Genomic DNA, 129987 nt, shown 5'->3' with positions numbered 1-129987 from the left:
AATGAATTTAATTTATTTTATCACACTCATTTTATCGTACTATATACTCGATTCTTGACACACAAAACCCTAGACTTGTCAATTTCCTCCAAATCAAAAGGATTGAGGTAATAAATGTAGAGATTTACCAAGGATGCTAAGCTAAATAAAGTTTTCTCGGAGTTGTTGGTAAACCTTCTCTGAATGTTACCTGTCCGCTGGGAAGATGCACCATGTTTTAATTAGGGCCCCGAGCACTGACGTATTGTTCTGTTTATTATTATTATTATTATTATTATTATTAACCTACCACTATTATCGCAAAAAATGGTGCTTGGGATACTGAACTTCTCTTGAAATTTGGCACACAAGTCAGTCATGGCAAAATTGGAAACTGATTGGGATGTCGAGAAAAAGTCGGACAAAACAGCTCCATAAGGCCCCTTGAGTTGTTTTTAAGTTGAAAGCCCCACCGATGACCGATTGACTATAACTTTGACACACATGTCCGGTTCTGTCAGATTTTTACATTCATGTTTTTGCCCATTTCTAGGCACTATAGGTTAACGAACTCCCGATGAAGGGAATTTATTAGATCCACTTCAAATGTATAATTATGGCCCTCGCACCGAGGGATTTTACCAGATCCAATTCAAATTTGGTCAGTAATACAGTGCTGTGCCATCAGTGTCGGAATTAATTATAATTATTATAATTTTAATTGTAATTGAGTTCATGAACTTCTGCCCCCTGCCGACTCCATAGTTCTCCCGGGAGACTTCAACACTCACATGGGCAATGACAGAGAAACCTCATGTAACTCCACTGGACTTGCCATGCTTAATACAATCCAAGGCCTCAGTATGTCGACAAGTCATTTTTCACTCATAGCGCTACCTACTGGCAAGAGGAAGTCAGTGTTATTTGACAGCATCCGATTTCCATGACATTTCCACCATGTTGTCTACACTTGTTAGAGAGCTGTATAAAGCATGTTGATGCATGTTGTCTAGTGCCACACAGTGGACAGTTTGAAAAACATAATTTCCAGCATCACTCCATGCAGGAAATAAACGCCTAACTCGTGGACTAACTCCGATGGTCATAGACGTTCTGGGCCGCGTGAGCAAAGGCCCGTACATCGCTGCTTGCAGCTTTAAACTAGGAAGTGTACAGCCCCGTTAACAGAACTGCCATGTTAGTGTATATATACTTTCTTATCCCACGATGACCTCAGAACATTCACACCACCAGCAATGAGTGGAATAACACTTTTATTTATTCACAGAAATGGAGTCCAATGAGTTCATTTTTCAAACAATAAAATAATGATCTGGCCACAATTACATTTCTTTTTTTACACCACCGTTGGAACATGCTGATGAATAGTGTGATATCCCTCTCAAAAGTGCACAATATATTTGGAAGCAAAAACACCCGAGAAAAGCTTGCGTGGCACCGAGGTGTGCTTTAGCCACCGACTATTCCCATGTAAATCATCCATCAGATCACCTGACCCTGACACATGTCAATAAACCATTCATTTAAATAATTCTGCACATGTTCCAAATGTAGGCAAAGTTAACCGTCTCAATCTGACGGGTTCAGCTCATGTGGAAACACTAAGCTTGTATGCGACCAAACAATAAGTAAAGAAATCCAAATTAGCATTTTACAATTGTTCTCGAAAACTAATATTGACATTAAAAAAAATAAAACAAGGAGTGTCTTCTCCCTTGTCCTGTGTGAGAAGTGTGACGAATAGCTGCTCTGGGTTATTGCTCCGTTTGTCATTAGCAGGTTAAACTTTAGCAACGGTGTTAGAAAAAATAGTTTTTTTTGGTTTTATTTTCTAAATAGTCAAAAGGCACATTAAAAACTTGAGGTAAGTCATCGAACAACTCTAAAGAAGCATTTCTGTAAGAAACATCCAATAATGGACCTTAAATTTAAGATTATCTTTGTACAAGTCTGAAATTACAACGAGCAGTTTGAATGAATTCAGTTCCACAACCAGAGTAACTGAGAATTATTCACCATTTCTTAGTAAAGAAGACTAAAATCATTAAAAACCTTTGGCTAAGGTAACTTTGCATTAGCCAGGATAATCTTGAGGATAATATTAATTGAGAGACACCTCTAAAAGTGGGAATCATTATACTTCTTAATCCAGCATTTTCTTCCACTTTGCACCTCGTTTTAATTCTGTTGATACTGAAAATTCTGATGTGAGAACGACCGGTGACTGATTACACAGGACCATGTATGTCCAGCATCACAGGCCTGATTAACTACAGTGCAAACGTGGCTGCAATATGTTAAAATGAATGGCACAAGTCGACATAATGAAGATACAATATAGGAATTTGTTGAATTTTGATTGGCTGCTGTCGTCATCCTCTCAGGTGTAGAGCTCCAAATGTTGCCGAGATAACTATATAAATACATACATACATACATATACTGGAGAAATCTACATTGGACCCCCAGCCAGGACCAAAGTGGACCTGAGACTTGCTTCAGGTAGGGTTGTGTCCCCGGGTCTGAAGTCATCTACAGCTACGTGCCACGTTCACAAACACCGCCGTCTGCGACAGCCTCCAATATGGATGCAGGAAGGTGTGTAGCTTCCATACGTTGCTGCTGAAGAATGGAGATGCCCAGTGGACTTTTTTTGGTTTTGTTTTGTTCTTGGAATCCTCAGAAGGGAGGAGCCCCCCTCCCCCCTCTAAGTACAGTACAGTATCCTCCGCTGGATGATTAGATGGAGGGTGAGGAGTGGTTGTAATTTTAAGTCTATATTAACTAGCTGCGTTTTTCCAGGTGATAGGACTGCAGCCCTGGGTTTTGGGGTCTGCTGCTCTCAGCGTGTCTTCCTGTAGTAAACGAGGGCTGCCACCAATGCTACTGATGCCACGATGGCTACCGTCCTCCACCGAGAAAAGTCATGGATCACCCCCACCTAGAGACGGAGAAAGACAGATTTAGAGCTTTAGAACACACCGACGAGTCCACAAAGCCTTAAAGCAACACAGCTGACCCGATCTTTGTGGGACACTCACCCAGCCTCCCTGCTGTACGAGCCAGGGGTAGAGTTGCTCTCTGATGACCTGGAGAACCCAGCTGATGATTATTCGGATGTTCTCAAGGCGATCGGTGGTCAGTGCCTTTGAAATAAAAAGGACTCAGCCTTAATGGTGCACTCTCTACCTGGTGAACCACTTGGGTACCCCCATGTGACTTGTGTTTCTGGGTGTTACCTTGTATATGAGTCTGTAGGCCAGATGGAAGAGAGCCACCACTCGACCCCAGTTGATGCCCTCAGTGAAGATGCTCGTGGCCACCTTCATAAAAATCTCCTGAGCACAGTTGCCCTGAACCTGGTTGATCAGTCTGGAGGGAAGGAATTGCAGTCAAGTGTTTTTTTTACCTCATTTATCGTCAAACTTCTTGTCCAGCATCGCGAGCGGTGTGTTCCAGTACCCGTACGGTAGATCGACTAGATAATGCGATAATAGAACTAGAATGGACGCCTCACGGTCGCACGCCTCCGCCTACTGGTTGAGTTGCGTTTCACATCTACGCATGTCCAAAATGTCATTTCTTCATTGTGTTGACCTGGTGGGTGTCAGTCAACGCTGAAGAAAATCTCCGACAGGCTGCACCAGATGGATGGACCCAAAAACACAACGCCTCCCTCTAAAGGCTATCGACAGAGTGAAGGCATAAAAAGACTAAATGTCTACCATTTTCATTGATTAAACCTAAACCCAAAAAGTTCATAGTAAAATGCCAAGACCTTTAGCACAAGGAAAACAACTAAAACAGGATGAGGTTGACTAAATATGATAAAAACCTATCAAGATCATTGGACTGAGACTAAAGGAACACTAGTGTACATACTCATGAAGGAGTCACCGTATGATTAAGCAATAACCAATGTGTGGTGTGTGGCGCACAGCGTACCGTTGGAGCTCGGCATTCCTGTTGATGTCATCTGCGATCTTGAGCAGCTGCTCCACCACCTCTTTGACCTGTGGTTCGTGTTGTTCGTTGGGCCTTCCTCCCAGCTGCTCAGAGGACAGGTGTCGAGTGGGCTCCTCTGCGTTTACAAGTGCCACCACGTACCTGGGACGGAGAGGAAATACCACATATTCAAACGGGTATTTCATACCGCTGAGAACAGCTTCAAAAGGGTAGCCACCTGATTTATAGCGCTGCTTTTCACTTTTTACGTGCTCCAGCGCAGGCTAACTTAAGTTAGCTGGAAAAGCTGGCAGCTCCCTTCCTCAGAGATCCCATTGATGAAGGAGTGATATTAGTTAGAGTTGCATTTTATAGGGAGAGAGTTCTTCGAGATCGCCAAGATCCGTTATCAGGTCATGATGACTTCCTATATAAGCGCTATCCATTCTGCCCACAAGGAATCATTTATTAAAGACCTTCTCGAGCCATCAAATCGCCCTCTGGCACAAACAAGACAGATTTTGTCAATCGGAAAAAGCTTTCACAGCATTAATGTGCAGGTACTTATGACATCATTTTCCTCAAATTACATTGCTATAAAAACAATCATGTCTTTGACAATAGGGGTCATGGACCCCTGCTGTAGGCTAATCATGTAGTGTACACTACTCATGTAGTGTACACTACATATACTGCACAATAGCCATGACCTGTACAATACCATTTTCTGTACAATACCCATGTACAATATACATGACCTGTACAATACCCATGTACTGTACAATACCCATGACCTGTACAATACCATTTTCTGTACAATACCCATGTACAATATACATGACCTGTACAATACCCATGTACTGTACAATATACATGACCTGTACAATACTCATGTACTACACAATACCCATGACCTGTACAATACCATTTTCTGTACAATACCCATGTACTGTACAATACTCATGTACTGTACAATACCCATGACATCTTAGATGATCTGCGACTCCTCCTGCCTCATAACAAATGTTGAGGCGCCATCCACGACTCCAGAATATTGTAGAAAATGATTAAGGTGGACTCGTGAGAAGAATAGAGAGAATCACACACAATTTCTTTTCAGTGCTTCAATTGATTGAATTTCTGATTATGAATAATACATACATACATACATACATACTGATCCGCCCATACACAGATCGCACACACACATATTCAAACTGCTAGTTCTATATGGTCATCTCCACATACATGTATATACACATACAGTGGGGCAAAAAAGTATTTAGTCAGCCACCAATTGTGCAAGTTCTCCCACTTAAAAAGATGAGAGATGCCTGTATTTTTCATCATAGGTACACTTCAACTATGAGAGACAGAATGGGGGGAAATAATCCAGGAAATCACATTTTAGGATTTTTAATGAATTAATTGGTAAATTCCTCGGTAAAATAAGTATTTGGTCAACTACAAACAAGCAAGATTTCTGGCTCTCACATACCTGTAACTTCTTCTTTAAGAGGCTCCTCTGTCCTCCACTTGTTACCTGTATTAATGGCACCTGTTTGAACTTGTTATCAGTATAAAGGACACCTATCCACAACCTCAAACAGTCACACTCCAAACTCCACTATGGCCAAGACCAAAGAGCTGTCAAAGGACACCAGAAACAAAATTGACTAAAAAAGACTGAATCTGCAATAGGTAAGCAGCTTGGTGTGAAGCAATCAACTGTGGGAGCAATTATTAGAAAATGGAAGACATACAAGACCACTGATAGTCTCCCTCGATCTGGGGCTCCACACAAGATCTCACCCAGTGGGGTCAAAATGATCACAAGAACGGTGAACAAAAATCCCAGAACCACACGGGGGGACCTAGTGAATGACCTGCAGAGAGCTGGGACCAAAGTAACAAAGGCTACCATCAGTAACACACTACGCCGCCAGGGACTCAAATCCTGCAGTGCCAGACGTGTCCCCCTGCTTAAGCCAGTACATGTCCAGGCCCGTCTGAAGTTTGCTAGGGAGCATTTGGATGATCCAGAAGAGGATTGGGAGAATGTCATATGGTCAGATGAAACCAAAATAGAACTTTTGGTAAAAACTCAACTCGTCGTGTTTGGAGGAGAAAGAATGCCGAGTTGCATCCAAAGAACACCGGTTACCTACTGTGAAGCATGGGGGTGGAAACATCATGCTTTGGGGCTGTTTTTCTGCAAGGGGACCAGGACGACTGATGCGTGTAAAGGAAAGAATGAATGGGGCCATGTATTGTGAGATTTTGAGTAAAAACCTCCTTCCATCAGCAAGGGCATTGAAGATGAAACGTGGCTGGGTCTTTCAGCATGACAATGATCCCAAACACACCGGCCGGGCAACGAAGGAGTGGCTTCGTAAGAAGCATTTAAAAGGTCCTGGAGTGGCCTAGCCAGTCTCCAGATCTCAACCCTATAGAAAATCTGCGGAGGGAGTTGAAAGTCTGTGTTGCACAGTGACAGCCCCAAAACATCACTGCTCTAAAGGAGATCTGCATGGAGGAATGGGCCAAAATACCAGCAACAGTGTGTGAAAAGCTTGTGAAGACTTACAGAAAACATTTGACCTCTGTCATTGCCAACAAAGGGTATATAACAAAGTATTGAGATGAACTTTTGTTATTGACCAAATACTTATTTTCCACCATAATTTGCTAATAAATTCTTTAAAAATCAGACAATGTGATTTTCTGGATTTATTCTTCTCATTTTGTCTCTCCTAGTTAAGGTATACCTATGATGAAAATTACAGGCCTCTCTCATCTTTTTGAGTGGGAGAACTTGCACAATTGGTGGCTGACTACATTTTTTTTTGCCCCACTGTATATAGTACATGATACATAAGCGCATACAGTACATATATCCTCATAAGTATGTATTAATTTGTATCAATTAGATCCTCTTTGGGCTTGTTTTTATCTAATTATTCTGAAAGAGTTGAGATAATTATTTTAGATCTCATTGGATGATGCATTCCATTAAGCCGACTGCCAGCAGGCACATTTAAAGAAATATAATGGGATTAATTTGGCATTGATTTAGCCGATACATTTTCCCAACACTTATGCTGCGTTCCCACCAAAAGCGGTGCAAATTTTTCACGCGAGGAGATTCCATTCAAAGTCAATGCACAGACGCAAATGGATGCGAATAAGGCAGATTTTCATCCAGTTATTCAGACGTAGTCAGTGAAAGTTACCGAGCTGTGTGAGCCTACGGGTGATGTTATGAACCCCGTTTGATGTTCCGAAGTTTGTGGGATTTCCACAACAAGTATAAAGCAGAAATAGTGGTTATTTCTTGAATAAATAAACCACAAATAGTCGGGCGAAAAAACTCACGCAAGTAAAGCGTTGTGAATATTCATGTGAACGCAGCATTACGCATTTAACTTGTCTGATATGTTGCCATGCTTCTTGTCCAGCCCTCACAGCGGTGGCAGTGTTAGATGTTAACATGATTATGGTTTGCAATTCCTCATATAAGTTCAATTTATTTGCCTTTGTGCTGTTAGAAAATCATGGTTTCGGTGATCGACGCTTCACCCTTTTGAAGTAGGACGGGCAAACGCAACTATCCTGTGTGTACCTTTGTTTTTGATATGTGCCGTATGATTCATGTTGTAATGATGAGACTTACCCTCTGAGGACCACTGCTCCCTGCTCCATTATGGGGTCATCGATTACATCTGTAACAATGAGAGGACTTATTAATAAACATTTCTGGCATTGACACTGTGCTGTTTAGATGTTAGAAAACAGTTTTCAAAATAAAAAATAAAAGCTTCTCAACATATTATCATGGGAAAAATGTGTCTTGTTCTAACAAGAAATGGTTGATTTGTTCATAACTAATTATTTTTAAAATCAAATATTCTTACGGTTTTAGTTTGACAACTTTACAAATAGTTTACCATTATAATACAAAAAAGTGTACATGTCTTTTAATTATATTTCCCAACATCTATATTAACAAAACAATGTACATCAATAAGACATTGAACTTTGACAAAAGTTCGGGATATTTTTAAAGGGTCCGTTAGGCTCTCTCTCAACTATCAAAAGGCGGCTTTCGGAAGCGTGCTTTTTTCTTATTCTTGGATTTTAAAGTCCAACTTCCCGTACAGGGTGACGTCACCGTCCCAATAACATCCGCGGCTATTCCCACACCGTGACATCATCAGTCCCGTCTCTTGACACACTACACCAGTTGGCTCCACACGGAGCTCAAATAAAAGTGTGAAACCAGCCCCAGCACACCGAAAGCAGTGACCCTTGCCTCGGGACAAAAGCTGCCGGTTTTATGACCTTGTTTAGTCACCGATCGCACTTAAAGCACCAGGTACAGCGGACTTGAGGCCTTTACCGGTCTTCATGATGCTCACATTGAATCGGCAAACATCAAATAAAGCTCGTTTCGACACTTTGTAGCGAAAGCAAGTTGAATCATGCAGCGTTTTTCTGAATGAACCGCGGGACAGAGGAAGCTATCGTCTCTGTAAGGGATAATGCAAACTTCGGGGTAGTCTTCCACAACACAGCTAGCTAACCCTAGCTCAAAAGTTTCACGTTAAAATATCCCTTCTGAACCGACATGTAAAAGTAGTCGTCCTTCAAACAGGGGTTTCCTCCGGTGACATAACAGCCTCCGCGGTCGGGGTGCTCTGGTTAGCCGCAGCGCAGCTAGCCGGCTGGTCACGGAAGGCACCACAACAGACGACTTGTTATGGGTAAAGCACGGGGCTAGTTTCGGGGTTAATCTGAGGGTGCAGCACATCGACGGGGACCAGACTTTTGACACAACATCGGTCTCTCCGTTCTTGACGAGAAAGCGTGGCGTTCTCCCGTAACCCAAAACGTCATTCTAACATGTGCGGAAATTCGCCTAAGTTCTGTCCGTGAAAAGGGTGCTGCTGAGGACACCTGACATGGTTTCACGTACCTTCCCCACCCTCGGCGCCCTGAGGCTCCCGGTCTCCGTCTTCTCTCCCCGCTTCACCGCGGTCGGCCATAATTTAAGAATGTCGGTCAGCACGGAGCGAGAGCTCTCGGAGCGATGTGGACAGCGTTGAGCGCGAGGCTGGCCAAAAATAAGTCACAAAAGTCCGGACGTATCGGTTCGGTGAAAAGTGTTCTCCTTCCACAGAGGAACAAGGAAGTGACATGGAAGCGGGTGGCCACCGGGTGGCCACCGGGTGGCGTGCCTCCTTCTCTCCCCCTCTCGAGAGTCCATGTGGGCCCAAATGGCAACGAAGGGGCGGGGGGGTAAATGAAACGTGAACATTACGACATCTCTGGTTTAATGAGTATTATGGACAAAGTTATGGGTTTCTTAATCATGTGACGCAACAATACCACGCGATGTCAGAAACGTATGAATAAGCAACACAGCGTAATTGACAAAAACAATCATGATGCATTTTCCACGAGACAGACGCGGTGGTGAGTCGCGTGCCACTGGGAGTTTTTTTTAGGGTGTTGGTCCCTCGCCGACATCATTTTTTCACAGGAGACATTTTGTCACGTCACGCAGAGCCTAAAAGAAAAGTAAAGGCAGCGAAGGGCCTTATCTTCGCCATAGCAGGATTTGCATAGTTTACCTGCACAGGCTTGGTCAATAATGTACTACCTCAACACACAATTATTATCGTGACTGATTTCCGTGACTAGCCACTCTGCTAGGTGCGGGAGAAGATCCTGTTCCTTACTCGCTTTTACAAAGAGATTCCAGGCCGTTCGTATGTTTTCTCCTTTTCACTTTATCATGTTTTCTCCACTGGAAATACCCATTAACATGTTTTCTCCTCTTGAAGAGCAGTTTATCATGTTTTCTCCACAGGAAGGACACTTTAAAATGTTTTCTCTTATATATATATATTTTAAGAGTAATATATATATCTACAGTATATTAGGAGTACAATTACTTGTTAATTCTAGATAAACTATAACAACTAATAAGCTATAGAAACAAACTTTCCAATGAAATGAATAATATATGTTCTTTGGTATTTTTGTCATACACAAATGTAATGAGGCCTGCCATATGTGTGTGTGCATGTGCTTGTCAGGATCTGGAGTTTTTGTGTCTTGTTTCACGTTTTATTTTGAAGTCCCCCTTTGTTTCGCTGCAGTTCCTGTCCCTGTGATTGTCTGCCCTGTCCCTGATTGTTTCCTCCTGTGTCCAATCACCTGCACCTTCCCTGTGTATTTAAACCCTGTTTGTCTCATTCCCCAGTGTTGGTCTGTCCTGGTTAGATCCCTAGTGATTGCTTGTGGTAGACTGGTCGGGTTTGTGTGATTCCTCAATTTAAATAATTCCAGAAGTGAAGAATAAAGTTTTCGACGTTATTTGAGTCCTGTCTCTCGGTCGCTACACATGACAGCGCTTCATAACTGCTTTAACTATAGTGTGCACTGGGGCTCATTGTAATACCTTGCTGGTGTACTGGTAACACATCTGTCACTGCTCATTGGGTTCAAATCAAATGTGGCTTAAACAACAATTTCATGGCTTTGGTCAATAGGAGAGATAAAGTGTATTGTCTCAGTGCTACTACTGTATATCCAAAGCATCGTAGATTCAACAACAAATAAAGCTGCAGTCCGAGCAACATCAATATACACAGGACGAAACAGCCCAGCAGCTGGATACTGTCAGGTCTCTGCCTCTTGGAAGGAGGAATGAGCAATATATGAATCATGTGGAGGGTTGCATCATCTCTCCTTGGCTCTGCAATAATCAATATATTGACATTAAGATCAAATGACTGAGTGTAATGTGAAAGGTGTCAGTCACAGTGATGAACCCATACACAAGTTTCCTGTTCTGGGTTCAGCTTCACTGCCCTCATCAGGGTTGCTTTCAGCAAAAGCAGACGATGTTACCAACTTCAGTAGCTAGTGAGCAAAGATTGATTTCCCTCCTACTGATTTCCCTCAGGAGTCGGTGGAGACTGAACAGAGCTGAAAAGGAGAGTGAACATGGGGATTTCAACAAACACAACCCAAAATGAATGCTAATGACACCTCCACAAGGTCCCATGTATGTTTGCTCAAGCATGTCACTTATAGGGCCGAGGTGGATCACGAGAAGCAATCATCCTTATGTCCCTCATGGGCTGCCATTACAAGAGTTCAGAATGCACTGTTACTGGCTTTAAGAATGTATACTGAAAGTGAAACAGTCAAGCAAAGGAGACATAAAACGCCTCTGTGTGGTAGTGCATCCACCAATTTGATAAGGTAAGACGAGAGCCAGTAGCCTATAATTTGGAGGATATTTCTGCTTTAGGAGTTATAATCAGCGATAGAGCAGATTTTGACAAAGTGTTTACAATGCTACAATTATATGATAAGAAATAGACTCTCCCACACTTAAAATCTCCACTTAAATAATTTCTTGCAGATGCAGTGGACCTATAAGCAGTGTATTTTTTCTGCAGACAAAACAGGACACTTGTTAAAACACTATCGCCTAAAACATGGGGGCTTCACTCTGCAACAGCAATGTCTTCTTCAGTATTGCTTGTGCACTTTCAAATATTGTAATGCACTCAAAGTGCATTTATCTGTTTGGCACTCTCAATCAGAAATTGGACAAGCAAATAAACCCACAGTTGCATTTCACTGCCCATTATGTGAATATATAGAGCCCTGCACTGAAGTAGAGTCTTTCACACACTTACGTAGCCATTTAAAACTTAAACAAAGTGTTCTGTCCGTACCAAGACTGCCATTTTAAGAGCAATGTATATTCAACGTTCAATGCAAACAAAAGTAAAGTGCACAGTGGGAGTTCTACAACACAATTCAAAACTGGAATAATATCGAACATTGAATGCCCAGGTCATCTGACTGAAGTGGAGGAAGAGGTTTCTTTACAGGATGACATTGAGTGTGACTTTGAGGAGTCTGTAGATGACATACAGGACTTGGAAATTCAACTAATTAAGATAGCCTTGAGGTTGATAGAAAGCTCCTGGTTGAAGAAATTAAAAAACAGAACCCATCGCATCAAAGTTGGACCAGACCATCTCACTGCGGAGACGGGAGATTGTGGAGGCCGGACCTCCGGTGACAACATTGAAGGAGTGGTGGCCGGGTCTTTTTTTACAGAGAGCCAAGTAAGTAAGACAAAAAAACAGTACTGCCAGGTTGTTGAAAAGAGTGTTTAAAGTCAATCTCATGTTAACTTAACTAAACTTGGTAGATGTATTACACTAGCAAGAAGCAGCAAATATGGGGAAGAAAGAATCCCAACTATCAATTTAATATTTCCTTTGCCAAATACCCATATCAACTTAGTTTTTACCTACAGTGTTGGAGAGACATTGGCTGATTTATTGCAGCAAATTGATTGACGGGTAAGTCCGTACTATCAAACAAACATTTAGCATATTCATTCGTTATGGCCAGAGTTTTGCCTATTGTAAGGTCACAATGACCTTTGACCACCTAATTGACTTGTTAATGACAGTGGATGATTCAGCTACTGTTAACTAAATTAAGCCACTTCTTTCAAATTGTCAGCCCATGGGTTCATCAGCAGTCTAGAGGTAAATACACGTGTGAGATCCATTAGAGTCATTTATCTTTCATATTGTTATGCTTATTGATAAAGCCATTTTGCACTTGTTAGCCCGTTTGTTCCCTATACCAAGTTTAGGAGGGGGTAAGCTCAAATCGTGGCAAGCTCTGGTGCAGCTGCCTCGATTTGCAGCTGCCTCGATTTACCGCGGCAGTTTCCACTGTTTGTGGCAACTGCCACTAGTTTTTGCAGCAGTTTCCACTGTTAGGAGAGGTGCCGCGACAGTTTAGCCTTTATTTTTCGTTATTTGACAATATGCTACAATACATTAAGGTCCTGGAAAGTATGACTGTTGGTAGTTGTAAAAAGAAATGCTGAGATGTAATAATATGGCTGCTCATTTTTACTAAGCTAATATATTCCAACATCAGTTGTTTTTTACAACTACCAACAGTCATACATATTGTCAAATAACGAAAAATAAAGGCTAAACTGTCGCGGTACCTCTCCAAAATAGTGGAAACTGCTGCAAAAACTAGAGGCACCTGAGCTTGCAACATGAAGTGCCTCTACTAGCTGCTGCTGCCACAATTTGAACTTTGGTCGATAAACTGCTTGTTGTTGGGTCGGCTGTAGCTCATGGGGAGAGTGGTCATCCCGTAACCACAAGGTAGCCGGTTCGATCCCCGCTCTCCCCATAGTTCATGTTGAAGTCTCCTTGAGCAAGACACTGAACCCCCAGTTGCTTCACTGCAGCCTACTGTTCCTTAATAACTACAGATGGGTCAAATATAATATATAAATATCCTGTTTTTCAACATTGTATAAAGGATGTTTGAAGCACTTAATTTACACAAGTAACGTGAACTTGGGTCATTTTAAGGCAATCGGTTTACATGGTTTTAACAAGTAAATGACACTGCTCAGGTTCAGATAAACATTACTTATATATATATATATATATATATATATATATATATATATATATATATATATATATTTTAAGTTGCAGAACATGTAACATTAGTTAGCCCAACTTAAATAAATGTGTTTGGAATACACACAAATTATATTTGACTTGATATAATGTAGTTGTTTGAAATAGTAATTTTAAGTAGACTATACTAATCAAAAGTACATCTTGAGTAAAGTTTGAAGTACTCCTTACTCATTTTCTTTAGTTACTTAAACTCAAGTCTAAGTATACTATACTAAATAAACGCATATAGTATATGATGACCCTATGGTAGATCAAACATGATGAAGTACCCTCTTTGATGCCCCTATGGTAGATAAAACATGAAGTACCCTCTTTGATGCCCCTATGGTAGATAAAACATGAAGTACCCTCTTGGATGAGCCTATGGTAGATAAAACATGATGAAGTAATCTCTTGGTTGAGCCTATGGTAGATAAAACATGATGAATTACCCCCTTTGATGACCTCATGGTAGATAAAACATGATGAAGTACCCTCTTGGATGCCCATATGGTAGATAAAACATGAAGCACCCTCTTGGATGAGCCTATGGTAGATAAAACATGATGAAATACCCTCTTGGATGCCCCTATGGTAGATAAAACATTATGAAGTACCCTCTTGGATGCCCCTATGGTAGATAAAACATTATGAAGTACCCTCTTGGATGCCCATATGGTAGATACAACATGAAGCACCCTCTTGGATGAGCCTATGGTAGATAAAACATGATGAAATACCCTCTTGGATGCCCCTATGGTAGATAAAACATTATGAAGTACCCTCTTGGATGCCCCTATGGTAGATAAAACATTATGAAGTACCCTCTTGGATGCCCATATGGTAGATAAAACATGAAGCACCCTCTTGATGCCCCTATGGTAGATACAACATGAGGAAGTACCCTCAAGTAGCCTGGGTCCACCACTATATTGAATAGAATGCTATGTACAAGTTAAAAATCAAGTGTTTGAATATATAATGTGTAAGTACAGTGTATGCTTAGCGTCACAGGGTTACAGGTATGACTGATTCCGCATTGACAGATGCACGATATTCAACGTATTTGTACAATAATTTTGCCCTCTGTATGATGTACGATCAATGGAGCCAAAAGTGCCATAATGTACGATAATCTGACTATTTTAAAATAATTAATTTGTTGTAGTCTACTCTGCACTGTCTCATCTTAATTAATTTCCAGATGATTCCAATGTTTATGTTTATCGGGTCACTTCACAGCGTTAAACTACGGTTTACCTTGTAGTTTAACGCTGAACTGATTTAACGTTTCATCATCGTTGTTTCTGTGTTGGTTATTTTGGGTGTGTACAGAGGTAACATTTAAAGGTTCACTTAAAGGGAACATTTTCAAAATTCATAATTTTTTTATTTCTATGGTCGTCCAAAATGTTATTATTTTATATACAGTATATATATATTATAATTTAACATAACATGAACAACTCTCCCATTCACTGTCTACGGAGCAGCTCCACACTTTCTACTTGATGCCATCACAGGTTGGAGATTTCCCTCTCTGGTCTGGCTTTGAGAGAGAGTAGCTCCGTTTCACCAATACTACCTGAACTGTCCCGGACAACATATTGGAAATTCTCAATTTAAGCGGTGTTTCCCTTTAAACCGTAGTGTTTTATTGTAGGACTGACTATGATATTTCTGGATTTCTGGAGTTACTGAATTCACCCCCCACCCCTCCACGACTAAACCAAAACAACATCCTTCGCCCTGCCCCCAACACAAAATATAATAGGAGATTATTAGAAATCACAGATAAAATGTTGGTTTCGCTGATCTGAGGTAACTTGTTGATCACTAATGAGAGTAAAACTTATTCAGTGGCTCATAACGAACATCTAATGTACACCACACTGTGGCAATGATGAACCACATGCAGAACTCTGGCATGCTGGCGCCTCTGTGATCTGCAGACTTTGTTTTGATGCAATGAATAGCCAGTGGGCGAGTGGGTGGAGAAGCGTAATGTTGTGTTTTGATGATCCCTCTCCCCATACCACACCCACCCACCACCGCCTGCACCACACAGCTAAAACCTGCCTGTCAGGTTTCTGTTCAGCCACCTCCCAGTGAATGGACTGAATAAAGAAGTGTGTGGTCTGACAGACTGGTAGTTTTCCACTGACACTGAAATGTTTTGTTTGTTGAAAATAACTTTTCAATGGTTCTAATGGGGCAAAACAACTACAACAATTTGCTGTAATAGTGGTCCCTTCCTCTGGCAAAACACAAACTTCTTCTTCCGTCTGCATAGTTCAAAGCCTGGAAGCTCACAGGAAGTGAAACATACCTACCGACAAACAACAGTAAAACTCACTAATACACATGCTGCATCTTTGTTTGTTTAATTGCCATTACTGAAATATAAGAAAGACAATTTGTGATTTAAGGGTGAGTTAGGTGCTGGCACAATTTCCTGACCAGCGATAGCCGGGTGCAGTGACTATGTGCCACTTCTTTTCGTCAAAGTTGCCAGGTTTGGTGTCACTGTGCCTGTAAAGAGACCAAAACCAAACCATGTGCTTAAAGAAATGTAACCTGGCAACCAAACATAGTGACCAGAAGTAGTGAGCATATGGACAAATAAAAAACAAAATAAAAAAAGTTATAGCACATGTCTCCTTTTTTGTATGGGTTGTCTAAATGCTGTTTAACTGTGTTTGGACATGTTTAAACTACAGCTCTGCACCTTAACTCATGTGATTGATGTCAATGTCCTCATCTCTCTCAAAAGAAAGCAATGAGGAACTCCATCCATCCATCCATTATCACCCGCTTATCCGGGGTCGGGTCGCGGTGGCAGCAGGTTCAGCAGGCCGACCCAGGCTTCCCTCTCACCCGCAACACTTTCCAGCTCATTCTGGGGGATCCCGAGGCGTTCCAAGGCCAGCTGGGAGATATAATCCCTCCAGCGTGTCCTCGGTCTTCCCCGGGGCCTCCTACCAGTTGGACGTGCCCGGAAAACCTCTAATGGGAGGCGTCCAGGAGGCATCCTGACTAGATGCCCGAACCACTTCAGCTGACTCCTTTCGACACGAAGGAGCAGCGACTCGACTCCAAGCTCCCCCCTGATGTCCGAGCTCCTTACCCTATCTCTAAGGCTGAGCCCGGCCACCCTACGGAGGAAGCTCATTTCGGCCGCTTGTATCCGAGCGGAAACAAGCAATGAGGAACTGTTCCTTTAAATCACAGAATGTGCCTTAAAGGTTCCCAATAAAAAGTGTGACATTCTGCTCCATTGAGCTCTGAATAATGGGCAATGTTAGTCCTTTCTAGGCCGTTTTACTTATTCGTGTGAAAGATTACCATAATTGGCTGGGGCAAAAAGTTTATGTAGTTAAGAATGATAATGATGTTAATGTGTAATTTGTGATATTGGGCTATACAAAATAAACTGAATTGAAATTGAATTGATAGCGAAGCCAGAGATGAAGACTGACTTGAGGTTAGCTGACTGGCAGTTCCAGAGGCCCCCTGTGACGAGGTGCTGGGTCTGTGTGGAGCGGTTGGGATACATAAGAGAGTAGGGATTTTTATGCATGTGTGAACGAGTCCGAGGTCTATAGTATCTACGAGTAGATATGCACACAGGTACACAGTAAAATTGGCAGTGTCAATCCAACACTTAAAGAGTACATTTTAACACTAAGTCAGTGTGATTCTTACCCAACACCGTATTTTCAATGTAAATTTAAAAAATAAAATAAACTCTTCAACAGCTAACATAGTTAACAAAAAATGTTCGCAGGAGAAAAAACAAGAAACACCATTGTCTTAATAACAATTTATTAAAAACAATAAACATCTTTAGGAACTGTTACATTGTTCAACAAAAAACCTCACTTTCTGTTAAGAAGATGAAAAAAAACATGGAAAAGTACAATCTTTATTACTGTAAACACTGAGAAATGTGTATTTTAAAGTGCATTTTATAGGGTACACACATACAATTCAAGCCATTTTCACTCTAGAACAAACGTTACCATCATCTTGAAGTCTCTGTGGTAGTGTAGTTAAATAACAATTACGCCATTATAACCATTGCTAAATTGCAAAACATCACCCTAAGGAAAATACAAAAAACAATGGGAACCTTCTCTAGGTGGATATGGTAGTAGGCTTACCCCAGACAGACCACCAACCATTTTTGATTTAGGTAATTGGTAAACATTATTATTAAATTAGATTAATTGTCATTTTTATTATCAAATATTGAAGTTGGATTTTAGAATTAAGTTTCATACAAACGAAAATGTATTGGTTATCTAGCTCCATCTCATCCTGCTACCTGGATTACCCCCTAAAGCACCCATGCAAATACTTACATATCCATTGTTGGAATATGGATCTATCAGGTATGGGAACATGGCAACTATGCCTTTAGCATACATCTCTCTCACATCCTGTGGCGGTGCCGTCCTGATAAGGGCAGAGTAAACAAGTATATTAACGGCAATGCTTACAATACATTTCGTAATTGAAAAATCAGCTTCTGTTGGCATATAGATGGGAAAACCTTATTGGTTGATTTGGGCTTTAAAAATGCCAATCGGCATTTGTCCAATTCATTTAAAGTAACTGGACTGTGTGGAGCCCCTGTAAATGGAGGCAGAAACAATTTTGACATTTTAAGATTAGATAAGTGGCAACATCAGGTGACTCAATTAGGCTCATTAGGAGATAATGCTTTGATGTTTCGTCAATATTTGTGCATGATTGTGACAGTTTGAATGCAGTTATGCTTGCATATTTACATTGGGGCTTCGGCAGATAGCAGAAGTAGTAGCATAAGCAGTAACACAACAGACACACTTAGCCTACTGCTCTGTTAATTCCTCTGTAAATATGACCTGCTAGGTAATGCTATTTGAAAGCCATGCGGTAGCTCGAGACAGTATTCTGCTTTCTTAAAATTCACCTCACCTGGTTGACGTCACGGTCTCTCTGCTGTGCGCCGACTCAGCTCCATGTGCGCGCACGCGCCTGTCGGTCCGGGAGTTGCAGCTCGAGCACAGCCAGCAGGGAAGAGGGTGCAGCCTGATAATAAAATGCACCACAAGCTATAAGAAGCGTCACATCGGTGCTTCAGTTATCAATACTTAATGGCGAGTTTCGGAAACCTTACTAATTAAAAACAGGGTAACCACACATGCAGTAAAATGACCTTATTTGTACTTTACTGAGACCTCATGGTCAAGTTACATTTAACACTGACAAGCTTTTGCCAAACACATATTTGAAAGGACTGACAGTAATTAAACAACAATTAACTCGCATTACTTTAACTAGCCAAAAAAGAATCGATTATATGCAGTAAATAATTCATAAGAAACTAATTTGTTTACTCACTAGCTTGAAAGTTAATCCGAGCAGTGTCCATGCAACGTTAAGTTTGTCCCAGATAATGGCACTAATGTTAATGATAGCTAGCTAGTTGAACCAATTGCAGTCTTTGCTATTTTACGCTCATCTGTGGCCATTAAAAATAATAAGACACCGTCGTTCCTCCACATGGACCTCTTTCCCACATTGTCGAGTTTGCCTTTAGCTCGTTAGTCTGCTCACACATTTAAGCTAGCTTTCAACCCGGAGGTTGCGAACCTGGGTGGAGGCGGTGATGATGGAGCCATCAATATCGAGAGAGAAGGTCTGGGCTGAGCGGGTAAGGGAGTTGGGGCCGATGATGAGTATTTCAGATTTATTGCAGTTGAGTTTCAGAAAGTTCTGTTGCATCCATAATTTTATATCAGTGAGACATGTAGTGAGAGTGGAGTGGGTGACTGAGGTGATGGTCTTGGAGGAGAAGTAAAGTTGGGTGTCGTCAGCGTAATAATGGAAGTCAAGACCATGACAATGGATGATTTGTCCAAGGGGAAGGATGTAAACGATGAAAAGGAGGGGACCGAGCACAGCACCTTGGGGGACACCGTGGGTGACTGGGGAGGTTGAGGATGTACAGTTGTTTATGGCAATGAATTGATGTCGGTCGGAGAGATATGAGGTGAACCAGGAAAGGGGAGTGCCAGTTATGCCATGGGAGTACTGGAGACGTGAAAGGAGGATGGAGTGGTTGATGGTGTCGAAGGCGGCACTGAGGTCAAGGAGGATGAGGATGGTGAGGAAGCCAGAATCAGCAGCGAGAAGTATATCATTTGTGATTTTTAGTAGGGCAGTTTCTGTGCTGTGTTTGGAAGGGTTCGTAGAGATTATGGAGATTGAGGTGGGACTTGAGTTGTGATGCAACAACTCTCTCAAGGACTTTAGACAGGAAGGGGAGGTTGGGGATGGGCCGGTAGTTGTTGGGGATGTCAGGGTCAAGACCAGTTTTTTTTGGCACAGGGCTGACAGCAGCAAGCTTGAGTGGGGGGGGTATGAGACCAGAGGACAGTGTGGAGTTGATGATGTTTGTGATGAGAGGGGAGAGTGAGGGGAGGCAGGCTTTGACTAAGGAAGAGGGATTAAACCGAAGGATGAGAATGAATGGATTGGAAGTAAGGGAGGATCATGTTGAGGGCTGGGGGGAGTGGGGGTAGTAGAGGGGGAGGGGGCAGCCAGCTGGTTGTGAATTGAGATGATTTTGTCGTTGAAAAAGGATAGAAATACGTTGCATTTGCTGGTGGTGAAGGAGTTGGAGATGGTGTCCATGGGCTTGAGAAATTTGTTGATAGTGGAGAAAAGGGTTTTGGGGTTTGGATTTTCTGGGGGCGACAACATCAAGACAGGAGGAGAGTGCATCATTATAGTAATTGACGGTGGGCGAGGGCAGTCGAAATAGTGGCAGAGGCAGAGACGGTCTCAGCCAAGGTGGAGGAGAGCGAGGGGAGTTTGATGGACTTGATCTTCCGGAATGTTATGGTGCGACTCCGCTTAACATGGGGGGTGGGGATGTCTATGTCCAAGGTGATAGCCAGGTGGTCAGAGATGGTGAAGTCGATGCTGGTTAGATTACTACGCCGGAGGTGCAGACCAGGTCATGGGTGTGTCCTTTTTTATGGGTGGGAAAGTCGACATGTTGGGTGATGTTGAATTAGTCAAAGATGTCCAGGAGTTCAGTAGAGGTTGTGGAGTCAGATGAGTCGACTTGTATGTTGAAGTCACCAAGTAGCAGAATGGATGGAGAGATGGCGCAGAGTTGTGTGAGAAATTCAGACAGTTCAGAGGGGAAAGCAGGGTTAGGTTTTGGGGGCGCTAAATGACTGCAGTGACCAGGGGTTTGGGACCAGACAAGGTGTTCAAATGAGGAGGGAGTCGGGATGGCAATTGTACTTGCAGTGATGTTTTTGCGAAAAATAGTGGACGGGGCGAAGAAACGGAGAAGGCAGTTCAGTCAACTGCCAACGCTAGCCACACGCTAGGCGGCAAGCTAACAGCTAGCCGAAGAAGCAGCAGGCAGACCGACCATTAGGACAGCTGAGAGGCGACCAGCCTCAGAGCAGCAGGGAGTCAGCTGGCTCGTTGGTAGCAGCCGGCCAGCGAGATACTGTCGGCTAGCCAGCTAACGCCAGTTGTCCAGACAGTAGCGGTGGAGAGCATCCAACAGGGAGTCAGCTGGCTCGTTGGTAGCAGTCGGCCAGCGAGAGACTGTCAGCTAGCCAGTTAACGCCAGTTGTCCAGGTTGTCCAGACGGTAGCGATGGAGAGCAGGTGCCAACGGCAAGCAAAAAAAAATAAAATAATCCAAGACAAAGTATTTGCAGAATAATTAAGACAGGAGATTGGCTACACTGTTAAATAAAATAAAAATAATTAACATGAATGTTAAATTGTAAATAACGTAGAATAAAAGAAATAAAAAACAGTCTCAGACGGAGCAGCGTTAAATTTCGCCAGCGCTGCCTGGCAACTAAAGGCTTATCGGCTGCTGGGGGGGCGTTTTAGGATACACTGAGCTCCTCTCTCATCTTCTCTCTCTCCTTATGGATGAATTTACATCTCTCCATTGCACCTTACTAACTCTACTTCCTCCCAAGAGTCTTTGTGCCTTCTCGCCTCATAGGATCCATTGGACCTGGCTGTGTCTGAAGCTGGTCCTCCTTGCCCCTGCTTCCTGCATCCATCCCCTGGACTGGACCTGGCCTCCTTTCAAATGGTCCTGCCTCCTACTTTGTGCCTCCTGCCTCAAGGGCCTGGCCTCATTGGTCCGACTTCTTTCGTGACGCTGGGCCGGTCTCCTGTCTCCGTGGCCCTGCCTCCTGCCATGGCCCTGCTGATGCCCTCCATTCTGGCGTGATTTAAACGGTGTGGACAAAAAAAAAAGAAAAGTTATTCAAATCTGGCAGCCTGGATTTATTTTTTTACTTTAAAGTTATAGCAGCTGCTTCAAGAGTTGCATTATGAGTAATTCCAACTTGATTCCAATCAGTTGTATTACTGTTTGTGAGAGAAAGACACTCACAAGGTTGCCAAGTTGGATCCCAACCCTCCAGACCGCAACTGTCTGTCTCTTATTGTAAGACTGTGAGAAAGTGCCCCTAATCTCACCGTCGGCTGCGGAGGGGTCCAAACTAACAGCCTGTTTTAATTTCAGCCTTGTCATGACAGGAAGTTTGTGTGCATATGTGTGTGTGTGTGTGTGTGTGTGTGTTCATTGGAGGCGTGGGGGGACAACAGGAAGCGGGGAGGACAGTGCATGGGAAACAGTTAATGGAGTTATTTTTGCTGGGGACACGGGTGTTAGGAGGGCTGCTTGACCCGGGTCCTGTTCACACTGATGCTAAATAGGGCAACTAGGACTAATATTAGTGGGACCAGTAATCTGTCACTGAATGTGCATAGTTCAGTTAGTGATGAAGAGTGTGTCGCATCCTTTTTGCTGAGTCACTGCAGTTTGTTATCAATGTCAGAAATTAAGGAAGACTGGAGCCGTGTGTGTGCGTGTTTTGCATGGCTGGAACAGAAGTTCACTACGGATATGGAAATAGCTTTTCTTCGTGACAGGCTACACTTTCATAATTTCTTGATTTTATGTAAAGCACACAGATATGTGAGACGAACATGGTCCTAGGGTAGAATTTGTCTCTCACTCACTGCAAATGCCAGATCTGTTTTCATATCTTCATTATGGTGTTATACTAATAAGGTTTCTTCCCTTTTTTCCCTGTCAAAGGTTATTTTTGGGGAGTTTTTCCTGATCCGATGTGAGGTCCTTGGACAGGGATGTCGTATGTGTACAGATTGTAAAGCCCTCTGAGGCAAATTTGTAATTTGTGATATTGGGCTATACAAAATAAACTGAATTGAAAATTGAATTAAATACTAGTAACATTTAAATTGTGTACAGTACTTAAGTATAATTTGGAGGTTATTTTACTTTACTTGAGATATGTACTAGCACAGCTCTAACTCTGAAATTTAGGGGAAAACATTGTACTTTTTTTACTCTACTCCACTATATTTATCTGACAGTATTGACAACATGTTGATAAATGTCTACATATCTGCAACATATCAATGCTTTATAAATGAAAATTTCACACAAGCTCATAAAACCGGATGCATTGTTAAAGACTAATCTACCGAGTAATTTGGGCGTTTTTCACTTTTGATACCTTGAAGTTGCACTAATCAAGGTTATGATATAAGCAGTGTTTGTCTAATGTGAAAGTGGTCAGTTGTGGTGATGAACACACAGAGAATTATCACCAGCTCTGCAGTTCCCCTCAGCTCCACGGAGCGGTTAAGTGTCTTTCAGCTCACCCTTATGTTTTACATGCCACAACCTCATTCTCATCATCGTTTCAGAGTAAAAGAAGAAGATTCACAACCTGCTCAGCACTAAACAGCAGACAGCCACAGTTGGAGACAAAGAAAACACATTAATTGGGTGGGAGCACGATTGGGAAACTCACATTGGAAAAGACGATCTGTAATAAGTAAACAACAAAGACTGATTGATGTGCTCTAGAATTATCTTTTCTTGCCTCACATGTCCAAACTCTTACACCACGCTGGACAACATTGCAACTTTGGTGGAAGAGCCAGTTTGATGCAAACAGTCGATTTAGGCATGAACGCACAGGACCACAGACAGACGACTTGCTTGTTTCATGCGCTAGAAGTTGCGATGTTGCAGCTTTGAGTCTTTGGAGTCACAGCAGGAAATGGTAGTTTTAGAACACCAGGGTTAAGGGGTCCCTTCTCTCTCTCTCCTCTCATCATGCTAATTTTATAACTCAATGTCAAGTTGCCACAACTTAACAGATATGGTTTTCATCAGTAGCACTCCTGTTGCATTCATTCAAATTGCATAGGTATGTTTGTGTAGTCCAAGTGCAAATGTCTTCCTTGCACCTGACAAAAGCGAAAGATCATGCTTGATATTTAGTCATCCGTTTATGCAGAGCATGAACATCTGCTTAACGATGATTTACCGTCATCTGAATTCAAATGGCTGCAAATCAAATAATTATTGCACACAGTGGGTCTCTGTATAAGTCTCAATCACAGAGGTTTAAGATCATTGAGAAATATTGAAATTTTCAGGCCAAAAGGAAAACTACGGTTTCTTTCAACTTGGATTTAATTTTGTAACACTGTACTCACCAAGGTTACTACAGTAGAACCTACCAGGGAGGATAAATCACTTGCTCTGCTGTAGGTTGCTCAAAACATTATCACACAAAAGATTTCAGAATTCGCGTCCAGCACACACAAAGATCTTCTGTTCCAGTGGGCGGCAACAAGGAATCTCTGAACCTCTCAAAAGATAAAAATGCACTCCACTGAAAGGCGCATTGAATAATAGACCTGAAAAGGTCAATCACAGACTCAAAAGTCTTTCACAGCACACACACACAGCACGTTCCGGTCAGAAACACAATAGTGCTGTGTTACTCGTCCAAATATTCCTCTTCACATTCCCACCCAAGGTCCAGAGGACAATTTGTACAGCGGTGAGAAGACGTGAGCACACGGAGGTGAGAGACACTCACACCAACACTTCAAGTAGGTGCGAACAGTACGTCCCCTCGTAAATGGCCTTATTTCTTTGCTTTTTTATTTTTGAGAAATGGAGGTGTTTGATCCTGCAAGATACAACGGAACTTAACACACTCAGATTTATTTGGTTACTGGCAATTAGATGTTGCAGGATTGGTGGGATGTGGATGCCAATGCTAACTATTCCAGATGATTCTAGCATATAAGGCAAATGCAAACTGATGGATGAAAGCACTCACATCTCAAAGACTGTGGCCACGACACCTTCAGTGTTGGTTAAAGGAAATTAACCAACAACCCCAATGTTCAGTACCGGGCAGCAGACGGAAAACAATCTGCGGTCTCCAGACTCTTTGCGTGCACAAATGCCTCAATCCCAAGTGGTTTGGTGACGCTATCGCCTCTGCCTTTGCTTCTGAGAGACAACAATGTTTAAGATTTTTGAACAAATTACCCATACTGTTGTTTTTTCTCAGAAAGAACTAGAAGATTTTCCCACTGCACCTTAAGGCTGGGAAATAATCTGGCCATCTTCAGTTTCAATTTGGGGCACGACTGATTTCACAGTTTCTGTGATTTCTCTATACGGAGAAGTGGTGTTCCACGATCTGCAGCTACACCATTGGCACCAATACATAATCCAGTTAAATGGTCCTAGAACGTATCGCCGTACAATGGTTCGTTGGATATCTTACGGAAAAAGTGATTCTGTTATTTATCACCATTTGTATCCTGCAACATCAGCAATCGATGTGCCTGTGTACTTGGTTAGGTTCAAGAAAAGGCTGTGGTTTGGGTTAAATCATCTGCGAAAGTACGGAAGTAACCTTGACTTATGATTTAACAAAGAACACAAACAGATAGTCTCCTGGGTGAAAGTTCTGTGTTTTTAGACCAACCCATCCACCCTGACCGCTTTCCCAACCGGACTTAGCCGCTCTCTATACTACGCTACGTGTTCTGGTTTCCTGGCCAAAACCTCATGCGTGGGTCATGTACGATATATAGTGCATTAAAGAGATTCTGATTGGCTGGTGTGGATACAAATGATCAAACAAGAACCACAAACACAAAAAAAAGGATGAACACCGTCTCATTGAAAACAATGCTAATTACATAGCTGCCCCGTCCTTGTTTCCAGCCAGCTTAAAAAATCAACTAGCTACCTCGTAAACTAGCTGCCACTCAGATGAACAAATCCAACCCACCTTGTTACAATGCTGCCGACAGTGGAAACTGTGATGACATTTTACAGTTCCAGTGAATTCTGCTACGATAACTGGTTTGAACTCTACAACTCTTGGCTCAGTGTCAGCGGTGATTCTATGACTCAAAGGCTGGAATGGCCTCCACTGGTGTTGAGTGACAACAGCGCCGAGGATTTTCCTCCGTGGGTGTGGGACAATGTACAGACTCGTAGGTAAGTCTGAGAGGGCGTATGTGGGGTGCGGCGGCCTCCTCTACGTGTTGCAGCGCTAAACATAGATGGAGATTTAAGCTGAGCTCTATTCCTGAATTCCCGAAATATTTTAACCTGTTTTTTTATGTTGGGATTAAGAGCTACGCTGGGAAAAAAATTAAACATATGTTCTGGAGCCATTTTGCTAAAAACAATAAAAATGAAAAAATATATTTTAGACTGCCATGCCCATTCTCGTGGTTGTGCATGAAGGTTTGGGTGTGGTGTGTAAAACAACACCCAGGGCTATGGAAGTCTTGGTATTAGGGAGAAATACAATAGGTTCTCTAAGCTCATGCAAATGCACCTTTCCTTTCCCTCGGAGCATGTGCTGAACTGGCCACGTACCTGCAGAACTGGGGAGGCTTGAATTTCAATCTCCCAGTGGGTTTCAGTGTGGACACTGACACCCACAGCACTTCTTTTTCTTTTGATTTGCCAGTGTGTGTGTGTGTGTAAAGAAGCAAGCGGCGAATATGTTGATTCAAACCACGCTGGTAGCGTCTGTCAGGTTTGGATACTTTCTAAAAATGCACTCTTGTTGTGTTGAATTATGCATTGGTCAAGACTGTATGGATAACTCGGCATGAGTTTGCCCTCAATGCAGGCAACATGACACACCTAGTCACACTGCTACAGGAACCCCCTCCCCACACGATCCCTCAGCAAGAAATATACCTTTTTTAAATTATTTGACTGTCAGCTCATGTTGAATTCCACACCAGATCCTGATTGCAGCTCCTACTGATGATGTCTTTCATGCCTTGACAACAGCGCTTGTGGCTTGGGCACCTTTGCATACTCCATGAGGACAGTTCAACTTCTATCTTTCCTATCACTACTTTACCCAACACATTTGCAGAAACGCACAATGCCCCGTGATTAAAGTTGTGAAACAATTTGGATTTAGGCAACAAAAGCAACTTGGTTACGGTTGGAAAAAAGGTCATGGTTTAAGTTAAAATAACAATGTAACGACCGTAACCATGGGTGGATTGGAGCTTGTGGTCGACAGTGGCTGAGCAGGGTCGTCCTTTAATCAGAGGATCGGCGGTTCGATCCCCAGCTCCGCTAGCCCATGTCTATGTGTCCTTGGTCAAGACACTTAACCCCAACATTTCTCCTGTGGCTGTGCCTATGGTGTATGAATGTGTGTATGAAGGTTAGTTACTCCTAATATGCAGGTGGAACCATAGCTCCTCCCATCAGTGTGTGAATGGGTGAATGATGTCATGTAGTGTTAAAGCGCTTTGAGTGGTCGGAAGACTAGAAAAGCGCTTTACAAGTACAGACCATTTACCATTTACCATTACTGAGCGGCCTGCCGGGCACCAACCCAGTGGTCCAAATTGTTAGGGGCCCCACTAGCCTTCACTTACAGAATGTCAAAGAGACATGTCTCAAACAGGAAGAGACCCATGTGACCACAAATAAACATAACACAACTACAAAAGGACACAAAGAAACTCCCAACGACTATTCAGCGGGGCAAAAGAACTACAAAGAGACACAAAATGGCATAACATTACTATAAACAGAACAATTACTACATAGGGACATAAAACAACGACAAAGAGACAACATGACTAAAAACAGACACAAAGTTACTAAGAGACACAACATTATTCATTCATAAATGCGTTGTAACTCTGTAACGCTGTTCATCTGTACACATGGCATCTATTGCTTCTGACCATCTGGGGAGAGGGATCCTCCTCTGTTGCTCTCCTGAAGGGTTCTTCACTTTTTTTCCCTTTGAAAGGGTTTTTCTATTGTTTTGGGAGTTTTTCCTGATCCGATGTGAGGTCCTGGGACAGGGTGTATGTGTACAGATTGTAAAGCCCTCTGAGGCAAATTTGTAATTTGTGATATTGGGCTATACAAAATAAACTGAATGACCACAAATGTGTACAGGCACAACAACAAAAAAGACAAAAAACTATTATAAAGTCTGTGAGCCTTGCTTCTTTGTAGATGTGGGGGGGGGGCATGTTGCATATCTGTGCCATAGACATTCCAATGTAACATCATAAGTAACATAAATAAACATCAACAACCCGTTGCATACTTCATTACGCTACATAACCCATAACAATGTTACGTAAAAAAAACAAAAAAACATTGACTTTTGGTTTTACACTGGACACGAATCTATTGGGGGAAAGTTCTGTGTTTGTTTGACCCGGGCCACTACCTATATTTAGGGACTCTCGCTTTTTAAAGTCGCTATAATGCCACATATATAAATCCACTTACGGCTGCGGATTACTCAGCATCACCTATTCCAAGCGTAGCACACCAGTAATACTGTGCTAAAACTGCAGTATACTGCTCCAGTATTTCTATTGTAAACTGTAACAAGTCCTATCACAATCCCCCGGGTTTCCCCCCAGCACCAAGGAATGCGCACACTTAGTGTAATGTTTGGCAAGATACTTTATTTGGATCTCTGCTCTGCCGGTCCCATGCTCCATCTCCAACACACCTGATATAGGGGCAAGACTCAGCTGATCCACTGCAGCTGAGGCTAATTATGCCTCTTCCCAGCACCTTTTCCCTCAGTCACTCCCCCCCTGCAGCTGAGCCTAACCATGCCCCAGCCATCACATAAACCATCTGCATATCAGGTCTGGGGGATCCAGATTGCTGCTCCCAGACCAGCATTGGTCACCTCACTTATTTCCAATGTAGTAAAAGAGAGGCCTGCATTTAGGCCTCAGATGACAGCACGCAGACTGAGCGACACTTTGAATAATGTTTGAATATATTGCTCAAACGGGCTGCACGGTGGTGTAGTGGCTAGCACTGTCGCCTCACAGCAAGAGGGCCGCGGGTTCGATTCCCGGTCGGAGCGGTCCTTCTGTGTGGAGTTTGCATGTTCTCCCCGTGGCGGCGTGGGTTCTCTCCGGGCTCTCCGGCTTCCTCCCACAGTCCAAAGACATGCTGCAGGTTAATTGATCTCTAAATTGCCCATAGGTGTGAATGTGAGAGTGAATGGTTGTATGTCCCTACATGTGCCCTCGATGGACTGGCGGCCTGTCCAGGGTGTCCCCTGCCTTCGCCCTATGTCAGCTGGGATAGGCTCCAGCGCCCCCGCGACCCTAATGAGGATAAGCGGTATTGAAAATGGATGGATGGATGGATATATTGCTCAAACGTTTTTTTAGGAAAACACAGCTGGAGAAGGGCCTCATTGTTGTTTGATTGGTTTGCTCAGATAGATTCTGCTCTGCCATGTAAATGCTGGCGAGCAAAACTGATGAATCTTCCCATATTTTAGCTCAATCTGATTGTCCAAAATAAAGTTGGCATTCCTTGTAATTCTGTGTCACTTTTTTTCCCTCGACATTCCTCTGGAGTGAATTCACAAGTGGGGTGGGTGTTTGACAAGCTTCCTGGCCGTCTACTGCAAGTCCATACACGCCTGTAAGGGAATGCCTGTCTCCTCTGAGGAGACTCCCTGTAAGCATAGCTGGCTCATAGCGCCTGGGTTCATTTAAAATGTAACACAGAGATAAGAAATAACACCAAATTAAAAAGACAGTTGGGCAGGACGGGCCCTGATGGGATGTCTGTTGTAGGTTCTGTTGTATAATGTGTTGTCTTTGGGGCCCCGCATCCCCGGGGCCAATCAGCAGTCCCTTGCCTTTACCTTGTCACGTTTGCACAACACAACAATGACTTCTCGTTCTCCCAGAGCCGCTGTGTGGGAGGAGAGACTTTACCTGAGGCCAGCAGCACTTCCTCCTCCGCCCCATCTGCACACACACACACACACACACACACACACACACACACACACAGGTGAGTGGGAAGTGTTACCTGAGCCAAGACCTGCTCTTATTCCTGTCCACCTTCTAACCCAAGTGGCTTCTTCACTTCAACGCTGGAGAATCAGGTAAATCATACATTTCCTATAAGCAAATCATACGTGCTCTTTTAAAACTCGTCAGGTACCTGCACTTGTTTGCTCCCCTTTTAATTAATTTGTTCTGCGTGTAAAATGGCACCTTGCCAGTTTTTTTTTGCTGCACTTTAATACTTCTGATTCTTCTAATTGGAGAGCATTTTTGGGCTCCAGTATGACATTTTTAAAAAACGAGGTTGAAATTGGGTAGGCTACGCTCTGATTGATACGCCTCGTCTCGAGGAGCAGTTTGAGGGAGGAGGGTTTCCCCCCCGTGATGGGTTGGATTGATTCGAGTCCACTCATCAGTTGACCGAGGAACTGGCTCAAATACGCGAGAAGTAACGTCGGGTTTAAATACTTGTTCTTCATGTGTGTGGCCTGGGGAAGGCTGCTTTGTAGCTTGAATGCAATGCGCTCGAGCCGTCTCTCTCATCCAGCAGGGAGCGCGTCCTCGCGACTCGCAGCACGCGGTGTAACAGATAGTTGTGCAGATGGACGGAAAGGACGCATTTAAGCATGAAAAAAAGAAAAAAAGAATAAAATGTGCTTTTGGTAGTTCTTATTTTGGGACATGCAGTCGTAACGTGGCTGCAGATATTTAGGACATTCTGAAGCTGCGTATTCTCTATTCAAGAGAGCCGCTGCGTGTACGGATCCGTCCCCTTTGCTAATGTGTAACGTCGTCACGAAGGCGTCCATGAGTGTCCCTTTTCTTCTCTTCTTGCCGCGAGACGCTTTTACGTGAGACTCCGCCACGGCGTTAGGCTCGTGCGCCTCTGATCAACTCGCGTCGACTGGAGGACTCCGGCGCGAGTGTGCGGCACCAGCTGGTGCAGAGACTCTCGAGACCAATGCTGCGTTCACATCCCGTCGGAGATGACAATACTCGCGCCCCACTGTAACAGAAACTGGGAGAGCATGTTAGCTGATGAGGTCTGTTACCAGATACTTCCCCCACCATGAACAATGGGTGGGGAAGTATCTGAAAGGTCAAGCAAAAAACACAGACACATACTTACTCTTTTAGCCCCAGTTTGTTCCTCAGCCGTTACCATCATCTGATTTTGAGTACAATTAGTAACCAGCAGTCTTTGAACAATCTACAGATGGCCATTTAAAGGTTATTTTTCTGACATCCCTCTGTGTTGTAATAGAAGCTTATCTATGCTTTGTTAACATATAGCCGTGTTGGCCACGCGACTCTTTGAGTATATACGTGTGAGCCCCCCACCCCCTTCCCCGCTGCTGCTAGCCATCGCCATGTTGTGAGCAATGTGGACACATATGGAGATGCTCGGAATTTCCTTTGACTGCCCCTCCCGATGCTCTGAAGGCATTTACAGAATCCTCGCAGGTGACCTGGATAAACAATTAAAATAGTCCCCCTGTTGCACAACAATTTATTTTTTATTACATTTGAATTTTAATCCACCACGGTAAAACACAAGCAGAGTGCTTTATTTGATATGCTACCTATGGTTTTCATATCTTATGAACTGCCGCAAAATGTTAACCACGAGATCAAGCAAGTTATACCACTCTGTCGCGGAATTTGATCCGAAAGGCGACTAAACGAGAAATTGCAAACTCGATCGTCAAAACAATACGGACCCACTCCACAGGTCTTGTGGCAACAACGACTGCAAAAGCGAGGTGAGCAGTTTCAATTTATCACGTGAAAACGGAGAGGAGCTGTCGACCAGGTGAGGCAGGCGAACCACATTTACCGGCTTTCCCACGGGACCCGAAGGCAACACCGTTATAGACAGTTTTGACACGACTTTGGCTCAGCTTCCCTGCGCGTTATCACTCTGCTGTCTTGTGCGCGAGTGGTTAATCTCATTTAGACAGAGAACGCCCTCACGCGCGGACGAGATGCTTCAGCCCAGAGTGGTCTCATTCTGACAGAAGATGCCATTGAGGCAGGACTTGTTTACACCTTCTGTAACAATCGCAGTTAACACTCAGCATATTGGATCCATCTCGGACAGGTGCTTTCTTTTGGACACATTGGACAGGGGGACAGTTTGACAGCTTCACCGGCTCCTCCAAAAGGATGAATAAGCGCTGTAGCTGTCCGTACAGCGTTTCCATGCAACATCGCAGGCGGCGGTGAAGCCCCGGAATACGCACGAGGGCTGGGGGTGGGGTGGGGGGTTCTTGATAGATGCTGTAGAGAGCGTCGGCACAGTCAAGATCTGGACTCGGAGCGGCTTTTTTTTTAAAAACCCAATGGAGCGACAGGATGACGGAGGCGATGAGCTGTTCGGGAGCGTAAGTCATGATGGCGCAGAGGAGCCGGGTAAGAGCGCTTTAAATAATAATTTTCCCAAAAAGAATCGCACAATTATGATGCCGATGAGGATGATGGTGATGAGGCTGATGGTGATTGCGATTTGAGCGCGTGGGCAGAGGTAGAGGGGGAAATAAAGCTGTGCGTCTGTTAGCGCTCCAGTTTGATGAGGTCCTTATCTTCCCTGCGGTTGCTCCAGGTGGGTTGTTGCTGCTGATAACGCACATGGGCGCACCGATACGGCACCGGGAGGGAGCCCTCGCACACCTGACTCCCTCTAATGAGCATTTCACACTAAGATGCCGCTGATGGGGGACTGCTGATATGGCGTGATGGTCCTTTTAAGCATCCTGGGAGCGACATTATTTCCCTGGTTGTTTTGAACTCATCCCAAACCTTAATGATGAAGGGATAATTCAGATTTAATGAGATCAATTTGGAGATAAAAATCGAGCTGCTGCTGGAAACGTGTATGAGCAGTGAACCTGAAACAGTAAAGGGGGATTGCTGGGAACGCATAGATAGATCAATCTCTGTTTGTTAATCCCACGTCCCACTTTAACATTATGCATTAATTTGATCGTATTTGAACATGTTCATTAATAACTTTAAACATCTGAATAAATTTGAAGGACAGGGCCGCTCATTAGATGGTAAAAAAGGGGGAATTGGGAGACCCGGAGGCCAGCAATAATCATGGTCATCCTAATTCCGAGTAATGATAACAAAAATGTTCACCATTATGTATTGAACCAACTAAATTGTCGCTTTAGTCAAATGTAGACTTTTTCATAATGTTCTTCTTCTACCCCATCCTCATGACCAGAGAAATGCATTGATTGAAACAAACTATCAACTAATGTCTGGAATGACAGGAGTGTGCTCGGTAGGAGGAAGACAACACGTGCATGCGCGTCCATATAAGTATAAGGAGATCTAAGGGACGGCCCCATTTAACTAAAGGTCCGGCCGTTTCTGTGGGCATTCGAGATAATGCTTTTCTGCATTTTTCACATGTATCCATATTTCCCACCGCTGCACTGCCCTGTGAGCTCATTGGATCTGGCTCACCTGTCCTGCATAATCCCTGATATGCATATGCCGCTCAGATGATTCGCCTGACTCGAAAACCGAGAGACGCTCGCTTTTTGTAACGCGTGCATATTTGTGGTCGAGAAGTTAATAGTTGTGCATAACACATGAGCGTCAACGCTTTCATGAGATGCTGCTGCATTCCATGTGACCATTATATCAATGCGTTTAAACCACTCCTTTCAATAGCGGGCGTGGCATGTTAAACACCGGCTGGCTGGTCTCCTTCAGCGGGTAACGCTGCTGCACGTTCCCAGTACCAGTTCTCAAGGCAACAAGCATATTAACCACTTAAACATGTTTAAGTGCTGCTCTATTAACTAACACAATAGAACATGTAGATTCAAATCTCAGACTGGTGGACAAATCACAGTTGTTAATGTGGATTTACAGTGAAAACATGTCGTGTTGCCAAAAGCCGAACTGAGACACACGTTGAGTGGCCGCCAGCCTCGGCCTCCAGCCAAGACGTTTGTCAGGAGGTACATGGGGTACCTGTAACTACATGAACTGAACCACAACCCGTAATATGTTTTATATCTGTAGAAACCAGATATAGAACACAGATTTCATTAAGGTTGCATGCTTGAGTTGATACGAGTTGTGCAGTGCAGGAACTGTACAAAAAAAGGTAAAAACTTGCCTTGCCACACATGTAACATCGAGCTCACCTCAGGTATTTAAATTTCCATTGAGGCCAAGGGCCCATGTACACATTTCTATTTTATTTAAATTTCAAAATGTAAAAATGATCTTTCCCGCTAATATCTTAGTCATAATAATCGCAACTATATATTTTTTTCAAAATAGTTCAGCCCCACTGACGAGTACGGCAGTTCAGAGGAAATTGGGCATTTGAAATTGTGATTTACTCGGTCAATAGATGTCAACAAACTATCCTTTGTATCTTTTGTGTTAATATTGCATGCCGCTGTAGTAAAAGGGACAACAAGCGTATAGACTTTAAAGTATGTCTGTGTGTGTGCAGCGAATAGATTTAACTTCTGAGAACTTTTAGAAAGTCTTTGACATTCTTTAAAAGATACTTCTTTGTGGCATGTGAAGCTTTAAAGAACCATGCAGCAGTGCTGGGGCTGTGTGTTTTAGTGCATTAACTAGAAAACCACTTCACCAGCATCATTTTCGAGGTCTCAGACATTTACAACCACTAACATCAAGTCGCCCAGTGGCACTTTAAAGGATCACAATTGTGCTTTTGTGTATTTGAGCCCATTAACTAAATAGTGTCTACTCTACACCACGACCACACTGTGTGGCTTTAGACAGACGTTAACCTTCAGACAGATGGTGTTTTCATTTGTTTTCATTGCAACTGAATCATCTATTTGAGGCAAGTTTGCAACGCCTACAAGTTGATTTTCATCACTTACTGAAATTAAGTTTGGGATGAATTACAGTTTTGTCACCCTTTTTTCAGCACAAATACAAAATTATGTATTTGGGTTTGGATGTTCTTCCATAGGACTGTGAAATATGAGAAAATGGAAGTGTCTGCAGCAGCATAATGCTCTGTGATTAATTATGAAGGTGTAACGTTTGTGACACTTGGGAGGGAGAATTTAATGTCAGAGGCAAATAATTTTGCCGTAGAGTCAAAGGAGCAAAATCCATTTTATCGGAGCTCTCCCTTCAACCAGGCCAAACACCAGTCCAGTCAATTCTATTTATACAGCCCGATATCACAAATCACAAGTTTGCCTCGGGAAGAGCAACAGGGGAGTGATCCCTCTCACAGGACATATAAGAATCACACAAGGGAGAAAGAAAGAGAAAAGGGGAGAGCTTGAATCTCCTGGAGGATGAAGATCCAGATCCCAACATCTGGAATGAAGTCCTGACTGCCTTCAGTGTCGGCCCCATTCAGGTTCAAGTCTCTGTGGAGTCGGGAGCCTCCTCTTCTTCCACCCACCTGCAGCATCTCCTCCACGTCCTCGTCCTCGGAGCAGCGAAGCCACCGCCGACACACCTCCCAGTCCAGGACCGGCTACCTCCGTCAGTCTCCAGGGTGCCAAATACTCCTCAGACGCCTTTAGTACTTTATTAATATTCTGCGCTATCTTCGTCAACACGGCTTTATTGGTCATGTGGAGCCGAATATACTTAACACTACAACATACACTACAACATACACCGCTCTCTGTCGACCACTTTCAACAAGAAAACCAGACAAAAAACACCATTTACTCCGCTCTCAGCTCACAACCTCCATGCTCACGCTCAGAGAGAGAGAGAGATAGAGAGAGATTTACAAAAACTTTATTTTACATAAAACGATACGAACAAACAGACACATTGTAATGACATTAACTAAATAAAACAACAAAATAGATCCTCAACAACATCTATGTCCCTGGAAGGTGGTCCTGAGACCCCATCCAGTTTAAAGTCTCTGTGGACTCGGGAGCTTCCTCTTCTTCACCTCCTGCAGCATCTCTTCCACGTCCTCGTCCTCCGAGCAGGTAAGCCACCGCCAACACGCCTCCCAGTCCAGGACCGGCTACCTCCATCCGCCTCCTCAGGGTCGCTCCCCTGGGTCTCCGGCCTTGTGTGTTTCACCTACACCACCCTCCTTTAGCTCTTCCTCAATTTCCTGCACTATTTTTCCCAGACCGAGGCGCTCCTTAGGCGTAAAGCCTTTCCTCCCTTCACCGGCCATGTGGTGCTGAATAGAGCTAGAGAGCTTCTCTATATCGGAAAAATGTTCCTCTGTCCTCACTCCCTTCCGGGTCCTCTTATCATGGAGAAACCACTTTACTCTGCCAAGACTGTACCCTGTTGGGGAATCACTGGCCCCAGAGGATCCAGATTCAGAATCATAGTCCTCCTCCATACTAGATTCAGACTCCCCGTCCCCTTTTCCCGAAGCTCCTTTCTTCGCCTGTGAACTTTCCCCTTCCTCCCTGCTCTTCCTCTTCAAACGGTGAGCCTGAAGTTTCTCCTCACCCTCCTCCATGCCAACCTCACTGTTTGTCATGTTTGTCAACATGACCACCTCTTCCTGCGCACAATTTTCTTTCTCTCCAGCACCCACCCGTCCCTCCCTGTCCTCCTAGCACTCCCAGCCCCTCCTGAACCCCATCCTAAAGTCAAAGTCGAGCTCCTCACCCTTGTTATTCAGGACCATGAGGAGCTGCCTCCTGTGAGACACAACGTGCTTCTGCAGGGGAGACATGTACCCCAAGGAGACCTTCCTCACCTGCGACACCACCTGCCCGTGTCTCACCAGCTCACTCAGCAAAACCTCGTCCCTAATAAACGGAGGCACATTGTCCATCGTGACTCTGACCGCCGGTGTTACCAGCGGCAGAACCTGCACCACCGTGTCTTTCACCACGATGCCTTTCGCCGCCACTAGGCTTACCTTCTCCACGCTGTCGAGAAAAATCACGACCACGCTGTTCATGCGGGCGGCGGACTTCACGCTGCCGTGACCCACTACCCTCCCCACCGCCAGACTGCAGTCCTCCACCGAGCACGCGAAACACGGCGCGACTCTCAAGACAAGTCTCCGTGTTAACCAACTGAGGTCCATAACGCCGTTAGCACGATGCTAATGCGCGCCGGCCGGCTGCGCCAACAGGCACACAGAACCCACTAAACCCCCTTGTGCACCCAGTAACACCACACAACACTACCACATACACTACAACATATACTACAACATACACTACAACATACACAACTCAAGCAACAACTCTCTGTCGACCACTTTCAACAAGAAAAACAGACAAAAAACACAATTTACTCACAAAACACCGCTCTCAGCTCACAAACTCCGTGCTCACGCTCAGAGAGAGAGAGAGAGAGAGAGAGAGATCCCAGGACGGCTGATGGTCCGGCACAGAGAAGGTTGAGTGAAAAGACATGACTAGGGAGAGAGGGAAGACAGCAAGAGAGAGAAATATTGGCTCAACACTTAGACACATGTACTCGTGGAACGACAAACAAACTGAGGGCTTAAAAGATGCAGTGGGTTTTGATTTTCCAGAAAATGTACAGTATTCCCGTCCGCAGTACAAACATGGACTATCGTACTGGACTTAATAATATATCCACGGAGACCAGGACCGTTCGCCGTAAGGGTAACGGTAATAGGTACAACCTTGAAGTAATCAAAGAATAAGCAACTAAGGTGAAAAGGTGAGTTGGAAGTTTGGATTTACAGATGTAAAGGTCCATTGGTCTGTTTCTAAACTGGCCTATGAACACCTGTTTAACAATTGGTCAATAAGGATAAATTAGCAGTACAGAATTGTGATCTGAGTAGGTAAGGTTGGGGCAGGCTGCAGCTGTGTAGGCGCCGCAGATGTTCGTACAAACCAGGCCCAGAGTGTGCACCCCTCTAGTCGCAAAGTTAATATATATGAATAATGTGATAACGTTTAGGGAAAAGGGGTTTTAAGATTTGAATGGTTGAAATATCTGTCCGTGATTGAAGAATCCGTCAGTTTACTGACGGACCCCGTAGAGAACTGATACGGCCTCTTTGTTGTTGATAATGGTGGTTAATTTCCTCACTAGATAGAAGGGACCAATGGTGAACTCTCTCCGGAGACCACTGGAGCATTCACATACCAATCACTTAGGAAAGGTTAAGGCACCCCTATCTGCAAGAAAAGGGTGTAGTCCATTTGGCTGAAGGCGGTGATATTTCCATGAAGCCACATTTCAGTGAAAGCAAAGACACAACAATCTGCAGGAGTCTAGCTTATAGTCCAGGGAACAAACATCTGCTGAGATTAGCCTTTAGTCGAGCATGAATGCCGGCTCATTTTTTTAAACGTTTCCGTTTCCTCTCACACCGCCTCCCCGGTTGGATCGGTAGAAGTAGGCTCTGTTTCTGCTCTGTGGCCCTGTTCCTTGTAGCGGGCTAAGGCGGGGCAGCTTCTCCCTAAGTGTCGATCCAACATAAGTATGGAAGCTGAATCCCAATTCCCAGCTATGTCAGATGCTCATGGAGGACATCGGGGAGGACATTCACCCTGGTTTATCTTTTCCAAAAAACAGACAATTGAAGGAATTTGAAGGAACATTTAACGCTGTGTTTTAAAATATCTGAGAAATTAGAATGATAAGTTGATCCTCTTTAAATAGGTAATGCAATAAGAGTTGTGTCTGCAGTTAGAGAGGAGAGGCACTTAGAACTTTTGCCTTTATGACGGTTCCTCCTGGGCTTTTATTAATTAGTTATATCTGTCAGAATTGTTTTGAGATGTGATTATTAGACTCACTTATTAGTGCCAATTATTAGGTTGATGCAGGGACTCAGATAATGAACTGTTTTCTGCTCATTGCTCTGTCTGTGACTGATGAGTCGTTCTCTGTGGGCAGAGCTACATTACAGGTTCTTGAAATGCCTCTGGGTAATACTAACAAAAAACCCATAAACTCGTTCTGAAAAAATACTAAGCTGCAGTTGTACAGTAATGGCATCACATCAATCACGTGACAGCTGGATCGTTGCACAAACAGAACACACTCATGTTCAGGACATGTTACAACGGAGCAGCTTATAATGTAAGACGCCAGCTGAGCAAGCAATGCGTCCATCGGTATCAACGGGGACAGCTGTTTCCTGTAAAGGATGGAGAGTGGCGAATGCATCCCGCAGTTTATCTGTTTTTCTTGCCTTCTTTAGTGCAGAGAGCCTGCCACAGTGCACTGGTCCATGATGTGTTTACTGCCAATGTGTCAAGTCCACTGGGGCACTGGGCTGCGAGGGAATACAATACACAAGCTTAGATTCAAGAACAAAATAGTTTCCATGGAAACAAAACCTATAACCCATCACAACGTATTGTTCTAAAAGGTTTCCTAATGATTCTGATATTTGCAGTTTATGCAGGATATGTGGAGGGGCTGCTATGGTTGGCTGGAAAATGTTCCCTTTGTGAGCAGCTAATATTCACATTAAACCCAACTGACAGAATGGACAAAAATCAATAACAAACAAATCCAAATGACATCCAAATGTTGGTGCAATACTAATCCTCACGGCATCAATAACAGTACTGGTAACCAGCTAAAATTAATATATAAAATGAATAATAAAGTAATATTGTTGTTACTATCTATCTCTCACAATGTTATGTGCATACAGCTTTGACCATAGATGGATTACTGAATAGGGGCTCAGGGGTGACAACATTGAAGTGACTGTTAATATCTTTTAATATTGAATATCTACAAGCAAGTCTGACCCGAAAGCCGTTGGATAAATAAGTTGAATTGGATATTTGTTTTTGCTGTTTTGTTTACTTCATATTACAGCAGCACAGCATACTGAGGCCACCAGGACATTTCCATTCAAATCCAGATGCATAAGTAAAGCCATTTTATTCAGAACCGCTCTACTTTAAGAGGACAGACATTCTGTCTCAGGCTGTCTTTGATGGTTCCCTTTAATGTGCTGGAGTGTAATATAGAGGAGTAGAGGTGTGTCAACTACAAACAACACCGTATCTCTATTTGTTTTGTGTCTCTCTGAGTTTACGGGGACCTCTTTCAGTCTGGGCATTGGGGGAGTCTCATAATCTGTCCACGACTATACCCCTGACACAGGCAGACGTTCTTCTTCCCCGTGACAGCCATTCAAATTATTATTTAGAAACAGAATGCATTAAAAAGAGGATGTTTTAAAAGACAGTACAAAAACGGGCATTAAACACACACACACTCTCTTTTCTCTCTCTCTCTCTCTCTCTCTCTCTCTCTCTCTCTCTCTCTCTCTCAAATAGCTAATTCGACATCCCTCTCTCCGTTTCCTCCCCCAGGATCTCCTGCTTGTGAACGCTCGGGCAGCCAACAACGGGAGGTGCCCGCCACGATGAGGAGGAGCGACTACCTGCCAGTCGCTGGCGAGGAGAAGAACCTGGGTGCAGACTTCGTCAACACCGACGCCAGGAGCAACGAGTCCATAGTAAGACTTTACGTCCACGTTGTTGTCATCAGGATTTGTAGTGTAGGGCAGTGGCTGGAGGCCGCTGATCAGTGAAATGTTTTAACAAGAGGAAAGCATTTTAAGTAGACTAGTGAAGCATAAAAGGCATGTACATACTACATACTACTAATGCTGATGTATAATTGATCTATAAGGGGTCATGAATGGTGTAAAGGGCATGTAATAGGTAATTAGATTTGAAATATCTTCAGTAAAGTAGTTATTCCAGGAACTGACCAGACCACGTCACTAGCTGTGTTTCCATGCACATAAGCACATATAGCACATATAGCGTTCGAATAGTTGAATAGAAACGCCGAGATCCAATGAAACTTGCTCAGCTGTGAAAGGTTTTCCCACTTGCTTGAAGGTATGATGAGTTATACCTTGAACCATATGCGAAAGGTTCTAATATGAGAGGTTCTACATAACTTCCTTCCATGGTGTAATGTTTTCAACCAGAACCCTTCTATGAAGCTTCAACCCAGAACCTTTTAGCATCCATGAAGGTTCTACATAGAGTAATATGTGGTATATAAAGCTCCTATCATGAGAAAATTATTAATTTCCCTGCTTGGACTGGTAGCTCGGATCAAAGGGGGGTTGTTGAGACACATTTTAATTTAAATCTAGTGTCTGGAGGGAAAAGTACTCATTAAAACTTCATTGACACACACTGTACATACGGTCAATGTGCTGACACAATATTTTCACTCAGGTGAGCAGGTGTGTACCTGCTCACATAGCAAGTACATACATATATATATATATATAATAAAAAAAATGAAGGAAACTGAAAACCATTGACTGCAATTGTTTCTTCAAGTAAATTGCATCAGTGTTGTTCATCCATGAGGAGAGCGTTGCTGTGTTGTGGCAACTAATGAAAGGCCAGGTGCACATACAGGCAGGCTCTACCAATGTCACCTGAGTCGTGATTATGATTCATGATCCTGCACAGTTCGGAAATAATTGATGCTCTGTGGCTCTGGTATATTGGGCCATGATACAGTTCTGCATTGACATTGCTGTTCAATGGAAATGTTCATGAACCAGTAAGCAATTACTCAAAGTAATGTGGCGCACAAATCTTTTCAAAGAGCCGACAAAGATCCATGAATAATTCTTCGGACTGCTTATAGTTAATATCTTCATTGCATTCATAAAATTAATTTGTTGACTCAACGTCTAAATGTATTTGCAGTGTTCTGCTCCGTCTAATAACACAGCAGGGATCCAAGCTATAGCACATTCTTGAGCTTTTACATTTGCTTATAGTGTGAGGGCAACATGAAGTGATTTGTTTTACATGTTAAATGACTCAGAATTCGACAGAATATTGAGCTTGAGCAGCAGTGGAGTGGCTGTGAAGAGAGCAGTGCTTTAAGTGCCACTTGAGCTGAAGGATATTCTTCCAGCTCAGCGGCTCGTTAAAATCCAGCAGCGTTTTGCATTGCCACGACAACCAAAACAGGAGAGAAATCTTGCACACTGCAGAAAAAAGGGCAAAAACAAAAACAAACTGGACAATGTTCAGGACGGAGCAAGGGACTTTTCATTCGTGCAAGAAAAATGTTGTAAGATATGATTTGCCCCGTTGCATGATGGTACGTTGATCTGCTCACAAGTTCCCCATATCACCTTTAGGCGCAGATTATGTCATAGTTGCGTTAACAGTTTGTAGCGCTGACCCCAAGTGTCAAAAGATGAACCATCGATCAAGTGCTGCATTCTCCTAATCACAGCTGAAATATCTCACCATCATGTTCGATTCTGTCGTGACCGAACAAAGACTAGAACCCAAATGTACGACTCAAAGCAAAGTAACAAAAATCTCAGTTTTAATTAACTGGAAACAAGTAACATAAAATCGTGACCTTGTGACTGATGAATTGCATGAAAATGGCTGGTTCTCTGGCACAAAAGACAAGACGAACTGGCACAGGACAAAGGGAGACGCAGACAATATATACACAGGGTAAGGGCACAGGTGGAAACAATCAGGAGCAGGCAGACAATCAGACCAGAGGAGAAACACACAGGGGAAGGAACAAGTTGCCTGAAACAAGAGGAGAGTTGACTTTCACAATAAAACAGTTTCCTTGACATGACAGATTCAAGTCTGTTTGATTATGGCTGATATTCTTGGCCTTCAGTGAAAAAAAAAGGAAGATGCGTTGTCTCAACATAATGAACTCGAAATTGTGGAAAAAGTTTGATATGGCTCATAACAAACTGTCTTGAGAAAATAAGATCATTCTGATTAATCAGTTGCAATCATAGGAAATCTGTAATTTATCAGAAAATAACAAGTTAATAAATCATGGTTTTGGCAGTAGAGGGTGAGAAAATATGTTATGATTGGGACTTAATATTACTTACATCCTAAATTGGGCCTAACAGAAAAGCAGCTGTGGACAATTTCAGTGCATATGAAATAGGGCTTCAGAGGCATAATTGATTATTATATGCGGCCACTGGCACGAGACACTTATTATGTTGTCAGGCTCAGAGGAAGTTTTGGTGCCAAATGTGCTTCTACTTGGTAGCAAAATGAAAGCTGCTTTCTCCTTTTCCTCTAGTGGGATGAAGTGTTTCTCACTTCTCTCTGGTGGCGTTTATCTTTGGAAATACTTTCTATTGAAGACGTAGTCGCTATGAATCCTGCTGGTCCATGGGGCACAGTTCCATTTTCAACATCTAATTCTGTTTAATGTCGTGAGCACCGCAAATGAAACTCTGTTTGCCTCCATCGTGTCGTATCCTACAGATGTCTGGGTAGACACCTCTGGAGGTGAGTGACCAAACTGACTCCTTCAGTTACCATCGTCCGATCTGTCTGGGCTTGGGAGGAGTATGCCAGATGTATTCTTGGCACTGTGGCCTTGCAGGTTGCTGGAGTTAAAACTAATTTGAAGAGTTCAACATACAAAAAAACATAAAAAAACAGACTGTTCCAGCTGCTACATGCAGCTTACTGCTGCCATGAAAAACATTATTGACTTAAAAACTGCTGTGTTGTCTCAGCCTTAAGCTTATTATGGCTTGTGTGTGTGTGCGTGTGTGCGTGTGTGGGGTGTGTATGTGTGTGTGTGTGTGTGTATGGTGGGGGGGGGGGGGGGGGGGGGGGCTTTGTGCATGTGGAAGCCCAGAAGAGAGGAGAACCTTATTTCCCGGTGGCTCAGTGAGAAAAGAGTTCCTCGAGAATGATGCATACGCCACCACATCCTCATGCGCCCTCTGAGAAGCGCCCTCTGGCCTTTGCAGCTATGACTACTTCCTGTTGAGCGAGGGCTGAGGATGAGTGTGTGTGTGTGGGGGGGGGGATGAGGCAGGGGGCTGTATATTCACACACATTCACACGCACCAGACCCACACAAACACACACTGTTCAGTTCATGTCAGCCCAGGGCCCACTGTGTCAATATTAGTTTTCCGCACAAGTTCAGAGTTTATGGCTCTTTTATTGACGTGTTATCTTCAACATGTATTGCTGTGTAATTGTCCCTCTATCACCATGTAAACATCCGTGTTGGATATCGGCTGCTTTTAGTGCTTACGCAAATTCCCACGCAGTGTGTGATGTCTTCAAACTCCCAAAGCCCTCCAATTGTTCCATACTGCATAATACTCCACCAACGAATATCTGGTTATTCAGCAGCTGAATCTTCCACTGTGTTCACCAGCTTGTCGCTAACCTTGTCTGCTTTCTGGTGCGGGGCATTCATGTCTTTACTGGGGTGATTAATCAAGTGAGGAGTAGGGTCATTTTCTCACAGACCTCTAGACAATCGGAGTTAAATGCAAGTTTAAAGCGCTTCAGCTTTGGCTTCACTTTTCAGAAGCGGTTGTATGGAGCCAAATCCAGGCCAATAGTTTTGTTTGTTTGAAAAAAATATTTGAACCTGAAAATTCAAGTTTTGGTCTTGAACATTGAAACATTCAACAATGTATTTGAGATAAAAAACAAGTGTATGAAAAGTTTTTTGGTTTAAATATAATTTAGATTCAGTTTTTTTTTTTCTCGAATAAAATATATTTTTTCAGTTTTCAGTAGCATATTTTCTATTTTTAACTTTCAATCTTTTTTTATACAGTTTCAAATCTTATTTTTTCGGGTTCAGTGTCTCCACGTCACTCCAAATATGGTACCTTCTATTCATTGGTTGCAAAAAAAAACAACATGGCGACGGTTGTAACCCAAGATGGCAATGAGGAAATTGCAGAACTTGGCAGTCCACAAACCAACGGATGATGCCACGCTGACTACTTCCACATACAGTCTGTGGTTCCCCGTCTATGAATCCCACTACTGGTGATGCTATGAGTGACTAGCACCACCGACAGATAGATAGATATAGTTCAAAGTAACAATCATGTTCCCACCAGGAGAAATTATTACGAGTCAGCAGTTTATGACCAAATATCTGCTCAACTAAATTTCCTCAATCACAGCTGTCGACTGTTGCTCAGTGCTAATTAGCACGCCAATTATACACATATATTTCCACATAACGGCCGAAAACAAACAAACTCGAGACCTTGACTTGCTTCAATTTGGTTCACTTTCCAATGGAGCTGCTAGCATGGCTGTAAACTCTTGTATAGACGGCAGAACTATATGTAGCACAAATTTCATTTTTAGATTTATGTGTTTATTTAAGACCATAGTTGTTTATACTCTATTTTTATGTCTATGTTCTATTTTTTCCCCTGTGGTGTCCTTCTGCCTTCTAGTGTCATAAATTCTCATGTAACGTAAACAAAACAAAGAATTTTTTTTTCTGTTATGAGTTTAGACATTGCGATAAACAGCTCGCTTTTTGTACTGTCTGTCAACTTGCCAAGGGTCAGTGGAAGTGGGGGAGGATCTGTGTGTGTTTGACCCATGTGGGCCTCGTGGTTTCAGCAGATAACACACGCACGCACGCACGCACGCACGCACGCACGCACGCACGCACGCACGCACGCACGCACGCACGCACGCACGCACGCACGCACGCACCATGTCAAAAAATAAAATATAGATTAATGTAGATTACAATATAATCTACATCCTAGGTTCCAAATGTTCAGATGTCACGTAAATGCTGTTTTTATCTTCACATACAATCCGTAATTCTACATTAATTATAGCAGCCACGTAAAAATCTAAACAGAAAAGGTTTCCTGATGTATTAAATTATTGGACGAGAGGGCAAGAAATGCCGTGACTCTGAAGCTGAAGCCAAACGGGTGCCACGTCCCCACTGTTCCAGCAGACTGCTCCTCTACTTCATACAGTTTTAATACGGCTTACTGATCAGGACGGTAATCATTTTCTCTCCACCGCCATTAACAGAGTGTGGCGGCTCTTTCTTATTATATCAATACAATTGTCTGAACTCATATTCTATTCCCTGAAACTTGTATTAAGTTCCCAGAGCACATAGCTTTTCCTTTGTTATGTGATTATACTTTGATCACTGGCCATTAATGTCCTGTTCTAATTGTGCAGTATTACTGTGGTGTGTAGATTCCAAGGTGTGATCGTATACTCCTGTCACTGAAACACAGAGATGTTCTTATTCTAGAGGCAGCTTTCAAATAACAAAAACAATTATAAAAAGACAAGAAAATATTATTATTAATTAGAATTGACCCCTAAAAGATGTCAGAGAAATAGAACTGAATCGAAAGTACAGTAAAATGAACTAAAACAAACCTGAGTGGCTTAACTGTCCTCAACAGAGACAAAGCTGTCCTAATTCAATGCACGATTCATGAGGGGGAAATGTATGCTGTCTGGCCAAACCATTAAACGACTCGAGGGATTGACGAAACAATAAATTAACGTAATGCAAAATGTAACCGTGTTCGTTTTTTAAGTAGATGAAATGTGCCTGTAACTGAACATGAACATAAATCAGTCCGAGGGTCAGGATGGCAGTGACATCACCAAGCGTTTGTATCGACTGTTAGTGAACTTATCGCACACAGGAAAGAACAGTTTGTTTGTAGGTGGACTCTTTTCAAACGGCAGATTAATCTACATTTGGTGTTGTCAAGTGAGTGTTTGTGGTAAAGAAGGTAAAGCTCGTTGTATTTAACTGCACATGTAGCGGGTTGATGCCACGTGGGTTATACTGCAACATTAAAACTACCTGGCGAATGGTTTCTCAGTCTCCAGGTGCAACATGATTACCCAGTGAAATTAAAAAGATGTGTATTAAAGTACGAGGCGCCATCTGTGAAGGGATACTGCCTATCAACATATTGTATTGCTTTATAATCCACAGTATTTGATGAAATAGTGAACGACATTATTCAGCTGGAAAGAATTACACGTTTCCTTTGAACGGCGGCCGGATTCCCGTGATGTCACGGCGCGAGAATCACGGGATCACACATCACACAAGTATCCGTCTTGTGGGGCCTCAAGTAATGCGCTTGTGACCAGACCAGGCGCGCTTGTTTCAGACAACGATGGCGGCTCCTGCAGAGGTTAGCCTCGATGCTGCGATAGCATCAGTTCAGTCAGAAAGAACAGCAACAAACGGCACTGAATGATTTTCTTCTGGTTGTGTGCGACAAACCAGCAGGCGGGTCAGGTTACATTTCATCTCTAGGCCTTCTGCACTCACGTCACTAGGGACATTAAATGGTGCTACATTGCAGTAAATGGTGCTACATTGCATGTGTATGGTGCCCAGGAGTGCATTAGTCCAGTGAACCATCAGGTAAATATTCTGCAGAGAATGAATAGCCTGAAGTCCTGTGACAAACAGCAACTATGTTATCTACTTCCCCCTCACTGCTCTAACTCAGTCTCCATCTTTGTTTAAGTTTTGATTTACTACTGGCCACTTAAGCATCATATTTTCGGGTAGACATTCTTAGTCATTCTTGGATTTTCTGTGGATAAACAGCCCAGTCGCCGGGAAAATATGTTAGCATTGAAGATTTCTGCAAACCTTGATTTTCATTTTTATTTATTTATTTTTGGACATTTTAACATTTTGGCAGATCGTTGCATAGTAAAAACGGCTGTTACATATTTGTGCTAGTTATGTTGTTATGGTTGCTGCGCCTTGTAACGATATTTTTGTGAACACAAACCATTATCTGTTTTTTCACCATAACCAAGTCATTTTGTTACCTACACCTAACCAGTTTTATTACAACGTGAACCATTTGGCATTGTGCGTTTCTGTAAGTGTGCTGCGACGCTGGTACTTTATGAATCGTATTCAGAAATGTCGACCTTCATCCATTGATTTCATAAACATACAATGCCAACATCCTTTTTGTTGACTGCTTTGTGAAAGATGTATTTACAACATTTTTTTTAAATTTTAAGGTATGCACAAAATACTTAAGAGAAATCTTACAGGCATTGGATTGGGATTTCACTGATAATTACCGAGCATATTTATATGGGTCAGATCAGTCTCAATAATAATAAATGCAAACAGAAGGATTCACAATAGTATTTTGTGATTTATATATGAATGACTGTCTCCACAAAAATATGTTTCAGTTCTCACAAAATAGTTATTATTATATATATGTAAACAGAATCCAGTTGTAGAACAAATAGGATTGACACATATATGTCTGATGCTCACACAAATAGTTTTGATTAAATAAGTGTAACACAAATACACAAACATATGAGCCAAACAGATTTTTGAGACTCCCATGACGATGCTCGATTAACAAATGCATTTCTTTCCCAACAGGAAATGATCTGTTGCCAAACAAATGTCTTCTCCATTTTCAACCAATCACATGAGCCAGGGGACACATGATTAGAACTGGGAACATTTATTTTTCCTTTCTATGTTTTTCAAAAACATTTTTGTAAAAATTCCATAATGTATGCTCTCAAAGGGAATTCCTTTGAAGGTGACTGCTAGCATAGTGATCGCCAAGAAGGATTGCATATGACGGAAAAGTCCCATCAGATCACTATCATACTGTAAAATATTGGAGATTGTTGACCTTGTAGTGACATTATCCTTATTTTATAAGATAGATGTTTCTATAAATATGTAGTAAGCTTTATTCTGTCTCTTTGCCTGTCTTGCTTCTAGCCCATGAAAAATATGTACACGGATGAGGGCTCCCCTCTGTATCCACGGCTGGGCCCGTACTTCACTGATGGCCGACGGCGGGTGGACTACGTGCTGGCGTACCAGATCCAGAAGCCCAACAGCATCCGGCGCCAGTCCTCCAAGTTCAGCGACAACAACTTCATCCGCCGTCTTCGGCGCAGCATGAGCATGAGGAGCAGCCGCGCCCCGCTGCAGCCCAAGGAGGATCCGGAGATCGCCGCCCAGAAGCAACGGACGGACTACCACGAGGATGACAAGCGCTTTAGGCGGGAGGAGTTTGAGGAGAACCTCCTGGAGACGGGGCTGGAGCTGGAAAAGGACGAAGGGGTGAGAGCTGAATGTGACGTGGTATTCTGACAATTGACCTTTTTAGCTACCGTTAACGCGTCTGTCAACCTTTCTATTCCAGCACTACGCCGTTAGCTTGCAGTTAGAACGGTGGCAAATTAATTCCTTGGCATTTGTAGTCCTCTTTAAAACAATGGCTCCTTGCTCAAAGGCTGGCGCTAAAGCTGCAAGTCCCAAGGAAGGTAATTCCTAGTACCACTCGTGAAAATGTAAGATCAGACTATTATTTTGTTCTCACTCAAACCTCTTTGGCTGCTGAGCATCCGTACTTTTTCGTATTTTTAGGCTTTTAGGATGAGGTCCGACTGATTTGTCTGGCGAACGTTAAGCTATCTCAGCTAACGAGTTTAGGTGAAGTTGCAGGTGTTGAAACCAGCCAAATCCAATCAGAAGCAGGATGGGGCCGCTATAGCTAAGCTAACCTCTGATAGCATCCAGGACCGGCTTCCACACGGTACAAAAATACCAACACGGTGTGGGTAGACGACACGCTAATGTTTGCAGCTAGCCCGTAGCATTTTGATTGAGTGTTTAGCTTCCAGCCAATGAAGAGAGACCACCCTGCAAACTCTTTATCACAGCCCGATGCCCGCCGATGTGGCGTAATCATCGACAGACCGCTATGATCCGCTAGGATCTGCTGGTTGTCGCAAAGAGTCAATTATTCCTTAATTTTTGTTCTTTGAAAGTTGTCTTTCGAGGCGTTTATACTGATAGTCAATATTTAAAAAGGAAAAGAATGGTTTGGGTCATGTGACTGATAGTGGAGAACCGGAAGGTGACATGACTAGATCCCTGGGGAACATGTGTGAGGGAAAGATTTGAGGTTCCATTTATTTTAGTCCTGTCTCGATGTCTTTGAGATCAGCTCTATTACGTGTGAATGCCAACCTGCCCATCTCAGCGTAATGGGTTTTCCTGATTATGTTGCTCTACAGAAGAGGCGCTACTACATACTAAAATATGTCCGAACGAATAAATGGCCGTAACCTGTATGGAAGAAGGTAAGAATAGTTCATTTTGTCGTACATATGGGCTCAGCTTGAAGACTCAGTGTGTGACGCTGTGCACAGTCAGTCACAGAAGGTGCGTTACATGACCGTGTGTGTGTGTTTGTGTGTATGTATGTTTTGTAGGACAGCATTATACTATATCATGGGGAAACACATGATAGTAGTAGTGTAGCACAGTGCAGCTCTTTCATTTAATATACTGTATGTATCACATAATTTTCTTATTTTAAAATGTTATATTATATTTAGGATTCATGACATCTTCAGAGCTCCAGTAGCTTTTGTTTATTTATATTTTCCTTACTGTGTTTATTGTGACTGTGATGCACAAGTACGTTAATCTGATTTGTCAATATGTCTGTTAAAAAATGTTATTAGAAAAGCTAGAAATCTTTATTAGAAATCTTCAGTGTATATGGAAAATGGCAATTTTTTTGGCATTAAAGTGGAACTGAATGAGGCAAATTCTATGTTATCCTTTTGCCCTTAAAGCTGACAATGAAAGACACAATTCAGGCTCTCTAATGTATAACCTCATGAATTATATTTGAATAATATAATAAAATAAACTTCAGGTTATTATTATTATTTTTTAAAGCTGATTGATCTAAGTTGAATTTGTTGACACACTTCTCATTTGAATTGACGCAGAGAGCCACAGTGATGCTTGTTTTTCATATCTTATCTCATCTAAACACTGATATTTGATCGGCTTTATGCACTGCACTGTATTTGCTACACGAGTGGACCCGTGAACACAAAAAAGATTTGTTTTCATTACCGGAGAAGCAGAGCTTTTTGTCATTTTAGTTTTCTGTAGAAAAGACAAATGGAGACTCTTCACGCAGTGACTCATCCATTAAAGAATGCAAAGGAAACCCAAAGCTTTTTTCTTCTTATACAGAAAATATTAAAAACCCATGAGAATAGAATTATGTCGTGGAACAAAACCTTAAAATCTCGTAAGCTTGTGTTAAACACAGACCTTATTTCCAACACCAAAAACCCATTGGCTTCCACGCCGAGGGAACCGGATGTGACTCATGACCTAGGTTTTAAGGACTCATTCCTGTAGTACTTTATCATAACGCGGAACAGCTATTGACAAAAAATATATAATTTCAGTCTTCCTGCACAAATTCGACAGATATTGTTAACATTGTGACATAGTTGGGTAGTTAGTTCCACTCATTTTCTGTTTCATTACACCAAAACAAACACAAAATTACAATTACACAGTTTTCATTCAATAGCAGTGCTTATATGCAACTACTACACCAGCTGAACCATTACAATATAGTTGTTATTTAACTCGATTCCTATTTCGTCATTAGGTTTCCACAGTAACACGCTTTAATTTACAGAGGCATCCATTTCAAACAAAGAAACACCGTTCCTTCAAGATAAATTGAGAGCAACAACAGAGCAGATCAATAACAGGAGTAGTCATTAGCCAGCGCAATTATATTTGGCAAGTCCATTTCATGATGTGTTTCACCCTTAAAGAGATAAGTAATTGACATCCACCTATAATTGCAGTTTTTTTCAAATGCACATGCATATAAACCCCATTTGTCATATTCCAATTAACAGTACATTAATCTTGGCTGCATCAACCTTACTTCACAACAGTATTACTTTATCAGCCCATGCTTCCTGTCAGCAGGCATAACAATTAACATGGTCAATCTCTGTGATGTACAGAGCCAGTCAGCTAGTTTGAACTGGTTCTTGTGTATTTCTGTATCCAGACAGGTCAGTGTGCCGAGCTGGAGGGTGCGAAGTGAGTCTGGCAGTGCATGAGTGGTTTTACATAACTGTACAAGCTGCAGAGAGAGAAAGATCCCATATGCGGCAATAAAGATGTGTTTGTACTGAAATGGATGCTGTGGATTTTTGTTATTCCTGACAGGAAACCGAACTCTACCAGACAGTAGACATCAAAATCTAACAGAAGGGCAACTTGCTCTGCGGTACGCAATGTTCTGTTCAAATATGTATTGTTAGATTATACGTTATAAGTCCACAACTTTGTTGCATTTCAGAGCAAGATCCCTGGAATCGGCTTCCTGAAGATCCATGCTCCCTGGGACGTTCTGTGTCGAGAGGCTGAGTTCATGAAGCTCAAGATGCCGACAAAGAAGGTACTACCCCCGTCGGTTAATGCTCCATTCATCACATGCCTATTTAACGTAGCTTTTCCTTTCCCTGTGGCTAACTGAATTGGCTCTTAGAGCTGCATTGCTGAGTTTCATCTGTCATCTGCATCCGGTTAGCATTATAACACCACAATGGGGCCAAGTAGTGGTAACGGCTCATAAGCCTTGGCATGAGATTTAAAAAAGGAATCCAATAACCATTCAACACCTCACTGCAGTCTATCTGATCAGAGGTATTGGATATCAGCAGAAAAAATCAGCTGATCCAGTCAATTAATACCAACCACACTGTTTGATTCCTACCCTAAGGTCTCTGGGCATCTCTGGAGACAAATAACAACACAACTAGAAATTATAATACAAACAAAGGATTTAGACCATGCCATCCTTTTTAGGACTATAGGTGAACAACACATTAAATGGTTTAAAGGCTATCTTTCAAGTAGATTTGAAGCAGTTCAATTTAGTTTATTTTGTATAGCCCAAAGCACAGATTACAAATTTGCCTCAGAGGGCTTTACAATCCGTACACATACGACATCCCTGTCCCAGGACCTCACATCGGATTAGGAAAAAGTCCCCAAAAAACAGAAAAAAACCTTTAATGGGGAAAAAGGGAAGAAACCTTCAGGAGAGCAACAGAGGAGGATCCACGATCCAGACCTCCACAATCCATGTAAACAGAAGGAGCCAGGACCAGATTCAGACACAGCCAGGTCCAACAGACCCTGTGAGGCGAGAAAGCACAAAGACTCCGGGGAGGAAGCAGTAATGTGCAATGAAGAGACGTAAATTTGTCCATGAGGAGAGTGAGAAGAGGAGAGAGGAGCTCAGTGTATCCTAAAATGTCGCCCAGCAGCCTATTAGCCTATAGCATCATATCTAGGGGCTGTACCAGGGCAAACCTGAGCCAGCCCTAACTATAAGCACTATTAAAGAGGAAAGTCTTAAGTCTACTCTTAAATGAGGTGACTGTGTCTGCCTCCCGGACTGAATGTGGAAACTGGTTTCATAAAAGAGGAGCTTGATAACTGAAGGCTCTGGCTCCCATCCTACTTTTTAGGACTCTAGGAACCACGAGTAGCCCTGCATTTAGTGAGCGTAGCTCTCTAGTGGGGCAATATGGTACTACAAGCTCTTTAAGATATGATGGTGCATCACCAATTAAGGCTTTGTAGGTGAGGAGAAGAATTTTAAATGTGATTCTTGATTTTACAGGGAGCCAGTGCATAGCAGCTAATACAGGAGTAATGTGATCACTTTTTGTGAGTACACGAGCTGCAGCATTCTGGATCAACTGGAGGGACTTAAGAGACTTATTAGAGCACCCTGATAATAAGGAGTTGCAATAATCTAGTCTAGAAGTAACAAACGCGTGAACCAGTTTTTCTGCATCTTTTTGAGACGAGGTGTGCCTGATTTTTTAAATGTTACGTAGATGCAAAAATGCAGTTCTTGAGATAATGCTTCACGTGGGAGTTAAAGTCCCGATCAAAGATTACGCAGATATTCTTTACAGTGGTGTTGGATGCCAGGGCAATGCCATCTACAGAAACCACATCACCAGATGAGTAAAATAACTTTTGTCTGAGTTTAACATCAGGAAGTTGCAGGTCATCCATGTTTTCATGTCTTTAAGACATGCTTGTTCTAGTGGTTTCAAGTTAAGTACTCCTTATGTTAGTGGAGGTGTCTCGCAATGCTCGAGTTTTTGCCCTCTTCTGTTCACTATTTACTGTATCTAAGCAATATCTTGTCTCTCTCTATCTTGCCACTGCAAACCTACAGTCTGCTTTTGGTGCATTTCAAATCAGTCCAATAAAACACAAGCTTGTTTTAAATGCTTACAAATCCGACTAGAACACATAAGATAAGCCTGCTTTTTGCCCACATCCAAGCACTTCAGGGCTCTCTCAAAGTGAGTAAGCAGAACCTTATAGACACTAGAAAAACTCAAGAATTGCCTCTGCTTTCTGATCACATACAAAAACAGTAGTTGTAATATCAGATCACAGAACATTTTAACTCTTGAAAAAGAAATATGGATGTCAATGAGACCAACTGTATAAATATAGGATGCAATCCCCCAATTCCCAGGTGAACAACCTGTCTCCTGCCTCCTTTTGCAGGTTTACGAGGTGAAACAAGGCAGCAATCTGGTGGAGAAGATCCGACTGTTCATTCACAAAGTCACAACTCCTCTCCACCCAAAAGTGGATGCCAACCGGCCACAAAGCGTCAAATCCCTCTCTCACCCCTTCTCCAGGGAGAAGCAGCATCTGTGAGTAGAAGCTCGCCTCTGCTTTCAGTCGTGAAGACAGAGAATCAAACTGACTGTAATATTTCTCAGACATGTAGCTTGTTACACCTTTTGCTTTTTGTTCTGGGGAGATTATCATAAAGATAGACTCGAACTAGAAATGAGGATGCGAAAGGTAAATAAAAAATACTTTGATGATTTCTGATATCAGTCCAGCAGAGGCTCAGGACATCTATTTACAGATTTGTACATTTGTATTTTAGTCCACAGTTAACTGAGGTAAACGGTGCTCATTCATTTATGCAGCTTGTGTTAGCATTGCTATGCTAGTGATAATTTGGTGAGTTTAATGATATGGATGACTCACAGTGCTACTTAAATCAATACTCTTATTTTAACAATGGGACAAATGACAATGAGAGCTTGATTTATTGATGAACCCACAGAGAATTATCCCTCAACTCTGGGATCTCCGCTAGATATGCCACGGAAATAATTGTGTATGTTATCCACATAAAAATAAGTGTGTTTCAGCCATCCAAACTCCCATCATACCCTAAACCTACACAGACTTTCTAGCTTTTCATAAAATCCGTTTCTCAAACCTTCTAATAATGATAAATTAGTTGAAAAGCTCGGTGTGACTCATACAGACATTACAGGGTGCGTCGGTAGCAGATGCAGAGGGGCACTGATCAAGCGTTGTGTTGTGACGAGCTGGGAAAATATCCGCATTTGAAATATCCTCAGAAGCAAATTATTTTGCACAGTGTAATCAGAATTTAAGGGAAGAGGCGGAAATCATTTCAGTGGTACCATGTCGCAAGTGACTGCTATTCTACATGTTCAAGTAAGACAAAATCCCCCCAAAACTACCATAAAGTCCGATATTTCAAGATTGGTAAGATATCGAGATCCGTTGGATTGAAGTTATTTCTGTGTGATTGTAAGACTCTTCTGCCAATAAATAATCTAAAAGAAGAAAATCCCAAACTGCAGCATTTTGTAATGTGATAAAAGTGTATTTCCATTTCTTCATGTTGTTTCCCCTCTGAGCTAAAGCAAAGCAGCTTCCCCCATTCGGACAGAGGTGTAAATTTAACCAAACAAATAAAAATTAAAAATCTTCCCAACAACATGTCAGGAAACCATAAAGAAGCGTGGCGCTCCCTTGCTTCCTGAGCCTTCTCTCCCCTGAGGAAATAAACACATCCAGCCGAATCACAAGTCATTTCCCACTGTGTTGGAGGGGGAAAAAAACTAAATAAATTAGACTCAGTAACTGGATTAATTTAGGACAGAAATCATGACTTCACTGATGTTTCCTGTTTAGTCCCATGGAGAAAAAGCCCTTCCAAAGGCGGTGATCAGAGAAGAAGAATGTCTTTGCATCCACGTCAGCCTGCTGGGACGTATGGAGGAGAGAGTGGGCAGCGGGCAGCTATATTTACATCTCTGACTAACAGCTAGCGGGAGATCTCCCTCCACATCTTCTCCATCACTTCGTCTTCATCCGTTCTTGAAACACGGCAGGCCTGTTCCCTGAGATTAAGCCGAGTTACAGATGACAGTGTGAGGTGGCTTTTAAACCATGTGAACTTAATCTGCCCCTTTTCCACATGCTGCTTGTACATTTAGGCTAGTCTTGAATTGGAGGCAGCGGGGACACAAGTGCCAACAAGCACCACCAGTTACACAAGTACTAACTGACTGACAGCAGCGGCCCACTCAGTACTGTGATGAGATGCTTTTCAGTGCACACACACTCCCAAGTGCTCTTCTTCTAAGAGTTACGTCCATGTGCACTGAGTGACTGGTGGGTTTAGCTCATGCACACGAGTGAAGGAATGGTGGAGGACTAGAACAGCTAGGAAGCTAAGCTAGACGCTAAATTAGCATAACTAGCGTGACCTGTAAGGTAGCAACAACAGGTTAACGCGAACATTGTAATGACTGTACAAATGGGAAATATTCTGTATTTCTTTCACAGATCGTTTCTCCCATAAAACAGTGAAATATCTGAGGTTTACCTTGACCATCATTTAGGATTGCATTAATGTGATGTTTTTATTCATTTAAATAGCACGTTATGTAATGGTGCAGATTTTAAGTGGAATTTGTGTGTGAGATAATATTATTTATATTTAAATAAAATAATTATATAAAATATATATTTCCCTCGATGGACTGGCGGCCTGTCCAGGGTGTCCCCTGCCTTCGCCCTATGTCAGCTGGGATAGGCTCCAGCGCCCCCGCGACCCTAATGAGGATAAGCGGTATTGAAAATGGATGGACGATAATGAAAAAAGAACGCATGTAAAATTTCAGAAATCAGTAGTCATTCAAAGTATTGCAGGTCTTTAAGCACATTTTATAATCTATGAAAATTAAATTATGAATATATAAAATTATATATTATTATACATTATATATTATATTACGTATTAATAGAATAATTTGACATTTCTTTCTGTAAAGTAGCGTGAGATCATGTTGTCTTCAACATCACTGCTAGCAGAACAAGTCTGCTGCTAAAACTACCCTTGTGACATTACGGCTCTTTAATATAAAATGTATTTATAAAAACTCAATTTCTTTTTCCATCTGCTTCATGAACACGGTGTAGGCTTAGCACAGGGAGACATTAAAACAGTCTTGAGGAGGAGAGAGCGTCGATAGAGGTCATCGATCTCACAGGGGATGTGTGTCACAGGGACACGAGAAGCACATATCAGGAACCATCAATTGGAGCCTGACTTAGGAAGGTAATTCTGGAAACTAAGTCCAATTGATTGAGGTTGAGGAAGAGTCTTTGTCAACTTCAAACAAACTCAAACAAACATCGCTCCACATACAGTATATCCCGAATTGCAGGAGACAGAGTTGACTAGTTAAGGATTTACCTTCTTGCGTGTCATCCTTTCATTTGGTCTTTTGGATGTGAAATTGCCGCCTGCAGCCTGCACTTAAACACAATGATGTAGCCTTCATTTCCTTGTACTTGTGCATCAACACACATCACGTGACTTCATCGTTATTGTACATTTGGTACTATTTGTGGAGGTCTTTTTAAGTCTTTAATTTCTGTGTGAGGTGGACAGCAAAAACAACGTCAGCATTATATTAATAATATTAGTCTGCACTATAGTATGAATGTTTTTCATCTCAGCTCTTCTCACTTTATATTATTTATATATACTTTTATATTTTATATACTTTATATTACCAAAAGCACGTTTCACAAATATGCTGCCAACAGTTTGCACCCTATCTGCAACTAAAACTATACCTGTTATGTTCTTTGTCTCCAGTTTCGATCTTTCTGACAGGGACACGTTCTTCGACAGCAAGACCAGGAACTCAATAGTAAGTATTAGTTGTAGCAGATGACACGTTCTCACTCCCTACTTGTCAAATGTGGCAGTCAAACTCATTTTCACCGTGGGCCACATCAGCGTCATGGCTGCCCTCAAAGGGCCGGTTGGAACTGTAACACTGTATAAATGTAACTACTCCCGAGCATATTGTTAAATAACTGTCTTTGCATTTAATTATTGTTTACTCGAGTGTAAAAATATTGTACATTCATTTATATAAATGTAAAAATATATATGCAAATTTCTCTAATATTATAAAATAAATAAATCCATTTAACGTTATTACATAAACTTTGTTCAAAGCTTTTTTGTCACAGTTGAGAAGGACATAACTCTGGTCCAACAAATAGTTAGCTGCTAAGAAAATGTGTGACAGATGTGGTCTGGGGCAGTGGTTCTCCACTGGTCTGGGACAGCGGTTCTCAACTGGTCTGGGGCAGCGGTTCTCAACTGGTCTAGGGCAGCGGTTCTCCACTGGTCTGGGGCAGTGAATCTCCACTGGTCTGGCTGTGGGACCCACCATCACCCCTGAATGACAAGCTGAGACCCAAATCAAGGAACATTTTCAACTTCTCAAATTGATTTAATGAAAAGATGATGCAGTTTGAACCTGAGATAGTAAAGAATATCACAGTATGCACAAAAAAACTAGTTAGGAATATTCCCTTTACAGTCAATTTTAAACCCCAAAGTGCATCTTAAGGACACAAGGTAATACAACCTAAATAAGTATTCAGTAACTTCTGACTTTAACAAAAATACTCAACAGTGCTTTCATGCACAAACATGAAATAAAAAAGTCTAGTGAGAAGTAGTTTAAAAAAGCCTCTAAAGATGTAACTTATGGCTCGCTCACTGAATATTTGACAACCAACGCTGCACTATGGAAACAAGTCAGTGTCTTGAGGAGCAGCTGTTATCCACAAACTCTAAATTAATTAAATAACAAGTGTAATTACAAAACATTCAAGTATACAACATTAACTTTTCTTCTGATTACCTTTATTATTAGGTAAATATTGAAAAACATGAAGCAGCACTCACTTCAACCTTAGTGTAACACTGACATAGACCTGATGGAGGAATTCATAACGGGAGAACTGGGAATGTTTTTTAATACAAAGTCAATATTAGGCTTGTTCGTTAGAGCTGCGTCTTGCCTGGAATCCAGACGAGAGCAGGCGGCCGCTGCTGGGGGCGTTGCCAAAAAACTGCGATCAGGTCGGACAGTTTTTAGCTTCCTTCAAAGAACACACAGGAAGTCACTGTTCAAGAAGTCACAAAACAGTTGTTGTTGGAACTAGTTTAGTACTAGTTTACTAGTACTAGACCACATTTTGATATCTTTTTATTTATTTAACTATGTTATTTTTGGAATTGAGGACAAAAGATTGGCCATATTGTAGTTGTTGGATGTCATATTTATTTACACATTTATATAAATACATCTATGTGAAGATAGTTGTCATTTCTCTATAAATTATTTATTTACAGATGCTAAATAAATAACCATATACATTATTATTATTATTATTATTATTATTAACACCCACATCTTTGCACTACATGAGACAAATAGTATTACAACTACACAAAAAAGGATTTTCTCCAACACATGGTGTTTGCTGTCAAATCTAAGAGCCAATCAGCTCTCTGATGTGGCGACAGCCAGGCGTTTCCCATCATGCACTGGGCCACGCAGTCGATGGAGAGCTCCTGCGACGGCTGCCTCACTCTCGTGAGAGTATCGTTGACCACGTGTGCATGACGTCAAAGCAAGTCGGGAGCAAGTCGAACACAAATCTAACCGACCGCTGGCGATCGATTCTGCGCAGAACTGGCTCATCTCGAACGAGCCTAATGCACAGACGCACATGTGATTAACACGTCATTTCCGCCGGGCGCATGAATGCCACGAGAAAAATGCGCCTCATTCGCGCAAGCTGAATTTTTTAACTTGTGTGAAAAAAGTGTGAGGCTGTGTCGTTAAAGCCAATCAGCGTTGAGATGCTCCGCCTGACATCACTGACGTCTTGCTGTTGTTGAATCAGAAACTATGGAGGACAAGTTGATCGTCTGGAAGTGGCCGTCATCCAGACGCAGTTCCTGCAGAAGCTGTGTACGGCTACGGATAATATAATATATATATATTAATATTATAAACCCAGACGCAAGAGTTTGATGGTCCGGCTTTTGTGGTCACGACTGTTTGCTGTGCTGGCTCCTCATTGGTGGAACGAGCTCCCCATTGACATCAGGACAGCAGAAAGTCTCTACATCTTCCGTCGCAAACTAAAAACACATCTTTTTCGACTATACCTTGAATAGGGAAGGTAGAGCCATAGTAGCACTTTAGTAGCACTTAAATGGCTCTTACTGATAGCACTTTGTAGTTTAACACTTTAGTAGCACTTAAATGGCTCTTACTGATAGCACTTTGTAGTTTAACGTTATTGAAGAAATTGTACTTGCTTGATTCTTGTTGTTTTGAGTTTGGACTCATGGTTTAATGCACTTATTGTAAGTCGCTTTGGATAAAAGCGTCAGCTAAATGACATGTAATGTAATGTAATGTGGGACTTGCACAACATGTACAAATAGTGGTTATTTCTTCCATGGTGGACGGTGGTAATGAACTGTTTTCATGGCGATAAGCCACGCCCCCTCTCCGGCGCTTCTAGCTCGAATGAAAGGAATGATCACAAATAGTCCGGCGAGTAAACTCACGCAAGTAAAGCAACGCGAGAGTTTGCTTCTCTTTTGGAGTGAACACAGCATGAAGGAGAGTGAACAGACGGCACTCCGTTGCAGAAAAAATTACCTTCAAAATAAAAGCACAGGATTTTTTTTCTTAAATTTTTGTTTGTCTTACAAGCCATCGGGGGCCACATAAAATGACGTGGCGGGCCGGATGCGGCCCGCGGGCCTAGTGTTTGACACCTGTGCTCCATGTCTTCAATTTCCGCTCTTTCCATGCGTACACTCACTTTTCAAAATAAACTTCAGTGTTTACAGGAAACAGCTTGGTTAAGTTTAGGCAACACAACTACCGGGTTAGGTTTAGGCAACAAAACTACTTGGTTAAGTTTAGGCAAAACAACAACCTGGTTAGGTTTAAGTAACACAGCTACCTGGTTAGGTTTATGTAACAAAACTACCAGGTTAGGTTTAAGTAACACATCTACCGGGTTAGGTTTAAGTAACACATCTACTTGGCTAGATTTAGGAAACAAAACTACCAAGTTAAGTTTAAGTAAAAAAAACTACTTGGTTAAGTTTAGGCAACACAACTACTTGGTTCGGATTCGGAAAAGATCGTGGTTGGGGTTAAAATAAGTATGTGTGTTGCGTAGTTAAGTAGACAAGGTATGCTAAGTACTTTACATAACATGTTACATACAGAACATATGCTGTTAGGTCACGCTACTTAACTGCACTCTCATACGTAATGTTGACTTGATTTCACACAGAACAGGTATCTACTGGGTGAAAGTCATGTGACTGTCCCTCCTTTACAGCCACCATTACTTTAGCAGAGTAGAGTGCCAAAGACCAAGCTGCCGTGTTTGATGACTTAGGAGTGAGAACGGCTGGTTTGGAAGGTGGCTCCTTTACAAACGGTGTTTAATTCAGCGCAGTGACAGCATGTGTCTGACATGTTGCATTCACGGTTGTAAATTCCCCTCCTTTAATATAGACAAATGTGCTTTTCTATTTATACCCTGTCATCCCCGATACGCACTCCCCTCCAATAAGACCACTTGCTTCTGAGGGACTCGGAATTAATTCTGTGAATCTCTGTCGTACATGTGCTGCTGTGTTGGAATATGCACATACACCTACATAGCACCTCCAAGAGCTTGACTAATGACTGAGTAATGTGATTGGCTTCTCATTACTGGATGGTGCTCCTCAATCAGTGCAGGCGGTGGCTCCCAGCTGAGCCTCAGTCCCCATCAATAAAACTCTCAGCCTCTCTGAGGACGAACAGAACAGAACTCTGTGGTTTGCCTGCTGTGTTCTCCCTCTTAACAACTTTGCCTGTGCTGTTAAACAAGTAAAACATCCATTCCAATGATTTTAATATTGATCGCTTTGTTGTATTGTCAGGTCTACGAGGTACTGAAGAGGACTAGATGCACCAGAGCCAAATACTCCATGGGTAAGACCTCTGCCTGTAACTCTTAATACAAGAGATAAATCAATATGCAATTAATGTAGGTGCTGTGCTCAATGGAGTAGAGTATGATTACCACCTCAGGAGGTAAAATTACTCTTCTTTGACCACGTCTACAAAACTCTTGGATTCGCTTTCAATGGATGGAATCTTGATTTTACCGATAGTTTGTGCCGGAGGAGAGAACTACGCTGCTATTAGTGTGTATTAACAGTTGTTTCAAAGTGTTACACCCAAACATTCAGTTTGCCTTGGCAACCAGACATGTCTAATAAGATGTATCAGGACATTGATTTTTTTTTTTTACCCAGCTGGAGATGGATGTTTTGCTTATTTGATGAATGCTGCTATACTGCCCACATAAACGCATTTAGAACATTAAGCAACACATGCTGCTGGTGCTCCAGATGAGAAAATAAAAACAACCAAAGTGGAAGAAGTGTTTTGAGGCAGATCTTCTAACATTTCTGACCAATGAGACACACAAACCAAGGGGCAAATGCAACTATTGTATCATTATCACTACCAATAGGAACGATGGCCAGAGCTACACAATTTAAAAACTAAGCCGAAATGACGCTAACGGTTTGCTTCCTGCTTTTCTGTAACTATAACAAACTATTACAACTACATGATGGAGCATCATCCATCTGCATGTAATTCTTCACCAAGAAGCCTTTCGCTTGAGCTCCGAAGAGGAAACGTAACGTAATTACCGGCTGAGACTCTTCGAGCTCTTCAGTTTCAGTTCTACACTGCTGCTGCGTCTCTTCCTGGATTATAAACCTATTAAATGTGCCTTCTCACAGGGATCACCAGTCTGCTCGCCAACGGCGTCTATACGTCTGCTTATCCTCTGCACGATGTGAGTATCACATTCAGTTGATGAATTGCTGCTTATGTACCGAGAGAACGATTACAATTGAAGCAAGTTTTTAAATGTGAAAATCACCCAATCTTCACCTGCTTAGCAACTCGTATTTTAATGTTAAGTTAAAGTCATTATTCATGATATGCTTGATGAACAAAGTGTATTTGTCGTTACAGGGAGACATCGAGGGAGTGAACGCAGAACCCAACGACAGGAAGGTAAGTTGATCAATTCTATCAGTCAATAAATTGAGTCAGATGTCAATGAACAGATAATCATCAGCCCAAAGAAAACACAGGCGGACAAAACACTCTGACACTAGACTACAGTGCCTTTATGTTCAATAAACCAGCCCAAATTCACTTCGATGTTTCATCCTGTCCAGGGGTTTGGATAGCAGACTTTGTCAGGTTTCTCAAATGAGGTCAGGGAGAATTATTACAACAATGACATAAACCAGAGCATTTCATTTTTACCAGATATGAGCAACAATCAGGGCATGATTTGAATTTTGAAATTCCATTTGTCCACCAATTTGGTCCATTTCACACTGTTAAAAGACATGCTCATCAGTCTCGTCCAGGTGCTGTCTCAAAACTAACATGAATCCTTCTATTCCACTATCATCACTGGTTGTGTCATGCTTTATGGTACACTGGAAATTGTTTGTCATCCCTTTATATTTTTATTTTGGCATCTTTGAAGTTCACAATATTACATTTAATTTAGCATTCCGTTGTTACTTATTACTACAATATTGCAGATTTAAGAAGCATTCATGCACATTGTTGTTTATAACTTATTTGATAGTTTTAAAATATGAATTTGTCAATTAGCCATTGCTCTCCTATTTAAAGTTATCTTATTACTTTTGAATACATGCATATAGATCTACTTTTTAAAAGGAGTAGTGAAGGCACATTGCACTCCTGCAGATGTTTGTATGGGAAGCTTATTAATTTTTCAGGCTGGGTCTTGATGGGTTATAAATTGCCACCTCCATTGTAGACATTGGTACAATTGGACTCCAGTAAAAACGCCGTACATTGGGGCAAACAGTTGACTAAGCAAACAGCTATCTTTAATATCTCCATGCAGCTAGCTTCAACAGCTAAACACAGGGGGCGAATGTCGGTTATATCAAATTAATAAAGTTCCCAAATTGTGAAACCATCAATTTTCCTCATAGAGATGAATATTTCCAGTTAGTTGTAATGAGTTGTAGACTTCTTGTCCTCTCCTCCAACCTGAATGCAACACAGCGGTACAATATTAATAAGCAAACAAGAAATATGCCATTTGATTAGTTATGCCATAAGGGAGCATTTTAATTTTTGTTTAAATGAATATTATTTGCGTGACAGACTATCGCGCTAACACGCATCTCTGAGCTTTTACCTCCTACTGTACAAGAATAAAATTAACCAGGCGACTGTAAAGAAAACAAGAGCTCACATCGAGTCTGAAGTCATCTCCTCCCCTGCTACTGCACTCCATAATTATACTGTGGGCTGTGTGTCACTAAGGCAACAGCCTAATAATTCTCCCTCTGTTGTTCTCAAGCATCAGGAAAAGCTTTGGCTCGGTGCTTTCAAGTGCCTCCACAGCAACATATATATATGTATATATATATATATATATATATATATATATATATATATATATATATATATATATAAATATATATATACTGTATATACACACACACACACAACATATACATATCACAATCCCACGTAGACACGATTAAGGAATAGATTTTCCTCAGCAGTCGGAATGAGAATGTTGTCTTCCAGGCCTGCCTCCTGTGATTAAAATCCTTGTTGCCTCGCTGCTTTGCCTGTGAATGGAGTGTGATCTTGTGTGTAAAAATAAATAAATAAATAAACATTTCACGGTGATTAATGTACTCTTTGCCAACGAGCAGTATAATACCAGAGTACATATGCAGTCAGCTGTTTGATGAACATTGTAAAGAGACTGGATCATACAGCAGGCATTTGTATATAAACACACACACACACACACACGCACACGCACACGCACACACACACACACACACACACACACACACATGTATCGGTGTTGTTTTGGTTCGCCCACGTTCGCAGTCTTACATTTTCCGTATAACATCATAATCATACATGACTACAATTAACACCGCAATGAATGATGTCCGATTTGGATGAACACCTCAAACTAAACTGCACCGAAACAGTGAATGGGGGAAATGCAGCTGAAGAATGGGCTGCAGGTGGGACGAGATGAGATCAGTACTAAATGTCACCCGCCCATGCTACAGGGCGAAATGTGCACCTAATAAAATACGAAGCATTAATTCACAGAGAACATCTGTCTTTTTGGAGTTTTATTGCATTAAATAAGGTTGATGTTTGCAAGAGAGATACTGAATGAAGAATGAATGACAAGGAATCCCCACAGAACACAGCACCACAGTTGAATTTCAGCCTGCATGCACCTTTTATTTTTTTGTTTTTCGCCCATCATTGTTGACAACTGGCTAGTGGACCGCCGAGGACCGCGCACACAGAGTGTCAGCTCAGACTTTCAGGGCCCCTGTCAGTTACTTCTCTTTTTAATTACTACTGCACTACTTTCTATTGGTGTTAAAAATCTGTTAATTACTCGTATACTTCTTGCACTTTTTTTTTGCAGCTCGAACGCTAACGTGAAACATGAGCTGAACGTTTCTGTGGGAGTACAGATGATTAACACTGGAGCTGAAACAATTAGTCAACTGACCAGCTCATTGATCTCAACTCAAAATATTCAGCAACAATTCTTATCATCGACTAATTGTTTTGATAATTCTTCAAAAAGACAAGTAGCAGAATCTCAGTGGTTCCAACCTCTCTGTAATTTTAATATTTTGTTACACAGCTTGAAACCATAACCATCAGCTCTGGGAAAATTTTCTAGACAAATAATCAGTTTATTAAGAAAATAATCACTAAGTTGATTGTTAATGAAAATAATGATCCATCCATTATCACCCGCTTATCCGGGGTCGGGTCGCGGTGGCAGCAGGTTCAGCAGGCCGACCCAGGCTTCCCTCTCACCCGCAACACTTTCCAGCTCATTCTGGGGGATCCCGAGGCGTTCCAAGGCCAGCCGGGAGATATAATCCCTTCAGCGTGTCCTCGGTCTTCCCCGGGGCCTCCTACCAGTTGGACGTGCCCGGAAAACCTCTAATGGGAGGCGTCCTGACTAGATGCCTGAACCACCTCAGCTGACTCCTTTGGACACGAAGGAGCAGCGACTCGACTCCGAGCTCCCCCCTGATGTCCGAGCTCCTTACCCTATCTCTAAGGCTGAGCCCGGCCACCCTACGGAGGAAGCTCATTTCGGCCGCTTGTATCCGAGATCTCGTTCTTTCGGTCGATCCGCCTGTCGATCTCCCGCTCCACCTTACCCTCACTCGTGAACAAGACCCCGAGATACTTGAACTCCTTCGCTTGGGGTAGGCAGTTTGCCCCCACCTGGAGGGAGCAATCCGCCGGTTTGTCTGTCAGAGAGCATACGTCGTACACAATCCATCAAACTAACATGTTAACATGGATTATAATACGGGTAGATGAAATCAAGCATTCTGATTGGTTGTGCGTGAGTCACGGGGTGTACTTTATTCAGCCATAATGTCCTGTACGCCTGTTTACATTTATCTGAGCGTTCCATATCAGTGCGCACTCAAAATAACAGGTAGATTTTGCGCGGCCGTTAGTTTCATTTCAAGCTTGACAGTTACCAAACATGTTTCAAGTGAACTTTGATATTTTGATGACTGGTTAGCCGAAGAGGAACTTCAGGTGGACGTCATGCTAACATAGATAAGAAAGAAAGTGAGACCTATGAAATGTTGCGCAATGAAAAAAAGCTCCCTTCAAAGCTACTGGCACCAAATCTAAATGAAAGACAGCGTTGGAGTGATAATAATAATAATAATAATAATAATAATAATAATAATAATAATAATAATAATAATAATTAAGGCACTTCACCACTGAGTCACCGGCAAAGAAAGCAAGAGTGGTCGGAAGCGATATCATCAGAGACGAAGGGACATGAGAAACGTTTTCCACGGATGCACAAGTAATGGAGATATCCAAATCAACATGAACAATGTGTAGTAGCAAGTGTATTGTCATTTTTGTTATTTTAATGGAAACCTTTATAAAATGAGCAATGTGAATGAATGAGATGGTGCGGGATCTAGCTAGGCTAACAAACGTGATGCTCACAATGCTGTTTGTCTGTTGCATAGCAGCCCCACACACAGGGACTATTTTCTCTAGGCTACTTAAATGCGATACACAATGTTTGGTGGCTACAACTATTTTGTGCTGAAAGGTAGCTTACTATTTACTTACTATTTATAATGTCGCTGGCAACATATTATAAAAGCAATAAGGTTCTCGAGGCAGGACTGTATCGTAAATAATGTCCTGTTCAAGCGTTTGCCGGCCCTCCGCTATGCGTCGGGCCTAACAACACCCTTGAACCGGACATTATTGTACGATACAGTCCTGCCTCTCGAACCTTATTGCTTAAGTAAAGTTCTCTATCTGATGGAACAGCTGCTTTTGTGCAGACAATGGCCTGTCTCTGATTGCTTGTAATTACTGACTTGCGCTTCTCTTCACAGCTGCTGTACGAGCAGTGGGCCAGCTACAGCGTCTTCTACAAGTACCAGCCCATTGGACTCATCAGGTCAGAACCGTAGCCCCACTCTGGTCATTCCCATCAGGGGAATCGCAGTCGCATTTGCGGTTGTCATACGATGTATGTACATTCGCCGTGTTACGGATCATTGTCGTAACACTGTTACGTTTCACTGAAGAAATCCTCACAGTACAGATGTTAAAGAAGCTCTAACTTTAGTATTATTATGACTTTAAGGGTCATCATTTGAAGTCAGTGATGTTGTAAATGTTGTAAACACCATTGACATCTCTCTCTTCAGGAAGTACTTTGGGGAGAAGGTTGGACTATATTTTGCATGGTTAGGAGTCTACACACAGATGCTGATCCCCGCAGCCATCGTTGGAGTCATCGTATTCCTCTATGGATGTGCCACTGTCGATGATAACATACCGAGGTACACAACACACACAACCATTTTCTCTAAAATCATCTGTTCCGCCTCTTCCCACTGAAACTCCGTTTCATTTTTGCCTGACATCTTTGCAGCTGCATCATTATTTGTTAGCTTTCTAGCCAGCAAGTTAAACAAGGTAAATGGTTAAGGACAATAACTGACCTGCAAATCTGGACCACTTCCCCTGAGCTGTGCCAGCATGAAAATAGAAGCTTTTCATGTGATCAGCAGACATAATTCAGTGGAAGTTCATATTGATTTTTCTAAATATTACCTGCTGCCAAAATACGCTATGAATTTGAAGCAGCAGTGTTTCCATAGACTGTATTTAAGAATTTTGCAGTGAGTTTAATGTGAAACAAGTGTGGTCTTTTTTACTGTTAATTAATTCATGATGCTTCTTAAAACCAGTTGATTCATATGGAAAGCAGGATAACTTTGCTAAAACACTGTGGCAGTCTTTCAACAGCAGAAACAAACGGCATGTCTAGATGCAGATCTCTTGCAGCCTGAAGGTAAACACCAGCTTAGACCACACCCTGACTCCAACCCATTCAACTCTAAAGCTTTAGGTTTATTGTGACACCAGCTCATTACAGACTTAACGTGTACAGAGAATTAGTGTTTGGCAATAAGATGATATTATTCATCTGCAATAATATCTTCATTATGACCCATAACCCTGGAGTGGGACTTACTCAATACACCTAACACAATATATAATACACAGAGTTGACTACACATTAAACATGGCTGCACATTAAACACTGCAGATGACTGCTTTCATGCCACTTGGCTAGGTTATCATAAACCATAAGCCCTTCCCCTGCTCAAAAAAAGAATTAAAATACCAACATTGTGTGAGTCTGTTATTTCTTACATGAATAAATCAGGCTCTAGCTGGACAGTTTTTTAAAGTTGCTCAGTGAGGATATTCACAATTATTCTTATAATGTAAATTCGCCACCATCAACTCGTGTGTTTTTTATCCCGATTTGCCACACGATCAGACCCATCTCTAGTCACAGCATCTAAGTCTCACCTTCTGACCTCTCCTTCAGTTGAACCGCCACTGAAATATGAACAACCCATACTAGTCACATAAAATATATATATATTACTGTGCTGGAAAGACAGAAATAACCTCTCAACATCTCATCTTTTCAACAGAAAGATAAATAGCATTGAAAACCACCAAATAGATCCATTTCACAGAGGTCGGGCCCTATTCGTCAATATCACTCAGATACAAAATATACATAAAAGGCGGTTGGGGCCTTTCTGTATGGAGTCTCCATGTTCGCTCAATACCAGCTTGGGATTCCTCCCCCACTCAAAGACATGCAGGCAAGGGAAATGGCCCGTAGGTGTGAATGCCTGTTTGTCTCTATGTCTCCACCTTGTCTGTGATTGACTGGCGACCCGTCCTGGGGGGGGGTCGCCCGATGTCAGCTGTTGAAAAATAGAATACAGTGCAACGCTCGCTCAAAAACATCTTCACAAAATCCAGATTCTCTGCCCTGTGGTGTTGATGTCCGCAGCTTTCACACGTAAACAACTTCACACTCAACGCCGCGCTCCTCAGCAATACACCTGCCATGACACCCAACTCACAGCTACTCACTGTCTGAAACACGGCTGCAATGCACTGCAATGTTGAGGAAATAACACCAGAGGTTACCGTTCTAGTAGGCAAGATAGACAACCCGTTTCTGAAAACTGAAAGGGATATATGGATTTATTATGCTGACAAATATTGAATTAACTCTCTGATATTTCTTTGTATCACAATAAAATGTTGTATAAATTAGGCTATAAATGATATGTGAACAAAAGAAAACGTCAGAACATGGATACAAATTGAATTGGAAAGTTTGGTGAGTGTAAGAGCTACTATATAAATAGTGTAAAACAAATATCTAATTGAAATCCCCATGAAACAGTTGATTTATTTCCAATTAAAAACTTTTTTTGTATTACTCATTGTTTAAATATATGGGGCATTATTTAAAAATTTAAAGTGTTGCACGTCCAATTTGAATCAAACGTTTCACGACAACCCAGACAGACAGAGATCCCTTCCTAATGGATAGGCGTCTGTGTACATACAGCATGGTAGCCGTTGGGTGGCTCGGTGTGCCACGACAAAAATTCCTTTGGCAACCACAGCTTTAGACAGACAACCTGAAGCATTTTAACATGTAACATGTTTCTTATGTTTAATTTTTTTGCCATGTAACTTTCCGATCCCTCTCCATCATCATGGATTTTTCTTTCCCTGTCCTCCGCCCCTTTCAATAATTTCTCTGCTAGTATGGAGATCTGTGATCCCAGGAACAATATCACCATGTGTCCGCTGTGCGACCACGCCTGCAGCTACTGGAAGCTGGTGACGGCGTGTGGGACGGCGCGAGCCAGCCACCTGTTTGACAACCCGGCCACCGTCTTCTTCTCCATCTTCATGGCCCTCTGGGGTGAGATAAAAAAAAAAAAACAGAAGAAAAAAAGGCCAGCATTCCATAGAACTGCTGCTGGATAAAAGGGATGAGGCTGTCAGAGCAGAACACATAGATCAGCACACCAAGTAGATCCCTTTAGGAGGACTATTGCTGTGTAACGTTTCAAGGCTCTTCCTCAGACCTTTGGGGCGAGGACACATTTGCATTCCAATCATACGGAAAGCAACCAAGCAGTCCAATAAAGCCTATACAATCCATTCAGCGCAGCTCTTAGATAGAAATATACAAATACTGCACCATGGGCGCACATGGAGCGTCCAATAGGAACCCACAAAGGTAACTCTTGAGTAAACAGAGAATGTTCCTCCTCTTGATGTCTTGCCAATCACGCTGCCATCTGTTAAGCAGCAGCAGGGCCGCAGGGCCGCAGACCAGGGAAGGTGTTGTGTGTGTTGGATGAAGCCGGTGAAGACCGAGATCCAGCACACCGGCCATCTGGAGGGGATCACTGCATGTACACACAATGAAAGTACTTCATCAGGCTGCAGACTGTTGCACTCAACTCCTCCCATGAAAAGATCCAAACCAACAGTGGGTGTGTCCACTAACAGAGGGTGTGACATTTGACATTTTTTAAATAAAATTAAAGCCTTTAAACTTTGTATTAGTTTTATTAGAAAGAAACATTTGATTTCCATCTTCATTAGGAGTCAACAGGCTAGGAGCTAAAGACTAGAGGAGGGTCCTTAATTTTATTTAAATATTTTTTTACTAGTAATGGCCCTAACACGCCGTTGTATAGTTTGAATGTGTTCATGGGTAAAATGTAAGCGGGTAACTGTGAAGCGCTTTAATGGGTCGGAAGACTAGAAAAGGCGACTTATAAATAGAAGTCCGTTCACCATATGTGTACACAACTGGCACCGTGAGTGCAGAAAAGACCGACAATATGGATGAGTGCACGCTCACACATTTCCCTCGTACTGTACGGATGGTGGCTGTGGACACGTGTCTTCAGTGTGCTGTGTCTGCTCTTGGTTATGCAGCTGTTCTCTTCATGGAGCACTGGAAGCGGCGACAGATGCGACTCAACTATATCTGGGACCTGACGGGCTTCGGAGAGGAGGAGGAGGTGAGGCAACGTTTCCAAGTGACTTGTAACGCCGCAAATATGCACACGCACGAGTGTCCGAGCTAGAGGAGACGTTTGCAAGCCGAAGCCATCGGCTTAAGGGGAAGAATATTATTTATTACCGTGTGAAAGAGTAGCTGAAAAGTCACGAAGCACTGAGGACGACTTAGAGGTTAGGATGGGAATGCACCTGGTCTGCTCCGTAGTGAGTCAGCCCTTGGCCCAACTGGTCGCACACACACATCTCTGGCCTCAGGGCGTCTTTTTAACATCGTGATGAAATGGAACAGTGCACTACCACCACGTCTGTGTTGCTCTAACAAAAAGTGTTTTGATCTTCAGAGACAACGACCGCTGACTGACATCTTTGTCTTATGTGTGTGTTTTTGTGTGTGTGTGGTGTGTTTCACAGGAGGAGCATAAGGTTTGGATCGACTCGCTTTATATTTGCTTTAACTCACCTTCTCTCCTTTTTTTTCTTCTTTTTTTTTTTTTTTTTTTTTGCCTGAGGGTTATAGATCTGTTCTGCAGACGTTAACACTAACCTTTTTTTTCTCTCCCTCAAGCTGCCTCAGGTCTTTTCACTTGACACCCTCTCTTCATCTCTTTGCTCCAGGTTTTTCTGTTTGTTTGCTTTTCCTTTCTGTAGATTTTCTCTTTGTCTCCGAGGTTCGTCGTGACACTGGCTGTGGCCGTGGCCTCTCGTTAGTGTGGACTCTCAACATGATGCTATTCTTGACAGGACAGTCCGTTGACTCATAGCTCTTGTCTTTACTCCTCTTATGTTTCCCCGAGACAACTGTGCCCTCCATACACACAAGACCCAGAGTTAACTAATATACCTTTAAATAGAAGAAGTGGGTGCAAAACATGGGCTGAGCACCCTTTTTAAAACAAAATGTAATTCATTTTATTTGTTGCATGTTCTAGCACTTTACATGCAATATTTTTGTTTAATAATGGATATAGCTGGTATAATTATAGCTCTTTAAGACTGAAGTTTCCAATATTGTTGAGTAATGGTGCAATAAAAGCAGCAACCTTCTTTTGTCAAATTTTGTCCTGACCCACAAGAAACCTCACACAGGCTCATGCACTCTCAGCTCACTTTTTATTGGGCCCACGTGGACATGTTGGATAGAAAACCCATACATTTCTCAAATACCTGACATTTATTTTGCTGTAACAGGACCAAAAGAGATGACAGATGCAGGGTAGCTGATTCTAATGTGCGCTTTATATAAAGGTTGAATCAATGTAACAAGTACACCATTTTGAAGGGAAAAACGGAGCTAAAAACTTATTTTTATAGTAACAGATGTTTTATTCTAAATGTATCGCTTGTAGTGATGAAAAAAACACAGAGAATCATCAAGCTCCTTGTTTTGCTTTTACAGCTTCACAGTCTTGGTTCTGCCTTCCCGCTCTTATCAACATGAAGCGTTTAGCTGCCATAAAAACAGGTATTGTTCTCACGAGTTGGTGGAGACCAAAACAGAGCTGGAAGGGCAGATTCTACATGTTGCCAACCATGTCTCCAAGTAATGTGCAAATAGCTGTTTGCCGTTCACCATGACAACTCACAGACTGTATAAGAAGTGGACGTAGACGCCCTAAACTTTTGTGGGCTACCTTTGTGGGCTCATGTTTCCAAGTCGAAAGTTTGATATTCTTTTAGCCGTCGCCATCTTAGTTTTCTGGTGCCAGATGTGACCATATTTGGACGAGAGGACGGAGCTGGCAAAGAGTGAGGTCCGGCAGGGCCAGGTGGCGTTAGCATAGGCAACGCTAAGTTACCAGATAGTGCTAGCTAGCATGGTTAGCGAGGCGCATCCGGGATTCACGTTAACTGTGATATTACTTAGGATGCTAATTTTGTCTGGCAAAAAACTGGCTTAAAAATGGTTTTACTTAACGGGAAAAAAATAACTCTTTGAAAATAACTCTTTGAGTGAACAACGCCACGGTTACGATCTGTCAATCACAAGGTAGCCACACCCTGAAGCATTCCCTGCTTTATCCATCTATTTACTCTAAATTATTATAATTTATTAAATGAATATCATACTGTATTGAAGAAGATTTGAAACTAGCGATTGAGACCATGAACTCATGTTTACAATGTTTACTGAGGGAATAAATCAAGAGAGAAGTAGAGTCATTTTCTCATAGACTTCTATACAATTGGACTTCTTTTGTGGGTCTTTTTGTGACTGTCTAACCCCTCAGCTTTCTTTTTTAGTGATACAGTTTCCTCCTCATTCCTCTTGGCTTACTGGGTCGACGCACTTTTTTCTCTTTTCTTGACGGCTGTACTCTAATTAAACACACCATTTGGCAAAAGCTTCACGCAAACCGGCTGCTCATTTTATTTCTATGTCTCCATTCTGAAAAACCACAATGATCAGTTTATTTTTTCTAACGGTTTATTGTCATATTAGGTAAGCAGTAACTGTAACATACAAACTGATTTTTTTCCTTCTCGTTACAGGACCACAACCGAGCCGAGTACGAGTTCCGGGTCATGCAAAAGACAATGAAACAGGAGCATTCCACCCCGAAGGTAAAACCGATTGAAGCAATACTGCAGTCAGACAAGCAAAGGTCATCCTTTAGAGATCAGTAATCGGGGCTTTGGGTTGCCCTGCCTGAGGGAGTTGTGGCTTCTTTATAACAGTCTTTCCTTGTTTTATGTATGCAGGATTTTTACAAAGATATGTAGTAAAAATAATATTTTCGTTCTTGATATTAAATCTCCTGGAACTTAGTGAACATCGTTGATTACTTAAACATAAAAAAGTGGCTTCTTTTCTGTCAGAATCACTTGAGACAAGGCTGTGACAAAAGCTCTATGTGAACAAACCCGTCACAACAAAAGACCTAGTGTACGATCAGAGGCTTCAATTCATTTCAGGGCAGTTTGCTCTTCAACTTGCTGAGAAAACGGGCGATATTTCTGTGGTTCAACCAAACGACTTTGTGTTCCGTGACCCGAATGTTGTTTACAGTCCAATTAGCAAATTGAGACGTGAAAAACGGAGTTGGAGTGGTACCTCTGCGTTCACGTGACGATATACGTTTATAGAGATAACTAAATCATCGGCAGACGTTCACTACAAACAGAAACCAGAATGCTGCCGATACCAAAATCGAATATAGAAATATATACATACGCACAAACACAGCAACAGTTAAGAAACAACACACTGTCCATCAGCGGATTACAACTTTCTCGGCACGCTCTAGTGCAGGAATCAACTCTAAGTGCAGCTTCATCGGCCTTTTAAATACTGATGGAACACTGAAACATGATTCAATGTCCTACAAGCACCGAGACATTTAACATGAGCCTGTCCATTTGGATTATCCTCCTTTTGACTTTTGTCTTGTACCAAGGTCACATCTTATTTCTCATCAAATACACACACACACACACACACACACACACACACACACAGACACACTCCTAAGCTTCCTGACCCAGTTCTCAGTAGGCTTGAATGTGACAGGATGGCTCAGGGGCTGAATTATCTGTGCTCCACTGCCGCCACATAGTGTGTGTGTGTGTGAGCTTTGTGCCCACAGCATTATGAGCTGTAGCTGCTGACAGAGAGACATGACACATAGGTCCAAACAGCTGGAGATGCGGTTAATGTTTCAGACTTTCCTCTTGTGTTCTTCATGTCTCTCACATAATTGTGTGTGTGTGTGCATGTGTGTGTGTGTGTGTTCAGGACGAGAAGGTGAAGCTGACCTGTACCGACAGAATGCCAGCTTACCTGACCACCGTGGTCATGATGAGCTTCATGGTGAGTCTTAGCGGTCTCCCTGCAGCGTTGCGTCCCCCCCTATTTCTAATTAATGTCTGACATTTGAAGCAAAGCTGAACACTTTTTTTTATTCAACTCAACAGTTGGGGCGAGCATGGCTATTATATTTTCTTAGAACTATAAAGGGAGAAACTTCCACTTGGCTTTAAGGATTTGGACTTTCAAAGGAGGTGAAAATGATGTGCCTAAAGCCACTATGGAAGAGAATACACATGGATACACATCCTACTAGCGCACCTTTAGCAAAGATTTCATGTGTTTTTTTATTCAGTGATGGCTAAAAACAGCTAAAATGGCTGCAACCTCTGGCTGCTGTCTGGTCAGTGTGCCCTGTGCTGTTTGGTGTCTACTCGGCGCTCTGTAGCATCACATAACAGTTCAACTATGCATATTGATATTTTCATCCCGGCAGTGTGGGAAAAGTTCAGGAGCAAAAGTCTGTCGAGTAACAGCTGTTATTTACATGTGGCCAATATATTTTACATTTTCAACACGTCACATGTGTAGCCACAGTTTTAACATTGATCGGTCGGCTTCCCCTCACAAATATGCCATAAATAATGCAATTTTTGTCACAGAAATATTGTTAGACACAAAGAACAATAACGATTCTTACGCAAACAAACAGTATTTAACACAAACTATACATGTTGGCATTGTTTTGTAATTAAAAAAAAAATACATTCAATTAATGTGATTATTTCTCAGATTCAAATAAATGCAATAGAAATGACAGTTTTCCGAAATATAACTGGCCATGTCAAAATAGGAAGTTCTTCCTCACCTTGATCGTTGCGTCAGATCCTCACCAGATTATCTCCTTCTTCTCTTTGCTTTTTAGATCCTTGTGACGTTTGCCATAGTCTTTGGGGTCATCCTGTACCGGATTAGCATCAAGGCGGCCCTGCACATGAGCAACTACCCTGTAGCGAGGTCCAACATCAGAGCCACTGTCAAGACCACTGCCGCCATCATCAATCTCATCGTCATCATCATCATGGATGAAATCTACGGCGCCATCGCCCGCTGGCTCAACACACTGGGTGAGGCACATTTTCACCGTTAACCCCGAAAAGGCACAGTTGAACCTACAACCAAACATTAGTGTCTGACAACAAGCAAAAGAGTTTGTGGTTAAAATAAATAAAAAATACAATTGTTTGCTTATTGTCTCTTCACTGGGATGTTTGAGCGTTACTGTGTAGATTAATGTCTGTGCAGACTTTTCACATTAATGGAACGTTCAGTACCACAGTTCAGTATGTAACCGAAACAAGTGTTTGTGTCCGGGTCACAAACTGAGAACGGACTTTTTCAACCTGTTTATACTCCCAACTCTTCAAATACCAACTATTGGACAGTGGCCCCCGGATGCACCGAGGCACCCCTTAGCATCTGGGAAGCACTGTTTTTTTTTCTACTAGACTCCAATGTAAAATCACAAGTCAGTATTATACAGTCAGACCAACTGACGTATGTAGAATCTGGTAGTCCATGCATGGCGCGTGGGTCAAGCAAACACTGGACTTTCACCCAGGAGATTGCTGTGAATGTACTGTGTGTTGTTTTGTTTCTGGATTGTCCAATGAGGGAAAAGGAGGAGATGTATAATTTTCTGAATTTTGTGGGATAATCTTTGTGGCAAAAGCGTTTCCGACACAAATGATAAGATAATGAAGGGAATTACAAGGAGGCATCCAGAAAAGTAAATACCTTCAATGACGCGGTTTATTGAGAGTTGCAACTGGGGTTTTATAATAGTACCTCATGCCACTGGATGTGTTCATGTGTATGTGAGATATTCAAGCCACCTTTTTTTCAGAGGTTCCAAAGACGGACAAGAGCTACGAAGAGCGTCTCATCTTCAAAACCTTTGTCCTGAAGTTCGTCAACGCATTCACACCCATCGTCTATTTGGCCTTTTTCAGGGGCAGGTAAAACCATGACTTCTCTATGCTCGTGTTTTTGGGCATATTTGTCTCCAAGAAATGGCAGGGAGACTGTTATCCAACACACTATCATATGCTAGCAGCTTTCCTTATCTCATGTGTTTGGTTCACAGGCTTGTTGGGCGGCCGGGAAACTACCTGTACGTCGTTGGATCGTACCGAATGGAAGAGGTAATTAACACTGAGCACAGTGTGATTTATTCTGTGTTTTTATATGTTAACAAGAACTGCGTTAATCCTCAGTGTCTTAATAGTTTGTTGTGGCACTCAGCCTCAAGCACATTGGTTCCTTCTGAAGACATAAACCCTATTATACACTGTAGTTTGTAACAGACGTTAATCAAATGGGAGGAAATAGCGTCTTCATTTGTGGCGGCAGGACGGTGTTTGTGGAATTGAGTCGACATAAACTACAGTGTGTATGTTCATGGTAATGAAGCAACATGTCATCAAGTGCAACAGCAACAGGAAGAAGACCTATTAGGCATGAGAATAGTCGAAGATAAGAAAAAAAGAATTTCACCAGACACATCCTTTAAAGCTTTGCTTAGATGGACTCACATGGCGGTAGACATGTTGGTTGCTCTCTCACCCATGCAGATCATTCAGTGGTTGAGCTGATCAGGGATCAGATGTATGGGTACAAAGAACAGAGCGTTTGTGAGCGTAATAGCATCTAAACCGAAACCTGAGATGTGTAGATCAAAATGAACAAGATTGACGTGGTCCGAGCGAGAGAGCTATAAGTAGGTGGTCATTTTTTAAATTAATTTCTCCTTTTGAGAGCCCATGAAGTGAGGTGCTTTTCTTTTTTTTCTTCTTTTAATTGCAATTTCGCTGTGGTCAGTTTCTCTTGCTTGCTTACTTTTCACTCCCCACTGTCAACGCTTCAAACTCCCTCCCTCCATCCCCCCGCGCTCGGCCACCTCACTCTTGACTTCCCTTTCTGACACTTGTTCACTTCCTCTCCCTCCAGTGTGCCCATGCCGGCTGCCTCATGGAGCTGTGCATCCAGTTGTGCATCACTATGCTGGGCAAGCAGCTCATCCAGAACAACTTGTTTGAGATCGGCATACCGTGAGTGCAGAGCATACACCCGACATGCTCAAACGTACACACACTCTCATGATGCTGACACACACAAAACATTACGTGGGTTTGGCAAGCCACAGAGCAAATTATGCACACCCACTCAGTTGTACATGTACAGGCGCTGATTCATTGCAACACCTGTCTGGTATGCAGACAGACTTACCTGGGAACTCAACTCAGGTCAGGTATGGGGGCATGCGCCAAGGCAGCGCTTTGCGTCCAATTACTCAACTACACCTTGCCGAAGTCTGTCAACCTGCAGTTTTCTCTATCTTGCTTGGTTCATACAGTACACTGTAATGGTGGTGTGTGTTTGGTTCCAACTGTTCATCACATACAAAACCAAAAGCACAAGTCCAACAATGACAGATAATCAAATTAGTTTAGCTTCAACTAACCACCAATAATCCAGTTGCCATGTTTCACAATGAAAAATATCACAAATAAATGTATTTCACAACAAATGTTATAACAATGAATTGTACTGTATTGAGTTTTAAAAAGAGATGTTTTTTTTCAATTATTTTGTCCACCTCATTCCCATCAATAAGGGTGGGCTGAATTACAGAAACACCTCTCTGAGTCTAAATGATTGGCTTCTGGTCCGTGCAGGAAGCTGAAGAAACTGCTCCGGAGGAGGAAGTCGGATATGGAGGAGGAGGTGAACAAATCTCTGCAGCGCCACGAGAAAGACCACATCCTGGGTCCTTTCGTTGGCCTCAGTCCTGAGTACATGGAGATGAGTGAGTCAACACACAAGGCACACACCCGCAAACATACAAGACATGCTGCTCTTTTGTGATTCGATTGGTCTGTACAGGTTATTGAAAGTTTTTTCAATTTTGAATTTTTCCTATACATTTCTAGAAATTAAGGCAATAAACCATACAGGATCCATATAGAACCATATGGGGTTCTTTGGCTTGTGTTGAGTGGAGGTGGAGGTTTTGGTTCCTGGTAGAACCTTTATCAGGGTTCCACCCTATGAGAGGTTATACAGAGAACCCTTCTATTGTTTAATGGTTCCACCCAGGACCATCTCTAGAGGTTCTATCCAGAATCTTTCCACCTTCTAAGGTTGGTAATAAGAACCCAACCCAACCCTTAGTTGTTCCAAGAACCCCTTTATATCCAAGGGTTTCATCGAGAACCCACCCTGGCTTTTCTACCAAGAACCTTTTATATTCCAAGGTCTCATCGAGAACGCACCATGGGGGTTCTACCGAGAGCCCTTTTATATTCCAAGGTTTCATCTAGAACCCACCATGGGGGTTCTCCCAAGGGCCCATTTATATCACAGGGGTTCCTTTGTGGGTGGGAATTTAGGGGACTATCAGAACCTTCCACACCCTAAGCCTGGTTTTACTTTAACATGTGAGCCTGAACATCTGTAAAAACTACATCTGTCTTCAGGGGAGGTTTGTAGTTGTATCCTTGTTGATGCTGCTCTTCCTCCTCAGTTATACATTTTCATGCTTCCCTGATGTTCGCTAACAGCGAATAATCCTCATCTCTTCTGTCAGAGGGCTCTCTTCTAGCCTGACTCAAAGTAGATCCATGAGAAATGCCTGTGGGAATATCAGCCTTTTTAACACCCAGTTCGGGGAGCTCTTCCTGCTGAGGTCAAACCTAACGTGCATAATGGCTGCAGGCACTTTGAAACAATCACTTAAATGTCACCTTCTATGTACCAAGTTACAACAAACACATTCAGTCACTCCTCTGTTTTTGCTCCTGCTATACGTCTGTCCTTGTTGAGGTACACTTTGGTTGACCTTTGATTTAATGAACAAATATATATATCAAATTACACACCACGCAATCAGTGATGTGGAAACCTTGGATAGGTCATGCTTCATGTGCACCGGAGATTTCTGTCCGTGCCAGAGCACGTGTGTGTTTAATGAAGATAAGTAGATTAAAGTGACTGGCTTCTCATTTGGCAGGTCAGCGCTCATGGCTGTTGCGGTCGTGTAATTGCTCTTTTTGGATCTATATCGTTTGGCATTTCATCCCATGAGGGAAGGAGATGATAGAGGCTGGCGGAAACTTATAACTATACGACTGAGAGAGATGATTAAAGCTGCTTGAAGCTCAGCACTCTCACTTCTTCGTGTCCTAGTTCAATATTTATCGTTTCAGAGAAAGTGCTACATTCCATGTATGGCTGTGACCGGCAGAGCATCTTTATCATTTCAGAGAAAGTGCTACATTCCATGTATAGCTGTGACCGGCAGAGCGTCTCTCTGATGGTCATCCAGTGTAAATCCAACTGCTGCGTCTCACAAATGTTTTTTTACTGCAAGTTTCTGTGCACACGATCTACACATTTAAAGATGCGTTATGCAAGATGTAGTGTTAGAGGGAAGTGTCCGCCCTCTTCTCTGAACAGAGCTGCGGGACAGAACAAATCGCTTGTCAAAGGGCTCAGCATTGATAGATGTAATTGTCACATGGGTCGGTCAGGTGTGGCAAACTAGTTGATGCCTTGCGTGAGATGTATTGTCTTCGTATATTGATTATATTTCATATATTTCAATATTTTTACATTAACAATGGATGCATAATGTGAAAGGAATCGCTTGGGGTGAAGACACCAAACCACCAAAACAGTATGACCACCAGGTGTATCTGCAACGACCGCTGCTGTAATGTTCAATTAAATGAACACAGCCCATAATTGACCTCTGTCGAGACCACAAGTGTATCGGATGTGTCTTGCGCGTCTCAAACGATATTTCAAAATATAGGCATCTGCAGTTCACCGTGTAACGCTTCTTGTTGACAGTGTAACGCTTCCTCTGAACAGAATCTGTCGGTCCTGCTTGGAGTTTAGTTGCGTTAGCTGCCCGCTTTGTTAGCTCTACAATAAATAGGGTAAATAGGCAACTGCTTGCCAACATGTTAGCCATAACAGCTTTTAAGGGTGATACAATGTCAGATGTTATATTTTTTGTGTGTTTTTCTGCTCCCGAGTGACCAAAGAATAACAAAAGCGGTTTTAATTAACTCAAGATTTCTGCCGCTACTGCAGTTCCCGGAGCGCCAACTCTGAACAAATCTCAGCAGTCGAGCTGTACAGCAGCTACTACGGCTATATTTTTTGACAGAAAAACTTAAACGGATGGTTGAAGGAGCATTCAAGCTGATTTTTGGCACCACACATTCTACCCAAACTTGGTGGGTGGTAGTGCCAACAGTCAGTCTTCCTTTTAGAATAAAAGATTACAATGGGCTCATCCAGTAACTTCTGCTAATTTCTCCTCTTGTCTGTGTCTCCAGTCATCCAGTTCGGGATGGTGACTCTTTTCGTGGCGTCCTTCCCTCTGGCTCCGCTCTTCGCTCTTCTGAATAACATCATCGAGATTCGCCTTGACGCCAAGAAGTTCGTCATGGAGCTGCGCCGGCCGATTGCAGCCAAAGCCAAAGACATTGGTGGGTGTCCACCAACCCGACTGAAATTAGAAGTTGATTTACCTGCTAGTTGTTTTCTGGGTAAAACAATCCAAGAGAAGAGCTTGGAGCAAGATGAAAGAAGATATGCAATTAATTCTCTCTGTGTGGGCTCTCAGCAGCAGAGATGAAACTACCTCAGACTGTTTTCAACGTGCATGTGAATATGGCTTGAAGACAGACTTGAAAAAGTGTTCATCTATCCTTTAACTGAAGGTGCTAAAATAACAAGATTTTCATTTTGTTTTATTAAATTAATATAAACCATATCACAGTTTTAAACATTCTTAATGTCCCAGTTTGTTCATGGTTACATTCAAGGAAAATATATTTATGCATTCCTTGGTTGCAGTGTATGTGAATGACATCAGCTGACAGGAAGTAAACATGGATCCAAGCTGTTTCCTAGCAACGTAATACTGTTGAAACACACTAAAACGGAGCCTTTCAGACAGAGGGTGAATACAGGTATATTCAAACGGATAGTATGAGCAAAATAATGAGTTTATTTTTTGAAAAGCACTTAAACACGTTCTAGTAAAAACCCAAATACAAGTGTGAACCTGGAAATGAGCATGTTATGTCCCCTTTAAATCATAATAATATGTTTTATTTATTTGTAGGGCACAAAAACAATAATTAATCAGGCAAAATTGATTGGAGCAAAACAAAATAGGAGTTAAAAATTACATTACATTGCATTACATGTCATTTAGCTGACGCTTTTATCCAAAGCGACTTACAATAAGTGCATTAAACCATGAGTCCAAACTCAGAACAACAAGATTCAAGCAAGTACAATTTCTTCAATAACGTTAAACTACAGAGTACTATCCGTAAGTGCCATTTAAGTGCTACTAAAGTGCTAAACAACAAAGTGCTATCGGTAAGGGACATTTAAGTGCTACTAGAGTGCTACTACGGCTCTACCTTCCCTATTCAAGGTATAGTCGAAAAAGATGCGTTTTTAGTTTGCGACGGAAGATGTAGAGACTTTCTGCTGTCCTGATGTCAATGGGGAGCTCGTTCCACCAATGAGGAGCCAGCACAGCAAACAGTCGTGATTTTGTTGAGTGTTTAGCTCGAAGTGAAGGAGCTACAAGCCGATTGGCAGAAGCCGAGCGAAGTGAACGAGCTGGGGTGTACTTTTTGACCATGTCCTGGATGTAGACCGGACCCGATCTGTTCGCAGCACGGTACGCAAGTACCAATGTTTTGAAGCGGATGCGGGCGGCCACCGGTAACCAGTGAAGGTCGCGGAGGAGCGGAGTAGTGTGGGTAAATTTCGGTAGGTTGAAGACCAGTCGAGCAGCTGCATTCTGGATGAGCTGTAGAGGTCGAATGGCATTAGCAGGTAGACCTGCCAGGAGGGAGTTGCAAAAATGACAAACGAAGAAGACCCATTAATGCAGAAATGGTTGATAAAAGTTGATTAAAAGATTGAGAAGGAAGTCACTGAAGTAGCAAGACACATTTCTGCAGGAGGATCGTTCAGCATTAATACAAGAGATTAGTTTATAGTTATTGCACCTAACAGTAAAAAGGTAACATTCATACAACACAACACACAAGGAAGTCTTTCCACCTCTGTGATTGTGCCATCTAGTGGTGGCTGCTAATCACTGACTCTACATGGAAGCGTTGAAGCTGACAGTTGCTTTCCGTCTTTCTGCAGGCATCTGGTACAACCTCCTGAGAGGCCTCAGCAAGGTAGCGGTCATCGTCAATGTAAGTCTTGTGTCGGTACGGTCACTTTGTTTTGATGTCATGAAGACAGAGCTGACGAGCCCTTCTTCGTCCCCCAGGCCTTCGTCATCTCCTTCACCTCGGACTTCATCCCACGGCTGGTCTACCAGTACATGTACAGCCTGGACGGCACCATGCACGGCTTCGTCAATCACACTCTGTCTTACTTCAACGTCAGTGACTTCCAGCCGGGCACCGACCCTCTCCAGCCCATGCACCTGGGCTACAAGGTAGACGTCTGCAGGTAAAGGTTCACTTAAAAAGGACAAATGTAATTGATTTGTATACATTTAATACATCATGCATATATGTAAGATCATACATTTTATCAAATACATCAACAAAAACAAAACAAAAAACGATAAGACATTAACATACAAAATACGTTAAACATGCAGCCATAGGAGTATGGCACACATTCCTCACAATACAATGTCATAGTTTTTTACAAATTCATAACAAATATATCTCCCAAAAGTTATCAAACTGAGAGACTTATCAAACTGAGAGGCTTTCTTCCTAACTACAACTATAGGTATGTTTTTTACTTCTAGAGCCAAACTTGCTGTTAAACCTTTTAACCATCTTTCATTCAACAACCAAGAGAGGGCAGCTCACATTTTTTCCAACGGAGCGCCTCTCCTGTGGCAAACGCTTACAGCCTTCCCGTTCTCCCTCGGGGTTAAACTGCGGGGCTTCACGGTAATGGGGGCCTTACCCCATCATGTATTCATGGTTTGGTTTTTCACCTTTGAACATTTTGTACCCCATCCACACTTACAGTGTTGTCTTTATGGCTTTTAACCATTACTATATAGAATAGCAACCCAGCCTTTACTGAAGCTGTTCCTCTAATGTAGACATTGATAGTTGTTCCAAAGAAATATTTAAAGGGCCAGTGTGTAGCATTTCGAGGGATCTATTGGCAGAAACGTAATACAGTATTAATAAGTATGTTATCTTTGTGTTTATCGGGACAGGGAGCGGGTCTCCTCCTCACGGAGTCCGCCATGTCGCACCGCCATGTTTCTACAGTAGCCCAGAGCGGACAAACCAAACATTGGCTCCAGAGAGGTTCATTGGTGTTTTTGTGTTCAGCCACTGTAGTTCTAGAAGAAGAAGTTTCAGTCGGTTGCAACGTTTTTTTCATTGTAATTTTTTCATTAAAAAGGGAGACTGACTTTGGGAACTACCACTCACAAAGTTTGGATAAAATGTCAGCTTGAATGCTCCTTTAACCATCCGATTCAGTTTTCCTGTTTAGAAAATATGGACGGAGTAGCTGCTGTAGAGCTGGACTGATTTTAAATTTGTTCATCATTCTCAAGCCCAAAACTATTACTTATCACGTCTACTTTACCTTTTGTAAAGTAAAGTATTGATGATCCATGAGAACAAATGGACCAACTTAAAGCATTAATGAAACCTTTTGAAACGTGTCTCTCTGTCTGCAGGTATAAGGACTACAGAGAGCCCCCCTCGTCCAGCGCACCTTATGAACTGTCGAAGGAGTTCTGGGCCGTCCTGGCCGCCCGCCTTGCCTTTGTTGTTGTCTTTCAGGTTTGGAACAGCACACAGATATTAACTTAGAAGCACACATGCGGCACGCCTCGACATGCTTTTGCTCGCGTGTTGCTCACTTTCACCATTCATATTTTATGCAGGCAAAGCAAACAAACACACAAACAACTCATGTATATTAGATGAATGAATGGCCTCTGAGTGAATCACCAGGCCCTGTGGAGTTGCATGTAATAAAGAGAAACAGGCTGCCTGCTTCTCCTCCATTCATTTCCATGGCGAGATTGACTTCCAAACAAGACAACAAACTGTTCCCCTTCAAAATAAAACTTCCACCGGTCCTGTTTGCTATTTATCTGCTGTTGCTTTAAAGATGGTGCTCAATCTAAATGGGGCCACATGGGTTCTATTGTATGTTTTTTACCATCTTTGGACCTTATTCTCTATTTTTTGTCGATTTTTGTCCTTTGCTCCTGTTGTTCCCCTCACTGATTGTGTAACGCTTTTGTGTTTGGATGCCCATTCCCACCAGGTCACCTTCCCGTTTTGTCCAACACAGAGCACTGACAAGTAGATTTGTACACTCCTGTGGGGTCCCCACTACTTACATTTTTGTAATTTTGTAATTTCAGAGATTTGACTTTGTAGGTCAAACTGTGAATTGATGCACTTTTAATAATTAACTTATGGCATTTAAAGCCATAATTATAAGACATTTTGAGAGACTAAATATTTAACCTCATAACTGTAATTTACTATTGATAGTCAGGAGTTAATCCGTTCATTTTCCAAAAAGGAATTTTCTGTATTACTTGTAAATATTAAGAAAAAATAATCTAAATATAAGAATATAAAAGGTAAACAAATCTTTGTTTTCACTGATTCATGACTTAAAGTATACATATAGACATATTTATATATCTATATATTACGCTTGACTAACTGGGATAGCTCTGGTTAAAAAGAGGGAAACAGCTAGGCTAGCTAATGTTATCACATCCAGTTCTTTCGCTGCAAACCTAAGAGTTTTACAAATCAATAATAAATCCATTTAGTCTCTGAGACGAAAAAACACATTCTCCTCTTCCAAAGGAAACGTGTATAAAACATGGAACAACAATCGCTTCAGTACACTCTGGAGCTTTAAAGCTCACGGTCTGTATGACCATTAGCTTTTGCCGGCTCAAGGTAGCTTTTAGATGAGCTGGCTGTGTCATTACAGCGTCAGCTTGTTGACTCCTGACACAAGTCTGCATCTCCTAGACTGGAGAACCTGTGCCATATGCTTCAACAGTGTGTTCCCTTGAGAGGCGTTCCAATCTGCTCTCTGTCTACTGTGCAGAACGTGGTGATGCTGATGAGCGACTTCGTGGACTGGTTGATCCCGGACATCCCCAAAGACATCAGCCTCCAGATCCACAAGGAGAAGATCCTCATGGTGGAGCTCTTCATGAAGGAGGAGCAGGGCAAAAGGCTTGCGGCGCGCGACAACCACAACCAGGACAACTGCACCTCCCTCCCGTCGGCCAATCAGAGCCCGGCGCAGCCCCGCTCGCGGCCCGCCACGCACGCCGTGTTCTGGGAGAAAAAGCGCAAAGAGCGAGAGGCCAACGTGGCGCCCGTGTACAACATGTAACACAAGCTACTCAGCTACCTGGCTGGTAAAAGGTTCAGACAGCTATCCATTAGCGAGTGATCAGTTCTTAATAATCGGCAACGCATTTGCTGTATTCATGGTGTGTGGAAATATTTGCAGGAATTAGCTGACAGTTAAAACTGAAACGTTGACGTGTTCACGTTAGAATCCCTACACATTAAAAACTGGTTGTTTGCTTCCTTTTACCATTTACCCTCATAAAAATCCAGCAACTATACCAAGATGTATGATGATCACCACGCGTTATTTATTGGATGTACTGTTTTTGAGGGGAACAAGCCATTGGTTTCACCTGACTGGGGAAAATACTTGTCAATGCCATCGTCGTTCGGGATGTCTAAGGAAATGGAGCCAAACACCACCTGAAACCTAATATTGAATAGTATAATCTTTATTATACCTGCCACCTCGGGACACAAATGCAGCTTTCGTATTGAAGACAGCCTCCGTCCAAATGGTCCCGCTGAGAAGAATTACCTCCTGGTACTGGACCGGTGAGACACGACTCAAGAGGAGGACCTCTCTCCTGCCATAAAAGCTCAGAAGCCTTCTTTTTTTTTTTTTTTTGCACAATTATATAGAAACGCAAGAATTTATTGATGTACTTTTTTAAATATGCGACATGGTCGCCGGCTTGTTGGGACTAACGGCAGGAAGACCTGCTGTGTCGAGCGGCCTGTTGATTTGTACTACTCTCTTGTTCACGAGCGCCACTTGGCTCGCTACATTTGTTACATTTGTGAGTGTGAACAAACTGCCTAAGAGTGCTCACTGGCATTAACTCCCAGAAGCACAAGTCACATTATTACCCATTCCAATGAACTGGAATTCTTAAAGCTGCAATTGGCGAGATTTACAGCACAAACACAAAGCAATGTCACGTTTCGTCTCCCCTCCTTAAGTGTCTCTTAAAGCTGTATGTAACGATTTCTATTTATTTATTTTTTTGCCACAGCAGAACAAGCTGTTGATCGCCATATAAAATCCCCACTTGCAAACAATTATGTACACATCCAACAAAGAGCAATATCAGGATTCATGTTTGAACAAGTTCGGCTCATGGACTTAAAGGTATTTTTCAACCTGGACCCATGTTGTTATGTCTTAGTGACTGATGAGGACAACCAAATGGGCTCAGTATTGAAGGAGAACTCTGCAGATGCTAAACGGGCTGCAACGTGACCGCTCAGGGCAACTCTTCAACGGCAATGTACGTTTGCTGAAAGAGCTCGTCTTTGCCACTGACAGGTTCAGAATGTCTATAAACATCACAGAAAGAACCCTACAGAGAAATAAAACCCTTTCCTTTGGGTTTGTTGTTGTGTCTGAACAAGTCTCTCTCAAGAAAAAGTCTTCTTCTGCCATCTTGCTTCACGTCCACATTGTAAAAATGAGCAAAAACCATCAAACATTGAACATCTTTGAAATAACACTTAGCTATGCTTTCTGCATTCCAACCCATCAAGCTCTCAGTCGCGTTTCCTCTCATTAGATTTCGGAACGAGACGTCTCCCCGAGCAAGACACGATGTTAACAAACAGACCGGATGAATCAAAAGCAAAAGAAAAGGGTGTTTTTTTCACTGTGGGGTTCTTTCCATAGTGTTGTCAGATACTTATAACGATTTGAGCCTGTCAGTGGAAAGAATGAGCACTTACGTTCTCACTCAATACCGGTCCAATTTCAAAGACTGTTAGTTAGTCACGTAGACACAAAAACTGTCCAAAAAAAATACAGAAGTTACACTTTGAAAAGGGATGACATGTCAGTGTTGTGCTTTCATCTTGCGTATGCTGCACCCCAGTGGCCACAAAGAAATATCAATGCATGTTTAAATAACCGCGATTAAACTCTGTAAACAGCGTTTTCTCTTTTTCTTTTTTTTTGCCCCACTTTTCGAATGAATGCATTTTGGATCATTTGCAAAGTGGGGAAGTTTGCTGATGTCAGCTCACAGAGTTCCCTCGGACCGAATCCCCCGTCGCTCTTGACATAATTCTTATTATGCTTTTCTTTTTCTTTTATTTACTACAAAAGCCATTCGCACCTTTGCATATCGTCGAGATACTCAGCTATATTTATTAGATTTTCGAAGTTGTGCACTGAAACTAAAAAGATAATCTTTAAAGTGTAGCGGCACAAGTACGTGTGCCGTCAATGAAACTGCATCTTGGAAAAAATGGGAATCGAGGAATCGTAAAGCTTCTTACTTAAGGGGACACATTTTCAGCATTTGATGACTCATGAAGCAGTGTCTTGCTCAATGGCACCACTGTGACAGTCAGAGCACCCTGCCTTATATTGTCCTCTCCAGCTCCTTTTGAGTTTTTCCAATCGTCATACAATTCAAACAGCAACTCTTTAACTTTTCAAGCACAAAAGACTGAATAATGTTTTGTATTTATATAAAGCTGCAAAAAAACATACATACATTAATACATACATACTGTACATACACACATAGATACATACATACATTAATACATACATGCAAACATTACATAATACATACATACATACATAATTAATACATACATACATACATACACACACACACACATACATACATACATACGTGGGAGTGACAGGATACCACTTTGAGGAAAGTAAATGTGCTGCGGACTGAACGGTGGAGTCACGAGTGTGGTCGGCACACATCAATGTGTCAAATACTCCCCCTTGCTAAATATATGAATCAAACCCTCAACCCAGACTGGTAGAATGTATTCTTCTTCTTTTTTAAATTTTAATTGCAGTGATGTATAATCACTGTGAGGTCAAAAATGCATTTAATGTGTTGAAAGGGTTTTTATCGGCCCACAAGGAACCAGTAACCTATTGACGTTCACAATGTCTTCAGTTTAATTCATTATGTAATGTTCTAGAAAACATTGATATGGACCTATCTCGCTATCTGGAAGGAAGCCAGACCACAAAGACATTTGTATTACTTCTTTTCCGGGATGTGACTCGCTCTTTTGAGGGAAAAGACTGCACATTTCCCTTTTGACCAAACCTTATACTTTGTGTGTGTACGTAGGGTTAGCGTTGATACTCAGTGATAGATTGTCAGAGCCTGTGTCGGCCTCAACGTTGTTTTTGTCATCTGAATCTCTTTGCAACCGGATGTCACATGTGAAGATGCCCCTCATGAGATGTCCTGGTGCCACCTGTTGCCATGTTGTATTTACAGCAAGAAAACACTGCAAGTTGTGACTAATATCTATTGTAACATATGTCGAAGCACAATTCATGTGTGAGTGTATATGCATGTATAACCAATTTGTCCGTGTCTGATATTTTTAGTCTTTTTTTGTTGTTGTTTTTTTTGGTTTAAACTAACTGCAAATAAATGAGAGAACTACCTGGAGTGAATCTATTTCTTGGACATTCCCGCCTTTCCCTTTAGCTTTTTGGTACTTTGATTGATTGCTAATTTCTACCACAGAAGTACAGTATCAACTAAGGTGGGTCTTTTATTATATCGACCCTGTCTCGCACATCATTAGGTTCCCAAATGCACTCTCAATAACGTTTCCAGAGAACAGAGAACTCAAAATAAGTGGCTCGTGTTACTCAGGTGTGACTGAAAGCAGGTAAGTTAAGTAACTCCGGTAAATACTTACACACACACACACACACACACACGCCTATCTTCAACACGAAGCGGGGACCTGTGACGGCTAGCGCCGCAGACCAACAGACGAGACGAGCGGAAGTGAAAGTAAAAGCGAGGCTTTTCCTGGTTCGGTCGGACGGCGGAGGGTTCCGACCTGCGCGTCCGAAGCGACATGAGCTCCTTACAGTTCAGCAGCGTGTTACTGGACATCTCGAACCAGCTGGCCCAGAAGCAGCTAGAGGATATGAAGTTCCTGTGCCGAGACTTTGTCGGGAAACGGGCGCTGGAGAACATCACTAGCGGGATTCAGCTGTTCCAGGTGCTGACGGAGCAAGGCCGACTGGGCGCCGACAAGACCGAGTTCCTGTCCAAGCTCCTCAAAGACATTCACCGGAGCGACCTCTCGGACAAATTGGACAACTTCGAGAGTGGGGCCGGAGTCAGCGACGGCCAGCCGGACGCGGCGGAGAGAGGTAGGCTGGACGTGTGTAGAGCCGACGTTAGAGGCTCCCAGTACTACCGCCATTACTGTCTAACCAAGGCAGGCTAATACAACTGTACTGACATGACATGTCTTTCCTTCTGGAGGTTGTGGGCTGGTTTCGACTGACCGCTACAATATGCTAATACTGTGATGGTGCTCAGCCAGCCTCCGCATATAGATTGTTTGATGTACTTGACAAAAACACCACCCATAAAGTTGTGGGGGTTGTGGGGGAGGGGGGTATTTTACGAACCACTACCCCTTGACCAGTGACCTTCTTCAGGACGGGTGTTTTTAAAAACATTTAACATTTCATAATTTTTTTTTAATACATAGAAAGTGAGAATTGATCATCTCAGTGCTGTACAACTCGATGTAAGCATTCATGTAAAAAAAAAGGCCTTTACGTCGTGGGTTTTAGGAATATCTTTTTCAAATCGATATATTTTTCGAACTGTATGTCGTAATACTTATATATATATATATATATATATATATATATATATATATATATATATATGTATGTATGTATGTATGTATGTATGTATGTATGTATGTATGTATATATATATATATCTGTGTGTGTGTGTGTGTGTGTGTGTGTGTGTGTGTATATCTCATCTCCCTCCTCGTCAGCCAAACTGGACATCGCCACCGACGTGATCGCAGAGAACCTGGGGAGGACCTGGCGCAAGTTGGGCCGCACTCTGGGTGTGACTGATGTCAAGCTAGAGTCCATCTCCAGGAGGCACACAGATCTAGAGGAGACGGCCAGGGAGCTGCTGAAAGAGTGGAGGAAGAGCCGGGGAGCCAAGGCCCGAGCGTCAGATCTGGTGGCGGCCCTGAGAGCCTGCAAGCTCAACCTGACTGCCGACAAGGTGGAGGACAGTCTTCCAACCCCCTGATGTCGACGGCCCATTTTACAGATGAGACTGACGTGAACTCTGAGAGTGAAATTAGAGCCGTGTTTAAACCTTGAAGATTCTCTTCTTTTTTTTATAATCACCTTCTGATCAATAAATCGACTTCCTGAACATCAACAAACATGGTAATAGAGTAATGTTTCATAAACGGGGAGCTGAAAGGATGAACGCAACGTGTTATTAATTGTAATGCGTCACCAAATGATCATTCAACATGGGGACTTCTGCGGGTGATGGTGGACGTAGGGCTTGGCAGCACAGTGGTATGAACAGTTTAGGGGGGGGGTTACCAAATTAAAGTGTAAAATAAATCAATTGTGTAGAGACGTTTTTTTGTTTTCAAATACAAATGGCAGCATCGCAATTGGTCTAAAATTACGTAAAAAAACCATAAACTGTATATAAGAAGTGGATGTAGTCATGGTGACGTCACCTGTAGGTTTGTGAACCATGTTTTTTCTTGAGTTTTTTGCAAGCGATGAACAGAAGTTACCGTGTTTGGACTGTGTAGGAGTGATATAGAGACGCCGTATACGGCTCTGGTACCGGCAGCGAAGTCTAGTAGTCTATTTGACTCAAAATGGACCATCATTTAATACATGTACATCATGCTGTATTGAAGAAGACTTGAAACTAGAGATTGAGACCATAAACTAATGTTTACATTGTTTACTGAGAGAAGTAAAAAGTAGAGTCTATACAATCTGACCTCCTTTTGCAACTGGAGGTGTCGCCCCCTGCTGGTCAGCAGAGAGAATGCCGGTTTTAAGACACTTCTGCTTCTGTTTAATCAGCAGAACCTGAGGACAATACAGGTATACAGGGCTGTTCTTGGGTAGTGCAATACCGGCTCTAAAAAGTCTGGTGAGTTTTATAAGCATCCAATCACGTGACATGTGGATACATATGATCAGTTATTTAACTTTTGTGAAATCTGCTTGCTTACTTTCTGGCAGAGTCACTTTTGTTTAAGTGATCAAACAAACAAGACGCAGCGTGTTCATTCGCAAGCTTTAAAGGTGCTGTTAGGCAGAGCCTGGTTAGCTCTTTGTGCTAAGCTAGGCTAATCAGCTGCTGGCCGGCGCTTCATATTTTACACATGTGCTCATGTTCCAAAATGATGAAATATTTCTTTTAAGATGTTTTTTTACTTTGAATGAAAATCAAATGAGTAGAAATGAATCATACCAGTACAAGGGAGAGTGGCTTTATTTTATGATCAGAAGACATTAAACTGTTGACATTGATTGTGTTATGTGATATATGAAAATAAAAGTTATATTGAAGGGAAGCGTCTCATTAACATTCTTTGTCATTCCATAATTAAACAGAGTTGGATGCTAAGGAAGTCTGCGGGTTTATTGTTGCAGGACATCCCAAAACTGCCGTCCACCCGAAACCCTCATCCGTTTCATCAGCGTGCTCCGTGATGTCATGGAGCTCAGGGCAAAGGTCATGTGCAGTTTCTGCAGAATGAAAAAGGCGTGTCATTAGGGTGCAGCCTGAAGCGGGATTGACAGTTGCTTGCTGTGTGAATATTCCAAAGATGTCTCCTTGAACATAGGATAGATTCACATTAAGTCTGTCTCTAAACAATTTGAGGCAGACACAGTCACCTCATTCAAGAATAGACTTAAGACTTTCCTCTTTAATAGTGCTTATAGTTAGGGCTGAATCAGGTTTGCCCTGGTCGAGCCCCTTGATATGCTGCTATAGGCTTATAGGCTGTTGGGGGATGTTTAAGGATACACTGAGCACCTATCTCCTCTTCTCTCTCTCCTTATGGATGAATTTACATCTTTCCATTGCACCTTATTAACTCTGCTTCCTCCCCGGAGTCTTTGTGACTTCACGTCTCATAGGGTCCATTGGACCTGGAGGTGTCTGCTGCCTGGTGAGCCGGCCTCCCGCGTTGGCCCTGCTGATGCGCCCCGCCCCCCCTCCTCTCTACCTCCTTCTGTTTCATGGATTCTGTTTTCATGGATTCCTGATCTGATGTGAGGTCCTGGGACAGGGATGTCGTATGTGTACAGATTGTAAAGACCTCTGAGGCAAATTTGTAATTTGTGATAATGGGCTATACAAAATAAACTGAATTGAAAAATTGAAAAATGAAATGCCCATATCCATGTTCATAAAATATACACATGTATTTTTTACTACATACTGCAGCTACCCTTTTCCCGCCCTGTTCGTACAGTTGCATGCAGTCTGACTTCAATTGGCACAGACTACTTTGTCCCTCTTGCTCATATATCTGCTATGCTAAGGATTGTGGGTTAGAATAGCATGTTGCATTTGACATATGAATTGGGACACACTATAAAAAAAAAAGTGTCATCCTAAATAGTATGGTAGTATGGTTGCTTTTGTGTGTTTTTGTAAGAATATTGTTTGGCATTTCTGCTTTATTTTGAAAATGAGCGAGACAGGGGGAGGAACACTTACAGTTTTTCTAGCTTGCAGTGCAGTATTTATACTCCACGCTTCTTCAAATTGTACGGCCACTCCTTTCTTTATTTACCAAAGGGGCATTCAAGAGGGCAAAGGCCTCTTTCAGTTTTCAGAGACTGCAGGGAATTACAAGGTTTTCCTACATTTTCCGCAGTATACTTACAGCACTTGTACAGCCTGTTCAGCCTATCGATGTCATTTCTGCTCATTTGGGTGGCCTGGCCGAAGGACACATTGCTGTTGGGAATGGGCACCATGGTGGGACGGTTGTTCTTGGAGAAGGCGTACCTGGGGAGTCACGGACACCAGCGGGTTAGGATTGGGGAGTTCTGTGATGTGTCATGTGGTCATGTTTAAAAGCAGATCCACGTTAGTTGTGCTACTCTTCCAAAGTCCCTGATGAACCACCTCTATGGCAAATCACTGTCAAAATTCGAGAGCGCAAATGAGAGCATTTAATTTACTTTGCCGAGCGCTTTTACATCACTCCGCGAGCAAAAGTCACTCTCGCACAAGCTAAAGTCGCGCGCGAATTTTTAACCTGTTTGCTCGCGAAACTTTAACCTGCTCGACAGCGAGCCTGTTACCTGCTCTGTCGCGAGTAGTTTTTCTTTTTGACAGTAAGTGGGAAGAGCTAGTCACCATTTTATCTCTACATCGAATTGGATTAAAGTTCCTAGTAGGCGGGATAAAGCTATTTTGCGATCGGCAAATAATTACAGAAAACAGGGGAGCCAGTATGAGGCATGGCTGACCACAAGGAGGTAACGTATATCTTCTAAAACCTATTTATTTAGTAAGTGATTGGTGTAACATTTATCATGTTCTTTGCTTTACAGTTATCTTAGTAATTTTAATATCTCTCTTTGGGTTACTCCACGCCATCAGAAGACCGGGTGTGATATCCAGCCAATCCAAGGACGAGGATTGTAACCAATTAGATGTAGAGATACAATGGTGACTAGCTCCGCACACTTACTGTCAAAAAGGTAACAGACTCGCGAGCGAGCAAGTTATGCCGCTTTACTCGCGTGAGTTTCGACGCCAGACAAGTTGTGCTGCGTTCACACCAAACGCGCGACCAGATCCCATGCAAAGTCAATGCACAGATGCGTTTAGACGCGAAAAGGGGGCGTGGCTTAGCTCCGTAAAAACTGTCTAAACGCGTCTGTGCATTGACTTTGCATGTGATCTCGTCGCGTGAAAAAATCGCAAAAAGTTTGGTGTGAACGCACCATTAAAGTTTCGCGAGCGAGCAGGTTAAAAATTCGCGAGTGGGACTTTTGCTTGCAGAGTGATGTAAAAGCGCTCGTAAGTTACACGCAAGGCTGTTTGATTTGCGTGCACGCATTGGCTCTCATTTGGACTCTCTTGACAGTGATTTGCCATCTTGTTCAGGCCATTAGACTTCCCTAAAGTCAGCCAGTGAGATAGCCTCCAGGGTGTCCTGCTAGTGGGAGAAGTCGCTCATATCGGAGCACATGCTGATTGAAGTGATAATAATGAGAAGCATACAAAGAAACACTGATAGCTACTACGTCTATGCAGAAAAATGGAAATGTGTGAAGGACACAAACGTGACATCATCCATACTTCTCATATTGCATGACAGAGCTGTAGTCATAAGAAGTTCCCTGGTTCAGGGTGGCAATCTTATCGAAGTTGTACTCCATGCCTGCAGTTGAGAGAAAACTGTAAGTGCGAAATCACAGACATTTACCATTTTAAAGTGAAGTTAGAAGATTTGTATTTCAGTATTGCAAACATGAGGGTGAAAAGCGTTTTTTTAATTTATTTAGAACTCTAATAATATGCTCTTCCCAATACTGGTATGATTTAAGATGCAGTTCTACTTATGGCCACTAGATGGTGGCTCTTTAAAAACACAGACTTTACAGAAATTCATACAGAATCCACTTTTATGAGTTGGTAAATTACCAGCAAAATCACTTTATTACATCATCTTACGATTTTGGGTCTAGTTATTTCCCTTTTTCCAGACAAGATCCAGTAAATGTGGTTTAAATGTGCTGGGCTCGAGAGGCCGCTTTGTGGGGAAAGCCCGACGCTCGCAATGAAAATGTCCTCTGAGTGTGAGAAAACAGCAATACGTACAATCAAAGCCTTTGGGCAATGAAAGCAGGTGCCACAAACCTGATGCAGATTGCCCCACTGTTATCTAATTGGCTATTTGCCAAGTACTGTTGTCGTCATTTGCTCGGTAATCTGGGGCCAAATGGGCCTTTTGCCCCTTTTATTCAGGTTTAACTCAAACAGACCAAAAACAAAGTCACGATGTTATGTATGCTGAAGCCGGCGAACCGTCGATGATGTTCTCCCACTGCACCCGGATGTGGTTGTCCCTGTCGGAGCGGGTCTGCTCGTGGTTGAAGCCCAGGGCGTGGAGCAGCTCGTGCTGGACGGTGCCGTGGTACAGGCAACCCTGGCGGCTCAGAGACACAGTCTGAGCACCGCCCTGGCGACCCACGAAGGAATAGCAGCTGTCGACGCACAAACAAGACACCCGGCGGTGTTGAGAAATCACACAGAATATCACCATGCATGGCTGTAAAGTGCCGGCCTACAGGCCTTGTAGAACAAAAACAGTTGAAGGAAAAAAAGTAAGAACATAAAAAAAGTTGGACCCTTACCCGTCCCTGGACTCGATGCTCAGCCACTCGTTGTCTCCATTCTGGTAGGGTCTAAAATGAATGCAGGAAACCGTGGAGAAAGACTCCAGTCCACGAGTGATGATGGACTGCTCTCGAGAGGCTGGCAGGGCAAATTTGAAAGGTTGAGAATATCTGTAGCAGCAGAGCTTTATCTTCACCTGAATGATTTATGTTCTGTCATTGAACTGCACAATGCACTGTGTCACTGACAGCTTCGGGTCTTTATTATCTTGCAGGGCATTACGGAGAAATAAAACCTTTTTTGGTCCCCATAAGTCAACTCGTGTGGTTGTACAGAAATCAAAATATTCATTTGGAAGTGGCCGCAAGGTCAAAAAGAATACATTTAAATAGAAGAATCACTGCTCACAGTAGTGGTTGGCGATGTAATAGGGGATGTAGACCTTCCCATCGGTCCACTTTCTCCACAGGCAGCTCCTGGCGGTGCAGGGGTCGGCGTTTCTGTCGGCCTCAGACTTGATGGCGATGTCGCCTTGGATCAGGACGGGCTGGTCCAAGTCGGGGTCTGCAGGACCAACACGGGCGTGAGTGGGGAAATATACAGCGGGGAAACCAACCGTTTGTTGTACTGCACAGATTGGCGCTTTGCAAATTGTTTATTCAGTGGTACGTTGAAGTGTGCTTTCAGTGGAGCAACCCTATGTTTACAAAACAAAATGGTGCGTTCAATGGAAGCCTTTTTTAAAGCAATATGTCCTACCGTGACCTCGACGACGTGGTTACGGTTCAGGTCGGGAAAAGCTCTACTCACTGCGGTCTCTGTTGGCTCGCTCCAGCAGCTCACCAACAGAAAGCTCCCTGGATGTGTCCTCCTCAATGGCAGCCACATCTGCACAACATATGGCACAGTGTCAACTGAGCTGAGTGAGGTCAGGATCACTTTCACTTCAAATACATTTGCACATATACAATATACTGTATATATTTTATTTAATAAGTATTGATAAAGAAGGGCTTTAATTTCATTCTCACCTTCCTGCACTCGTCCACAGCGAAATGGAAAAGAAGAAGAATCAACAGTTATGGAGACAGAATACAGATCAGCTCTTACTATTATGCACTGGCTCCTGCAGCTGTGTGAAATGTTGTAATATTTTGATTCTGAAGGTTTTGATTGATGAAAAAGTATTATGTATATATATATATATATATATATATATATATATATATATATATATATATATATATATATATATATATATATATATATATATATATATATATATATCATTAACGTTTCACAACATGGACTTATTTAATAATGACTTTATATATTGAAAATGTTGAGGCTCCATGTGTTTCAGCCTATAAGCGGTTTGGATTTTTGGTTTTGTTGCCTTTACGCGTCTGGAAATGTCCACATATCTTTCAAAATGTTCTCTGTAGCTTTATACTTGAACTTCAATCAATGTCATCGTCAGACTTTAATCTGTAAACTAGAGCTTTTCATTTTCAAATAATTTATATTATATAATCAATAACTAATATCCATTTGACATCTTAACATTCTCTGTTTTTAGAGCAAACAAAACTGCATGTATAAATAAATAAGTAATACGAATGAAATTAGATAAAATACAAAAAATGAAATACAGTATGTCTCTGTTTTTGGCTCCAAGACATGTCTGTGTTGGTTTCCAATATGTACTTGTTCCTTTTGGCCTGATTGTCTCCAGCAGTTGATGAAACATTAAATATGTAACATTGTTCTCGATCTATTTCCCTCTTTCTGGGTGATTTATACTTTCCTAGGTGGAGCCTCAACCCGAAAACATTATATTTCAAATAAAATAAAGTGTTGTGACAGGATTTTTGTGTGCCTCTTTTTCCACATTAATGACATTGGTTTGCGATTGGCCGGTTTGGAGCTCCTTCATGTCATGGAGTGAATATCTTACCTCGGCCCAGGAAGAGGACACCAACAGCAGGCTCACGAGAGACCAAGAGAACACCAACATGGCTGCAACCAGAGAGATTGAAGAAGATTAATCAATAATAATTAAGATTCATTATTAATCATTCTAATCCATCTAGGTTATATGACCTATACTGTGACTGATGGGGTTCCAACCTGAAGCCTCTTCAGAGAATGAATACCTTGCTTCTCCCCGGGGACACTTTTTATACAGTACAGGTACTCACACACAACATGATATATCAGAGAGTGCAAACACACCTTTATCACCGTGAAGGGAACATTCTGAGTCTGAGAAGCACTGCGACTCACACAGGTGTGTCCATGGGTGGGTGCAGCACAGTGGGGCCTTTTGCTTTTCTCTTTTATCTGTGCAGCTGTGGAAATAGTTCTACATATCCAACAGTTCTTTATTAGTCTAATTGAAAAACAACATTTGTGAAGTAGAATTAAACAAAAGAAAAGCTCAAATATCTTAAACATTTCTTTCAAAGTAATATATAAATTCTTGTTTTTCATGCGCTGGTCAATTTTGAGATTTGGGGCTATTTGGGCTTCTTTGCTATCTTCTTTCAGACTAGTGGAAAGTGAACACCCACAATACATTTCTAGATTTTATTTTATTACTTGGCCTATTTGCGTCAACATTTCAAAGAATCAAAGAATCTCCTTAATGTTTCCTGGTGATCAACATCATTAAAGATATTTGGCCTTCTTCCACTGTGGTGTCTCCCCATAACTGAAGATGACATGAACGTATTACTGTATTGTACCATCAACCAAATACAGCATATTGTATTTACAGTCTAAAATTGGCCTCCATTGTTAGTATACCTTTTCATAGTGTTCACGTGCTGATTTTTAACTGATCGATTTGGTTACAGGTGTTTTCACAGGTGCATTCTGGGTGTACTTGATTGACGATTGAGTGTGTAATTTCAATGGCAGTGTTTAGCAAAATTTAATGATGTGTCTGCGGTTAAGCCTGGTCAAACAGATAGACTACATGAGGGAATAATTATGCCAAGTCTTGGCGTTTGCAAAAAAGAAGAACAAAAACATGCCTGATTGTATACAGATTGTAAAGCCCTCTCAGGCAAATTTGTAATTTGTGATATTGGGCTATACAAAATAAACTGAATTGAATTGAATTGAATTGATTGTTGAAAAAGGGATTGGGTCCGGCTCACATCGTCATAGAGCCACTTCCTCTCAAAGGTGTTGGAAGGGGTCTCGATCTAGTCAAGTTCTTTCAAAGCCCACCCTGTCACATTTAGGTTCCTGCTAACCCTCCTGTATGGGGTCAGATCAGTCTCAATAATTGCAAATGCACACAGAGAGACTCACAAATGCAAACACAAAGATTCACAATTCGCAAATGAGGGCGACATCTGATTGGCTACAGATAGGTCTATGTTGAAAAAAATATCGACCTAGTCCACTCTTCTTCTCTGTGCGGTAGGCACGGCCTATTACACAGTACATTTTTACAAATGAGCGATTGGCAGAAATCTTCCTGCATATCAGTGATATTTGGTGCTCTGGTCCCATCCCACTTTCACAGATTCCTGGCGCCAAACATAAAACGCACTTTGGACAGTATTTTGGCACAGGCCTTAACCTCCCACGGCCGTATTTGGAGTCCCAACACCCCACGCCAACTTTCCATTAAACAGAAAGTGCACGCAAATAAGTGTCCACATACTTTTGGCCATACAATGTACTTTTTTTGAGGGTGCGTTTTTTCTTTTTAGCTTAATTGCTTATTTTATCTGAGAAAGAAATCTCACCTCAAGGTCCATTTTGTAGCTGTCCTGGAGCTTTCCATATGATCACATGGGCTTCGTCAACAGACGGGTTTTGTCCTAAGTGGAGAATGTGTGTGTGTTAAATGTAATCACTTTCACAATTAATTGTACTATCGTCCTGATTCACGCATCAAACGTCCTCATCGGCTTTTCCATGCGTTATGTTTGAGAGTCTGAGTTTGAAACATCTGTCACTCTGTCTGAGAGAAAGAACACACACACCCTGCTCTGCTCTTATCAGTGTGGGACATTCAACACACTGGCAATGTAACCCCCGCCCGCCTGCAGCAGGAAACTGATGAGACAAGACCAGACAGGCACATACTGTACGTAGCTACTGGGGACGGTTCATTGCATCCATAGCTAATACGGACGGACAGAAGGATGACTGTTGTTGCAGGAGAATGGAAAGAAGGCAGAATATGATTATGCAGAATATGATTATGAACACTGTAATTAATTTATTAGGCTCAATGTTTCAGGCTAAACTTAAATTATATAACTCATCAAACCCGACACTGGGGAATGCTCAGCCTCACCTGTCTGAATGGAAATGATGATAAATTATGTAGAAAGTGTTTCCTCTCTTCAGCTCTGCTGACTTTAATTCTATCCAGAACACAAGTTATTGAGGGAAATAATAGATCATGAAAAGACAAATCTTTTTATAAATGAAGTTGTTTGTAGTCCTTTTGTTGTTCAGACCAACAAAGTTTTAGTAAACAAATCTAATATAACTTGAGTTTTTAATCTGTGATCCGTCTTCACTGTGGTATGAAACTCCAGAGATGTTGAGAACAATCAGATCAGCTGCATCGACCAATAAAATAAATGATGAAATACATGCATAGGCGGTTAGCAGACTATATGACCGTGAAAAATGAAGCATATTGTACTGTATGTTAGAATGTTTTGATGTGAGGTTCCCTTTAATTTTCTCGAAAACTGTTAAGTCAAATATCTATGGACACACGCACACACACACACACACGCACACACACACACACACACACACACACACACACACATGGTGACAGGCAGGGCCCAAGTGAAGCCTCTGTTCTCACTTGTGGTACTACATGACAGAGCCGTGATTGTAGGGAATGCCCTGGTTGAAGTCATATTTTCTATTACATTGAGACTTTTTAAAGAACATGAATGAAATGAATACACGTTTGTGGATGTCAGGAGCACAAGAAGACTGTTGTTGTACATAACCTTTATCAGCTCACAGACGGCTACAGAACTTCTACTCAAAAGCAGGAGACTAAAACAAAGATTATTGATTCATCATTTATTTATCCTGAACTAGTTTCTGTTTAGAAGTGGACTTTTTCAGGAAGCTACAGAGTGTTTGAAAGTCAGTTTGAAAGGGTGGGGAAAACAAGACCATAAATAATCGTCCGTGCAACTGCCAATGGCTGTGAACGAGGACGAGGAATGAGAGGGCACCTCAACAGTTCCTTATTGTTGGTGTGCTAATCCCTGTTCTAGAGGAACCTTGGGTTTCACTTGTTTTTTCTTGGATTAAATTATGGAGCAAACACACACAGGCTGATGTTAAGATATGTGAATACTTTTTTTATTATTCATTATTAGTATATGTATCAAGCTCACAAGCAGTTAGTTATATTGGGGTACATTTATGATGATGGACACTTTTATTTCTCATAAGGACAGCACAAATTAATTTCATCAAAGCTTCAATTAAAGCAAGTTCATTAAGCGCAAGAGGCATTTCTAGTTTTCCTCGTAGATGATCAAAAGAAAGAAGTTGCATCACTTTGTCTCATTTCCTCTTGATTTCCTGTTGGAAGGAAAAAGGGATTTGTTCAAACTCTTGAATGAATGCACGTACATGTGCACTAACACATGGACATGCACACTAACACACGGGCGCACACACTAACACATGGACATAGTGGTGGTGCAATCACTATCTTAGAACGGCAAGACGCACACTTTACAACAAATAAAAATAGCAACTCTTCCCTTTGCAGACAGAATGTACAGCCAGGCTCATCTGAGTATCATACTTACGTTACATCGCGTTGACGATAGACTTTCATCTCTAGAGGAAATGCTTTCTTTGCACAGGTTTCAGGTCAGGCCTGGAAGCAGTCGAATCTGACATGAATTCAAAGAGACAGCAAACTCTGTAAAAGCTGCTTGCTTTCCTCATGCTACTGCTACAATGCATACACACATATACAGGTGTTGATCTTCCCCGGGTGTTCAATCCCACTTATATCCGAGAGTACTGGTGGGAGCCAGGTAGCAACACAGAAGTTGAGTTGGGGAGGTTGTAAAAAGATACGTACTGCAGCGATAGAGGCGGTTCACCCGAAGGATGTCCGTGGGACTCATCTGGGTGGCTCTGCCGATGGCGACATTGCCGTCGGGGATGGGAACGATGGTCGGCCTCCTGTTCCTAGTGAAGGCGAACCTGTGGTGCAATAAACACAGAGGCTATGAGGGGTTTGAACTGTCCACCTGGACGGTTTTAATGACCTCTGAGAGCTGATGAGCTTAAAGCTGCATTAAGAAGTTGAAAGCTGAAAACATGTCGTCTGACACAAAACCAGCTTATGAAGTCGTTACGGCTGACATGTTAGCAAACAAGAGAAACATCATTATTTAGACGCGTTTGTGTCCTGATGGCCGGAAAAAAAGGTTCACATTTTTTTAAGTTTGTCTCAAAACAATATTCACATGCTGATAACAACATTGCAATGAAAACCTTTTAAAATCTTCAGCTGAACATTACAATATGTTTTCATATATGTGAGACGCTACCTTCCATAGTGCATGACAGAGTTGTAGTCGTAGGGAGTGCCGAGGTTCCTTGTTTGGATCCTCCTGAAGTTGCTCTCCATACCTGTAAATAATCACACAGCTCAATCAGATGTGTTTCCACTACACAACTGCTACAATGATATATGATAAAGTCATATTATGATCTGATTTGATATCATTTTTCAGCTTCTTAATTTAATGGTGGTTTCAACTAAAACATGTGTACATGCTTTAATGTTCAAAAACACCATTATTTTTCTCAAACTGTCTGTCTGGATATACCTATATTCTGATTGGTCAGTATTTCCAGTCTTCTGCATCTGCGTTGTCGCCTTCTTCACAGCCGGGTACTCACTGGATGGGTCCACTACTCAGAGTTTAAGGTACTGCTACTGGTGACTGTTTACTTGTGACATCACAACCTTGCGGCTGACGGCTCTTTTTAAAGGCAGCGTTTCTGAATACGGGCCGTGTACATTTTTTTTACATGAATTGAGCGTTTTGATATACGTTCACTATATCTATAAGGCCTAGACTGGATTTATGATTAAAAAAAGAAGTGGGAATCTAACTTTCTACAATATGAGACCTGAAACCTTTTTTCTCTTGAGAGCTTAACATTACTGAAGGTCAGTTGTGTTATTTGTGGAGATCTTATTGTGGTTGTGTCTATCATTTGAAAAATTCTTGACTAAAGTTCCATTATTGGTCATAATAATAATAATGGACCTGTACTTGTATAGCACTTTTCTAGTCTTCCGACCACTCAAAGCGTTTTAACACTACATGACATCATTCACCCATTCACACCCATTCATACACTGATGAGAGGAGCTAAGGCTCCACCTGTCCATCAGCAGTAACTAACCTTCATACACACATTCACACACCATAGACAGAGCTACAGGAGCAATTTGGGGTGAAGTGTCTTGTCCAAGGACACATCGACGTGGGCTAGCGGAGCCGGGGATCAAAACGCGATCCTCTGATTGAAGGACGACCCTGCTCACCACTATGCCACAGTCGCCCATAATAACCCACCAGGAATAACGTTCTCCAGCAAGATGCGAACATGCTGGTCCCTGTCGGACCGGGTCTGCTCATGATTGAAGCCCAGGGCGTGCAGCAGCTCGTGTTGGATGATTTGCCGGAAAACACAACCGCGGCGACTCAAAGACACAACCTGGCCTCGCCCCCGACGCCCGATAAACGAGAAACACCTGAAAGAGAGTAAATCAAACCTCCAAACAGTAAAACAGATGAAGCAGCACCATTGGGAATAAGTTACATTGTAAATAAGGGTCTATAAGATCATATTCATGAATGTATATGTGATACGTATGTTGGGGTCCGTACCCGGAGCGTGACTGGATGTCCACAAAGTCCACCTGTCTGTTGTAGGGGGTGAAGCGGATGCAGGTGGAATCAGCAAAGGAACGTAGACCTTGGATGATGGTATCTCTCTCTGTTTGGCCTTGACAGGAAACAAACCCCCAAAAAACAATTATTATCAGTTCAGTGGGTTTTATTGATTTAATCTTCTACTTAACTCTGCCATCTTAGTCAAATTTTATTTTTAGGTAATAGCAACACTAATTGTCTTCCTCCTTGTGTAGACTATGTGTTTAGGCAAAATACTACTACTACTACTATTACTATTACTACGACCACCACTGCTTCTACTAGCCTATTAGTACTACTACTACTACTACTACTACTACTACTACTACTACTACTACTACTACTAGTACTACTACTACTACCACCACTGCTTCTCCTAGCCTACTAGTACGGCTACTACTAAAAATACACAAGTGTGCATGTGATATTGGTAAATGATGGAACCAACTGCCAAGAGACGCCAATCGCTCCTTCCCCATGTCCTACCCCCCTACCTCTGGCACTCTTGCATTAACCATGCCCATCTTCTAAAGTGGCCTACATGTTTATCTCAACTATACACCTGTAAAACACAGTTTTCAATGTATCGCGGTGACAGAATCTGTCCACAGAAAGACTTATAAACACCTGACTGTCCTGAAGTGCTGACCCTGAAGTACTTAAAACCACTTATGTGGTAGTCTCTGACGTCTCCAGGACCAGATGTTGCCATGACGACACACACACACACACACACACACACACACACACACACACACACACACACACACACACACACACACACACAGACTCCTGAGGTGAAAATGGTACACGGCTGGTAAAAAGAATCCCTGCCCTCAGTACTTACTGTAGTCCCTGGAGATGCGGTAGGGTACGTAGACGTTGCCATCGGTGGCTTTGGGCCACAGGCAACCTCGTATTGTGCAGGGATCAGCGTTCTGTAGACCTGTTGGCACTGCAATGTCACCAAACATCACCAGAGGGTCATCGAAGTTCTTTCCTGCAAAACGACGTAAGCATAAGTGAGAACATGTTGTCATCATTTTTATTAAGCTGCATTTCATTTTCGTGACTAAACGGCGGTGTTAATTCTGAGTCTGATACAACAACGCCTCCCCCACCAACACAGTCTCAGTACGGGAAAGTCACAAAATATATTGATTGGTGAAGATGGATAACTTTGGGCTAAGATATATTTGGTCTCTTTTTTGTGCATGCTCTGCACGACTTTCAAACTAATATATTAAAAGTACACCATGCTGTTTTCTGTCAATTGGAACGACATAAGTGAACTAAACAGATGTTGGGTTTAGGCAACAAAAGCACTAATTTAGTTTAAGAATCCGTCACAAACTCGTCACTTAACAACAGCGCTTTGGGCCACGCAGACTCCTGGTTGACCCTTCCACCATAATTTGTCTTTCTCAGTAATCAAAACTACCCCACTAGATCTGACTGTTACATAATAGCATGGAAGCATTTCATTTGTGTGACCAGCACAAAAATGGATCCTTTAATTGCTTAGTGACATCAAATAATTACAAATTTGTGTCCACGTACCTAAATTGCAAGATTGCATTTTCATATTTCGTCTTCATACTGTCTGCAACACCAGCATTATGTTATATTTCTAATTTTTTTTTCATTTCAATATTCACTCCTATTTTTACGGTTAGATTATTAATATTGTGCATTTTCTTAAATGAAGAAAGAATAAAGCAGTGCCGTGATGAACATACCAACATTAATATTGGCCTTCTCTAACAGCGTGGAGACGCTGAACTCGTCATCCTCAACGGTGTTGCCTGTGGAAGAGAAACAATTGGTATGAGGTTCTTGAAGTACCACGATATATATTTACATAATTTTCACTTTCTGAAACTCTCTTACCAGAGTACTCCTCACTCTTTTCAAAAGGACCCTGTGATTAGACAAAGTTGGTTAATTGTCGATGACGGAATAAAAGATGTAAATAGATAGATAGAAATAGCATGTAGTAACTAAACTATATTTCATGTTCACGTCATCTTCAAGACAGAGAAATATACATTTGAGCATTCCTGCATTTCATTAGATTGGAATGCAATCAACAAACTACAAAGTATGACGTGCAACACAGAATCACATTTAGCTTTTAGACATTGACTAAATTGTCTTTAAGAAACAGTTTCAAATTCCCCACGATTCAATTAAAACAATAATTTTAATCACTGTACTGTACATTGTAAATTATTGAAGAAAAATGTGGGACTTTTTAAATTTCTAATGTTTCATATTTCATTTCAAATTGTGTCATAATAAATGTTATGTATTTACATCTAATAATCAAGACATAATTAGTGTGCTTACCTGTATGGTGAAACTGTGTACGGAGCAGAAGAGGACACAGAGTGCAGCCGCCTGGAGGATCATGGCTGGTTATAGGACAGCAGCAGACCGAGTCTGAGGGAACAGAGGTGTTTATAACTTATATAGGAGGGAAATGTAACGAACGTCCATCCTAATATGGAGCAATGCTCACCAAACACTTGTTGACAAATTCAGCCCAACCAGAAGTGGCAGTTATTACTTCAAACGGACTGAGGTTTGTGTAAGATGTGAGCTTTGTTTTCTTCTGTTTGTCCCCAGGAATGAACCAATTACATATTTTATGAGAAACAGGTCAAATTGATCAATTGATTAAACATTATCTTGTTTGGGACTTCAACAGGAAAAACAAGTTTTTAACGGAGAAATATTGTTTTTCATGGACTGGTCAGTTTTGAGATTGTTCTCATCTTTCAGTCAATATATTTTATCCTAAATTCACCAAAGATTGCTATGAGTTAATGTCTCATCTACATATTCAAACATAACTTGTATTTGTATAGCACATCTCAACAACAAGGTCATTCAAAGGGATTCCGTGTTAAAATGAGTCAGTTTCATACTGATATATATTCCTTTTTTTACCTGTCTTCAAAATGTATTGCATGTTACAAAATATTCATTAAAGGCTGTTTTCACAAAATGAGCCATAATTCTGCACTTCACTTACATACACCAAACGTTACAGGTTCTTTCTTATATATATTCTGCAGGTTTTCACAGAGGTGTTTGTTCATATATCATTCATATATCACCCAAATGCCCCCCATCCCTGTCCCCATGTCCAAGTCCTAGGGGATCCCCTCAAATATAAATGTATATAGCAACTAAAAGAAGAGGACATAGATGAGGAGTGGGCAGAATTAAATGTGAATAAAAGAGTGTGTGTATATTTTCCTTCATCCTTGAAATGTGGATTGGAAATCAAGGAGATGAATATATTGATGGCTGCGGACCAGGTTTGACTGAAAACAGCTTTTTTATTGCTGAGAGTGGAGGACATGTTTTGTTCAAGGATATATAATCTATTAGAATTAGTTTTTTAATTTCCAGTTCAAAAGGATAGTCTCCGTGGTGATAATGGTAAACCCTAAGGAGAAGACAACTTAAATCACGTACTGATTCTTTAGTGGTCCGTATGAAGCTGACCTGGTACTCGGATCATAATAATAACAGAACACCTGTTTACACAACCCTTCTGTGTGGTTACAGTCTGAGCTGCAGAGCTGAAAACAACGTTTTTGAGTTGACATGACTTCTCCAAAATGTGGGCCCGTTGCAAAGTGTGTTTGATTTACACACAGTCTGTATGTGTTACAAACACCTTAGAAAACAGGAACAAGGACCATGAGGAAAAAATGCTTGAATTAAAGATTGTTTCAGACTTAATAACAGTGGAATAGTCATACAAATATCATTGATGGAATGTAATTACATGTACTCAAGTACTGTACCGAAGGTACTTGTACTTTTATATTTCTTTATACTTCTAATTCAATACATTCTGGAAGCCAGATTTGTACTTTTGCCTGAACTACATTTATTTATCAGGAATGGAAAATAAATCTTATAATAAATGATGATGTTCTATTATGATATAAAGAGAATAATAATAAGCCCCACCTTTACCAGCTGCAACATTATAGTGACGAAAACATTAATACATCAATAATTACAAGCCAGGAGATATAATATGTATTATTCTGCAAAGGGACATTCTGCATAGTGAGTACTTTTCATTTTGGTTCATTTTCAAGTACATTTTGATGCCAATATTTACTTGTAACAGAATATTTCTACATTGTAGTATTGCTACTTTAACTTAAGTAATATATATGAGTACGTCTGTCAAAAACTATCATGAGATTATGTTCTGCTTTAATTGGATTGATCCCTCGTTTTAATAAAGCATAACTAATAAGTACCTTAAGACCAGTGAAAGACATAGCATGAAGTCGTGACTTCTGCATGGAAGCGTAACGGTCCCACATTGTGACTTTCTGTCATCATTCTGTTGCAACAACTTGTCATCACAGCCGGACATTTCCAAATATTACATTACATTACATTACATGTCATTTAGCTGACGCTTTTTTCCAAAGCGACTTACAATAAGTGCATAAAACCGTGAGTCCAAACCCAGAACAACAAGAATCAAGAAAGTACAATTTCTTCAATAAAGTTAAACTACAAAGTACTATCCGTAAGTGCCATTTAAGTGCTACTAAAGTGCTATCGGTAAGGGACATTTAAGTGCTACTACGGTATTTAAGTGCTACCTATTCAAGGTATAGTCGAAAAAGATGTGTTTTTAGTTTGCGCCGGAAGATGTAGAGACTTTCTGCTATCCTGATGTCAATGGGAAGCTCGTTCCACCAATGAGGAGCCAGCACAGCAAACAGTCGTGATTTAGCTCGAAGTGAAGGAGCTACAAGCAGATTGGCAGAAGCCGAGCGAAGTGAACGGGCTGGGGTGTACGGTTTGACCATGTCCTGGATGTAGACCGGACCCGATCTGTTCGCAGCACGGTACGCAAATACCAATGTTTTGAAGCGGATGCGGGCGGCCACCGGTAACCAGTGAAGGTCGCGGAGGAGCGGAGTAGTGTGGGTAAATTTCGGTCGGTTGAAGACCAGTCGAGCAGCTGCATTCTGGATGAGCTGTAGAGGTCGAATGGCATTAGCAGGTAGACCTGCCAAGAGGGAGTTGCAATAGTCCAGCCGTGAGATGACCAGAGCCTGGACCAGAACCTGTGCCGCCTTCTGAGTGAGAAGGGGTCGTATTCTCCTGATGTTGTACAGCATGTACCTACAGGAGCGTGTTATTGCGGCAATGTTGGCAGTCAGGGAAAGTTGAGTGTCGAGCGTCACTCCGAGGTTCCTGGCAGTCGGAGTCGGAACCAGCACTGAGTTGTTGAAGTTAATAGTTAGCTCGCTCTAGAGTTTTGGAGAGGAAGGGAAGGAGAGAGACAGGTCTGTAGTTGTTGACTTCAAATAGAGCATGTCTGTTGATGTCCCTAGAAGATGGAAGCAATAAGTGTGCAGGAGGCCCAACATACTGATTACCATGTGCTGGTGTCTGTTTAAAAAACTAAATGATTATGTTTGTGCAGAATGTCAAAAGTCAAAGTCAAAGTCAGCTTTATTGTCAATTTCTCGATATACCAAACATACAGAGGAGTTGAAAAAACGTTTCTCTCTAGTCCAACAAATAAAGTGAATACCAAATAATAAAGTGCAAGTAAATAAATATAAAAACATTGAGACAAATTATATGAAAAAAGCTATTATTATATGTATTTAGCATCACTCGGATATAGAGAGTCTTAAAGGAGACTCTTAAAGGAGACGAAGGAGAGAGTTCAGCTTCCTAACAGCCTGGTGGACGAAGCTGTTTGAGAGTCTGGTGGTGCGGGGGGCGGGGGCTGGAGTCGCTCACAATCAGGGTCACTTTGCGGGTGAGGCGGGTGTCATAAATGTCCTGCAGGGAGGGCAGTGAGGCACCAATGATCCTTCCAGCTGTGTTCACTATGCGCTGCAGGGCTTTCCTGTTGAAGTCAGTGCAGCTTCTGCCCCACACAGTGATGCAGTTGGTCAGAATGCTCTCAATGGTGCCTTGGTAAAAGGTGCACATGATGGGTGGGGGGTTCTTGCCTTCTTTAGTTTATGGAGACAGTAGAGGCGCCTCTGGGCTTTCTTTGCCAGTGATGTTGTGTTGGCTGTCCACGAGAGGTCCTCACCGATGTCCACCCCCAGGAATCTGGTGCTGCTCACTCTCTCTACATCAGCACCATTGATGGTCAGTGGTGGGTGTGGCCTCAATAACAATCTCATTGGTTTTGCTGTTATTCAGGAGGATGTAGTCTCTGCACCATGTGGTCAGAAGGCTGACCTCCTTCATGCTGACCGAACATTTTGAGTCACACCTGTTTGCTCTTTCCTGATGTTCCTGATGCTGATCTACGACAACATCAGCCCATAAAAACACCTAACTAAACAAGCGTGTGTCATTCATACACTTTTATTGATAATGTGTGAAATAAACTGAAACGTTGGAGGCAAATTAATTATCAAGCAGACACAAAATCCCTGCTTATGTTGAGGAACAATTCTAATTATTGTCTTTTCTCCTGTTATGAATATCAATGATTTGGTTTGTAGGCCTCTGTTGTGAATATTTAGTTCACACAGAGTCCTGATGCGTCCAACAGACACAGTGCAGACACAAAAATTGATTCTCACAGGGACCTTCTGGAATATTACAACATGTACAATACAGCTCCATCAAACCGTGCCATTAAATACATTTGCAATTACAGTTAGTAAGTTATAACATTTCATACAATTAATTCATCCAAAACTGAAGTGCCAATGAGGAATAGTTGTATATGAAGTGGCAACCTTGAACTTTCTGCAGCATGAAGTGAATTTACCTTTCATACAAGTGTTCAATTCCCACCCGTATAGAGAAGTGTACAGTAGGCATGGCTTCTGTCAGACTCATGTGTCCAAAACCATATGTGACTGATAAGCCTGTGGATTTTTGCTGATTCTTTCTTAGGAACAAGATAATCCATATTTGGGCTCACTGGCGCAGTCTAACGTGTATAAAAACCTGGAGGGAACCCTCAGCTGCACAAGTCCACATAAGGATTCAAGGTGAGTTCAACTGCAAACGTCTGCAGCTCAATATGCAATTCAAAAGTGTTCCCCTTCTTTCTACTGCCTGTTGTATTTGTGGTTGGTTCAAACAATGTCTCACCTCTGAATGGAGGCCGGAGCTGACTCCTGTCTGTGTCCTGCAGGTCTGCTAAGGATGGCTCGCATGTCTGTGTTCAGGTTCTCCGCTGTGGCTCTGCTGCTGCTGTCCGCCTGCTGTTGGGCCGACAATGAGGTAGATCTCAGTGAGAGAGGAGCAGTGAGATATCTGGTCCTTCGTCCACACTCCCACATGTTGTTAAAACATGTTGCACGTCTTCTGTCACGGTCACTAACATGAACGGCCTCCTGTCTCTCACATGAAGCCACTCGTCTTTTCCCATTGACAAAGCAGCTGTTAGGAGGTTAATTAGAGCATTTATTTACACCTCAGGGGAGTTTCCCTGTTGTTGTGTCATGTTTAGTTCATTTCTCTCAGATGATGATACAGTTTGTGTCATACGGTGCACTTTATCTACAAAGCTTCAGGTTCTATGATGCTGAACGTGTGTCTCATAATCTCTCTGTACTTCTGAGTGGTTTAACATGAAACTGCCACTTTAAGAAACTGTGTCACGTTGACTTTGAGCTGTAACTTCAAGTCCTGGTTTTGTTTCTAATGTGTTTGTCTTTCCTCCTCTCATCCCACGCTGAACCTGCAGGCAGGTATGTGATCTACTCTGATGATCAGAGCTGTTGTTCCGACATGCTCAGTACTGTAACCGTTGTATTTGTACACAAAGTGAACGTGCGTTGTTGTTGATGTCACTGTGCAGAGGACGTTGCAGAGGAGGACTCCGCGGAGCTTTCTGTCTCTGAGCTGCTGGAGAGAGCCAACAGGAATCTGAGTGAGTGAGCTGCTGTGGTCACCGTGCTCCTCCAGACAGCTGCTGATAGTTCTACTCTCTTCTTCTGGTCGCAGCACTTTAACAGCTGTCTGACCGGCTGCTGTGATGTGTTTCAGTCCGCTCCGCCGATGACCCCATCCTGATCGGAGGAGACATCGCCATCGACAGCGAGGCCGAGAGAAACGCCGACCCCTGCACCAGCCGAGGCTGCAAGTGGGGAAAGTTCACTGACGGGAAGGTCTACATTCCTTATTACCTCACCAACCACTTCTGTAAGTGTCACGCAGAGGCCTGGGAGGCCCATACACACACACGCACACACATGCACGCACGCACACATACACACACGCACACACACACTCACACACACACACACATACTGGAGGCTTTCACTTCTAATGCAGCAACTTTGACAAAAGGGAGCTTGAAAATCTATCAGATATTTGGGGCCCGTATGGTCCTCTGTATTTCACGGTAAACAGCTGATTGTTGTGTGCTGTGGTCCCACCAGCCTCCAGAGAGAAGGCCATCATCACCCGTGGATTGGAGTCCTTCTCTTCCTTCTCCTGCATCCGCTTTAGGCCCAGCAGAAGCAGCGACCGCGACTGGCTGAGCATCGAGTCCCAGAACGGGTAAGAAAGGAACAGTTGTGGAGCCGTTCACAGTTGAGAGCTTTCCCTGTGTTGTTCAACTCATCTCTGGTCGGTTCCAGCTGCTACTCCTTCGTCGGCCGTCGTGGAGGGAAGCAGGTGGTGTCTCTGGCCCGTAGCGGATGCCTCTACCACGGCACCATCCAACACGAGCTGCTCCACGCTCTGGGCTTCAACCACGAACAGACCCGCTCCGACAGGGACAACCACATCAGAGTCATGCTGCAGAACGTTCAGTCTGGTAATGCAGCTGTTTGTTCATCTGATATATCAGCGAGGAGAGCTGGTTAAGATAAGAACATTCAGAGAAGAGACACTGAATTGTTCCCTCTTATAAAACATGCAGACCTCATGTTGAATACTTCTGTTTATTAGTCGCATTCTGCCGCCCTTTAAGGGAGCTAACGGCTCCTTCACATCTCTTTGTGGCTTTAACGTCAACTATAATGTTGTTCTGTCTTCTTGTTATTTTCCAGGAATGGAGCACAACTTCAGGAAGATCGCCACCCTCAACCAGGGCACTCCCTACGATTACGGCTCTGTCATGCAGTACCACAAGTGAGAGCAAGAGGCTTCACTTGGGCCGTGCTGTTTGTCACCATGTGTGTGTGTGTGTGGTTCCCTCTAATGCTGTGTTCTCCTGCAGATACGCCTTCTCCAAGAACAACCAGCCCACCATGGTCCCCATCCCCAACTCCAACGTGAACTTTGGCAACGCCAAGGAGATGAGCCGCACCGACATCGCCAGGCTCAACACGCTCTACGGCTGCTGTGAGTGTCCACACAAGCACACTGACATCATCCATGTTCCACACGCTGCCTGTCTGTACTTTGTGTCCATCACTCACTGTCTGACCTGATCTCTGTGTTTTTCCCCGTTACAGAAGAAGCCCGCTCAGATGTCCTGACAGGACGCACAGAGGTAATATGGCCTCCTGGTGCTCTCTGAACAGCAGCAGCTTCAGACCTGAACTCATCACCTCAACAGTCATTGATGCCACAATAAAGAGACTTTGACTGGAACACGGCTCTCTCTTTGCATTCTTTCATCACGACCATGTGGGTTTCCTCAAACGCGGACTGAGCATATTCATTCAGTCATTCATGTATTTATTCAGAAGGTCCTGGTATGACTCCTTATACTTGTGATGAGGACATTCAAATGTCTCCAAGTTGTAGACTGAATATGTAAAGGAACTTACAGGAACTTAAGAGGATAACATCAAACACTTTAAAAGGCATCGGCCATCAATATAACGGCATCTCAGAAAGAGATTGTAATAAGGATAAACACACAATTGAATTCAATGTAATATAACAAACCAAGACAGAAATCTCGATGTAGTTATGAATTCAGACTTCAACCTGAACAGTCATATCAAGACAATTACAAATACTATCGCCTGAAGAATATATCAGGATTTGGAAAAACTTGCCCATGCATTTATCTTCAGTAGACTTGACTACTGTTATGGTGTGTTTACATGTCTCTGTAAAAAGTCAATCAGAAAGCCCCAGCTGATTCAGAACGCTGCAGCTCGAGTCCTCACTAAGGCTGCGGTCGAATAGTCAAATAATTTCCTCCTAGCGTCTATTCCTAACCACTTCTCCTTGACCTCTGTGGAAAACATCACAGGGTCAAGGAAAGATGGGAAGGAGAATACATGAGGAGTTAGGAAAAGACAACAGCGGTGTTTAACGAATCCGACTTCACTTTCACTAAACTACGTAGTTGTGAGGCATCAGCAGACGGCTGTTAGTGACGACGGTCTGCAGCGGTGAAAATACAATGTTCAGGAGATGGACTACAAAAAGGTAATCTTAGATAGAACATAAACAACCTGGTTCAAAGTATTATTTCATTAACAACATAAACAACCTCGTTCATTGTATTACTTTATTAGCAACATAAACAACCCAGTTCAAAGTATTACTTTATTAACAACATAAACAACCCAGTTCAAAGTATTACAGTTCAAAGTATTACTTCATTAACAACATAAACAACCCAGCACCCACCTACTTTATCAATGAGGTTGGAATATAAATGAAAGAAGAATATAAAAGTGAAACCAAGGGATCGTCACAGAGTATAAAGCTACTAAACTGTCTCATTGTTCACTTTAAAACATGCTATGTTCTCCCACTAACAATATAGCATATCCCTTTATGTTGTTATGGTTTGTATGCAGATTATAATCTGATCATAAGAATATGCAAAAAATAGTTAATGAAACACTACACAACTCAGTGTGGCCTAGAAGGGTTGACTTGATAGTGTTTGACCAGCTCTTATCATGGCGGCCACTTATACTTCCATTAGGAACCTTCCTAATCAAAGAGGACTATTTGACCGCAGTCTCAGACTAAGAAGTGGATTACATCACTCCAGTTCTGAAGTCTTTGCACTGGCTTCCTGTCTAACAAAGAATTGACTTTAATATCCTGCTTCTGGTTTATAAAGCACGTAATGGTTTGGGGCCTACATCCAATAATATACTAATGAAAGTTGATGGCTCATACATATCTGCACTCATTTTGTTTTGCACAGGTTGCACGTTATTGTTGTTTTTAAAAGATATTCAGTGTAAAACTCAGTTAAACTCTTTATTGCCAATAATCTTAATTTGTTTAGTTTTTCACAGGTTTCACTTTATTGTTATTATATTAAAAAATAGTCAGTGCAAAACAGGCTAATTGCCAAATATTAGTTATTTTTTGCACAGATAGAACTTTGTTTGCATTGTTCTAACAAAGTGATTGCCCTTTTTTGTCTGATGGAGCAATCTGGTTTACTTGAAAGTGATAGCATATTTCTTTATTCTATTATTTGAAAAAGCACAGAGGGAGGAGTCACAACCAGTTATTTCAATAACAATTCAGCATAGACCATTTTGTTAATTCAATTCAATTCAGTTTATTTTGTATAGCCCAATATCACAAATTACAAATTTGCCTCAGAGGGCTTTACAATCTGTACAAATACGACATCCCTGTCCCAGGACCTCACATCGAATCAGGAAAAACTCCCCAAAAATAACCTTTCACAGGGACAAAAAGAGAAGAAACCTTCAGGAGAGCAACAGAGGAGGATCCCTCTTCCCGAATGGACAGATGCAATAGATGTCATGTGTACAGAATGAACAGCATTACAAAGTTACATAAACACATTACATGAATATGACAATGTATAGAGCCTCTTTTTTTTTTCCGCTGACGAGCAGGTCGAAATAGTCGCATGAATTTCAAATACTGTTTAACTAAGAGAACGAGTAAGCGTGTCACGTTAAACTGATACGAAGAAAGGGTGACGTTAAACACAGGTAAAAAAGAAATTCGAATTTATAGTGACGACTATATCTAAGCGTGTTGAACACGTACCACAACGAAAGATGGGTGGTAAGCAAAGTAAAGGGGTTCCGGTGCCTAGTGGCCCTATTGTAGATATCATGACGAAAATACACTGAGAGGGTTGTGTAGTATTTTTACAGTACTGGTCTGATAAATTTGGGTTTCCCGTGGGGGGATCCCTGTCAAAAGAGAAACTTTTGATGTTAAAGAAATATATGGAAGAAGAAGAAGAAAAGAGACAGAAAAGTAAGAAAAGTATAAAAATCAAGGTATTGTTTGAAATGGATGAACAAAGAAAGTGTTGGGAAACTTGGATGAGCGAATGCGAATATAACGAGAAAAAAGACAAAGTACCAAGGTTTTAACAATGGCTCAGGTGCCACGTAAAAATAATAAAAATAAACCGCTGAATCTAAGTCTGGCAATCACTCATCTTCCTCCCATCACCGCAAATGGGGCACATTTCGATGAGCAGTTTACAATATTCTGTCAACAACTTATGCCCACAGGTGCTGAAATAGCGCGACCCCTGATGCATCACGGTACCCTACGCCAAAATCAGCAGGGCCATAGAAGGAGGAAATGGTCTCGAGGTTCTTCCCGTCGACGTTCTGTGGGGTCATGCTGACAATTTCCCCTATCAAGCACATCTTACTGCCCTAACCGAGAGAATCGCCGAAGAGTTTCCGGTGAAAATCGACGTGTCCATCGTCAACGGGACCAAGCAACGCAAAGATGAATCAGCAGGTGACTTCTACCACCAACTCCTAGAGGTGTGCCAGCTTCATGGGGGACTCACAAAACCAGAAGATGGCCCTGATGCAAGAGTAATGTTCATTTGCGAAAACTATCTCAAAGCAGCGTTCCTCAATAGTAGTACGGTTGTTACTTCTGCTGCTACTACTGCGGAGCTCTGTTGTCGGTGTTGCTGCTTAATCTCCGGCTAATTTGCTGAACGCACCCGCCATCTTTTTTTCCGAGATGCAAGCTCCACGTGTCTTGGACGCGACGGTCAGAAGCGGGTCCCCAGTTCTAGTTATGTCGAGAATATGTGGATGTTGTCTGGCCGCAGAAACGACCGAAGGTTGGGCTTACTACTGTGGCATCACAAGGGGACAGGTAGTGGAGGGGCGCTACAAAATGGCCACCAGGGCAAGAACTACATCTCCCAGCCTGCCTCACCGCTCACCCAGTTGCAGCTGCTTAAGGCACCTGATTGAGGCAGGGCTGGAAGACTTAAGAGAGAGTACCTGGGAAGGAGAGGGGACAAGCGGAAGGTGAACCCACAAGCACCTGGAAGAGGACGACAAAGAAGAGGACCTCGTAGCTTGGATTCACCAGTGTTGAGTTTTGTTTGGTTAACTAACCACTTTCTCCTCCGGGATGTTTTATGTTTTCTAACTGGACCTTTTTTTTGATACTTTGTTGTTTGGACATTACCTTGCTGGTGGGATGGGAAATAAACCTTTACTTTTTGTTAAATACCCTCGGACGTGCCTGTGTCCAGCTCTCTTTTTGCACCGCACCAGGCTAGCCTGTCCTAGCGACAGCCCGTGACACTACACTACAGAGACGGCGCCGGTCTTAGAGCTAGAGCACACAGGCATAAATGGGCATGTTACAGCGCTGTGTATGATAATGGATGGGTTACACTTAACTCTAGTCTAGAGGAATATACCAGGGATGTTGGTGGATACTATACGACTAGCTGGGAAGAATGCATGTCTGTGAGCGATTGGCGGCGGTTTCGTAGCGAGATCTGTGTGGCTCTTAATCAGGAACGCGATAAAGATAGCGAGACACTTTACTCGGCCGTATGGTACAGTGCTACAGGCTCAAAAGTATATTACATCACAGCCAGTCGCATCAACAAGAACCCCGACAAATGTATCAGTATAAATAGTTGTACAGACCACCAGACACCAACGGCGCACATCCGCCCGGATGCCCGGCCAATAAAATCGGGTCATTATCCAGTCTAGTGTTTTATCGTATCCCATGTGACCAGCCATCGGGTTATAGTGAGCCGCCTGGAAAATCATTTCCCGGCGGCTCTTCGGCACCAGCAACTGGGTGCTTTCCTCTCCTGTCTGAGCGTCACGGTTCACTCTGTACAGTCTGTCCCTAATCAATGAAAAGTGCGGATATGACTGTGCTGCGTCAGGGCGCACCAGGTGACCATCAATTCGTATCACTTGGTCGAAGGCTGAGCGTAGAGTATCGTCACGAGACTGCTCGAGTGGAAAATCCTCCATGGAGTGAAACTCGGGAGCCGGCGGAGTCTCCACAGGAGGCTCCGCCGGTTCCCCCTCCCCGTCTGCAGTGTCGGACGACCTCGTGTCGCCGCTGAGCACAGCACAGATATCACATATCCCTGTCGGCCGTGAACGCACCCCCGCAGCCTGTCCCATTAATTTGTTAAACCCCGGCCAATCTGTTCCCAAGATTAGGGGGTACGTAAGGTGGGAGCTAACCGCGACCTTCACATTATGCTTTTTCCCCCCGTATCTAATTTCCACTGACACTATAGGATACTCGTGAACATCCCCATGCACACACCTTATTTTCACCCACAATGCCTCCACCAATGCCCCGGGCCGAACCAGGCTCTGGTGGATCATAGACTGCGTACAGCCCGAATCCACCATCGCCTGATGTGTACCCCCCTGGATTCTTACCGGAACGCGGTACGTCGCTCCCGGACCGGGGGAGGGTGTTGGAGGGCCGGCAACCCGGATCACCTGGCCCACCTCCATCAGCGGACACTCTCTCCGGAGGTGCCCGGGCTGTCCGCACCTCCAACACTCCTGCCCTGGTGTTTGAGAACCCCCCTGTAGGTCAGGAAGAGTGCCGGTGTTGGCCGTGGTTGGTGGATCGGGGACCTGAGGGAGGGGTGCTGGCCTCGGCGCTAGCCGTGCCGGAAGCTGCGGAGGTAGCGTCCTCCGTGGGGCGGGTATAGGCCGGGCCGTAGCCGCCGCACGACCACCATCCCGCTGCCCGGGGGAATGAACGGCCAGGTGATCCTCTGCCAAGGTGATGGCGGTCTCTAGTGCCGCCGGCCGGTGACAGCGGACCCAGGCTGACGTTCGGGACGGCAGGCCGCCCACAAACTGTTCCAGGACCACCTTCTCCGCTACCTCCTGTGCCCCCACCGAGCCTCCCGGTTGCAGCCATCTGGTGGCGGCATCCTTCAGCTGCTGGGCGAAAACAAATGGTCGGTCCTCGGACCCCAGCCTGGCCTCCCTAAACCTCCGCCGGTGGTCCTCCGGAGACAGGCCCAGCCTCTCTATGACGGCTTTACGCACGTCCGCGTACACCTGCCTGCTTACCGGGGGAAGCCCCAGAGCCGCTGTCTGTGCCTCCCCGGCCAGAAAAGGCAGGAGGCGGACCGCCCACTCTGCCTCAGGCCAGCCACACGCCCCCGCTGTAGCCTCGAAGCAGTCCAGGAACGACTGTGCGTCATCCGCTGCGGTCATCCTGTGCAGGGTGATCCCCGCCAGGGCCTCGCTGCCGGTGGAGCTGTAGCTGACCGGGCGGCGATCTGCTCCAGGGCGAAGGTCTGCCTCTCAGCCTGGTCCTGGAGAGCCCTCAGAAAATGTCGGTTCAACTCCGCCTGCTCGTGCTGCATGGCTGCGATCCCCGCCAGCATCTGCCCCAGCGCCACGATCGGCTGGGTCGGCCCCTCGACGTGCTGCTCCTGGTGCTCCATATGCCCACCCACGTTTGGCTCCACTGTAACAGGTTCAAGGCTCGGGCAGGCACCAAAGAGGGCAACACACACAAAATTGTGAGGGCAGTAACAGTTTTTATTTACTTCTTCGTCACGCTTCTGGTAGCGACCGATCCGGGTCTCCGCTACCCGCACTCTCTCCTCTCCAGCTACTCCTGTTCTTATATGGAACATAAAACACAATTGATCCCAGCTGAGGCTCATTTACACATCATGACACCCCCGCTCCACCCACTCTGCAGCTGAGCCTAGCCACACCCCGCTGCCACAGTTCCCAATCACATTCAATTTCAATTAAATTAAATTTCAATTAAATTCAATTCACTGTGCTGTGGCGTGACTGGCCGGCGGTGCAAACAATGTTCAGACAGATTGACGAAGCGATCAGACGGGACAGAGTCGCAGAGCTATACGGAGAGGTTAGAAAACGCCTTGTGTACGATCAAACAACGCCTGGGTTTGCACGCTGGTGTGTATTTTTCCATACACTGTTTGGCATTTTTCCATGCCAAACAGTGTATTATAGAAACAGCCGTCTGGCATGGGCGGTTGTCATTGCTCCTATAAAGACATTCACATCCCTTATACGGGACCCCCTGCTGTCCGCATGTCTCAACCGTACCAAAGCAACCTTGTCTGAAATAAAGCAGAATTGGCGCACATCATAATGATCGCTAAACTGGGAAAATCATGCAGGGTCTGCAATTAACTCGCAGGAGGGCATATTATTTTGCATACTGAAGCAGCCCTACAGGGAATTCAGAAGCAGTTTGTTACAGCAGCGCATGGCTTTGTTGACTCTGATTTTGCTGGGATCGAGCCGAATGCCCTCTTTGGAGTAGTAGTCCTCCACATATTTAGCCCTGTCATCAGGTGTTTTAACTTGGCCTGGATATCCTGAGGCCTCCTGTTTACATTTTAGAAATGTACTTACATATCCTTTAAACAATGTGTCTGTCTTGTTGGGAAAATGCCACACTTCGTCAATGGAGACAATCAGGTAGCCCTTTTCGATAGCTTTCTGAAGCTCAAAGGAGACCCACACCCCCAACAGCTGTCTGTCACTGTCACTGTGTGTACAGGCTGAAGTTTGGTTCAATGTCTGGTCTGAATGCCAGGTGGCACACAGAGGAAACATGAGTTTCCCCTGACATCTGTAAGGTAAGACAGGATGAAACAACCCTTTTGGGGGGAGGACAGTACATTTTACAAATCCAAAATAGTTATCAATAGACTCCAGAAGCTGGGGGTGTCCAACGGGGTACTGTTTAGAGTTCTGAACAGTGGGATACAGACTAGTGAAGTCATAGTATCTAATTTTTTCGTCTGCGGCTGTATTGACCTTGTGGTACAGCTTCATAGCATTGGTGCACCCACCAAAGAGAGCCTCACGGGGATTTAGACGCTTGCGCTTTATGTATGTGGACAGAAATGCCTGTACAGGAGCACTGCTTCGTTTTAAGGAGGTCCACTCACACTCCCACATCATTGTCACTTGCATACCATGCTGTGTTTGTAGGACAGCTACTTTGTCCATAAATGATTTGTACTGTCTGCCATATGTGATTTTAGCAACAGGGTTCACATGACTTGACACATGACATTTCACACACCCGTGGTAGAAACAACCGGCAAATTCGTAGCACATGTTGTTTGCAGCATTATAACCATCCACATAGAAGGCGTGAAAAGACTGCTCGCCGTGATTGAGTGCGTGCTTGATCTCAATGTTCTCGACATGCGCGACATATTCAAGCCACTGCATGGATACATCAGAGTATACCTTGTTTTGGGGAGTGTACGCCCCCTCGTACATCAGAGCTACGGGGTCTCTTGGTAAAAACAATGTTTTGAATACACCCATGCAGCTGGAAGCCAGAGTGGTGAATGTGAAAGGAGCCAAATGTGTGCACAACTACCCCGCATGGTCACATTAGATGTGATGCCCTGTTTGACAAAATACTCTAGCAGAATATAGTTGTCAAAACCTGAGGCATTGTAGGCTATGAATGTGTACCCCGTATATTTTGGCTTGCGGTACCGCTGTACAAAGGCATCAACACATTTTAAAGTGGTGAAACAAAACTTGTCACCAGCCAGATCCATAGCACACACAAAATTGGCCTCATGCTTCCCCTTGTGAAACCGTGTCTCAAAATCAAACAAACAAACTTCTTTTCAACCGGCTGGATGAAACATGCATGCGGCTCATCGCTCTCCATCAGGGGCTCCCCGCAGTGGGCGCATGAGGGGGTTGTAAACTTGTGTAGTTTTTTGGCTAACTTGTATGTTTTGCCACAGGTCTCACAGTATTTGATTGTCTGGCATGGTATTACACCATGGACAAGCTCAGACCTCTTGTGCTGATCAAGACAGAATCTGGATTTACATATTCGTTTACAGCTATCACACTTCAGGGTAGCGACGGTACGGGCACGACACTCTGTGGTGAAACGAACATTACATCTCTGTGTACAGTTATGATATAGAACGGATTCATGTCACATTGCAGTAGTTGCATACGTATGATGCTCCGAAAAACCCTGTCTTGTTTTCAATCACATAGTAGTGGTCATCATGTAGATATAGCCATACTGTCTGGGGGTGCGGTGTCTCATGCGTCTGGAAACATTGCAAGCGTTTACGGCCTGCATTGTGGCGAAAGATTATAATCTTTACACTCAAAAGATTTTCAAAAGTCCCCACGTCAGAGAATGCGACACGATGCATGTGGTCAAAACCGGCTGAACTCTGTAACTGCTTGGCGCAAGTCAGCTTGACCGCCTCTGATGTTTTCAGCTGTTTATGATGTGCCAAACATATTGAGAAGCAGAGATTGTTCCCTCTATTACCTGAATTGTACAGGAAACGACCCTTCTTTGAAAGGATCTCGGCATAAGTGACACGACCCAGTTTTAGACGCCCTCCAGCACCCCCATTACTGTTTTGTGCTACTGTGACAACTAACTCCAGTTCATCGTCGGATATAGACTAATCATTGCTTTGAATAATCTGGGCGATCTCCTCCAGAAATAAGATTACATTATACGCGTTGCTCGCGTTTAAAATGGCTTGCACATCACTGGCCAACGATGGTCCATGCAACACTACATTCAATATGCTACCGGTTGGGGCTGTGTCTACAGCCCTATTGATTATACATCCCAAAGCTCTGCAAGACCCTCTCTGTCAGTTCTTTGAATTACCCTGGTAATGTCGCTGTACGCATGTTGTCATCATTGTGCACCTGCGGTATGTAGTCATACGTATGGGGTTCCGACGCTGCTCGGACTGTATCAATGTACGTCGGGTCTGGGTCTGGGGGCGGATGGAGTAAGGTGGGTGTACACGCTCCTACGTCACCATACATAACTGTATCTGATGCATTAGTCACATTTACACCCATCAAACTCCGCCCGGCCTCGGCACGCATTGTCATGCGGTTATCTGCCGCCTGTATCATCACAAGTTGCTGCGTTAGTCTGTCGGCCAGCTCGTCATGGGACATGGTAATGGTATACGGATGTATATTATCATTAACAATATTATCGACAGGGGTTAGACCATTAGGTTGGAGATTATAATCATCATCATCATAATTATCATCAGTATTAGCATGATCGTGCATCCCACTACCAAGTGCAGATACTGTACAGCGTTTTAACACCTTTCGTGGTGGTGTTGATGCCATCTTTTATATCTAGTGTGTAACCATATACTTGCATATATATGTAATACACAAGCTTTTAATATTATATGTATATAAAAACACTGCTTATGACACCTTTAAGACATCTTTAAGACACCAAATCCCCAAGTATAGCACACATACACATACACAGGTTTTGTTGCTGTATGTATAAAGAAGCACCCATGAGTATAATGACCCCACCTTATCATAAACCGTCTGCGCGTCTAATAAGCATGGTTAACAGAGCATCTGTACAATTTATTGTTGGTCACCCTGAGCTCCCCAACCCCACTTCTCAGGTCTGTAACCTGGGTGTTTATACCCCCACACTGACAAGCCGCCCTCGTACCACTTGCACTGCACCCTTCTGGAGTTATGGCATATGGTTCCCAGTTCTCGGATACCTGCCAATTGTCAATAAGAGTGTGCAAGCTCTCTAGTTGAGAATTACACTCCGAGGGCAGCGGCTCTACTTGGGGACACATGCGACACATCTACGCCATTGCGAAATTCGAAGGTTAGGGGCTGTATGTCGTCCAGATTCAAGTATGCACCCTCTGCATGGACCCCTGGCGGCTGCTCCAGAGCCAATTCTTGAAAACAGACCCGTACGCTGTTACCTGGTGGCTGGTCAGTGGATAGCAATAACGGATCTCCGAGCCAGGCGTTCACGCCCCACTCGATGGATTCTGCAGGAGCGCCGCCGCAGTCTTGTGTGTCCCCCGGGATGATCTCGTTGTTGTTGTTGTTGGGGGCTTCTTCTCCAGTCGGTGATGGGGTCTGCTTCTTCTGCTTCTTCACTGTTCTGAGACATAATAATAAAAAATAATTAATTAATTAATTATTTCGTTAATCCCTGTACATTATTCATTACATACACACCTTGGTTTTTTTTCCGTGTTGTTTTTAATGGGTTTTGCAGAGTTCTTTAGTTGGTGCACCTTTTTCAAAATCCTGCGAAAGAAAAGAAAAGAATCACTACATTGTAAACCCCATGAATCGTTTATAACTTGTATTATTTACCATATATACCTTTTTTTCTTTGATTGTATGCCTGATGGAGCCAACTCATGTGAGTTATCCTGGCTGTCTACCCATGGACAGGAGGGGGTCACAGACTTCACACCTCTGGATCTGGTATGCGTTGCTGTTTGGATGACCATACACAAACTCACACTCAATATAATATATATATATATATATATATATATATATATATATATATATATATATATATAAGCGGTATTGAAAATGGATGGATGGATGGATATATATATATACCTGCAGCTGCTGCTCTGGGTGTCGCAGGGAGGTGTTCAGAGGTGTCGCTGTTCTGACTGCTCTGACTGATCTGGCTGTCTGCAACCTTTGGATACACTAATCCCTTGATGTGTGATCAGCTTTAAAATATATATAAATATATGTGCACTAGAGGATCATTAAAAACAAATGTAAACGGGGGATGTTGATCCTTGTTACCTACGACTTGCGTCTGTAGTCCATCTACTGCCCTTGATGTTTCAGCCTCATTAGCATCAGTATACCAAGGTGGCTGCGATGCCGGCAGACAGAGGTCTGCTTCTTCTTCTTCACATCGAGATGTTACAAACACTTCGTGGCTGAGGCCAAATTTGGTTCTCGTTTATCTGGGAGTTTAGATCCTGTATCTCCAGACAATGTTCTGAGAAGAGGGGTGTTAAACAGCATTATATATATATATATTTTTTTTTTTCTGAATCATGATATTAGTCACTAGGACTGTATGTAAAACAGTCGTTTCATCCTCTGTGCCCTGTGCTACTCCACGCCTCACACCCAACACATGCCTTTGGTGTGATGTTGAAGCGCTATAACCGACATGATTTAAGACATTAGTTTTTGTTGAAAATAAGAAGAAAAAAAATGCCGGGGTTTAATACAAAGCAAACCTGTTTGATTTTTTACATGCAGCTTTACTCCCTCCAATCAATCGTTTACGCTCCGAGAGACCACCCGATTTCAAGGCACGTGGTCTTGTAGACTTGGACTTCTGAATAGCTGCCGCCGAGCAAGTAAACACATTGAAATAAAACCAACACACATACATACATACTCATACGAGTTGTTCGTTATTACATACAGCTTGCATATCTCGCTCTCTTACCTTCTTCTTCTTCTTCTTCATCCGACGAATAGCCCCCGTTTTTCACCCATTCGATTCCCCCACTCTCTGCGATCACAGGCCAGTATGAATCTTGCTTTGCCGGCCCTATAGCATATGTGTATAATAAGCTTAAAAAGAAAGATTAACCATGCAGTGTTGTACACTAAGATATCAGAACATACAGTACTCACGGCTGCTCACATTCCCGCGTGAACGATGATTCTCCTTACCAATCCCTATGAAATAACATAGAATCTTATTAAATATAATACATACTACTACTATTTGGGCTATATGCAGCTGTAATATGTATGTATGTATGTATATATATATATATAAACACTCACCTCTGTGTAGAGACATGGTTGAGCCCCAAAACGTGTGGAAAATAGCAGAAATTAAATGTTCTCCAACCTGTAAATACAGTCACAGCACCAGACCTATGGTCAACTCAGGACCCTTATACCATTAGCAAGCGAGAGCTGTATATGATGAGAAAGGACATTCGGACGACCGTACAAGCACTTATATACCGGGTAATCACGCCCGCCACAGACGCCGCCCCGTCTTTTTAAAAAGGGGTGTTTTGAAGCGGAGGCTTAACTAACATTGGCGCAGGGCTAATTAAATCACCCCTATGCACGTTCACACCCACAAGCACGTCGGAGAAGCGCAAAACATCCGGTATATCCGGCGACACGCCCACTTTAAAAAAGAAAAATGGCGGGCGGACTTTTTTTTCTCAGAAAAATTGATTTATGAGTACCATAAATAACTCATGCACGCTCGTGCTCGTACGTATACGCGCGACCCCGCCTACCTAGTACTACTCTCAATGGTCTGCTTCTTGAAGTACGGCGTGCCACCGACTGCTCAGTTGTGGGCATGGAAGATTCCCACCTAAATGAGGTACTGAAACATGCAACACATAACTACCGTCTTCTCAGTGAATCCGACAAATTGCAGAAACAGAAAATACAGAAAAACAACGAGCGAGCACAGCTGACCATGCTGGAGACCGTGACCACAATGTACCAAGATGGCGTCCGCAGACGAGGCAACAACAACTGGAGAGGCAGAGGAAGGGGAGGAAACAAGGGACGTGGAGGAGGAAGAGGTAACTTTAACAGCACACAACATACATCCTCAAACGAATGTTTCAACTGCAGAAAAGATGGACACTGGGCAAGAGACTGTCCCCTACCGAACAGACGTCAGAATAACAATCATGACGGCAATGATGGCCGAGACAGCAGGAACCAATACCATGGTTCAGACTGACTTCAAGAAGGAGGGGAGGGCTGTGCACATGGGGAGGAGACAACCTCCGCTCCGCCAACTCATCAAAGAAAGGGGAGTGAAACACACACACACACACAATAGTCTGCATGCAAAGAAGAACCGCTTCCTCACATGCACACCCCTGACCAACATGCAGCTCTCTTAAGGATAGTCTCACACCTAGAAAAACAAAGAGAGAAAGAGCAAAGTATAAAAAACACACACACACCTACACATTATATATGGATGAGCCATATAAACAGATGCCTCTCACTGATGTTAACATAGAAGGTACAATTCTTACCTTTTTGGTTGATTCAGGTGCTACTCACTCAGTAATTCAGAAAAAACATTTGCACACTCACAAATTGAGTGGCAGGTTTGTGTATTCACAAGGTGCATCGGGTTCAACGATGAAAGAAAGTTTTATTACACCAATGACAAGTGTGCACACTGACCCAACATTTTAGTAAAACATTTGTTTCTACTGTCTTCTTTCTGTCCCATACATCTCATGGGCAGAGACTTAATGCTTTCATTTGGCACCAGTTTGCAGTCCACTCCCACAGGTTTGATGGTGGTAAGAGAGAGTGACGAAGCAACTAACTATGTCTATGACCGATCTTGAGGTTCGTTCAGAACCATTGTTCATCTACCAGTGGTGGTTCGCTTTGGACCAAGCAAAAATCTTCATCGCTGCACCAGGGGCAGACTTCATGCGACCGGAGCATCTTCATTGCACAGCGCACGTGTCCCCAGGAGGAGACGATGAGTATCAAAACATATTTATCACAGAGAGTGCCAATGACGATATAATTACATGTGCATTGTATTGGTCTTCACACACCTGTGCCTTGTCTGATTTGCAGCTTCTGCTGTTTAAGGTTTCCAACTCCGATCCCCACATCTCACTGGCAACGAGTCCAACTGCCCAGTGGAGAGACCTAGGCCCATTTGTTAAGTCCTGCAATGCTCTCACGGACTGGGAAGTGAGCCCAGATTCAGAATGCCTCCAATTCAAGAGCACAGGTTTCTTTCAATAAATGATGGTCATAACAGTACCTGCATTAAGATCAAATTATGTGATGGATGACACAGACACATCCACTGATTCTTCTAAACCAAAACTGTCTGACCACATCTCTGTGGGCGCGTTTGTTAACAATGTTTCTTCTATCTCCCCTGCTAGCTATTCCTGCTTCACTTTGGGCTCAGCACAAGTATGACGTGGTCCTGATAAAGAACTGCCAACCTGTTGTAATCACAGGAAGGTCCGATTTCCGCCCACATAAGCATCAGTATCCACTCCGCCAAGAAGCGATTGATGGCATAACACCATTTTTTGATTCCTTACTAAAAGCTGGGGTTATCATTCCGTGTCCGGATTCTCCTGTTCGAACACTTATTTTCCCAGTGAAGAAAATACGCGATGCAGGTAAGCCAACAGAATGGCGTTTTATACAGGATTTGAAAGAAGTAAATGCCGCCGTACACGCCAGAGCACCTAATGTTCCTAATCCATACACTATTATGGCCCAGGTTCCCTCTGATGCTACATGGTTCTCTGTTGTTGATTTGTCTAATGCGTTTTTCAGTGTCCCAGTGGACAAAGACAGTCAGTTCTGGTTCGCATTTAATTTGAATGGCAAACCATTTACCTTTACACGGCTGTGTCAAGGCTACACAGTATCACCTACCATCTACAACGAGGCACTTAGGGAAAGTCATCTTGAAGCACCTTTGTCCTCCTTGATCCATGGAAAGAGTCTGACCTTGACTGACCGCATCACCTGGACCACAGAAGCAGAGACCGCTTTCACAGAAATTAAGAAACCCTTGCAACTACCTCCAACATTGGGTCTCCCAGATCCAAAGAAACCATTCATGCAGACTGTGGATGAGAGATCAGGTTGTATGACCTCGGTGTTATGACAATCACATGGGGACAAACTACGTCACATGCGTATTTCTCTGCTAAACTCGATCCAGTCGCAGCAGGCCTTCCCCAATGTCTCAGAGCAGTGGTAGCTGCAGAACGAGCACTCACTGCATCTCGTAATATTGTGGGTTATTCACCACTAACACTCTCGGTTCCTCATTCTGTGTCACTGATTCTGCTTGAACAAAAATCATCACATCTCTCAGCAGCCAGATATTTGAGATATCACATGTGTCTATTGGATATGCCTAATGTCACTGTAATGTCTTGAATCCTGCTTCTCTCATGCCTATTCCTGGCGATGGTGACCAGCATGACTGTATTGCTGACCTTCAAACACAGTGCACGCCCAGACCAGATTTACAGGACACACCGCTGCAGAATGCCGATTTGGTCCTCTACGTTGATGGTTCCGCAGCATGAGATCCAGACAGGTGACAATCGTGTTGGTTAATCTGTTGTGTCTGATCTCTCTCTTGTCCATTCAGGAAGACTCCCAGGTCATTTCTCAGCCCAAGCAGCTCAACTTGTTGCCCTTACCGAGGCTTGCAAATCTGCCTCCCACCAGCGGGTAACCATACACACCGATTCACATTACGCATTTGGGTAAGCCCTGTTTACCAAAACATTTCTTTCCTCATTATGCAAAGTTGACACTTGGGAGGGACCATGTGTCAAAAGGGAGTATGGTAAGTAGCATAAATGATCTGATTGGCTACAGCTAGGTCTATGTTGAAAAAACGCATTTGCGGATCTAGCCATGGCA

General features: G+C 42.7%; 6 protein-coding genes across 11 annotated transcripts; 3 read left to right on the top strand and 3 right to left on the bottom strand.

Moving 5' to 3' along the window:
* Nucleotides 1-1236: 1236 nt before the first annotated feature.
* Nucleotides 1237-9229, bottom strand: zgc:153993 (uncharacterized protein LOC767645 homolog). Its single transcript, XM_034525941.1, has 6 exons — nt 8921-9229; nt 7619-7667; nt 3946-4107; nt 3240-3372; nt 3042-3146; nt 1237-2941 (listed from the first exon to the last, which is right to left on the bottom strand). Exons 1-6 carry the CDS (start codon nt 8988-8990, stop codon nt 2843-2845), a joined length of 618 nt encoding a protein of 205 aa, XP_034381832.1. The 5' UTR covers nt 8991-9229; the 3' UTR covers nt 1237-2842.
* Nucleotides 9230-29731: 20502 nt separating this feature from the next.
* Nucleotides 29732-89796, top strand: ano1a (anoctamin 1, calcium activated chloride channel a). Of its 3 annotated transcripts, none has more exons than XM_034556556.1 (26): nt 29732-29817; nt 40009-40154; nt 48251-48598; nt 51678-51776; nt 53921-54072; nt 57363-57417; nt 61539-61590; nt 62415-62470; nt 62653-62694; nt 67140-67204; nt 67458-67592; nt 69906-70066; nt 71098-71183; nt 71596-71607; nt 73675-73746; nt 74918-74992; nt 75855-76056; nt 76836-76947; nt 77076-77133; nt 77939-78039; nt 78667-78797; nt 81337-81489; nt 83183-83235; nt 83313-83497; nt 84708-84813; nt 86117-89796. In XM_034556556.1, exons 2-26 carry the CDS (start codon nt 40062-40064, stop codon nt 86408-86410), a joined length of 2898 nt encoding a protein of 965 aa, XP_034412447.1. In that variant the 5' UTR covers nt 29732-29817; nt 40009-40061; the 3' UTR covers nt 86411-89796. The 3 variants fall into 3 exon arrangements, with proteins under 3 accessions (XP_034412447.1, XP_034412446.1, XP_034412448.1); XM_034556555.1 differs by lacking the exon at nt 29732-29817 and adding an exon at nt 31620-32131; XM_034556557.1 differs by lacking the exons at nt 29732-29817; nt 86117-89796 and adding an exon at nt 31620-32131 and having other exon boundaries at nt 83313-83483; nt 84708-84798.
* A 323-nt stretch (nt 89797-90119) lies between these two features.
* On the top strand, nt 90120-92743 carry fadd (Fas (tnfrsf6)-associated via death domain). Its single transcript, XM_034556692.1, has 2 exons — nt 90120-90523; nt 91171-92743. Exons 1-2 carry the CDS (start codon nt 90223-90225, stop codon nt 91437-91439), a joined length of 570 nt encoding a protein of 189 aa, XP_034412583.1. The 5' UTR covers nt 90120-90222; the 3' UTR covers nt 91440-92743.
* LOC117747399 (low choriolytic enzyme-like) lies at nt 92649-100549 on the bottom strand. 2 transcript variants are annotated; one of them, XM_034556568.1, is made up of 11 exons: nt 100310-100549; nt 98781-98910; nt 98503-98564; nt 97577-97580; nt 97356-97433; nt 96954-97109; nt 96563-96683; nt 96234-96412; nt 95505-95586; nt 94075-94199; nt 92649-92923 (listed from the first exon to the last, which is right to left on the bottom strand). In XM_034556568.1, coding segments are annotated over exons 1-11 (951 nt in total). In that variant the 5' UTR covers nt 100322-100549; the 3' UTR covers nt 92649-92921. The 2 variants fall into 2 exon arrangements, with proteins under 2 accessions (XP_034412459.1, XP_034412467.1); XM_034556576.1 differs by lacking the exon at nt 98781-98910.
* LOC117747435 (low choriolytic enzyme-like) lies at nt 98723-114109 on the top strand. 3 transcript variants are annotated; one of them, XM_034556665.1, is made up of 10 exons: nt 98723-98738; nt 111452-111549; nt 111696-111784; nt 112361-112436; nt 112553-112708; nt 112948-113068; nt 113149-113327; nt 113563-113644; nt 113733-113857; nt 113971-114109. In XM_034556665.1, coding segments are annotated over exons 3-10 (819 nt in total). In that variant the 5' UTR covers nt 98723-98738; nt 111452-111549; nt 111696-111706; the 3' UTR covers nt 113973-114109. The 3 variants fall into 3 exon arrangements, with proteins under 3 accessions (XP_034412556.1, XP_034412538.1, XP_034412546.1); XM_034556647.1 differs by lacking the exon at nt 98723-98738 and adding an exon at nt 109046-109094; XM_034556655.1 differs by lacking the exon at nt 98723-98738 and adding an exon at nt 110554-110689.
* LOC117747423 (low choriolytic enzyme-like) lies at nt 101888-106984 on the bottom strand. Its single transcript, XM_034556621.1, has 10 exons — nt 106874-106984; nt 106415-106445; nt 106264-106329; nt 105372-105524; nt 104480-104597; nt 104165-104343; nt 103124-103205; nt 102649-102773; nt 102368-102454; nt 101888-102134 (listed from the first exon to the last, which is right to left on the bottom strand). Exons 1-9 carry the CDS (start codon nt 106934-106936, stop codon nt 102399-102401), a joined length of 873 nt encoding a protein of 290 aa, XP_034412512.1. The 5' UTR covers nt 106937-106984; the 3' UTR covers nt 101888-102134; nt 102368-102398.
* Nucleotides 114110-129987: the final 15878 nt, after the last annotated feature.

This window comes from Cyclopterus lumpus, chromosome 3, assembly GCF_009769545.1.
Source record: "Cyclopterus lumpus isolate fCycLum1 chromosome 3, fCycLum1.pri, whole genome shotgun sequence".
NCBI lineage: Eukaryota > Metazoa > Chordata > Actinopteri > Perciformes > Cyclopteridae > Cyclopterus > Cyclopterus lumpus.
The sequence above is the reverse complement of the archived record's forward strand: the minus strand, read 5'-3'. Positions and strand labels throughout refer to the sequence as shown.

What these genes read in the sequence shown, in the direction of transcription:
- zgc:153993 (XM_034525941.1), bottom strand. Translation starts at nt 8,990, where the DNA reads ATGGCCGACCGCGGTGAAGCGGGGAGAGAAGACGGAGACCGGGAGCCT. An exon ending in CCTACAGACTCATATACAAG is followed by an intron (nt 3,147 to 3,239) that starts GTAACACCCAGA and finishes TTTATTTCAAAG; the next exon opens with GCACTGACCACCGATCGCCT. An exon ending in TCGTACAGCAGGGAGGCTGG is followed by an intron (nt 2,942 to 3,041) that starts GTGAGTGTCCCA and finishes CTCCGTCTCTAG; the next exon opens with GTGGGGGTGATCCATGACTT.
- ano1a (XM_034556555.1), top strand. Translation starts at nt 32,062, where the DNA reads ATGGAGCGACAGGATGACGGAGGCGATGAGCTGTTCGGGAGCGTAAGT. An exon ending in GTCGATGATAACATACCGAG is followed by an intron (nt 67,593 to 69,905) that starts GTACACAACACA and finishes TTTCTCTGCTAG; the next exon opens with TATGGAGATCTGTGATCCCA. An exon ending in TTGTTTGAGATCGGCATACC is followed by an intron (nt 78,040 to 78,666) that starts GTGAGTGCAGAG and finishes TGGTCCGTGCAG; the next exon opens with GAAGCTGAAGAAACTGCTCC.
- fadd (XM_034556692.1), top strand. Translation starts at nt 90,223, where the DNA reads ATGAGCTCCTTACAGTTCAGCAGCGTGTTACTGGACATCTCGAACCAG. An exon ending in GCCGGACGCGGCGGAGAGAG is followed by an intron (nt 90,524 to 91,170) that starts GTAGGCTGGACG and finishes CCTCCTCGTCAG; the next exon opens with CCAAACTGGACATCGCCACC.
- LOC117747399 (XM_034556568.1), bottom strand. An exon ending in TTACATCGCCAACCACTACT is followed by an intron (nt 96,684 to 96,953) that starts GTGAGCAGTGAT and finishes TTGCCCTGCCAG; the next exon opens with CCTCTCGAGAGCAGTCCATC. An exon ending in AGCATCGAGTCCAGGGACGG is followed by an intron (nt 96,413 to 96,562) that starts GTAAGGGTCCAA and finishes GTGCGTCGACAG; the next exon opens with CTGCTATTCCTTCGTGGGTC.
- LOC117747423 (XM_034556621.1), bottom strand. Translation starts at nt 106,936, where the DNA reads ATGATCCTCCAGGCGGCTGCACTCTGTGTCCTCTTCTGCTCCGTACAC. An exon ending in GCTGGAGAACGTTATTCCTG is followed by an intron (nt 103,206 to 104,164) that starts GTGGGTTATTAT and finishes GATTATTTACAG; the next exon opens with GTATGGAGAGCAACTTCAGG. An exon ending in GAACCGCCTCTATCGCTGCA is followed by an intron (nt 102,455 to 102,648) that starts GTACGTATCTTT and finishes AATTCATGTCAG; the next exon opens with ATTCGACTGCTTCCAGGCCT.
- LOC117747435 (XM_034556665.1), top strand. Translation starts at nt 111,707, where the DNA reads ATGGCTCGCATGTCTGTGTTCAGGTTCTCCGCTGTGGCTCTGCTGCTG. An exon ending in GCTGTTGGGCCGACAATGAG is followed by an intron (nt 111,785 to 112,360) that starts GTAGATCTCAGT and finishes TGATGTCACTGT; the next exon opens with GCAGAGGACGTTGCAGAGGA. An exon ending in AGCATCGAGTCCCAGAACGG is followed by an intron (nt 113,069 to 113,148) that starts GTAAGAAAGGAA and finishes GGTCGGTTCCAG; the next exon opens with CTGCTACTCCTTCGTCGGCC.